This window comes from Diceros bicornis, chromosome 30, assembly GCF_020826845.1.
Source record: "Diceros bicornis minor isolate mBicDic1 chromosome 30, mDicBic1.mat.cur, whole genome shotgun sequence".
In the NCBI taxonomy this organism is placed as follows: Eukaryota; Metazoa; Chordata; class Mammalia; order Perissodactyla; family Rhinocerotidae; genus Diceros; species Diceros bicornis.
The window spans coordinates 12286018-12430196 of NC_080769.1; the positions used below are offsets into that span (position 1 = coordinate 12286018).

Consider the following 144179-nt stretch of genomic DNA (forward strand, 5'->3'; position numbering starts at 1 on the left):
TGAAGTTCTAAGAGGTTCGATGAGTTGAAAAGATGTTCACAATATGACAAGTGGGAAAAATAAAGGTTTTAAAATAACATGGGCATACTTGTTCTATGTCACCCTGAGGATAACTTTCTGTGTAGCCGTGAGACATCTGGCACTATGTTATGGTTTTCTCTTTCCATGTAGATAGGTGTGACTAATACAGCATTATTAATAATCAAGTGTTTTTAAGCAAGGGGTGCCAAGGATGTTGTCCCACTTCCTGAAAAACCAGTATGAATCTGCCCTCCAAAAATCATGACCAGGGCCCACCCCAGTGGCCTAGTGGTTAAGATCGGCGTGCTCTGTTTCAGTGGCCTTGGTTTGGTTCCCAGGCGCAGACCTACACCACTCGTCTGACAGTGGCCATGCTGTGGTGGCAGCTCACATACAAAACAAGGAAGATTGGCAGCAGTTGCTAGCTCAGGGAGAATCTTCCTCAGAAAAACAAAAGATCACGATCAGGGCCAGCACTGAGGGGAGGGGAGGGAAGCACTCATCTCAGGCACAAAATTTAAGTGTGCATCAAATAAACTGAGTAATCAAGATAAATACTATGTAAATGCAATTTTTAAAAATATCAAAATCAATGCAAGAAAAATCCGTGATAAGCAAAATATCCAAATCCAAGATCTGACAGTGCTATGCTGGGGTCATAATGGAACCTGATACAAAAGGAAAAATGTGAGCCCCTACATACACTATTTCAATGTACTTTTAATGGTTAATTTTTTTTCTATAAATTGATTTTGAAAAATTATTGATGAGTTTGCTTCCATTAATATCAAGAAAGTCAAATTTTAATAAATTCTGGTTTGGGGAAAAATAAAATATTTAAATTTAAAATAATATTTTATGTTCTAATATCCTTGCTTTTCAATTTTTTAATTTTTTTCAATGATGTTTAATGTTTTAGGAAGGAAAAGTACATTTTAGGTGGTCAATAAATATTTCTTGAATGAATGGATCTGTCTTTTTTGGACACCATAAATTAGTTGGATTATAAGAGGACAGAGTTACTTCACTTTATATTTATGGAATTTGAGAACAATGCAGTTTTATTCCGAGTTTCTTTTCTCCCTCTAGTGGAGGCATATGAGGCCATGGGGGTAAAGGAATGTACCAAGCGTAGCTTGATGTTTATAGTAAGAAAGATCCTTGTTGTGGAGGTTACAGCTTTCACTTACCTTAGAAACATAGAGTTCCTTAACACAATTGTATTTTAAACCAACATGTAACATTGTAATAGAGATAGACAATGCCTTGTGCAATTCTTCCGTAAGAAAGAACTTTATTCAAGCATTATAGATTTATAGACCTTGATAGCTAAGAGGAAATGTAGAGGAAAATCCTCCTCTTTGTATATTCCAAATTGTTGCAATCAAATGCAAAATGTTGACAATCCATTGGCTGCTGTATCAGTTAGCAATTGCCACAAACAACACTTCATAACAAACCACTCCTGAAACTTAGTGCCCTAAAATAATGATACCTGATTGTTGCTCCTGAGTTGATGGGTTGGGTGGGCAGGTCTGCTGATCTTGACTGGGTTCACTGATGTGACTGCAGTCAGCTACAATTTGGCTAGGTGGTTAATTAAGGACAGCCTCAGCTGGTATAATGGGATGACTTAACTCTCCTCCATATGTTTCTCACATCCCTCCAGCGGGTTAGACTGGGCACGTTCTTATGGCGGAGGCAGGAGTGCAAGAGCGGGCAAGACAAATCATGCAAAGGGCAAGAAGGGATGCACACCCAATTTTGAAACCTCTGAGTCATGCTTGCTAACATTCCGTTGGCCAAATAAACTCTCAAGGCCAAGCCAGAGTCAGAGAAGGAAGGGTTACAAAGTTACAGGGAAGGAGTGTAGAGTCATGGAAACCATTCTTGAAGGCATTGATGCAATCAACCTACCACAATTGGCGATGGGTAAAAATCATGCCTTCTCTTGTTTCAATATCCTTAGAATTCTCACCTCTGTGTTGAACCCTCTGGACAAGCCAAGCATTGAAGACCAACCTATAATAAATGAACTCTTGTTTGTAAACATGTGTCAGCCCCCCTCCAAAATTATGGCTGCCACAAATAACAAAGACTGAGCCTCCATCAATCAAGTTTAATGTTGTGATCAAATTGTTCAACACAGGATCATTACTGAGTGAACTGAATCCTAAATGGTAAGTTGACTCAAAGTAAATATTTAGTCTTTTCTCTGTATCCCCATTTAAGAATTCCTGGGGTCAAAGAAAGAGAAGGAGAAGGACTAGTGGCCTGGAAGAGGAGCTCTCTGGTCAAGAGTTCAAAGCCCAGCTCAGCTCCCTACAGCTGTGTAATGATGGGAAAGTTACTTAACCTCCCTGAGCCTCAGTTTCCTCAACTTCAAAATGGAGAGTAATCATTCATTCACTCTTTCATTCAACATATTACGGAGAATCCACTGACTATACTGCCCTGTACTTAAGGAGCTCAGAATCTAATTGGAGACACTAAAGAAAAGAAATTATAACACAGGGTTGGAAAGCATGAAGCCTTAGAGGACACGCAGAGGTGACATCCAATCCTCCTTCAAGAGACTCACAGAGTGCATCCTGGTGGAAGTGATGACTAAGCTGAGACTCAAAGAGAGGGTGAAATTAGCCCAATTTTGAGGAAAGGTGTCCTAAGAGGAGAAAATGGCAGATGCAAAGTCCTAAAGCTAAGAACATGTTTTCTTTTCTAGTTTTAAAGACAAGCTCTGCTATCAGCATGGAAAACAGAAGAACATTCTAGATCATTCATTTATGTGCACAACACAAACCCCCGGGGATCTTGTTAAACCACAGGTTCTGGTTCAGCAGACCTGGGCTGGGGCCTGAGATCCTGCTTTTCTAACAAAGGGATGCTGATGATTCTGGTCCACGGACCACACTTTGAGGAGGCAGGCTGGAGAGTGGCCATGGAAGGGAGGGATATCTAATTTCAAATTTTCCTTCTTCTCTCCCTGGCACTCAAGATTTTAGGGGGGATGAAGAGCAAGGCAGGATGCTGATAACTTTGTGAGCGGTGCGAATCCTAGCCAAGTCACAAAACAGTTCCAGGAAGGAAGGGAGATGTTGGTTCCCTGAAAGCTTCCAGGAAACCAAAATATTCCCCAAGGCTTCATCATCAAGTCCTTCAACTCTCTGTGAAACGCTGGAATTCTGCTCCATCGACCGCTCCTGCTTACCAACATAACTCTTTTAAGTGTTTGTGCCAAAGTGGCGTCCATGTCAGTGAGCTTTGTTTATCCCCTGGGGCTCTCGTTACAGTCTTACTGGCCATTTCTTTACAGGCAGGAGGAGTCTTTGTCAAAGGATAAGCCAGTCGGTCAGACATGTCATTTCCTGAGGGCTACTCTGTGACAGGTGCCGGAGAGGCAGGCTTGGAGCCATGTGCCAAAAAACTTATGAGAAAACAAAATGGTAGCCAGGTATTCTTGGTCATGCCATTGCACTAGGATCTATTATTTCCTCAACACTCTGGAAATTCAAAGGACTGCAGAACATGAAAGACAAAATGATAACCTGGAAGAGAAAGTCTTGTTTCTCACCAGTGTGTGGAACCACCGGAAGACTGCCCCCCAAATCAGTGCTCCGAATTGCCCAGAGATTCCCGGAGCTGGCGGGACCCTGCATTTCCACATTAAGCCACGAAGAGAAGATTTTAGAGTCAGCTCCTGCCGGCACCTGCTGTCCTCAAATGTTGCTCCATAGCATATTTGAAAGCAAGAAGGTGCTTTAACTCTGCGAGAGAGAAATCAGAATCAGAATCAGCAGCAGGATTAGTACAAACGTGATCCCAGGGGTCATATCTACAGGGGCACGGATCTTATAAATACAGAGAGAGATGATATGGCAACAAAGACTAGAAGGGTAAACATTAAAATGGTAACAGTGATTATCTCTAGCATGGCAGGCACTGTGTGCAAACTCAAAAGCCACTCTCAACCTCTTCACCACTGATAGCTCCCGCTCTAGAAGCTAGAAAGCCAAATACTTCTTTTGTCAAATTCTTTAGTAACTAGGAGTGGTCATGTGATGCATTTCTGACCAATTAGGTGAAAGGGAAATCTGCTGAGGGGTTTCTGGGAAAAGCTTCTGTTTCCTGTTAAAGGGAGAGGCATGAAAGGAGAGGTTGCTGCTTCTGCCCCATACTTCTTCTTCCTGCCTTGAACATGGTCGTGATGTCTGAAGCTCTGGCAGCCATCTTGCAACCATAAAAAACATTTTGGTGAAAAGCCAACATGCTGCTAGTGGAATGGAAAACTAGGAAGAACCTAGATCCTTCACAATACCACTGAACAATAGAACCAGTACCAGCAACACCTAACTCTGGGCTTCTATTCTTGCAAGAAAAAACAAAAAAACCTATTTAGTTAAGCCACTGCATCTTAGTTGCTTGAGCTTGGAATATGTCAGTGAAAAAATAAGACATTCTAGTGGGGGACAGAAGACCATAAATAATAAAGGAAATAAATGAGGAAGTTAGAGCACGTTAGAAAATGGAAAGTGCTATGAAAAGAAAATCACGATTAGGGGGCAAGAGAAGCATGAAGGCCAGGGTAGGAGAAAAGGAGGCAGTACAACGTAGAGCTATCAGAGGAAACACTATTGAAACAAAGATTTGAAGGAGGTGAGGGAGTTGGCCACGTGTGTCAAGATAAGAACATTCAAGGCAGAGCGAGCATCCAGTTCAAGGTTCTTAAGGAGGAGAAGTGAAGACTCCTGAGCAGTCCAGTGTGGGTGGAGCAGAAAGAAATGAGATTAACAGAAGATGAGGTCAAGCAGCAAAAGAGGCTCTGACTGTACAGGGCCTTGTGGGCCATCAGGAGGACTTTGGCTTTTACTGAGTAAGGTGGGAGCCATAGAGGGTTGTAGGCAGAGAAGGGATGTGACCTGACTCAGGAGTTCACAGGTGCCCTCTGGCTGCTGCAAGGAGAATAGACCAAAGTTGGGGCAGGGAAAAGGCAAGACGGGAAGCAGAAACACCTTCATGAGGCTATTTCCATAATCCTGGCTACAGACAATAGGACTTGAAACAGAATAGAAGCAACAGAGGGAAAGAGAAGCAATCCGATTGTGGATACATTCTGAGGAAGGGTCAACAGGATTTGCTGATGGATCGGAGATGGAGGGTAAGAAGAAAGGCAGAGTCAAGGATAACTTCACAGGCTTGTGCTGCAGGATAGAAGGATAGGGGACCCTCTGTGGAAATGAGAGGTTGGGGGATCAGAAGCTCAGTTTGGAACATGTTACGTTTGTGACATCTATTAGACATCTCAGTGGGGGCACTTGGTAGGTGGTTGGTTATATGAGTCTAGAATTCAGGAGAGGAGGCTGGACTTCACATTGTTTAAAATTTGGGGGTCATTGCTAATAGATGGCGTTTATGGCTGTGAGACTGGATGAGATCTATGGTGTAGAGAAAAATGAGTACTTCCATGGAAAACGATGTATTGTCAGAGCACACATCTCCAGGTTATCCAATTCTGATCTATGTAGGAGATATTTTACAATTCTGTAAATTTTAAATAATTGACAGCAGTGCAAAGCAATTCCATGGAAAAAACAGTTTTGCCTCCATTTGCACATTCATTTCAGTATTCCTGAAATTATATATATGTATTATAATTCATAGGTATTATAATTCATATACATGTAATACATATATAACGTATATGTATATATGAAATTATATATATAATAATATTAATAATTATATATAATAGTTATAGGTATAATTATATAATATATAATGATATGTTATATTATATATGTATAATTATCAATGAGGGAACTAGGTAGATGTTATAACTGGTTCAAAAGAGAACAGCAACAACAAGCATATATATATATATATTATGTATTATGTATACATTGTATATATTATATGTGTATTATGTATTATGTATACATTATATATATTGCATATGTATTATGTAATAGATATTATATATTATGTATACATTGTATGCATTATATGTATATTATGTATTATGTATACATTGTATGCATTATATGTGTTTTATGTATTATGTATACATTGTATATATTATATATTTTATACATATATGTCTGTTCTTTGCGTTCTCTTTTGAGCCAGTTATAACATCTGCCTCGCTCTTTCACTGATTGATGAGTAGAATAAAATCCTTAATGTATGCTCATTTTATATCTGTGTGAGTCATGATTTTATCTTTTTTTTCTTGCTGAGGAAGATTCACCCTGAGCTAACACCTCCTGTCAATCCTCCTCTTTTTGCTTGAGGAAGATTCACCCTGAGCTAACATCTCCTGTCAATCTTCCTCTTTTTGTTTGAGGAAGATTCACCCTAAGCTAACATCTGTTGCCAATCTTCCTGTATTTTGTATGTGGGTCACTGCCACAGCATGGTTGCTGATGACTGGTGTAGGTCTGCACCCAGGAACTGAACCCAGGCTGCCAAAGTGGAGCACACTGAACTTAACCATCAGGCCATGGGGCCAGCCCCCACGATTTTATCTTTTTTAGACCACAAAGCTACTAAAAGCAGAGCTGGGATTTAAACCTAGGCAGGCTGGCTCCTGAACCTCCACTTTTAAACCCTACCCTCTATCAAATGAGCTAATACCCATGGACGCACTTAACTCACAGTAGGTACTCAACACATGGCAGTGTTTAGTATTGCTAAGAAGTAAGGATTCTGTTTGACCAGAATCTGCATAAAACACACCGTCTCTCACCGTTTTGGAAGTGGAGGGAAGGGATGACAGTAAGGTCCCTGAAGTCTCGGACTGGGCTCTGGGTTTGATCTTCCTGGTAATCCATCTTCTGTAATCTTCCCGTACCTGGAGATGGAGACACATCACGGGGAGATGAATCACTCCCAGATGCAGGGAAGTATGCTGGCACAGGCATGTCCCCTGGAAGGAGGGGCATCAGGGACAGCAAGGGCAGCAGCTACATACCTGGCGGTTGAGCAGACAGTGAATGAGGAAGATGAAGGCCCCCTGCAGGCTGTTGATGATGGTGAACAGGTAGGCCATAATACTAGCCATGGGTCCAATCTGGAAAATGCCCAACACCCAGGAGCTCCCCAAGATGAAGACATGGGCAAAGGCCTTGAATGTCAATAACCTGGAGGAGAAGGTTTGCAGAGGATAAGGTTCTGGGAGGTGGCTGTTGTCCTCATGGGACACACTCCCAGGAATTGTCTGAGGCTGCCACTGTGCAATCCACCACCCAGGTGGGAGTACATGTGGGGTGGAATCTCCAAACCTAGTTGCAGGGAAATCAAATCCTATAGGCATTTAGATGCTATTGGCCTACAGGTACACACGGGCACAAAGACGTGTGGACACATGCATTTAACATAATATTGTCTTTAGTAATGAAAGGCTAGAAGGACACACGTGTGCAAGAATTTGGGATACATTAAATGAACGATGAAGCCATACAATGAAATACTATGAAGACGTTTTTTTTTTTTTTACTGAGGTAAAAACATAACATAAAATTCACCATTTTAACCATTTAAAGTATGATTTGGTGGTATTGAGCACACTCACAATGTTGTTCAAACATCACCACTGTCCAGTTCCCAGACATTTTCATCCCCCAAAAAGAAACCCCGTCCCTATTAAGCAGTAATCCCCCATTCCCTTCTCCCCCAACTAGAAACAACCCAAAGGTCCATCAACAGATGAATCAATAGACAAAACCTGGTTCATCCATACAGTGGAATATTACTCAGCCATGAAAAGGAGTGAAGCACTGACACATGCTACAACATGGATGAACCTTGAAAACATGATGCTTAGTGAGAGAAGTTTGTCACAAAAGACCACATAGTATATGAGTCGATTTATATGAAATGTCCGGAATGGGCAAATCATAGAGACAGAAATCAGATTATAAAACGGTTTTTTAAAATGAGATGACGGGGGCCAGCCCCATAGCTTAGTGGTCAAGTGCGCATGCTCCGCTGCTGGCGGCCCGGGTTCGGATCCCGGGCGCACACCTACGCACAGCTTCTCCGGCCATGCTGAGGCTGCATCCCACATACAGCAACTAGAAGGATGTGCAGCTGTGACATACAACTATCTACTGGGGCTTTGGGGGAAAATAAATAAATAAATAAAATTATAAAAAAATAAATAAAATAAAATGAGATGACAGTGACAATATACTATAGTGGGTAAGGCTCTGGGTCACACTGCCTGTGTTTAAATTCTGACTGATCCACTCACTAACTTTGTGGCCTTAGTAAGTTAATTAACCTCACTGTGCCTCAGTTTCCTCACGTTGATATAAGGATGATAACATAATGCCTACACCATAAATTTGTTCTACATATTAATTAATGAGATGGCAAGACCCTAAAGGTGCTTAGAACAGTGTCTGGCACAAAATAAACATTTTTGTTAGTTGTTTTTAACCTTAAGTACTGATATGAAATAAGCTACCTATTATGTGGAAAAAACCAAGTGCAGAATGATATGTACAGTATCCTGTCATTTATGTAATAGAAGGTGGATGTGTAAGTATAGGATATTCTGGAAGGAAGCTCAATTCAGGTAATAGTGGTTGTTTGAGGTGGGAGAGACCTGGGGACCTGGGAGGCCAGGGAAAAAGGAAGGAATTAGTTTTCACGTGTTTCCTTTTTTAATGCTTATTTTTTCTTGCCATGGCATATATTAACTTTATTTTAACTTTTTGCACTAATTTTTTTGTGTGTGTGAGGAAGATCAGCTCTGTGCTAACATCTGCCAATCCTCCTCTTTTTGCTGAGGAAGACTGGCCCTAGGCTAACATCTATGCCCATCTTCCTCCACTTTATACGGGACGCGGCCACAGCATGGTTTGAAAAGCGGTGCGTCGGTGCACGCCCAGGATCCGAACTGGCGAACCCCGGGCCCCCACAGCAGGGCGCACACTTAACCGCTTGCGCCACGAGGCCAGCCCATGAACTAATTTTTTAAAAATAATTTTTAGAAAAAAATATTTAAGATGAATGTAGGATTGGACACTGACAGGAAAACAAACAAGGGACCATCATCAGGTTACCAACAATAAAACCTAGACAATGTCTGGTTTGGGTGGGTTCTTAAAATGAACATTAGTTGAGTGATGAAGTTAAGAAACACAGATGCTCTATGAGAATACGAAAAAGTCCTCTCTCTGTAAGATAAAATAATATATACAAAGCTAAAACAATGAGATAGTACATGTCATCTATTAAATCGGCAAAACAACAAAAAATGATAAACCCTAATGCTGGCAAGGCTGGAGGTAAACAAGCACTCTTGTAAATGGAAATAAGTTTTCTGGAAAACGGTTTGCAATGTACACTAAAAGTGTTGCAACTCAACCTACACTTTGACTCAAGCAATTTCACCCCTAGTGTTATGATTAAATAACCACAGATGTAGAAGATTTACCTGCAAGGATATTCAAGACAATACTGTTTATAATTGCAAAAAAAAATCAGAAATAACTTAAATGTGTTCATGAATGAAGGATGATTTAAATAAACTGTGCTGCATCCTTACACTGAAATGTTATACAAAATAAAAGGATAGTCGACAAATTTCTAATCAAAGAGACAAAATTTTATGACGTTATTAAGAGAAAAAAACGATTATAAAAATAAAGTACCATAATTCTATTCCACTATGTACACATAGGAGAAGAATTAAAAATATATTCATAGTGTCTATGTATGAAACATTCACTTCTCCTAGTAACTGTGTTAAATGCTTCATAAGCCACATAAAATAGGCAATATTAATATCCCCATTCTACAGACGAGGAAACTGAGTTTTATAGAGGTTATGTAACTTGCCTGAGGTCACACAGCTTGTAAGTGGCAGAGCTGGAGTTGTGGCCCCCCACGTGCAGACGCTGTGCTAGTCCATCTTGGACACAGAACCAGGCATACAAAAGGTACTCAATGAACATTTGTGGAAAGAAAGAAGGGAGGTTGGAAGGGGAGACGAAAGGAAGGAGGGACTCACCTGGTGTCTTTGAGCGTTGAGACTTCGACATTGACGCTGGAAAGCTTCTGCCTCAGGATCCACAGTGTCCAAGTCAGGAGGATGGAATTGATCTACCAAGTCAAGCAGAAGGGACTGAAAGATTGGATATACACGAGGACAATGGCCAGACCATCTATAAAAAGAGAACTCTGACCCATAGTCTGCAGTAACGACTTCAAGAAGCCAAACAATAACTGTTGAAGCAATCAATTCTAAACGACCAGGACTTGATCAATAACTGACAGCCTCCTTAACTTCTGCCCCTGTTTCTGACTTAGCACCAAAAGGAGAAAGCCAATATGCTCCCCTAACCAATCACACAGGATGCCTGCTTCGAGTTAGCCCACCTATAGCATCCCTATGTCAACAACCTCCACTCAGGGCACATCTGAAGCCTTCTGTTTCTCTCTACAAAGCTTTCCCACTCCTCTGCCTGCCTTTGAGCCTTTGACAAATGCACATGATGGTGGCTGACTTTCTTATTATGACAATATCTGAATAAATAGCCTCTGTTTGTTCTCATTTAGGTGATCTGTGTTTATTTCCATTGGATGCATCCAGGAAGTTAGAATCAAGACCAGTTGATTATTATGGGTTGAATTGTGTCCCCTTCTCAAAAAGATATGTTGAAGCGCTAACCCTCAGAACTTCAGAATGTGACTTTATTTGGAGATAGGGTCTTTACAGAGGTCATCAAATTAAAATGAGGCCATTAGGATGGGCCTTAATCCGATATGACTGGTGCCCTTATAAAACAGGGAAATTTGGACACAGAGACAGACATGCATAGAGGGAAGATGAGGTGAAGAGACACAGGGAGAAGACAGACATCTACAAGCCAAGGAATGCATGAGGCTACCAGAGGTTGGAGAGAAGACTGGAAGAGATCCTTCCCTGGGGCCGTCAGAGGGAGTGTGGCCCTGCTGACCCCTTGATTTCAGACTTCTAGCCTCCAGAACTCTAAGACAAGAAAATTCTGTTGTTCTAAGCTACCCAGTTTGTGATACTCTGTCATGGCAGCCCTAGCAAACTAATACATGGCCACCAAAAAATCTGATGTCAGAGCAACACTTCTCTGAAGGAATACAACCTCAAGAATTCCCAAGATTTAGATCAGTCAGATATGAGCTCATAAGTAGCAATTACAAATGACACAAGGAAATGAGCCAACCATGAGTGAGAGTCAGCAGAAACATCTTGTAGGACTGCAAAGTATGGACTGGAGGCAAGAAGACGGTACTCAACATCCCAGACTTCTCGGAGAGTAGAAGGGTGGTTGCCAGGGGCCAGGGGTTGCGGGAAATGGGGGGACGTTGCTCAAAGGTTACAAAGTTTCAATTATGCACGATGCATAAGTTCTGGAGAGCTAATGTACAGTATGGTGACTATAGTTAACAAAACTGTATGGTACACTTGAAATTTGCTTAAGAGGTAGGTCATAAGCATTCTCACCACACACACAAAAATAACAGAAAAGAAAAAATAGTAACAATGTGAGGTGATGGATATATTAATTAGCTTGATTGTGGTGATCATTTCACAAGGTATACATATGACAAGACACCAAGTTGTACACCTTAAATATATACAATTTTTATTTGTCAATTATACCTCAAGAAAGCTGAAAAAAAATCTCCAGGCTCCCCTTTGCCTCCATCCCACCAGTTCCTTCTCTCTCTTCCCCATCAATTGTTTTTAATTTCTTTCTACCTTTTTTCTCATTTAATATCTGTACTCAGAAGAGGTTGACAGACCCATTCACACTGAAGCACAAAGGGCAGATAAGACTGTGGGTTCTCCCGGGAGCATTTGCATGTTGGCATAAAAAAATCCCAAATCAAAGAAATTACACTTCAACTTGGAAATCTCGAGAATCGAGGATCAGAAGAGAGAACGTTTGAGGAGAATAGGTGACCTCAACTACGCAGCTTCTGCTGACATTTCCTGACCTTTCAACTCTCCTTGCTCCTGCTCCAGAGCACACAGCACCAAGCAATCTGCTTACCACTATGATTGTGCAAACTGGCCCCAGGAAACTCCAGATGAACCCCGTCTCCGTATTCAGCCAGCAGCTATGGAGAGAAACAGGAGGAGTCAGTGCTTGTCTCAGGGTCTTGACCCTACAGCTATTCACGCCCCGACAAAGGCACTAATGGAGGAGACTATGGGGAGATGAGATGGAGACGAAGATTCTCCTGATGGGGCTGGTCGAATTTCAGTTTTCTTTGGACCACAGCAAATCCTCTTTCAGACCTTCTTGCTGGGCAACTGTTCCTGAAATGTTCACTTAGTGCCCTGGGTAGAGCCCATTCTCCACTCATCACCTCTGTAATCCCTTTTCCCTCTTTCCAGAATCCCCAGTGGCACACCTTGTCATTCAAATCTCAGCCCAAATGTCACCTACTCTGAAAAGCCATTCTGACTACCCCCAGCTAAGTGTACTATCCCTGCTCCTGGTGCCTCTCTAGCAGAGCTTGCTGCCCTTTTTTATGGCGTCTCTCAGTATCATAAATTATCTTGCTCAGTTGTTTGTTTGCTTGCTAATTGTCCATCTTCCCCTACTGGACTATGAGCTGCATGAGAATTTGGACCTCGAATGTTTTGTTCATCTCTGAATACCTAGCACTCTGTGCAAAGCCTGGCATGGAGGAGGCATCCAGAATTACTTGTTAAAAGAAAAGAAAGAAGAAAGAAGAAAGTGAGGGAGGGAGAGAGAGAGGGAAGAAGGGAGAGAGGGAGGGATACATTGCCTCTTTCCTTCGCGTCTCTAGTAGATATTCCCTGTTTTCACCACCCAACAACCATTCCACCATGTTGGGTAACAGCACCCCAATATTCTTTTAGCAGAAGTGTGCCTCTCCGCTCAAGAGAAAGAAAATAATCAAGTTTGGCCAACCAGATGTCGTGAGTCTTCAGTAATAGAGTGAAAAAAGGCAGGAAAATGTTTGCATCATGAGAAGATGCTGTTCATATCCTTTCAGGAACGGCCACTTCAGTAAATACTGGCCAGTTCCCTTATCAGCATCTGCGTCTCTGCCTGGGGCATCAGACTAAAAGTGCTGGAGAATTAGTTCTCCCAGGAGCAGCCCTCAACCGACGGCTGATGGGAGGGAGTTGGTGGATAAATACACCAGCTCCCTCGCCGCTTGGGTGGGATAACTGTGGTGCGTGCCCTACAGGGTCTCCCAGAGGTACCCACTGAGACTGAGCCCAGCCTCCCAGAGCAGAGCCTGCTCGTGGATGCACCCCATATTTGCTCCTTCTCTTCCCTGTCTCACTTCCCCATTCTCTACCACTTCCTAAGATCATCTCAAATCCTTGTCAGTGAGACTCCTTTCTTCCAAAACTTTCTGTGGTTCCCACCACCTAGAAGGTATTCTCCAAATTCCATGACCCACCCCGTTTCCTCTTCTTCCTGTCCAATCCATCCAACCTCCAAACACATCCCAATCTCTCCCTTTGGCAAGCTTTTGCCCTCACCTATGTTGCCATCCCCTTTCCTCTTTGCCTGTGTACATTTCACTAGAGCTTTCATGGCTCAAATTCTGCCTCCTCCAGGAAGTCTTCCATGAACTTTCCAGCTCTCATATGCCATCGTCCTTCTCTGCTCTCTCTCAGGGCTTATGCTACCCACACCAACATCAGACTCTTCCTCATGGTGACATTGTATTGTCACCACCATCTTCTGGCAAGACAGTCAGACCTGAACTCAGCTTGGACACTTACTAGCCATGCGACCCCGGGCAAGCTCTGCAACTGCACTGAGGGCCACCACAAACAGCAGCACAGGTTGTGCACTGCACAAATCCAGGAGATTCTATCTACATTATGGTATAGTTGAATGGCACTGCTGTACTCAGTGGAAACATAGAATTTTGTTGAGAAGTAACAGAGATAATACATGTTTGTAAAGCTTATAGGATTTAGGTTATGATGGGTGCTCAGTTAGTACAAATTTTTTCCTTCACCCCTTATCTCATGACCTCACCTGAAGTATCAGCCATCAGCAGGCAGGGAGGAATCCTGGATATTTAATCCCCTAACACAGTTCAGCAAGGTGCCTACAGCACAAGGTGACAAGCAGGGGCCTTGCGATTGGAAAGACCCAGATTCACATCCTCATGCTGCCCCTTTCTCACCATAATGGTGAGAAAAATCCTTCACCCCTCTGAGCCTCAGTTTCCTCAACTGTAAATTAGAATAGCAACACAATCTCAAAGGTCTGTCGTAGTATTAAATGAAACATTGCACTGAGTTACAGTCTCTGCTCTATCCACACACTGCTTGTTCTGTCCTTCACCTAACTTTCCCCTCAAAACTGACTCGCTTTTTTACTCATACAATGGAACCAGGTCTGTGAAATCATGATTTTGGTATGCTGGAAATTTTGTTTTTCTAATGCCCTGTAAAATAAATACAAAAATATTTTAAAAATTAGTACTCACCTGCATACTACCTAAAATCATCTGGCATGGAACCATGCGATAAATATACCTCACTATAAAACAGACAATGTTAATAATGATGGTGATAACAATAACGTGTATAGTGCTTTACTCTACACCGGATGCTGTTCTCAATGTTTTGCAGATAATAACTCATTTAACCCTCATGGCAACACTATGAGGTAGGCACTGTTGTTAGCCTCCATTTTATAGATGAGGAAACGCAAGCATCCGGAGGTTAAGTATCCTGCCCGAGGTAGCAGAAACGGAGGGGAGTGTAGCCAGGATTCAAACCCAAGCAGGTCGGCTCCAGAGTCCATGATTTTAAAACTGTACAATCAAGTTTACTGTTTACATCACCACCATCCACTTATACTACAGTGCAAACGGTGTCTCCTGGATTTGTGCAGTGCATAATATGTGTGACTGTATATGGCAGCCCTGAGAACAAGTACATAAAGCAAAAGCTCAATAAATAGTAGCCACACCTACTGCTACTGTTACTAGTCTTCTTGTTCTTCATATAATTATCATCATGAACCCAGAAGCAGGGTCTTAGGGGAGAGATAGGGATGTCACTCACCGATCATACATCCCATAGCCCTGTGGTTGCACGCCAGCGGAGACAGCCACCACTACCGCCGGGAGCCCGTAGCCAAAGACACAGAGGTACAGCATCTTGATGTTGCGAGAGCTGAAGTAATTCACCACCTTCAGGTTCCTGACCATAAGGAAGAGCATCACGGCCTCCACCAGCATCCAGAAGAAGCAGGCAAGGAACAGGTAGTGCAGAAAGCCCGCGATGATGGCACAGCCCGTCTGCAGAGGAGAAGCGGGTGCACTCAGGACCCCCCTTCAAGGAGCAGGCTCAGAGGAAGAGGGCAGCGGAGAGAGTACTCTTTTTGGCGTTCCCCACACACGACCCATTCGTTCATTCCACAAATACTTATAGAGATGTTCTTCACCGCATTCACCGTTCTTCTCCATCCCTCTGGTAGGGTGACCAATCGCCCTGGTTTGCCCAGGACTGAGGTTTCCCAGGACACGTGACTGTCAATGCTACAACTGGGAGAGTTTGGGGGAGAAACTGATGGATGATCACCCTACTTTAGGAGATGTCTCAAGACATGGGATGGGGACGGGGGGCCCACAAACTACAGCCACTGGGCTGGCTGCCCGTTTTGTAAATAACGTTTCACTGGCACACAGCCACACCCATTTATGTATTCTCTATGGCTGCTTTCACACTAAACAGCAGAGTTGAGTAGTCGTGAGAGACCATGGGATCTGAAAAGCCAAAAATATTTATATCTGTCTCTTTATAGGAAGAGTTTGCCCACCCCTGGTCAAACGATGGGAGTGGGGCACTATGAGCATTGAGTTCTCAAGGGAATGGGGAAGGTAAGCATTCCACAGTGAGAGGGATAGTTCTGCACAAAGAATGGTCATCTCACCCAAAGTGTCAATAGTGCTCCTTTTGGAAAGACCCTGGGAGCCTACTATTTCTGGCACAGTTAAAGGCAGTAAATTGGCCAAAGTTCTTGCTCTCATGGGGCACACAGTCCAGCAGAGAAGGTAGATACACAAGTAAAACAATAACTAATCAATATAGTTTCGAATAAGTGCTGAGAAAGAATGCAAAATAGAGTTACAAGGAGCAGTTTCTCAGCTGTCGCATTATTGACATCTGAAACACTGTTGCCAGATTATTTTCTGTTGTGGGGACTGTCCTGTGTGTTGTAAGATGTTGAGCAGCATCCCTGGCCTCCACCCACTAGATGCCAGTAGCTCTTCCTCCCAGTGGTGACAACCCGTACCATCTCCAGACATCACCAAGTGTCCCCTAGGGGGCAGAATCATCCCAGATGAGAACCAATGGTTTAAAGAGTAATAGGAGGGACCACCACAATATATAACATGATCAGGGAAATTATTTTAAACTGAGACCTATCTATCACAAGAAGGAGTCAACCAGGTGAGGAGCTGGGGGATGAGTATTGTTGACAGAGGGCACAGCATGTGCAAAGGTCCTGAGGTGGGAACTGGCATAGGAGTTGGGTAGGGACGAGCAGAGGCAGATGTGGAGATGATGGGACTGGATGGGGGAAAAGCTTGAGGGATGTGAGACCTGGTTGTCCGTCTTGTCTACACCGGTGAGGAAAAGAATCTTGGCCAAGAAGAGGCACACGCAGAGGTGCAGGTGGAGGTAAGTGTTGGGGTTGCGGCAGCAACTACGGCATAGCAGGAAGGTAGCAATGGCCAAGACGAGACACACCAGTGAGATGATCATGCCCACGTGGCTAATGATGTGCAAGCAGAATTCCATCTGTCAGGAAAGAGATACACCACTCAGAGAGGGACCAGCATGCCCTGGGCAGGAAAAGAATTACCTTGACTCTTGGCTTGGGCAGAAAGGGCTTGGGGATCTTTTCTCCCTCCGACACTCAGAGTGAAGTAGATACTGCCCATCATCATCCTTTGGCATCTGTTGGCATCCATCAGCACCCATTCCCACCCCTATCCTACACCCCATCCCATGGTGTCTACAAACTACATTTCCCAGAATCCTTTGGGGCTAAGGTCCTGGAGGTCATTTAGGTTCTCCAACTAGACGCCTGCATAAAAGTTTTACAAGGCAGAATGGAGGCAGATACCAGCTTCCTGCAGACAGGAGTGAGCTGTGGCTGGATTCCACATTCCAACTGTCCAATCTTTAATTTCATGGGTTATCCTGAAGCCAAAATCCAAGCCCCTGACTTCAACTCCTTCGTCCCTTCCACAGATTTTGTGAGCGCCCAGTTCCCCGTGTTAAATCCTTTTCTGCTTCAAATACCTAGAGTGGTTCCTGTTTTTCCTGCACCGAACCAGGACTGATACATAGGCATTCAGAGATGCCTCAATTTCTGGGAGTGGAAATGACAAGCTGAGTCCTTCCCCTGTGCCATTATTCATAATTAATTTTTAAATTAATTTTAAATTTACTTGCACACTTTCTTTGTGTTAAAGATATGCCAGGCACCATCTCATGAGCTCATCTCTATGATAGTGTGACTTAGCGTTTAAGAGAACTGACTACAGTTCTCCCAGTTTCTAGCTGTGTGAGCTTGAGCAAGACACTTCATTGCTCTATGCCTCAGTTTCCTCGTCTGTTAAAAAGAGGCTACTAATAGTAACTACGTTATATGGTTGTTTTAGGAGGATTCAGTGAAAATACTTAAAGTACTCACAACTCTACCAGGAACATATTATGTACCCTATAGGTGTTAGTTGTCATCATTATTTTTTTCTTGTTCTCATTTTTGAGATGAGAAAATTGGGCTCAGCTCAGAGAGGCTGAGTGATTTTCCCAAGGAAACACAGCTAGGAAGTGACAGAGATGGACTTGAAACTTGGCTGGTCTTGCTCTGGATCCAGTTCTCTCAAGTCCTAAGCCACATATTCCTCTAACTAGCAGTTAGGGCCTCCCTGGCAGAGAATTCACCTCAGATCTTGCATGAGAGGTAAGGAAACTCACCACAGCACTAATGAGGATGTCTTTCCTCTCCCAAATCTGCCTGCTCACCAAGGCTCACTTTATTCTTCATTTATTCCCTGATCTGTCACCAGATCTCACTGAAACACCTCTGAATTCCTACAGCACAACTTCTTGCACCATTTGTATGGTTCAGTGGAAAGAGACTTCTGGAAGCAGACTGTCCTGGATTTGAATCCCACCTCCACCAAGTCTAGCTTCCTGACTAGAAGGCTACTGAGCCTCAGTCTCTTATCCTGTGCAATGGGTCTAATAACACTTAAAATAAAGGGTCCAGAACAAGATAAGTGCTCATTAAATAGGATCTGTGATTGTTACTGTACCTGCACCTGTTCAGGGTCATTCCTCACCTTACATATGAGTGTCATGGCTTCCCAACAAGACCATGAATTCTCCAAGGGCAGAGGTATGGCACACACCCCTTCTGTGCCCCCATGACTCCTCCCACAACACACAATGCCATGAGAGGCACACCGTGCATGTTTAGTCAATATGTTCCCATTGGATTTGGGGAGCAAGAACACAGAGCATCAGTACTGACCGTGAGCTCCCCAGGAGCCATGATGATGGCCAGGTTCGCCATTCGATTACAGCTGCAGACGGTATGCGTCTCAGAAGCTTCAAGCATCACACAGCCAGATGGCGTCCACCTACCACCCTCAGCATCTGTGCTCCAGGAAACGCAGATGGGGCTCTCAGACTTCTGCTTTGGCTGAAAAAATCAAAGTCCCTGGTCACCTGAGAATCCTTCTTGAATGGATGCAGTGTGGCCAACCTGAAGTCATCTGGGGCAAGAAGATGCAGGTATGCTCTATAGGGGATGGAGGAAAACGCTGCCATTTCATTGTGCAGTCATGAGAAGAAATGTCTTGGATGTCAGATCTGTCTCTCCCACTGACTTGGTCATAGCTAATGTAACTAAAGTCTCTGTAAATATTCCTGCATCAGTGTTACTTAACCTAACCTAAATCTTGCCTGCTGATGAATGGAAGAACGCCACATAGAAATAGGAAAGTTTACTCCTCTAGAGGTGGATTTTGAGGAGTGGCTTAAGTTGCTAGAAATTGTGGAAGCTTGCCACCTTAATGGGTCCCCATTAAAAATGAGAGTTAAGCTAATCCACTGCCAGGTATTTATCCAAAGTATGTGAAAACACGAATGTGTGAAGATATTTTCACTCCTATGTTCATTGCAGCATTATTAACAGTAGCCAAGACTTGGAAACAACCTAAGTGCCCTTCAATGGACAAACGGATAAAGAAGATGTGGTTTATATACACAACGGAATACTACTCAGCCATAAAAAAGATGATATCTTGCCATTTGCAACAACATGGATGTACCTTGAGGGTATTATGCTAAGAGAAATAAGTCAGAGAGAGAAAGTCAAATAGCGTATGATCTCCCTCATGAATAGAAGATAAAGACAACAACAACAACAACAATAAACAAACACATATATACAGAGATTAGACTAGTGGTTACCAGAGGGGAAAGGGGGAGGGAGGAGGGCAGAAGGGGTGACAGGGTACCTGTGTGTGGTGATGGACAGTAATTAGTCTTTGGGTGGTGAATATGACGTAGTCTACACAGAAATTGAAATATAATGATGTACACCTGAAATTTATATAATATTATAAACCAATGTTACCTCAATAAACAAAAATAAGAGTTAAGCCCACTAGGGGATGGGGAGTTCTCAACGGGTAGATGGGGGCTCAGTGGAAACCTCTTCACAAACCTCGATGTTCTCCAGAGTGTAGATGATTGGGTCAGAGAAGCCATCTTTCTTCTTCCCTGTCATGATGCCCCCAGCGATGCGAGAATTCATCTTCAGCTTCCTCCTGGAGTTGCCCAAGGGCGCCCGAGGGTCTTGGAAGAAGCTCTCATCCAAAACAGACTCCATACCCGCAAAGGAGACAAATGCCACCCCAGTGGTCCCTGAGATTTGCCCCAAATGCAAAAAAAAAAAAAAAAGGGAATCATTTGCTCAGTATTTATTAGGATATGCACTGTAATATCCCATGCATTCCTGCACCTTCACTGGCCTGCTCTGAGGATTAAAACATGGGTGGGCTTCTAGTTGGTGACCCTCATAGAACCATAGAAAAAAATTCTGAGGTGCTATCACCTGGAGAAATCTTGGCTATACTTAAAAACAAATTTGAATTTGTGTTTTTAAAGGACAATTCAACTCAGCAGTGGAAAATAAGTTCCACTCCGACATTTGTGGTCATTCTTGTTTTATCTCTTTGGTGGGCTTCCCCTTTCAATGTTGGGGGTCTCCCAGGATGTGTCCTAGGTCTGTGCCCTCCAGACAGTATGTAGATCGGGGTGGGACAATGTACAGGCTTATCTGGCCATGGCCTGTGTTTTGAAAATAAAAGTTCTATTGCAACGCAGCCACACCCGTTCATTTACATATTGCCTATGAATGATCTTGCACCTTGACAGTAGATCCGAATGGTTGCAACAGAAATTGTATTGCCCTCAACTCCTAAAATATTTACTAACCTCCCCTCTACAGGAAAAGTTTGCCAACCCCTGATACAGATTAGCCTTCTCTGCCAGAAATATAGTGTGAGCCACATATGCAATTTTAAATTGTGTAGTAGCTACATTTTAGAAAAGTAGAAAACTGGTAAAATTCATTTTAATAATATATTAAGTCAATACATGCAAAATATTATCATTTCAACACATGATCAGCAGAAAAAATTATTAATGAGATATTTTACACCCTCCATTTTTTGTACCAAGCCTTTGAAATTCGGTGTGTATTTTACACTCACAACCTAGCCACTTTTCGAGTGCTCAATAACAGTGTGGCCAGTGGCTGCTGTATTGGACAGTGAAGGTTTCAGTACTCCAGTATTGTGAGATTATTTATTTAATGTCTGCCTTCTCTAGCAGATGGAAAACTCCCTGAGGGCATGGGCTATTTCTGCCTTTGCCATCAGATATTCCCTCACCAGCTGGCACAGGACTTGGCACCTGGGAGGTGATGGATAAATATTTGCTGATTGAATATACCACAACCATCCTCCTTGATTCTCAGGAGCGGGTCTGTACCTGTGGATTCAGATTCTTCAATTGTGGAGCACCAAATCTTCATCTCATCCCCTTTGGCTTTCAAGTTAAAGACGGTGTTCTCCTCAGAGCATTCTTTGTTAATAACTTGGGTCTTAATATCTAGAAGGAGAAAGGGAGAGTTTGCATGAGGTCACCCAGAAAGTGGGTCTTGAATTTGGTTTCTGTCCAAGAAGGGTACGCATCCATAGTTGCAAGAAAAGGAGAGAATGGAGAGGCCAGTTCATCACGGGAAACCTCTTGAGCCCCTGATTGTTGGTAGGAGGATGGTAGCACCAAACATGTGAGCAACCCAGGTGGAGCCATAGGCGTGAGCCCTCACATCATAGGGGGTGCATGAGGAAAAGATGGGATTGAAGTCGACAGTGATGGAAGGCGACAGAGTTGTGACTTTCTGGCTACTCCAAATTTAGGCAAGTTTTCCAAAGCCAAAGGAATTAGGAAGAGACCAGGGAAAGCCCAGTATGGTGGATGAGGGCTTGGGTTCTGCAGTCAGATGGAGTCCAGCTCTGCCACTCACAAGCTGTGCAAACTTGAGCAATGGCTTAACCTCTCTGAGCCTCAGATTTCTCACCCGCAACGTGGCAATGATTACAGGACTCTTAATGAAAACAAAATAGATAATTCTACCAGAGGTAGCCTTTAAAAATATCAGCCGGATAATGCCATGCATTTTCTCAAACTCTCCAATCCCACTCCCTATCTTACCTCAAATAAAATCCTGAGTCCCTACCTTCATCTACACAATCTGCACTCCCTTTCTGTTCTGACCCCTTCTGCTGCAGCTGTCACCATCCTCTACTCCACTTTAGCCACACCGGCCTGCTCATTGTTCCTTGAACTCACCAAGTGTTCCAAGGAACGCACTTGCTCTTTCTCCAAATATTTACATGGCTCCCTTCCCTCAGGTCCCTGCACCAGTGAGACTTCCCCTAACTGCACTATACAAGATGGCAACGCTCCCACTAATCTTGACCCTCTCGAGCCTCCTTAGCCTGCTGTCTTTTTCTCAGTCGCACTAACTCTATCTAGTAGTATACCGGAGGTCTATCACTAAAATTTACTAGGCCGGTCTTGTTGACCATGGCGGCAGTTCACCAAATACTCTATTTCCACCTCTCGGCCTCCTGGGAACCCATGAGGATGGGACTACCTGGGATTATGTGACTGATGCTGGAGCTACACCAGGAGTGGGGTGCTGCCGTTAAGGCATACAGTACCCGAAATTCCCACGCAGTCACCCACCAAGCACGTTCAGGGTGGTAAATCCATAGCTGTATCAGTCAGGAGAGGACTGGGCATGCAGCAGTAACAAACAACCCCAAATCTTAGTGGGTTATAAATAATTATTGATTTCTCATTCATGCTTTGTGTCCATCATGAATTGACTTGGGTTAATTCACGTGTTATCCTTGTCCTGGGACCCACACAGATGGAGAAATTGTGATCTGAAACTCTGCCTGTCCCTAGGGTAGAGGGAAAGAAGGCTCTGGAAGGCCTCACACCAACAACTATTCCATTCACAATTCACTGGCTTAAACTCATCACAAAATCCCACCTAACCCCAAACCAGGAAGTACAATCCTAACGTGGGCCCAGAAGAAAGAGCTGGAAATACTTGAACACAGCAAGTGACTATCATATCTTAACACCTGGCACATAGTAGGCAGTCAACGAATATTTGTTGAATGAATTAACGATGCCCCCCCAACAGTGCCTGGCCACACACTCTTAACACGGTGCCTGACGCTCAATAAATGAGAGATGTCGTTACTATAATAGGCTTGCTTTGTGTGAGTTCAGAGGTTCGAAACAGTCAGGGAAACGGTACATGGAAAAGACATGGAGAGTCACATTGCTGATGTCACCCCTCAAAATCAGCGCCCAGGTATGAGCTTGCCATGGAGGGTATAGTCTACCTAGGTGTTCCGTCTGAATAGACTGACTGACATTCTCTGAGGATTTCAGGAACGCTGCCAATGTGGTGCTCTCCACGGTCTCCAGTAAAACTATGGCCAGGGTGGACGTTTCTTCTTTGGTGAAGTTGGACCACGTGGACGTTTGCTCAAGCACAGAGGTAACGCTCTCAGCCGTACTCTGCAAAGAAAGGTGTATTTGCTCTCTCTCTCTCATCAATGAAATAGCAGCTGTCTTTTCTCTCGCCTCAAGAGAATGGGTTGCAGTCAAGGGAGGGATGAGGTGTGGCTGCTTAATGGGTAGGGAATTTCCTTTTGTGGTGATGACAATGTTCTGGAACTAGATAGTGATGATGGTTACACAACATTGTAAATGTACTAAATATCATTAGTGGTTACCAGAAAAAAAGGAATGGGGCTATCGATAAATATAACATTGATGAATGTCGAAGGTAGTATGCTGAATGAAAGAAGCCAGACTCAAAAGACCATATGATTCCATTTATAACACATTCTTTAAAAGACAAAGCTATAATGACAGAGGACAGATCAGGGATTTACAGGGGCTGGTGGTGGAGGGAGTATCTGATTGTAAAGAGAAAACCCAAGAGAGTTCTTGGGGGAGATGGAACTGTTCTATTCTGATTGTGGTGGTGGTTACACAAATCTACTCAGGTGATAAAACTCATAGGATTGTAAAGAAAAGGGCAATTTTACTGCATGTTAATTTTTAAAACTTTACAACTGTAATAAATTAAATATTAACTCACAACCTATTAATTATAAAGAGGACTTTCTGCTCCCAAAGTGTCCCCCAAGATGTTTGAAACTGGAAACACAATTACAAAGACTTCCTCGTTACCTTCAGAGAAATGACGGTGGATTTGTTCTCACAGGCATCGTCCAGGATGCTGAAGGTGGTGTTCATTAGTGCACAAAAGGAAACCTGTGCCCAAGAGGGAACAGCATACATGAGCATTGATCAATCTATCCCCCAAGCGTGTAAGGTACAAATTGGGCCATCAAGCCCACCATATGGGGTGGTCCCAAATTCCTGAGGTGTCGTGAGTCTCAAATTCTCAAAGAAATAAAAACCCACGATTTGATCAGAATTGGAACCACAGAACCTTTCTCTTCCATGAACAACAAAAAAAGAAACATAGACAGCAAAACTATTTAGTGGGGTAAAAAGATGGGGAAATGTGTGAAAAAACAGTGGTCCAAATGGAATAGTACTCAGCCATCAAAAGGAATGAAGCATTGACACATGCTGCAACATGGATGAACCTTGAAAACATGTTGCTCAGTGAAACGAGCCAGACACAAAAGACCACATAGCGCATGATTCCATTTATATGAAATGTCCAGAATAGACGCATCTGTGGAGACAGAAAGTAGACGAGTGTTTACCAGGGGTTGGGGTGGGGGAATGGCAGTGACTGCTAGTGGGTACGGGGTTTCCTTTGGGGGTGATGAAAATGTTTTAGAGATAGATAGAGGTGGTGGTTACATATCGTTGTGAGTACTAAATGCCACTGAATTGTACACTTTAAAATGGTGAATTTTTTAGGTGTATTTCACCACAGTGAAAAAGAAAAGACAATGGTCCAAAGTGCATGGCAATTCCAAAGCTAGTTTATAAGCTCATATTTAAAATAGTTACACCAATTCCTGAAGATGCTCATGGAGCCTTTACTCACTGGAGTGACTCCATTAGAGAATCAGACGTCCAGATTCCTCTTTGCCTGGCCTGGGGGCTATGTATCACACATGCATCCCATATCACACAGATGCAGCACCAACATCTTCACTGGTAATGAGACTCCAACATCCTTTCTTCTTTTAGTAAAAGAATTCCCAAGTTTTAGATGAGCAAATGTCCTCCCTTCCCAGCTTTCCTTGTAGCTAGGTGTGACCACATGTTTAATTTATGGCCAATGAGGTGGAAGCAGAAGTGATATTGGGTCATACTCTTAAAAGGAAGGATGGTGCCTTTCACCTCTCCTCCCCTGCCCACCAGCTGGAATGCAGACGTGATGGCAGGGGCTAGAGTAGCCACGCTGGACCACAACAAGGGAGTCTTGTGTTCATGATGACAGAGCATTATGGAGCCATCACATCAGCTCTCAGCAGCTTACACTCAGACTGTTACAAATAGAGAAATAAACTGCTATCTGGTTTAGGCCACTGTATATTTTTTTCTTAGTTAAAACTGCAAAACAACATCCTACCTATGTGGCTTCTAGGACAACTTCAAGAGCTAGGAACCTTCAAAAATACTTACATATTCAGGCTCCACCGCTGCTCCCTCTTGGCATAGCCAGACCTGCTTATTGTTGGGTAACACATCTTCTTTACACTTGAAGGGAACCACTAGGAAGAAAACAAAAGCAAGCAAATCAAATGTCAACGACAGCAAGATATGATGATTTACATAGTCATACCCCATGCTGTAAATGCATCCAATGCCATGTTATACAACAGTGGAAATGAACAAGCTACAGCTACACGCTACAACATCAGGGACTCTGGGAAGTGTGATATTGTGTGAAAAAGAGCAACCCTGGAAAATACCATATGATCTCACTTATACGTGGAACATTAAAAAAAAAAAAAAGCCAAGCTCATAGATAAGAGAACAGATTGGTGGTTGCCAGAGGTGGGGGTGGAGGGTGGGCAAAATGGATGAAGATGGTCAGGAGGAACAAACTTCTAGTTATAAAATAAAGAAGTCCTGGGGATGTAATGTACAGCATGGGGAGTGTAGTGAAAACTACTGTATTGCATATTTGAAAGCTGCTAAGAGAGTAGAGCTTAAAAGTTATCATCACAAGACAAAAAATTTCGTAACTATGAGGGTGACGAATGTTAACTAGACTTATTGTGATTATTTTGCAATATATCCAAATATCAAACTATTATGTTGTACTCCTGAAACTAATAGAATGTTATATGTCGATTATATCTCAATAAAAAAAGATCATATGTGGTATGATACCATTTGTATAAAGCTCCAAAGCAAACAAAACTAAGCAAGATATTGTTTAGGGATAGAAAAATGGTAGGTTGTTTTTTTTTTAAGTAGGGGAATTATAAACACAAAATTCCAAGTGGTTCCCTCTGGGGAGAAGCCAAGGATATACGGAGTGGAGAAGAAGCATGCAGAAAATGCAATGGCATTGATGATATTCTGGTTCTTATGTTGGCAAGGGCCTCGGATATAATCATTTTATTATTATACTTCATTGCGTCCATATAAATTACTTATATTTTTAATGTATCAAATAATCCATAATTTTAAAAATGTAAACCCTTCACAGTTCCCCATTGTTCTCAGCCAAAAGACTCCAAAATTCTTTGCACAGCACACAAGGTCCTGCAGAATCTGACCTCTGCCCACCTGCTCAGATGCAGCTAATGCCATTTCCCTTTGTCCTCAGTCTTTGTTAGCCTCAGGGCCTTTGCACATGCTATAACCTGTCATGCTGTGATCTCCACTCTTTCTGGATAATCCCTACTCTTCCTTCAAGCTTCAGCTTAAATGTCACTTGCCTGGAGCATATTATATACCCCACTAGTGGGGTATATAATATGCCAAAGGGCATGACAATTTTTCAATTATTAAATAATTATGTGTGCGCTCTCTACTTCCTTCCCTAGACTATAAGCTGCATGAGGGCAAATATCATGTCCATCACATCCAGGATTGAATCCCCAGTACCTAGTGCAGGGGCCTGTTTGATTAATTAGTTAATTAATGCTTCAAAAATAATTTATCAAATTAATATATTAATGAATTAATAAAAAAAGAGAGAATGAATGAGGTGAAAGTAACAAGAGGATCCAGAGCTTGGGTAGAGTGAGGATTTTACAACCAAAGCAAGACACAGATTCCATTGCCAAGACACATAAGGAGAGGATTAATTTCGCAGCTGAAGTTGCCATGTTTCCAGGAGCCTTCTGGATTGGGATGGAAGCCCACAACGCAGCTATAGCTGTAGGAGCCTGGGGCATTGGTGCAGACAGAATCGGGACCACACGGTGATGGATCTTGGGAGCACTCAACAATATCTGCAAAAAAACTCGGGAAGATCAAACAACCCAAAGGAACAAGGACATCCTTCTTTCCAAGATTGACCAGCAAACCCTCTGCTCTCCTCTGCATCCCACTGCTTGGTCTGTGAAGTTCAGCTGTCCCTTGCTTGGTGCAAAGCCAGGGTGGCAGGTACAAAAGTAGCCCCTGGGAGGTGTTGGTGCACGTTGCATTGAAAAGGCACTTTTCAATGCCTTTGGCCGAAAGGTTACATATCAAGGCACTCATCAATGTCTGTGGAGTGAGGCAGAGTTGGCCAACAATCCAACAAAGTCATGCTTCCCCTTCCAAAGCATAGTGTTGTCACTAAAAAATGGCGGCCCACCAGGGACTACATTTCCCAGAGCCCCCTGCATCTAGGCAGGGCCATGTGATTAGCTTTCACTCATGGAATGGGAGAGGGTATGGCATATCACTCCTGGGCCCACGTGGTTAAGAAGTGAGTGTGTCTTCTCCCTCTTTCCCTGCCACTAGCTGAAACCAAGGATTCCAACGTCCTAAGGGATAGAAAAACCAGAGATGCAAGAAGACTGGATCCCTGCATCACCTTGTGGAGGAAAGCTGCCTATTGACCAAGGATATCCATACTGGATGGTTAAAGGAGTAAGAAATTTCTATTATGTTAAGCTAGTGTTTCTCAACTGAGGGCAATTTGCCCCTCCAGGGGACGTTGGGCAATGTCTGGAGACATTTTTCGTGGTCACTGGGATCCAGGGATAGAGACAAAATATGCTGCCGAACATCCAATAATGCACAGAACAGCCACACACACAACACAGAACTATCCGGCCCAAAACGTCAATCGTGCAAAGGTTGAGAAACCCCAGCTTAACCAATACAAGGTGATGTACCTCTCCCTCTGAGGGTTTCTGAACCACAGAGGATATATGGAATAGAATGTCCCAGAAAAAAATAAATAGGAAGGAGGCTGGCCCAGTGGCTTACTGGTTAAGTTCATGTGCTCCGCTTTAGCGCCTGGGGTTCGCGTGTTCAGATCCCAGGCAAAGACCTACGCGCCGCTCATCAAGCCATGCTATGGCAGCATCCCACATATAAAGTAGAGGAAGATTGGCATAAATGTTAGCTCAGGGCCACTCTTCCTCCAGAAAAAAAGAGGAAGATTGGCAACAGACGTTAGCTCAGGGCCAATCTTCCTCACCAAAAAAAATAAATAAATAAAAATAAAATATAAATAGGAGGGAGGTAAGGACAAAACCTTTCATGTTTCTATGTCATCTCACAAAACATGAGGGATAAATAGGCACCATCCACACTAGGGGCTTATGCAGGCATATGGTATATTGCACCAGGCGATACCATGGAGAGTTGGGACGAGAAGTCTTTGTGATATGAATGTAGACTAATTTGGAGGCCTCAAATGACATGGTTGGAAGGCATGGGTAGAGGTTTGTTCTTGGTATCACAGAAAACATCTCTAATCAAGCAGTGGATTTCTTTTCACCATGAGCTCCCCACTTCCAGAAATATATAAGCATGGACTAGGTGAGCTCTTGTCAGAGACAGCACAGGTGGGATTTATATTTTGCATATAGAGCTGGACTAGGTGCATGGTTTTCAAAACATTTTGGCCCAAGAAACCTTCCTTCTTGTGAAGTGAAAACTGAATACGTAAAACAAATAAAAGAGGTGATAATTTGACTGAAAGCAGAGTGGAAGACCATGGCCTTGCTTTCTGGCCCTAGATGGGGATTCTGAATAGGCTCCTAGAGCCCTTAGAGCTGTATTAATCTCTCTAAGGCCCCTTTCCTCTTTATGCCTCTATTGTTCTGCTTCTAACAATGTCAGCAGCTAGTAAAGATCAACGAATAAGAAGAAATATATCATTTCTAATGAAAAGAAGCATGCATTTCCCGGGGGATGGAAGACTATAAAATGTGTTCTGCTGTATGGTAGTCCCTCCAAAGATGGCCGCCATCAGTTCCATTTCCTGTACGCACATGTTGCTGTCCCAGTGAGATGGAGAGTTGAGGTCTTAAACCTGGTCTCTGACAATGTGAACTTATTTGGAAATAGGGTCTTTGTAGATGCAATTAAGATGTAAGTTAACATGGGATCATGCTGGAGTAGGATGGTCCCTTAATCTGATCAGATTGGTGTCTTTATGAGAAGAGGAGAAGAGGCACAGAGATGGGCTTAGGGGGAACACCATGCGATGACGGAGGCAGAGATGGGAGTGATGCATCTACAAGTCCAGAAATGCCTAAGATTACCAGCAACACTAGAATCTGTGAGAGAGACACAGAGCAGATTCTCTCCTAGAATCTTCAGAGAAGGCATGGTCCTGCTGACACCTTGATTTCAGACCACTGGCCTCCAGAGATGTGAGAAGATAAATCTCTGCTATTTAAGGCCCCCAGTCTACAAGATTTTGTTAAGCAACCTGAGCTTCCTAACTCAATGCACAAGAGAATTCATCTCTGTGTGTCTCAATTTCCTCATCTGTCAGATGAGGATAATAGTACCCACCCCATAGGGTTATTCAGAGGATTAAATAAAGTGACCTCTGTAAAGCACTCCACACAGAGCCTGGAACACAGTAAGTACTAGGCAAGCAAATGTTAACTAAAATAAAATTTAACCACTAACATCTCGACCTTTCTTTGTGACAGGTATTGACATAGATTCCTTACATGCATTAGCTCCACGAATGCTCATAGCAGCCCTGTGAGGTGTAAACTAATATTTCCACTTTTCAAAGGAGGAAACTGAGGCTTCAAAATTATGCAATGTCACATAGCTTTTGAAAGGCACAACGAGGATTGGAATCCAGGTTCTGTCTAGCTCTGGAATGTTTGGATGACAGCTTCTCAGGCTGTCTTGAGTCTCAGAGTCTGGGAATTTGGTGAATACATTGATATCTGTCCTACACAAGTCCACCTTGAATTGCTGGAGGTGTGGCCTCTGCCAAAGGCAGACTAGAACGTTGGTGGGGAGCATGGGGTGTGAAGTCACATCTAGGCACACTCAGATCCTGACTCTCCTATCTCCTATCTATTTGGTCTTGTGTCTTGACATGAGTACGGCCATGTTTGGCCGTTTCATTGACCTATAGCCACCAGCACACAAAGAAATATAGAGCTGCTTTCTGTGTGGTGGGAACCGGCCTTTTTCTTGGGAACTGGCCTTTCTCCCACAGAGATGGTTGCAATTTGTAACATTTCAAGGTTCTTTGGGCATCGTAGCTCGGGGCAGACTGGCCGTCTGTGCCAGGCTGGGACAATAACCAGGGAAAACAATGCACGTACACAACTGCCGGGCTGGACGATAACCAGGAGGCTCAGTGCATGTACACCACTGATAACCATTTGTGCATGGGAATGCTGAATGCTTGCTCTGTAAACTCTGTAACTGCTTGCTGGAGATTACTGATGCTATATAAACTGCTAAAAACCAAGACCTGGTGAGAGTCTTACCTGTGGAGGGGACGCCTTGCCCAGGACCTCTGATGATCAGATTCCCGCCCAGCTGTGTCAGTTGAAGGGACTCTCCCCGGCAGTGTGGCATGGATGTTGTGAGTGACTGATCTGACGTGTTTTCTTTTCAGTCAGCCTGGTGTTTCTCTTTCCGGTTGATTTGTTTCATTTCCCTTCAGTCGATTTGGTGTTTCCCTTTCCGATCGATCTGATGTTTTTCCCTCTTATTATATGAACTATTCGAATCTGCTGCTATCTCAGTCAATCTGGTGTTTCCCTTTCCGATCGAGCTGGTGTCTTTCGCTCTGATTATTTGACCTATTCGGATCTGTTTGCAGACTATCACTTTTACTCTGCTCTATACAATAAAATATACCTTCAGTCCATTTATTTGGAGTGGAAAGTTTCTTTTACATCTCCAATCAAATTCCCCAAACCTCTCAAAACACCTTGGGAGGATGATTCCACCACAGTGGAGGCTCACAGTCCTCTATCTGTGAAATGGGTGTAGAATACAACCAGTACCATCAGGTTGTTGGGAGGACTGAATGAGCACACGAGAGGGAGAGCTTAGAACCTTGTCTGGGATCCTTCCTCCAGGCTTTTGTACCTGCTGTTCCCTCCTCCTGGAACATCCTTCCCCAGACACCCAATCTCTCACTCCCTCACTTCCTTCAGATATTGTCTCAAATATCAGCTTCTCAGCGTGGCCTTTCCTTACCGCTCTGTTAAAATTAGAATCCCATCCCCAGAACTCTCTATTTGCCTTTCCCGCCTTATTTGTCTTCATCTCCTTTAACTATCCCTAACACACAATATGTTCATGCATCTATTTTCTGTTATCTATCTCCCTCCACACAAGATGACAAGTTCCAGGAGAACAAACATTTTCCCCTGTGTTATTCACTGCTGTATCTGCTGTCCCTAGAATAGAACCTGGTGTACTGTAGATACTCATGAAGTATTGGTCGAAGGGTGCAGGAATAAATGAATGTATGAATGAATGATTCAGCCGAGACCCGCCCTGACTCCTCTCCCACCACTGCTGTCTTTGCAAACAGAATTGGACCTGATTCCCCAACAGATCCCTCCACCTACCTTCACACTTCTCTCCTGGACCGTGGAATCTCGTGTTTCCACTGCTGGAAACAAATCCTGGGTTGCAGACACAATAGTACCTTCCAGGACTGTTGTGGCAAGTCGCATGCTCTGTGCAAGCTCTGGGATCCACACATTCATCCACATCTAGACAGTGGAAGAGAAAACCCGGCTCAAGGTAGGGGAGGAAATGAAGACAGGAGACTGCAAGTGGAGATTTGCTCTACATGTTCTTATCTTGTGGCACACAGCACTGAGGCTCCCCAATACCCACATTTTTGCCTTCTTCCTAACCTCCCTTGCAGTTAGGTCAGACCATGAAAATAAATTCTGGCCAACAATATGTAAGGAAAAGGGTGACAAATAATTTCAAAATGTAATGATGACACGTTGCACAAATGGCCGTAGTCTTTTTTTCTTGGCATAGAGAAAAAAGTACACTATTTTTTCCTTTGTTTCTTTGTTCATTTGTTTGTATCATCCATCCATCTGTCCATCCATCCATCCGTCCATCCATCCATCTATCCAAGCAGCTGTCCATCTAGCTGTCCAACTATTCATCCATCCAAAAAATATCTGCCAAGAGTATGGTACTTCAGTGGCCACATATATACCCCTGTATCCACACCTCAGAGTGCAAGTTATGCAGTGTGATGTGACTTTGCCACTCCTCTCTTTAAATATGGAGTTTGTTTCCCACTCCTGAATCCAGCTGTCCCTATGACTTGCATGACCAATAGAATGCAGCAGAAGTGATGTGGCAACAGTTCCTAACTTGGACCTCTAGACGCTTATTTGCTTCTAGATGCCCATGCTTTGGGCCTCCTGATTCTGCCACATGAACAAGCCCTAAACTAGCCTGATAAAGGATGGAAGACATGGATCATCCCAGATGAGCCCCAATCAGGTGAGATAGCCCAGCCCAACCACAGTTGACCACAGACACATGAAGAATGTTTGAGACCCAAAGAACTGACTGGCAGAGCCCAACCTAAACCACCAATGCATGGAATCAAGAGCAAAATGAATGGTGGTTGTTTTCGCCATTGACTTTCAGGGTGATTTGTTACTCAGCAATAGCTAACTGCTACAAACGGACTAGAAAAATCAGAGATGACTTCAAATATCTCTGACTCCAAGCAAAGGGTATGTGATGAGGGCTGGATCACTCCATGCCCTGCTGGATGGAGTCACCCTTCCTATAAATGAATGTGGAGAACAATAGAACCACACTAGACTCAGGGAGATGGAGCCCTGGTGTCTTGGTGAGAACGTTCTGGCTGTAGTGTGGAGGATGGACTCGAAGGGACAAGACTGGAGAAAGGGAGAGACAAGAGGGGATGCTGCTGCAATACAGATGAAGCCTGATCCATGGATGGAGAAGAGTGGAGAGATTCAAGACATATTTAGCGGGTAGATTCCCCAAGACATGGTGACTGATTTACTATGGAAGGATAAGGAGGATGAGGGTCACTGTCAGGTCTTAATTCAAATACCTTTTAGGAAAAATGCTGAGGTTTGGATCTGAGCTCTCCCTGGCACAGATTTTCTCTACCTCAGCACTACTAACATTTGGGCCTGGATCATTTTTAGTTGTGGGGAGGCTGTTCTGTGCATTGTAGAGTATTTAACAGCATCTCTTGCCTCTACCCACTAGATGACAATAGCACACACAACTCCAACACCACCACCAGTTGTGACAATCAAAAGTGTCTCTAGACATTGCCAATGTCCCCTGGGGATAAAATCGCTCTAGGGACAGAGCCCCCCATTATTCGCAGGTACTGCCTTATCCACTGCTTAACTCATAGTAGGCCCACAACAGAAGTTCAAATCCTGATTCTTCCACTTAAGAGCTATTCATCCTTGGGCAAGTCACTTCACCTCTCTGAGTCTCAATTTTCTCATTCCTAAAATCGGGATCATGATCCCTGCCTCACAGGATCATCAAATGAGGTGATTCTTAATCAAGTAGGTAAATTAAGAAGGGCAGGCCCTCTTTGACTTCACAGGTGGAGTTGTTAGAGAAGAACCCATCTTGACAGCTGCAACTGTAGCTTCCCAAGGAGTTGGAACACTCAGAATGCTCTGAGCAGATCCCACTGGAGAGGAATTCATTGATGTCTGAGGAGCAGTGGAGGAGAGTGAGCAGACACAAGATTGGGTGTCTATGGTGAGAAACACAGGTACCCAACTCAATGGTAGCTGTCCATGAAAGACCCACGCCTAAGAGCTTGAGAGCATTACCTGTACAGGCAAAACGACCTGGCTTTCCCGGGTTCCAGTTGTTTCCAGTAGGAGAAGAGAAACCAGGCAAACAGCTGCACTTGTACCTCCCTGGCAGGTTTTTGCAGACTGAGTTGTGACCACATTGTAGGGGGTTTTGAGAACATTCATCTATATCTGGATAGAGAAAGAGTCAGAGTTACAAAGTTGCCTCATCGTGTGTATTTTCCAAAGATGGTTGAAACAATGTTTTCATCCCATATGTCCCTCCTTCAGTGTGACTTTGGTACTCCATCCATCAAGCAGTGGGGTCTATATTCCCTATCCTTGAATCTGAGAATGCTTGTGACTATGGTGGAAGTGATACTGGTCATAAAAATACCATGTTGGGTCATGAGAATATCACGCTAGGTCATAAAAATATAATGTACTTCCTTGTTCTCTTGAGATGCTCAGTCTTGGAACTCACCTTCCATACTTTGAGGAAGCCCAACCAGCCATGAAAAAGCAGCTCACATGGAGAACTAAGACCTCCAGCCCACAGCCCTGGAGGAGCAGCCAGCCAACAGCCAGCGCCACCTTACCAGCCAGGTGTGTGGGCCCTCTTCAAAGTGAATACTCCTGTCTCCAGTTGAGTCAACTCAACTGACGCTGTGGAACTGATACACTCCATCCTCTCCAAACTCAGCCCAAATAGCAGATTCATTCATGAGCAAAATAAATGATTGCTGTTTGCAACTAAGTTTGCAGGTGGTCTGTTACTCAACAATAGATAAGTTGAACACCTTGAAAAGCCACCTCTAGGATATTACCCATTGAAGAACCCATGGAATTGTGCAGTCATGGTACCATGGCATGGCCCTCCCCAAACCTCCTTCACCCCTGCTTTTCCCAGTCATCCTAAATAAACACTTGTTATGTACTTGTTATGCAAGCACAACTTCAACACAAGTGTCCTATAGCTACCTCCCAGTCAACTGCACCTCTCCTAGAGAGAAATATGGAGCTGCCACTGTACATCAAGATAAGATCAGAGGGATGCTCATTCAGCTTTGTTTGAAGTTGTAAAACATTAGAAACAACTACGTGTCTGTCAACATGAGGATGATTGGAGTTCACTAAAGAATAAGGTTCATCTTCCTTCATTCAACAAATATCTATTTAACTCACAATGTATCAGGTACCACAGTGAGGGGTCAAAGACATACCGGGGACAAAAACATTGCTGTGGTATCCATCATTTTCTAGATGGGGAATGTTGATTTCACCGCAGATTTAAACACCAGGGCCCACCAGCACTACTGAACTGACTGAATAACCCATTAACAGTAGCTCGAAGGTAAAGAAGGATGTTTGGGGCTCCCTGGAAACTACAGTGATAGAAATGAATTATCTTATTCAGAGCTCAGCAAATTATATACCACTGGTCAAATCTGGCCTATCACCTGTTTGTGTAAATAAAGCTTTATTGGCACACAGCCACATCCATTCATTTTTGTATCATCTGTGACTGCTTTTGCACCACAACTGAAGCACTGAGTAGTCATGACAGAGATCATACAGCTTGCAGTCTCTAAAATATTTAATATCCGGCCACTTACAGAAAAGTTTGCCAACCTCTGGTCTTATTCAGAGGCATAATCAGATCTTTACTGTCAAGAGGAGCATTGAGGTCTAAATATAAGGAATTCAGACAGAGAATTTAGCTCCTTCTGGGAATTATGTTACTTTATTTTATTTATGTTACTATAACTCCTGATACTGTACATGTGCTTAGCACACTGCATACATTATTGCATTTAATCTTTCCAACTATCCTTTGAGATAGATACTCTTATACACCCATTTTACAGATGGAAAATTGAGGCTTAGAGAGATTAAACACATTTCCCCACACCCCTTAACTAGAGTGTGGCAATTAGGTGATGTGGTTGAGAGACCACCATTAGAGTCAGAAAGACCTGGGTTTGAATCCCAGTTCAACTACATGACCCTAAACAAATCATTTCAGCTCTGCAATCCTCAGTTTCCTCACCTGGACAATGGAGATCATCACAAAACCTACAGTCAATTTCATGTGACAGTGCACATAAAGCCCTTCTCACGGAGTCTGGCACTCAGTAAATGTTAGAAATTCTTATTATCTGCATGGAAAGGTGACTAAAGGCACACCCCTAGAATGAAATCAGTGGTTATTTCTGAATGTTGACAGGCAGTAGGATTTTTTTTTTTTTATTTTCATCCTAGTGCTAGTCTGTAATCATTGGAAATTTTAGTGACCAGGAATCATTCTCATGACAGAAATAAAGGAAAGAAAGAAGGAAGAAAGGAAGGAAGGGAGGGAGGAAGGGAGGGAGGGAGGGAGGAAGGAAATAATATAATACTTGGGGAATAAAGAAAAAGTACTTACATCTGCTACCCAGCTGGCTTCCACCTGATTTCCCGACAACCTTTGAGGGGATGTGAACTCACCTTTGCATTCCACTCCTGGGCCCCTGAACTGTGTCTCTCCGGTGCTGGACAGGAATCCTTGTTTGCAAGTGCAGTAGTAACTTTTTGGAGTGTCGGTGCAGGTTGCATAAGCTGGGCAGACGGTGGTATCCACACACTCATTCGTTTCTGGGCAGCACAGAAGGAAGAGTTTGGGTTAGCGCACCAGAGCGGGGCTGCGAGGGAAGCCAGCGTTCGAGAATGAAGACGAACACTGTGGGTTGAATTGTGTCCTCCAAAAATATTTGTTGAGGCCCTAAACCCTGGTCCCTGACAATGTGGACTTATTTGGAAATAGAGTCCTTGTAGATGCAATGTTAGTTGCATCTTAAGATGTAAGTTAAGATGGAATCATACTGGAGTAGGATGGTCCCTTAATGTCATACGATTGGTGTCCTTATACGAAGAGGAGAAGACGCACAGAGACAGGCTTAGGGAGAACACCATGCGATGACGGAGGCACCGGTGGAATGATGCACCTACAAGTCCAGGAATGCCTAAGATTGCCGGCAACACCAGAAACTGGGAGAGAGACACAGAGCGGATTCTCTCCTAGAGCCTTCAGAGAAAGCACAGCCCTGCTGACACCTTGATTTCAGACTTCTGGCCTCCAGAACTGTGAGAGAACAAATTTCTGTTGTCTTAAGCCACACAGTTTGTGGTTACAGCAGCCCTAGGAAATCGCTCAGTCAAGGACCTTACAGACCCTAGACTTTGCCACTCAAAGTGTGGTCCGTGGGTGGGCAGCATCAGCATCGCCTGGCATTTTGATGGAAACAGAAACTCCCAGGACCTGCCCCAGATCTACTGAATGGGAATCTGCATTTTAGCAAGATCCTCAGGTGATGTGTGTGCACAGGAAGTGTGAGAAGTACTGATCTGGACTCTTGCTTCTCCAAGTGTGGTCTGCAGACCAGCAGCATCTGCCTCACCTGGGATCCCCGGGAGACCTTGGAAAATCAGATGCTGATTCAGCTGGTCTGGGGGACCTGAGTTTCTGCATTTCTAACAAGCCTGTGACTGATGCTTATGATGCCGGTCCATGGGCCACTCTGTGAGCATCAGAGCTCCAGACAGAAGAGTATGCGAGTCAAAGCTGCAGCATTTGGAGCAAGGACCACCTGGGTTAAAGCTCCCACAGGAAACATCAAAGCAGGGAATGGTGGCTATTCCCCCACACCCATCTCCCCCTCTTTCTTTTAATAAAATGACCACCCATTTAAGCTTCAATTTCAGCTTCTCTTGCAGCTACGTGTGACCATGTGGCTAAGTTTCAGCCAATGGAAATTAGCAGAAGTGATATGTGCACCTTTTGGCCACGCCTTTAGAAAGAAGGAGCATGGTCTTCACTTCTCCTTTCCACTTTCAACTGGGCTGGAACATGGACAGAATGAGGTGATCTATCCATAACCGTGGGGATGATGCTTTGGAAAACCTCCACACCGAGGGACGGAGAAACAACAAGACGGAAGGCACCTGGGAGCTGAGATGATCTCAGACGAGGTAGCCCTGTCACCTTGTTCCATCCCAAAGTGGAGATTTATGAGAGGGTGAAGAATAAACTTCTAAGAAATAAACATTTTAAGTTGTTGTCATTTGGTTTCTATGGAAACAGTCAAAACTACATCCTAGCCACCCCAGCCCTGGAACAAGTGGAATTCACTTCTCTGTACCTTGGTTTACTTCTTTAGTCCTCAACTCACGTCCATTGAGTCCCCAAGCCCCATTGATTCTTCCTCCCAAATATTCGACATCTACCTGTGTCTCTCCATCTCCATGGCTATGCTTGGTACAGATCTTCCTCTGGATGCTGCATTCCCTACATCCCCTACATCCCTCACTGTTCCCTGCAATCATCTCTGAAGGCAAATATGATCATCCACCCCCACCCCTGCCCACAATACTCTCTGTTGCACTCAGAACTAAAATCCAAGTTACTTAACATGACCCGCAAAGCCCCCAGTGACCAGACCCAATCACATCTCTCTTCACTCTCCATTTCTAGTCTCCCCACCACAAGGCCTTTGCACATGCTGTTGTCTTTTCCTCTGCTTTGCCTGGCCAGTTCCTATTCACTCTACAGTTCTTGCTTAAATGTCACTTCCTTTACTCCACCATACCTCCCTCTGCTCTTTGTTTATGGCATTTATAAAAATTATAATTGTTGGATTATTTGAGTGATTAGCTTTTTAGTGATCATCTCCTCTACCACACTGTGAGCTCAAGGAGGACAAAGCCACAGGTGGGGGCAGGCTTCCAGGTGCTAGGGAAGGGACTCACTTGACACTATCAGTCCTGTGGTTGGCAGAATAATGGCCCCCCGAAAATGACCACAACTGAATCCCTGGAACCTGCAAATATGCTATGCTACATGGCAAAGGGGAATTAAGGTTGCAGATGGAGTTAAGACTGTTAATCAGCTGACCCTGAGTTGGAGAGATTAGCCTGGATTATCCAGGTGGGACCAACATAATCACAAGCATCTTCATAAGTGAAAGATGAAACCAAGAGAGGCAGAGTCAGAGTGAAGCAATGTGAGAAAAACTTGACCAGCCACTGTTGGTTTTGGAGATGGAGGAAGCGGGACACGAGTCAAGGGATACAGTTGGCTTCTAGAAGCTGGAGAAGGCAAGAAAACAGATTCTGCCCTAGAACCTCCAGCGAGGAATGCAGCCCTGCTGACACCTGGATTTCAGCCCAGTGGGACCCGTTTCAAACTTCTGACCTCCAGAACTGTAAGAATACGCTTCTGTTCTTTCAAGCCACCAAGTTTTTGGTGACTTGTTACAGAAGCAATAGGAAACTAATACAACTTGCATTATACGGATGTGGAAAACTGAGGCTCAGAGAGGTTGAGGAACTTGCCCAAGTGCACACAGCTTGCAAGAGGCAGCGCCAAACCTGTCAAAGCCCGAAGTGCATTATTTTCACTAATTCTGCATGAGAATAGGTCTGGCTGGAAATGGAATAAATTTTCAGGCAATTTCTAAGATAATTCTACATAAAAACTTTTGTAATTGGTTGTTTCAAGTCTGTCGCCCTGACGGACTGTGAGCTCCCGGAAGAGATGTGTGACCATCTTACTTACTACTGCATCCTGAGTGCATAGAATATTGCCTGGTGCATGGTCTGTGCTCAATAATCAAGACCTCACTGAGAAGGTAACATTTGAGCAAAGATCTGAAGGAGGTGAGTGAGCTAAGCAGCTATTTAAAGCAAAGGAGGGATGGCCCTGTGGCTTAGCGGTTAAATGCACGCCCTCCGCTGCTGGCTGCCCAGGTTCGGATCCTGGGCGTGCACTGACTCACCGCTTCTCCGGCCATGCTGAGGCCATGTCCCACATACAGCAACTGGAAGGGTGTGCAGCTATGACATACAACTATCTACTGGGGCTTTGGGGGAAAAATAAATAAAATTAAAAAAATAAATAAATAAAGCAAAGGCAACAGCAAGTGCAAAGGCCCATTGGCAGGGTCACACCTGGTGATTTCACAGAATTACAAGGAGGCTGGTGTGGTTGGAGCACAGTGGATAAAGAGAACAGTAGGAGGAGGTGACATGGCCAGATCATGCAGTATCTGCTAGACCATTGTAAGACTTCAGCATTTTATCATAGTGAGATGGGAGCATGGGAGAGTTTTGAGCAGAGGAAGGACAGAGCATGACTTTAACATGATCCTTCTGGCAATTGGTTGGAAGATGCACTGTAGAGGGACAGAGGCTGAATGACCAGGGAGGCGGTGACCACACTTGTCGAGGCGAGTAATGGTGGTGGATACAACCCAGGTGGGAGCTATGGAAAGCTAGGATTCTGGATTTATTTTGAAGGTAATGTTAACAGGATTTGCCAGTGGATGGGATGTGGGGCGTGAAATAAAGAGAGGTCAGCGAGAATGCCAGCATCAATTGGTAAGATAGGACATCATGGGAAAGCTCTTTATAAAGTGCCATAAAAACATAAGGGATGGATTATCATTATTAGAGTCTTGAGAGCCAGACTCTTTGCTCCCTACAGGATGCCTTGTTTATTTCCCTTCCCTGCATGATGCCTCAGATAACATCTTTCTTCTCATTTCCAGCTTCCTCTTTCAGCTACAAAGGCAACCTATCTCTTTGCAGACTTCCGGCACATTACCACTTGTGGTCTCTCAACTCTGAGCTTCCCATAACTCACAACTCAATTTCTCACAACTCATATCCACCCAAAACTAGAATAGCAACCCAGCCCTGTGTGAGTGGGCACCTGCCAACCTCTCCTGCTCATCTCCTATCCTATCCCATCAGCCACGCTCACTTTCACTCAGTTCTCCAAATTCCTCTCACTGTCAGGATCTTTGCACCTCACCCTGCAGATCTTGAGACTTGCCAGCCACCATAACTGTGTGAACCAATTCCTTATAATGGAACTTTATACACTCACACACACAGATATGTGTGTGTGTGTGTATATATATATATATATATCTCTCCATCCTATTGGTTCTGTTTCTCTGGTTAACCCTGACAAACAAAAACACCTACTATACGCCAGACACTATTCTAGGCACTGTGGATTCAGCAGTGGAACAAGACACACAAAATTCTCCACCTTCACAGAGCTGATAATCTGGAGAGCTGGGGATGAGGGATACAACGTCAAGAATGGAGAAATGACTGAGAAGATGACACGTAAGCTGAAACACAAAGAAGGTGAGAGAGGGAGCCACGTGTATATGCAGGGCAAAAGCTTTCTAGGCAGAATAAACTGTACATACTAAGGCCCTCAGGCAGGACCCTGCCTGGCATGTTGGAGGAACAGCGAGGAGGCCTGTGTGGCTGGAGAGAGTCAGTGAGGGGAAAAGAGGGAGGAGGGGAGGGAGGAGGAGAGGGAGGAGGAAGGGGAGGGAGGAGGAGGGGGAGGGAGGAGGAGGGGAGGGAGGAGGGGAGGGAGGAGGGGAGGGAGGAGGGGAGGGAGGAGGAGGGGAGGAGGAGAGGGAGGAGGAGGGGAGGGAGGAGGAGGGGGAGTGTTAACATAATGGAGCGCTTACCATGTTCCACGTACCACTCTAAGCACTGCCCGTACACACCTCATTTAATCCTCATCAAAACCCTGTGGAATTACCTCCTCTTGCCCTCATTTTGAAGGAAACTGAAGTCTTGGGGAATTTACTGAACTGCCTGAGGTCCCCAAGGCAATGAGCACCAGAACCAAGATTTGAACCCAGGAAGAGTGACTCCAGAGCCCCCCTCTTAGCAACTCCACCTGGAGGGGAGTCCTCACAACTATCCCATTAGGTAGGGGTCGTCCCAATACCCACTAATCAGCTGATGAAACCGGGAGATGGAAGTGCTTGCCCAAGGCCTGATTGCCTTCAATCTGGGGGAGTTTCTTACCAAAAGCCGTCCCTGTCAGATTCAGCAGCCGACCTGCAAGCAGAGGACAGAGAAGTGATTAGCTGCCTCGGAGATCTGGCCATGAGCCACCTGCTCACCCAGCCAGGCTCCGTATTTCCCTGGGGGCCAAGGTCACGGTGGCAAGTTCTGGAAGCAGGCGTTGGTATGTGATGAAGAAAACCCAGTCTCTTCCTGGAGATTTACCTGCATCAGCTCAGGAGTTCTTCACACCTTGCCAGGTAAGACAGGTGGGACAGTAGCCACTCTTGGCACCACCCCCATCCACTGTACCAGGTTGGCACACTCGTCTGTTTCACTGGTCCAGAAGCGATGACAGACAGATGCAGGAGTGTAACAGCACAGCCATCCCCTTGCCTCTGAGCAGGTGAACGTCTCTGGTGCAAATCACACTCTAGAGCTCCGGCGGGATGGGCTGTGGCTAAGCCTTTCCTGAAATGCCTTCTGAGTGGCTAGTTTCTCCCCCTGCCCTATCCTGCTTCCCTCACTCCTGCAAGTGTCTGCAAGTGTCTCCTGAGAGCCCTCTCTTCATAAATTACTCACACCAGAATCCCCATCTCAGGCTCTGTTTGGTGGAAACTAACCAAAAGATGATGGTAATCCTTATTTTTGTTTCTTTTGTTTTTATCTTATTTTAAGAATGGAATAATTGCTTCTTGTAAAAATAAATCAAGCAATGCAGAAGTGTATAAAATTAAACGTGAAGATCTCCCTGTCCCCTATCCTTATATTCAGAGGTAACCATTGTGTAAAGCTTAGAGTGAATCCTTCAAGGCTTGGGTCCTAGTCACAAAATCAACCATGCAAATATAGTATCAAATAGAAATAAATTTATAAATTCACATAATTTTCTTAACACAAATGGGATCATGCAATCTACAATCTGCTGTGCTCTCTAATACAGTAGCTACTATTTACACTTAAAACTATTAAAATTAAATAAAATGAAACATGCCATTCCTCAGTCATATCAGGCATTTTTCAACTGCTCAATAACCACATGTGACTAGTGGCTGCTGTGGATCTATAACATGTCCATCACCATGGAAAGTTCTTTTGGGCAGCTCTGTTCTATTTCTACTTGCTCTTTCACTCAATAGTATGTCTTGCAAACCAAGAGAAGCAAAATTTGTCAAGCGTTGAAGCTGGACAATGGGCACATGGCCATTTGTTATACTATTTTCCCTGCCTCTGATTGTTTAATATTTCTATAATAGAAATTTAAGAAAATAATACATTTTGGACAACTTTCCAAGTCAGTCCCTATAGACCTAGCTCATGCTTTTTAACAGCTGCATGGTATTCCATTGTATCCATGAGCTATAGCTGTGCCAGAGATAGCGAGGTAGCCAAAGATCAAACAAAAACTCCACGCTCCCCTTTCTATGGTGTGGAATTGTCACTAGGAGGCAGCTGCCCAACCATGGACTACATTTCCCAGCTCACCTTGCATCCAGGTATGGTCATGTGACCGTGAGAGGAAGTGACATGTGTCACGGCCAGGCCTAGGCTTTTATCAAGTGGGTGTGCCTTCTCCACTGTTTCTTTCCCCTTCTGCCGCTGTCTGCAGAAGACTCTGAGACCCTAGCTTGGCTGAGCCCCAATACAGAAGGATCTGGGTCCCTGAATCATCACGTGGAGGAACCCACTCACTAGCCAGAAATATCTGCATTGGACTCTTAAACAAACAAGAATTAAATTTCTTTTTATTAAGCCACTGACAGTTTTGGGTTTATTTGTTACAGTAGCTTGAGTTATTCTAACCAACACAACAATTGACCCAACCAGTCCCTGAGTGTAAACAAACATTTAGTTTAGACCAGGTTGTTACCAGGATAGTACTAACATGCACACCCTTGAGTGTATAGTGAGATATCTCTCTATGTTATATGACCATTTCTTTGGAGTAAATTCCTGGATGAAGAATTGCTGTGTCAAGTGTATGTGCATTTTTATAACATTTTACTAAGTGTAATATATATATAGAAAAGTGCAACTATCATAAGTGTACAGTTCAATGAACTCTCACAAAGTTAATACACCTGTGTTTATGGATTTTTAATCCTGATAGTACCAAATTTTCTCAAAGGTTAAGCCTTTTGAATTCTCGTTTATAAATTTCTTGTACATCCCTCTCCCATACTTTTCTCACACTCTCTATGTGGCGCACATATTCTTTATTTATCCACCTAACTTCCCCACACTGTGCCAGGCTTGGGCGGGGTCCCAGAACTGTGGAGATTAGTACAATCTCTTTCTCACCAACCAAAGGCTTTCTGGGCTCAGGTTTATTAAAAATTTTTATTAAAGACTTTTTTATTATTTAAAAAATGATAGTTTTTTAAAATCAAGGATGACCTTTTTGGAAATATATTGACGTAATTTTCTCTTTTCCACTTATAGGGATGTGACCCCCCTCCTCAAACCCATTCTGCCAAAGGATTTCATCTCATTCAGGAAAATTTCAGATGTCTTAGCTGCAGACACACAATGACAGCCAAACGATAGTGTTCAGATTTTCATTACCAAATTGGGTTTTTGAGTTCCCAAGAAGACAATAGTCTTGAAAGCAAAGCCTTACAAGATGCATAAGTTTGGGGGGTCTAAAGTACAGAATGGTAACTATAGTACACAATACTATATTATATTCTTAAAAGTTGCTGAGAGTAGATCTTAAATGTTCTCACCACAAAAAAAAATGGTAATTATGTGAGGCGATGAAGGTCTTAGCTAATGCTATGGTGGTAATCATTGTGCAATATATAACTGTATCAAATCAACACATTGTATGCCTTACACTTGCACAATGTTATATCAATAAATTTTATTTTTCAATAGCCAGGCTTGGAGGACTGGAAGATAGAGATTTCATTAAGCTGTGGTGTAGAGAGGACTCAGGATATGATGTAAGGGATATACCTGTTATACAGGCAGAAAGAAAACTGTGGGAAGCTAAAAGAGAGATAAGACGAAGAAGACTCACCAGGATTCCTGCTTCTCTGCCATCTCATCTCAAGGCTAAACGTAAGTGTAGATGGGTCACCTGAGAGACTTTCAGATAGGAGTGGGTGAATTTAGGGGCATCAAGGCTAACGGGTGACTTCTCCCAACAAAAGCTTGCTTTCTGCTGTTGCCACATCCAACATGGTGTGGGGGCCAAGGATTAGAACCAGCAGATGGGGAGAGCTAGTAGGTGACCCAAGAAAACTCTTCTGGTTTCTGTAGCCTGGACATGGAAACCAGGAGCTACTCCATGGACCCCTGGGAGATGCCAAGCTTCTGAGAGGATTGAGGGACAAGCAAGAACCAAGGTAGAACCATGCTCCATCAGTAGACAAAGCACCCCACCCAGAGTCCACACTTCACAGCTACAAGATCCCATAAGCTGCACCTATACCAACACCCAGACGCCATCTTGGGAGGAACAAGAGCAGGGTGAGAAATTTTGAAAGATTAAGTCTTCACACAATATAAACTGGGTTTTCCAAGTAAGACTAAACCGAGAAACTGAGACATTGAGAATACTAAGAGCTGACAACGTTTTCCTCCTCTATCCAACAGGAGCTTATATGGAAGATGAGAATTCTTAATTAAACATAAAAAATGTATTTTTTTCACATTGAGTTGTAGTTTGCTTAAATTTCATCCCAATACCCACCACACTACCATTTATGAAGTTCTTATTACACATACCAGGTGGTTTACAAAGTTACCTCTTTTGATTCAAGATTCACAACATCCCTGTGGGATAGGAACCTTGTTATCTGTATTTCATAGCTGAGGAAACTGAAGATCAGAGAGGTTATGTGACTTGCCTGAGGTCACACAGCAAGTCTAAGGCACAAAGGAAAGAACCTGGAGTGGGAACCAGGAGACCTGGAAGTTATCCCTTGTTCTGCCACTAACTAGCTCTCAGCAAGTGACCAGCTGTCAGCCTCTGAACAAAAGAATCTCCTCTCCGGAAAACGTCCTCCCACCACATTGGACATATGGATTCTCTTGGACCAACTTACGCCATGCCGCTGATTCCGGTGGGGTTAATGTGACTGTTTCGCACCTACATATTCCACAACACCCTGCGTAGAAAGAAAAGAAAAATACCGTGAAGCAGCAAGAAGCTTTTTGGGCTCAACCTTAAAAATTACTCCTGGCATGGCCTCAGGTTTGATGAGCTTACATGAGAGACCCAATTGAGTGAGAAACATACATTATTTCACATAATCTTCACAGCCACCATTCCTGCTTTTCTGCACTTTATTTTGGTTTTTCATTTTGATTGTATTCATTTTCTTTTCAATTACAAAAACAGCTCCAGCCGGTTTTCAAAGACGTACAATAAAACACGCATTCTCAAAAGGAATGATATCTCCCCCAAAAGGGCAAAACTTGGTTCTTTTGGGAAAGATGAAAAAAATCTTACTCTTTTATGTATAATACACATATAGATATACATATAATACACAAATAGATGTACAGTCTATCTGTGGTATTAAAATTTCATGAAACGGTAGGGCAATTAGTTTTTTTAAATATCTAAAAGGCAGTGTAGTCCTCCAGCATTTAGTTCTTCTCCAACATCATCATCATCATCATCATCCTTATCCCTCACCACCATCATCATCACTATCATCACCACCACAATCATCATCATCACCACCATCATCACCTTCATCACCACCACCATCATCATCTTCATCAGCACCACTGCCACCACCACCACTACCATCATCATCCTCTTCATCATCACCACCACCACCACCATCATCATCATCACCACCATCATCATCACCACCACCACCATCATCTTCATCATCACCATCACCATCATCACCACCACCACCACCATTATCATCACCCTCACCATCAACATCATCAAAGTCATCATCACCACTCTTTGCTGGTTGACTTCAGGGCATAATGAGGGGTGCTAATGGCTAATACCAGTGCTGACACCCCAAAGCATCAACCCTGCATTCCTGCATTTGGAGTCCATGACTTATCTGCTCCTTCTGATGAAGACTTCCAGTCAACCAGTTCCACAGACCCAAACTCCCAACACTCCAACTCACCATCACTAACTGAAATTCTCTTACTCATGAATTATCTCAGAGGCAACCTAGTACCATATTTAAGCATACCAAATCTGGCATCAAAATATGCGGGTTTCAAAATCTGGCTTCACCAATTACAGACCATGTGGCCTCAGGAAAGTTATTTAATCTCATCATACCTAAGTTTCCTCCTTCATAAAATAGGAGAAACTCTACAACAGCAGAGGAAACCCACACTTGTCACTTAGAAAAGATCCCTCATTCTTAGATTTGAACCCATGACCCAAACTCACAAGACATGTCAAGGAAACCACAACATAGAAGATAAACAATGCCAAGAAAAACTGACGCCTAAAGAAGAAGCAATAAGAGGACAGGCAGAAAGTCTCCATCTCATTGTCCTGATCTCAGCACAAATATCATCCCCTCAGAAATGTCTTTCCTGACTTCCGCCTTCAATACAACCCCCAGTCACACTCTATAACAACTTCTTTCATAGCACTTATTATTAACTGAAATGCTTTTGTTTATTATTTGGGGTAGCATAGTGTAGTGATAAAGCATACAGACTCTGGACCAGACTGCCTGGTTTTAAACCCCGACTCCACCCCTTACCAGCTAAGTGGTCTTGGGCAAGATATTTAATCTCTTTTGCTTCAGTTTTCTCCTTTGTAAAATGGAGCTATTGATGACCCAATATCAGAGAAATTCTGTGAAGATTGAATGCATTCTATATTTGAGGAACTTAGAACGATGGTAAGTGGGTGGTTGCTGTTACTGTTAGTGCCTTCTTTTCTGCCCACCCCCTCCCACTAGGATGTTAGCCCCATGAGAGTAGGAATCTCGTCTGTTTATTCACTTCTCTATCCTCACTGCCTAGAACAGCACCTGATACATAGTAGGTACTCAGGAAATACATGTCAAGTGAATGGCTATAAAGGAATTCTGCTCTGACGGATGGAATTCCCTGAGCTAGAGTGATTTTTGTCGAAGGTCCCCCAATAAAGGTGTTTGCAGTGTCCAACCCACATTTATGATCTCTTGGCTGGACGGTCCATGGCCCTCCCTTTTTCCTACAGCCTGTTTCCAGCCCAGGCTTCCCCGAGTGCCCCATTCAGCCTCACACTCACCCCAGAAGAGGAGCAAGATGAAGATCCACATCGTGCTGCGTTTCTGTCACTCAAAGAGGGGAACCTTTTCTCTGTTCTCCGGGTTTTCAATTACAGGAAGTGCAGGAAGAGGGCAAGGGTGGAGCTGGAATTTCTCAACACTGTGAGAATATCATGACCCTTTTTGCTGAGTTGCTCCCACTAAATGAGGAAAGGGTGGCAAACCCCTTATGTTCTCCTCTCATCACTGTGAAGAAAAATTGGTCTGGCTGCTGTGTCACCATGTTCTCTCTCTCCATCTCTCTCTCCTTCCCTCCTGCTCTCTTTTTTCTTTCCCCACCAACATTTACCTCCCATCTCTCATCACCTTCCTCCATTGCACCCAATGATAAATGGGCTTCCACCACTTGACTCCAATGAGGCAAGCCCAAACTCAAGGGTCTCTTCCCAGCCTGCTCCATAAAAATAAGCACCATAGCCATCATGTACCAGGCACTGTGTAGACACATTGCCAACAAAATTTAATTTCATCATCATGTCAACATCGTAAAGTAGGGATTCCCACCCCCAACTATTTTGCCAAAAAATACAAAAGGAAACTGAGGCTTGGAGAAGAGATGTGACTTGTCCACGATTACTTGGACCTGAGATTTGAATCCAGGACCCTCTGAATCCAAAGTCTAGAGTTTAATCATCTCATCTGCCTTCAGCTCTCCACTATATCTGATCATATCCATCATCACCTCAATGCACAACAACACTCCCATCCCATTCCCATCTCCCCAAGCCAACCCAACATACATACATGCACAATCTCATAAATATGGAGGTCTAGTAACACCTTAGTTCGCGTCCCCCATAAGCAGAAGCTGAGACAAGAATTCTGGTAAGAGTAGTTCTGCAAAGAGGGCCACCAAAACTCCAGCTAGTGAGGGGGGAAGTGAGATAGGGAAGGGAAAGAGCCCACAGCAGGTGTGTTATCAAGCAGGTTACACAGTGAGAAACTGGATCTTAATCTCCCTGGCACCTCTGGAAGGCAGCATAGAGTGCACTCTTCAGAGTTATCCCAACTGAGGGGCGAGGGAACTGGGGTGTTTATCCACCAGCTCCTGTCACTCACAGATTGAGGCTCCAGAGTGTAACCCTCTTGATAACAAAATGCAGTGGCTGGCAGATGTCAGTCTAGTGTGTCCTGAGGGTTTGAGGGTCACGGGGGTGGGCAGGCACCAAGAGTATCTGCTACAAGCTAAAAAGTGAGATGGAAAGACCAGCCCCAAGTTCTTGGGAAGAAAAGCCCCACTTGTCTTTGCATTCTCCCTTTTGATCTGTGCAAGGCAAGATACCCATCCTGGAGTTATGATCACTGAATCAGATTCATCAAGGGACCCTGCCCCAGTGAGGCTGCAGTTAAGAGCCAGCATGAAAATACAGCAAATTCCACGAAGAAGGAGGATAAACAGAGCTGTGTTGTGTTTGAGAAGCACTGGAGGGTAAAAGCAGACTCTGGAACCAGCTTGCTGGGGGGTTCAAATCCCATTTCCACCGCTTGCCAGTCATGTGTTGTCCTGGGCAACTTCTCAATCTCTCTATGCCCCAACATTCCCATCTATAAGATGCGCCCAGTAATGGTAGGATCTACTTCGTGTGGCTGACATGAACATCCGAGGAGTGGTCATATGTGACGTGCCTGGAACAGAGCCTGGCACACAGGAAATCTCCAAGCGTTGGCTATCACAGTGAGAGGGTCTGGGGTCAGACAGACCTGGGATCAAATGCTGACTCTGCAAGATATTCCCAAAGTTACCTTGGGAGGTGACTTGCCTGTCTGGGCCTCAGTTTCTTCATCTGGAGAATAGGAATAACAATAGGTCCTGTCCCAAAGGATCGCTGTGGAAGGGATGCAGTAATGTCTGGTAACATTGCTACCTGGGAGGGGATGCTGGGACTTGCCCTTTCTTCTATAATCCTTGTTCAATGCATCCAGGAGTGTGGACCCTAGAGGCAGAAAGACCAATGGGGTAGCTTTAACAGATGTCCACAAATTCTTTGATACTCCTGCGTTCAAGAAGGGGAGCCTAATTCCTCTCTCCTTGAGTGTGAGCTGGACTTAGTGACTTGCTTCTATTGAACAGGAAAAGGAGAATGTGACATTGTGTGACATCTGAGACACCTGAGGTTGTAAGAGTCATTGTGGCTTCCTCCGTGTTCTCTCTTTCCAGGATCACTCACTGAGGGGAAGGCCATCACCATGCTGTTATGACACTCAAGCAGCACAGTGGCGAAGCCCCTGTGAGGAGGAACTGAGATCTCCAGCCATCTGTTTGACTGCCACCTCATTAGAGACCCCAAACTAGAACAACCGAACTAAGCCACCTCCAGATTCCTGACCTTCCTGACCTTCAAGCTGTTAAGTTTTGGAGTAATTTGTTACACAGCAAGAGATAACCAATACACCAAGAAACAATTTTTCCCCATCAGTAAAATGATGATAATAACTTCATAAGGTTTAAGGTTTCATGTGATAAAATCGCAAAATCCTGCCTGACACACATTAAATGCTCAATAGTATTAGTTATTATTGTCAATATGATTATCCCACTATGCTAAATGGCTACAGCTACTCATAGGAGGCATGGTACCAGCCACAATTGAATTGAAGAGGTCGCCAAAGATCATTTCATCCAGAATCTTCTGAAGTGGGTGAAAGGGTTGAGGCTTTATCCTCAGGGCAATTTAAGGAAGTTCAGGAAGGGAGTACTGGGCAGGTTGGTGTTTTACAACACTTATGCTGTGTAGAGTGGGTGTTGCACAGGATGTGGTCATGGGCAGGGAGACAGGGAGAAAGTGAGGCTGATCCAAGAGAGAGAAAAGAGTGGTGGTGGTCTGGTCTAGGGCAGGGGCTGTGGAGATGGAGAGGAATTTAGGAAGTAGGAACAGAATTGGGGTAACATCAGAATATGGGTGGGGAGTCTGAAACAGAAGGAAGAGTTGACTTTTGGAGGTTAGATTAAGGAATTGGAAGGTTTTCTGATCAAGCCCAGATTCCTCCTGGGGATGGGAATGGGATGAAGTGATGAATGAGTCTTCTGCTGCTGCCATAATGAATCACCACAAACTTAGAGGCTTGACACAACACAAATTTATTATGTTACAGGGCTGGAAGTCAGAGTCCCACATGAGTCTTATGAGGCTGATATCAAGATGGCAGCTGGTCTGTGTTCCTTCTGGAAGCTCCAGAGGAGAATCTGTTCCTTGCCTTTTCCAGCTTCTGGAGGCCACCTGCATTCCTTGGCTCAAGACTCCTTCCTCCATCTTCAAAGCCAGCAGTATAGCCCCCTAAATCTCTCTCTTCGAATCTCTCTCTCTCTCTCTTCTTCTCCCTCTCCCTCCTTCTCTCACTCATCATCTCGATAGATAGATAGACAGACAGACAGACAGACAGATAGACAGATACATGCATACATACATACATAGAAACATGGATAGATACATATATAGATACACAGATAGATAGATCACAATCTCTCTCTCTCTCTCTCTCGCCCTCCCCCTCAATATCCTTCTCTTATTTTCTCTCTCTGACCCTTGTGCCTCCCTCTTAAAAGGACCCTTGTGATTACATTGGTCCTGCCTGGATAATCCAGAAAAATCTCCCCATCTCAAGATCCTTCACTTAATCATATCTGCAAAGTCCCTTTTTCTGTGTAAGGTCATATATTCACAGATTCTAGGGATTAGGATGTGGGCAACTTGGGGTGGGGAGCCACATTATTCTACCTACCACAGGTGGAGTCTGGGGTCTTGGTGAGTGATTGAGCACTCAAGATGCCATTCACCCTTCAAACCCAAAAGAGGTGACCAAGGCTATACAATCTGGACCACAGAGGTCCTGCAAGGATGAGGGAAGGCGTAAGGGGAGAAAAAGGGGAAGGATGGGATGGAGGAAATGAACCACTCCAGTCAAGCGATTGCAGAAACCTAACCCCTTGTGACTTTCCTAGAAAAGGGGAAATATAAGGACACTCAAGATGGAAGAGGTCAGCCTGGAGGAGCCCCAGAGATGTCACTCATCCTCACACTGTGTGTGGGGGGCTCCAGGGAAGCCCTGCCCACCTTGACCATGCTCCTTCTGTGTTCTAAACCCTCCCATGGCTCCCTATTACCTTCAGGATGAAGTCCAGGCTCATTAATACGGCACTCGAGACCCTGCCTCATCTTACACTGGTCTCCCCCTCTAGCCTCCCCACTCCCCCAAAACCCCAGTCATCCTAAACTAATTGAAGCCCCCTGTAGCAGACACTGTTGATGCCTCCCTGTCCAGCCACCCTTGAGCAGCTGGTGCACCCATCCCCCAGCATCCGGGGGTGTTGCCTGCTCACAGCTCACAGCTTCCCCTTCCCCAGAGGACTGCTTTCCAGTCCAACAGCTGCACAAGCTTTCAGACCCCGCCCACAGCCAATAACTGGTGGTAACAGAGGTACAAAAAGCCAGCCCTCACCCCAAGGTGAGATCAACTTGGTGGTGTTGTTCAGGCTCCAGGGCTCCACATGGGATTAGGCTGAGGCTAGATTCCAACTGAGACCACCTCCTTGCTCAGCTCCTCGCTCTGTCCTACCCTGCTCCTCTCACTCCGCCTCTGCTAAATGCCCTCCCTCAATAAACCCCATGCCCAAAAATCATCGTGGCAGGGCCCATGTTCCCAGACCGCAACCAATGCCCAATTATGTTAACATTTTTCTGCACAGGTGATATTCAAAGTATACGATTCCTGGTCTGGGCAGGGCACTGACCATACAGAATGGACACTGGCTACGAGACTCAGGCAAGATCCTAGGGGCCACCCCTGGTGCCAGCCACTAACTCATCAGTAGCTGGATTGTGCGATATCTTATGGTAGAGAATAGACATGCAGCTGGACTGAAGTCATGATTTACCAACTAGAATGGAAATATATCCATATACTTTTTTAAGTTTAAGATGTACAATGCATTGATTTGATACATTTATATGTTGTAATATGATTACCACTGCGGCATTAGTTAACATCTCCATCATGTCACATGATTATCAATTCTTTCTTGTGGTGAGAACATTTAAAATCTAGTCTCTTTGCAACTTTCAAGTACACAATATGGTATTGTTGACTATAATTACCATGCTGTGCATGAGATCCCCAGAACTTATTCATCATATAACTGCAAGTTTGTACCCTTTGGACAACATCTCCCCATTGCACCAATATCCCAGCACCTGGAAACCACCATTCTACTCTGTTCTACAAGTTCAGCTTTTCTTAGAGTCCACCTATAAGTTAGGTCATACAGTACTTGTCTTTCTCTGTCTGACTTATCTCACTTAGCATAATGCCCTCAAGGTCCATCCATGTTGTCACAAATGGCAGGATTTCCTTCTTTCTCATGGCTGAATAATATTCTCTCATATATATGTCACATCTTCCTTATCCATTCATCTGTTGACAGACACATAGGTTGTTCCTACATCTTGGCTATTGTGAATAATGATGCAATAAACATGGGAGTGCAGATATCTTTTCAATATACTGTTTTCATTTCCTTTGGATATGTGCCCATAGGTGGGATTACAGGATCACATGGTATTTATCCAAGAGAAATAAAAACATACCTCCACAGAATGACTCACACACAAATGTTCACAGCAGCTTTATTCACGATTACTGAACACTGGAAAGAACCCAAACGTCCATTGATAGGTGACATATCTACACTATGAAGCGCTGATTTGCTCAATGACGTGGATGAATCTCTAAGACATTATGCCGAGGAAAAGAAATCTGACATAAAAGACACAAAAGAGTAAATGCTGGAATATTTCTGTACTAGTCAGGGTTCTCCAGAGAAACAAAACCAATAGAAGAGAGAGAGAGAGATCTTAAGGAATTGGCTCATGCAGTTGTGGGGGTTGGCAAGTCCAAAATCTGTAGGACAAGCCAGCAGGCTGGAGACTCAGGTGAGAGTTGATGCTCTAGTCTTGAGTCTGAAGGCTGGACACTCAGGCAGAATTTCTATATTTCTACATTACCGTCTGGAAGCAGAATCCTTTCCTCTCTGGGAAACCTCAATCTTTGCTTTTAAGGCCTTCAACTGATTGGATGAGGCCCACCCACATTATGGAGGGCCATCTGTTGTTTTCCAAAATCTACTGATATAATGTTAACCACATCTGAAAGATACCTTCACAGCAACACCTAGACTGGTGTTTGACCAAACAACTGGTCCCCAAAGTCTAGCCAAACTGACACATAAAGTTAGCCATCACACAGTCCAACAATAGGAAATTCTAGAGGATGCAAACCATATATAGGAGAGAGAGGAGGAACAAATCAGTGGTGGCCTAGGGTGAAGTGGAGGGAGGGATGGATTAGAAAAAAGGCTCGAGGAAAGTGAGGGGGATGATGGAAATGTTCTTTATCTTGATTGTGACAGAGGTTGCCAAAACACAGCAAATTTTACACTGTGAAAGGAAGCTGTGTGTTGTACGTGAATCATCCCTCGATAAAGTTGACGAGATTGGCTCCAAAATAGAGTCCCCACCATTCTGCCAAGTTATTTTATTGCCATTCTATATAAAGGGACCAAATTATTTTATGCTATATAAACGGAGCAAAAGACATGAGTTTTGAGTTTCTCCAGAGAAGTGCGGTCTCTTAAATTTGTTTTCATATGGGGCTTGATCTCATTTCACAAAGATAAATACATTTGACCTTAGAAAGCTAAGAAACAACCTCTAGCTATACTTCCTTAAAAATTAAGATGCAACAACAAAAACGTGTACAGTTTCTATTTCCTAACTGCATGCTGACTGATAAGAAGTATTTCTTGGAAACCCCTTCCTCAGCGATAGTTAGAGCTTGGCCACACTCTTTTCAATCTACATTGTGTGCTGTTGTGTGAATTGTCACAATTTGCTTTCCCATCCCCTTGGAGCGGATTCCTGGTGTTTGCAGGCCCTGCTGGACACACACGCTCCCTCTGCAGATTAGTGCAGAAACTCAGTGCCACGAATGCTCTTACTTATCATTCCATCTCAAAGGCAGAAGGAACAGCTAGAGGAACTGTCACCCTGGACCTTCAGACACTCCCAGAAGTAGAACCAGAGGAAGATGTGAAAGTGCAGAAGCTTGGAGAGGAAAATAATACATCATCATATTTGCTCCCCAAGCACAGGGCTCAGGGGCCAGAATTTCAGGGAAGTTGATCTGCAAGAATCTAGAGAAGAAAAAAATGAGCCTCCAGGCCTAAGCCTCTGAGAGGGAAGAAGGTTCTAGAAGGAGAGGGACATCTGAAGGGTACACTCCAAATAAGGGACAATAAATTCTGTGAGCTTAGAGGACTGGCTTTTCTGGCAGATAGCATGAGTTTCACAGTATTAGTTTGCTAGGGCTGCTGTAACAAAATATGACAGTCTACGTGGTTTAAACAACAGACATTTATCCTCTCACGGTGCTGGAGTCTGGAAGTCTGAGATAAGGTGTCAGCGGGGTTGGTTTCTCCTGAGGCCTCTCTTCTTGGCTTATAGATGGTCACCTTCTCCCTGTGTCCTCATATGGTCTCCCTTCTGTGCATGTCTGTGTCCTAATCTCCTCTTCTCATGAGGACACCACTCATATTGGATTAGGACCCACCCTAATGACCTCATTTTACCTTAATTACTTCTTTAAAGGCCTTGTCTCCAAATACAGTCACATTCTAAGGTCCTCGGGGTTAGGGCTTCAACATGTGAATTTGGGGAGATGCAATTCAGCCCATAACATCCACATTCCAGCTCCAACTATTTAATATGTGACCTTAACACATGATAGCTTCTTTGACCCTCAGTTTTCTCATTTACTAAAAAATATATGCCTACTTCACATAGTTATCTTGAGGACTAAGTGAAATAATACATGAAAAGCATTTAGCAGAGTAGTAAGTACACAATAAATATCTATCAGCTACTATCACTATTACTATATACTGCATACAAATATGTACATATATTATTTTTACAGGATATTATAATGAGGCTTTCTGTTAATTTGGCTGCAGCTCCCAAATGTTGGAGAACATAATAAGAGGAAACAACAGAGCTTTATTATTTCATCCAAGCAGAGCTTGCAAAGGAGATGACTAATAATCAACCTTCCGACTTCTTTGCCAAAGGTTCAGCAACTGTTTCTGTAGAGGGCCAGGTAGCAAATATTTTCAACTTTGCAAGCCATAGGGTCGCTGTTGCAACTCCATTGTTATAATGTGAAAGAAGCCATAGATGTTATGGATGGATGTGGCTGTGTGCCACATCTGTGGACACCAAAATTTGAATTTCATATACTTCTTATGTGTCATGGAATATTCTCCTTTTGACTTTCTTCACAATTTAAAAATGTAAAAACCATTCACAGAAGAACTATTCCCAATAGCCAAAAGGTAAACAGAGCCTAGATGTCCATCAATGGATGAATAGATAAATAAAACGTGACACAGCCATACAATGGAATATTATGCAGCCATGAAAAGGAGTGAAGCAATCCACAACCAAAATAGAAGAAGATTGGCAACAGATGTTAGCGTAGGGTGAATCTTCCTCAGAAAATGAAAAAAAAAAGTTATATTTGTTAAATACCCAATAATTTAAAACATTCTAGTTATTAGAAAAATTAGCTAAAAGTCACAGCTGTTGCCAACAGGTATCTGATTATCTCTAGACTCCACACTCCACATGCAGTGAGAATTGTAGTCCTGGATTTAGGAAGATCCCTCAGGAGAGAGAGGCTTTCTGTTGTTTTGATTGCACTCCCTGCCCAGAGAACGAGATTTCCAATGAGACAGGTGAGTGTATGCCTTACAGACACTTTATCTACCTCTCTGTTATGTCTGTTATTCATCCAAGGAAAGGTTCTGGATGAGACCTGCAGAGTCGAAATGCTTCCTTAGTCAATTTAGTAATTAACTATTATAACAGGCCACTCTCCTTCTTGAATTAAGGTCATGTATCCTAAATGAAAATCAAATCAGCATTCCAAATCCAGCTATATTTTATAAGAGGGCCATATCATGACTGAGCTTGGGTCATGCCATGTAATTCAGTACTCTAGTCTCTGAAAAGGGAGAAATAATAATCTCGACAACTGTAGAAAAGGACATTTAATTAAATTCAACACCCATTCATGTATTAAAAAACAAACAGTAACAACAAAAACAACTCTTACAAAATCAGGAATAGAAGGGAACTCTGTCAATCTCATAAAGAGTATTTACAGAATCAAAGTTTATGGCGCAGTGTTGAAATCAAGGATAAGAGAACGTTCATTTTTCATTTCTTCTATGAAACATACACTGGAGGTCCTGCTTAATGCAATATTGGTAGAAAAAGACATAAAAGGAATAATTTATTGGAAGGGATGAAATAAAACTGACATCAACTTCAGATGATATTATTTTATAGGTATAAAATCCAGATAAAGTAATGAATTAACTGAGTTTAGTGGTGGCTGAATATAAGGTTAATATTCAAACAAATTTTTATTTCCATCTACCAGTCATAAGGCATTCAAAATTTAAATTTTAAAAGATGACATTTGCAACACCTTAGAAGTTTGAAATACCTAGAAATAAATCTAAGGAAATTTTTGCAAGACTTCTGTCCATAAGTTTAGAGAACTGCATTTAGAAAAATAAAAGAAGACTGAAGGAAGTGGAGGGATGAACAATCTTTACGGCTGAACACACCCAATATTTTACAGGTGTCAATGCTGCCCAAATTGATCTACTGATTTCACACAATTGTAATGAAAATCCTGACCTACTTTGTTCTGGAAATTACAATTGATAAGATTCATATGGAAAGCAAAAAGGAAAAGCATAGCTAAGATGATCTTGAAGACTAAGAATAGAGTGGGAGGAATTACTATACCTGTCATCAAGTATTATAGCATCACAATAGAGTAGTTTCACCATGAGGATAGACAAGGAAATCAACGGGAGCAAATGGCGAGTTCAGGTACAAACTGGTCATATAGGGACTTATATATGGACACCTGATTTACAACAAGGAAACACTCAAGAGTAGTGAGGAAATGAAAGACTTTTCAACAAACCATGTTGGGTAAATCGGCTGTCTGAGGATGGAGAAAACAGTGACTCTCCAACCCTAACTCAGACCATCCACAGAAATTATCATCACGCAGATTGTCGTTCTAAATGTGAAAAGTAAGAGACTTGAAGGAACATACAGAGGAAGGAGGGATTCCTCAAGCAGAAGGAAAAAAAATGCATTGATACCTACAGGGACGAGTGGGCATGGATCAGTTTGAGAACCACATAAAGATTTAGGATACTTAAAAATCAGAGCAGAGGGCGCAGAGATAGGCAAGAACACGGTTATGTAGTGTCTTTTTGGTCTTTCTAAGAGTTTATGGGATAATTTAATCGAGGGTAAACATGATCCCGTTTTCATGTAGAAATATCACTCGTGATGCTGGAATGGGGCAGGGAGCGAGATTAGAAAGTTCTCGTGATAACATAGGAGAGAAGTGACTAGAATCTAAACAACAGTAGTAGAAGTAAAATCAAGATGAAATGTATTATCGTCATTTTGGATCGCATACAGTGTGTCATGTTGAAACTCCCCGGGAGTGACGTCTATGACTTGGTCATCTCTAATTCCCTGGATCTTAGGAAATTATCTGGTTCATGGTGTTTTCCAATGCGTGCTGGGCTGTGGAATGAAAACCTCCAGGCCACACCTTACACGGGTATAACTCAGCGAGATACGGAGGCACTTTGACTCTCTTCTGAGACAAAGTGCTCTTAGGAAAATGAACATAAATACTGAGAAGAATAATAGCTTTATTTACTTAATCATATAGAAGATGGGAAGTATTAATTGGGAATCATTCCCCGCAAAGCATTCTTTCATTTTGTGTCCAAAGCAACAAAGGAAGACAATTTGCTTAAACTTGCCCCATGTCCTTCCTTGGGGGCATGGGAATAATAGAGAATGACCGAACCTGGGCTGAGGACACTTTGCATCTCTCCCCAGACATGGATCAGTGTGTGACGTGTCCAGATCATCAGTACGCCAACAGAGACCGAGATCGCTGCCTCCAAAAAGCTGTCACCTTTCTGGCTTATGAGGACCCCTTGGGGATGGCCCTGGCCTGCACAGCTCTGTGCTTCTCTGTCCTCACAGCTGTGGTCCTGGGGGTCTTTGTGAAGCGCCGAGACCCTCCCATAGTCAAGGCCAATAATCGGACTCTCAGCTACATCCTGCTCATCTCCCTCACCCTCTGCTTCCTCTGCTCCTTACTCTTCATCGGCCGTCCCAACACAGCCACCTGCATTCTTCAACAGATCACATTTGGATTTGTTTATACTGTGGCTGTTTCCACTGTCTTGGCCAAAACTATGACTGTGGTTGTGACCTTCAATGTCACTGCATCAGGGAGGAGGATGAGGCAGTGGTTGGTGTCAGGGGCACCTAACTTCATCATTCCCATCTGCTCCTTTACCCAGTCTCTGTGCGATCTGGCTGGGAACCTCTCCTCCCTTCATTGACACAGATGCACACTCTGACCATGACCGCATCATCATCGTGTGCAACAAGGGCTCGGTCACTGCCTTCTACTGTGTCCTGGGACACCTGGGCTCCTTGGCCCTGGGCAGCTTCACTGTGGCTTTCCTGGCCCAGAACCTGCCTGAAACCTTCAGTGAGGCCAAGTTCCTGACGTTCAGCATGCTGGTGTTCTGCAGTGTCTGGGTCACCTTCCTGCCCGTCTACCACAGCACCAAGGGCAATGTCATGGTGGCTGTGGAGACCTTCTCCATCTTGGCCTCCAGTGTGGGGCTATTAGGCTGCATCTTTGCTCCCAAATGCTACATTATCTTCCTAAGGCCAGAGAGAAACACAACAAAACTGCTAAGAAATAAAATACATTCAGGGAGAAAATAATCAAAACATGCTTTTTTGCCATGGGTCTCCCAAGAATTTGCACACACCTGAAAAATAAACTACCATTTGTGTGTGTGTGGGGGGGGGGAGATTAGCTCTGAGCTAACATCTGTTGCCAACCCTCCTGTTTTTGCTGAGGGAGACTGGCCCTGGCTAACATCCGTGCCCATCTTCCTCTACTTTATATGTGGGATGCCTGCCACAGCATGGCTTGAAAAGTGGTGGGTAGGTCTGCGCCCGTGATCTGAACCTGTGAACCCCTGGCCACTGAAGTGGATCATGCGAACTTAACCACCGCCACCGGGCTGGCCCCTAACCTACCATATATTTGCAGGCAGACTTTAAGTATCAATTAAATTTCCCTTACATCTGAGGTTAATTTATTGCTTTACATTTCTTTTGGCTTTGTACAATGATCCTTGGGCATTCAAATAAACAAATATGAATATTACCTCAGATTAATTTTCTTCTAAAATTATCTGTGGTAAATTTCAAAAATGGCCCAACATTAGTCCTCTCCCTCCATCTGTGTGTTGTGGTAGTACCATCCCACTTTGACTCTGTGTGGACTTGGCCTTGTAACTTGCTTTGGCCAATGGGATATTAGCAAATGACACGAGCAAAGGCTTGAAAAGCACTTGCACATTGTTGGTACTTGTCCTTCCCTGGATGCCCTTGGGAAGCCTGAGGTCATCAATATGTGAAAGTGTAGATAGATTGCACATCTCCATCACTCGAGGTGACTTCAAGTCAACAATCAGATACGTGAGTAAGGTCATCCTAGACCATCCAATCCCAGCTGAGCCCCCAGTAGGTCCAGATCAAAGTAACTGTCCAGCTACTCCATGGAATCTTGAGAAAAAAATAAATTATTTTAAGCCACCAAATTTTAGGATGGTTTGATGTACAGCAGAAGCTAACTGATACATTATGCTACCATTTAAATATGTCCTCTCATTATTTGTGTAATTACCACAGATTTCTATTTCTTTATCCAGTATTGTAGACTGGAATATTCTTCTCTAGATTAAGTCTGTAAAAGAAAGTCAGAGAGCATATCACGTTCCATTTCACTTTTTCTCCTTCCTCTTTTAAACTAGACATCTTTAAGCATATATATTAAGAATACCTTTACTAACTTTAAGATTATGGATATTCTCCTACATTGTCATCCACCACTGTTATACACTGGGGATTTTTACTTTTAATTTTAGCCCTATAATCCACTTAAAGTGATTTACTTGTGAATAATGTTAGTTGATTGTCCAGTGCTTTATTTTGCAAATAGATGTCTTATTGTCTATAAAATAAACACTGCATCATTTTAAAAGTTGATTTTAAGTATATGGAATAGGAGTAATGTTTGGAAAAGTGGTATCTTTGAAACACTGTTTTCAGTGACAAATATAGTATATCTCTCCATATAATCAGAGCTTTTATGCCCTTTGGTATCTCTTTATAATCTTCTTCATATACCTAATGTGTAGTTCTAATTATTTTAACTGCTTATGTTAAATAATTCATTGCTCCTATGAATGGAATAATTATTTACCTGTTTAAACTAATCCTTGCTCATATAACATTATTTTTGATTTTTCATATAGGAATCTAGCATCCTTTTGCATTACTCAACATATTTACTAGTTCTAAACTTTATAAGTTATTTTACCCTAAAATAATAGATTTTCTCTTCTTCTCTAATATTATTTACCTCTTATTCTTTCAATTCTCACTTTTTCATGACTGGGCTCTCCAGTGCCACACCGAATCACAACAGTGTTTGCCAGTAGCATTTTCCTCTTCTTAAGTGTAGCATAAACACCAGATAAATTTCTTGTCAGGGCAGAGCAGGCATCTAAGAAAGAGAAAGTAAAACTGTGAAGTGGAATCATTTCTACCCAGAAACCAACAGACTTCCTTCTCTTGGCTGTTTGGAGCTGGAGATGTTACAACAATGTGGCCAGCTGAGAATCAGATGATCTCTCTCTAGTCCCAGGAATTAGTCCTGGTCAAATCTCTTAACCTCTTTAGACCTCATTTTCTTCACCTGTAACATGAAGAGTTGGACGAGTCTTTTTGAGTTCTGAAATCCAATGACTCCAAGATACCCTTCACCCAGATACACTTGACAAAGACCAGAGAGAATTTTTAGTTATCTTCTTCTCCATCAACATTATTATCCATATCACCACTTAAAGACATATCAAATGTCTACTTTGCATAACACTGATCAAAATGGGCTCCATAGCAGATCGCTGTTCTTGGGGATAACAAATCTGTAGTTAATTGTTTAGAGGTAAGTATAGAGATGGGCCCTGCTGGAACCAGGAATCAGTGAGCCAAAAAATCTTGCTTTCTTTTTCAGTGAGGCTGTGGAAACATTCCCTAGTACACCAGAATTCTTGTGTACTTAGAAAGTGCAAAATAAAAGGGAGATTTGAATCCATGGTTATGAACAAATAAGAATATGATTTTTCACATTTTACTAATGATGTCATTTGCCTGGTATGGGGCTGTTATCTGGTGCGTAAAGAACAGATGTATTTAAGGCCCGTTTCCTTCCTTTAACAAATATTAACTCAGCACCTACCACTTGCTGCAAGACAGCGGTGAACAACTCTAAGAGCATTATATTCTAGTAGAGTGACACAGACCATAAACAGAAGGAGACATTTGAGGTGATCAATAAAGTTACATATATGTCAAACATTTTTCATTCTGGACTATTTTTCACCCTTTCCCTTCTTTTATTGTTTCCCAGAACTCTAAGCATGGACTTGAAAACCCAGAAAGCATGGGTCCAAAGTTTCTTCTCGCAACACTCCTGTTTCAAAGACATAGTGTTTATCATCTGAGAATATGCACTTCACAGAGTGCATTACATGGCTGTTGTGGTTGAGATTATGAGCAACAATAAAACGTGTCTCTTTAAGACTAAGTTCCTATGAATTAGCATTATTTCATCACTTTCTTGAGAGGACGGATGATGTTATGACGGGAAAACAAAATATCATATGGGATTTACACTTAAAACGATGTTTCCACTCTAATTGTGTTATTTAATGTGGTGTGATTTTGGGCAAGTCAGTTACTCCTTCAGAGACAGTGGTAATAATACCCTGAAAAGCATTCTACAGAGATTAAAGGAAACAAAGGATGAGAAACTGCCTTGTAAACTGCAAAGCAATCTGTTTCAGCTTATTTTTTTCTAATAGTATATTCACTTATACAATCCTTTTTGACTCTACACAACCTGCCTAGACTGAGTTTTATCATTTATTCCACAATAATAATGGGTCAAAATGGTTGAATATTGGAAATTTCATATGGTTCAACTTAATTAACAGGCCATCACAATATGTAATTTGATTATAATTACAGTTAAATTTTTCATGTTGCCTTACCATGTGCCAGGCACATTCTAGGCATCTGACATGTATTCACTCATTTAATCCTCACAACAATGCTGTGGAGACAATGCTATCCACCCCTATTGTATGGATGAGGAATATTAGAGGTTATGTAATTGTCCGAGGTCACACAGGTGGTACCCAGGCAGTCTACCTCCAAAATCTGTTTTAGGAATCCATTAGAGGTTGTGGCTCTTACATCGTAAAAGGATCATCCTGGTTTCTGGTTGGTGAATGGACCAGAGGGGACTAAGCAAGAAAGCAGATGGCTACTGAAATGATCCAGGCAAGCAATTCTGAATACAGGATTTCCTTCCTTTTTAAGGCTGAATAATATTCCATTGTATGGCTACACCAAATTTTCTTCATCTTTTGCCCCACTGATGCATAATTAGGTAGTTTCCATCTCTTGGCTATTGTGAATAACATTGCAGTGCATTTTGTCAAATGTTTTCCTGGTACTCAGTGAGGTTGAAAAAATTCTTATACACATTAGTTACTGTAATGAAGTACCTTTCTAAATGTCTAAAGTTTAAATATTTGTCATCCTACAGAAATACGTCGCCTAATAATGATTTATATTGATATCAGTTCATGAATGATCTAAGATTTTTGTACAAAAATGTGTTATAATGGCTTTTTCTTCATGTATTCAGGAAGCTTGCATAATATGGATATTCCCTGATTCTTGAATTTTAGTAGAGCTTTCTAGTAAACCTTTAGGATAGGCAGTATCTTCCTAGATGTGAGGCAGAGAGCAGAAAAATAATAAAGTGATTGATATATTTAATTATATCAAAAGAAAACTGTAGTTTTATTAAATTTTTTTTACACAGCCTTTGCTTATTTGTAAGAACGGAGCATATCGGGGCTGGCCCCACGGCTTAGCGGTTAAGTGCGCGTGCTCCGCTGCTGGCGGTCCGAGTTCGCATCCCAGGCGCGCACCGACACACTGCTTCTCCGGCCATGCTGAGGCGGTATCCCACATACAACAACTAGCAAGATGTGCAACTATGACATACAACTATCTACTGGGGCTTTGGGGAGAAAAAGGGGAAAAAAAGGAGGAGGATTGCCAATAGATGTTAGCTCAGGGCCGGTCTTCCTCAGCAAAAAGAGGAAGATTGGCATGGATGTTAGCTCAGGGCTGATCTTCCCACACACACACACACAAAAAAGCCTTGTCACATTTAAAAGAATATGGCCTAAAAAAAAAAAAAGGATAATATCGTTTTATTAATGAAAAGAACATTCAATAAACAATTTTAAAATAAAACAATATCTATTGAGAACTTCTCTGAAATATGAAAATTTTAGCAATATGCTGCTACCAATATCCTCATCTGTAGAATGGAGATAGATAATACCATCTTCCTTATAGGTTGCTGTGAAAATACTTGAGAGCAATGTATGTAAAATACTTATCATCATGTCAGTTGGAAAGTGATGCTTCATTGATTTTTCCACCAGGATGATTACAGCTTTTTTTATGCTTGAAGTATGCAGTTTTTAAAATACATTCTATTGTTGTAAGGTGAATCATTTTCACAAATTCTTTGTAGAGTTAGATGACCCCTTCAGAATACAAATTCAGGCTCCCGTGTGTGTGTGTGTGTGTGTGTGTGTGTGTGTGTGTGTGTCTATACGCACATCTCTCAAATAATACTTCAAGCCTTATAATGAAAAGCTACCTTCCCCACTCTTGACTCTGGGTCCAAGAAACAACTTCTTCATTTTCCTGGTTGAAATCTATATTTCTGAACTAGCTACTTATAAATCTTCTTCATTTTTCAGCTTTCAACTTTATCTAGTTTCTTTCTTCTCTGAAAAAATTAGCATGAAGTTCTCCTACATACCTTCAAACACAATTCCCCTCACCCAATTATTTAACAAATTGGGATAAATCAAAACGCAATGTCTACTGTTTTATTACATAAATGTTTACCATTTTATCACACATGAATCTTATCCAGAGACGCACCACATTGGATATTATAAATACATTTTCTGTCTCACTTTTTCCTTTAATCTTTTAAATGGTAAAATTTTGTTGTTTCTTTGTTTTCCTCCTATCAATTCATCACTGGTTGATCCCTCTCCACCAGAAATTTAAATCTGTTTTCAGTAACTCCAGATGCACAAGGCAATTGATCGGCTTCAGGTTTTGCTTGGGGACATCCCTCTTGGGCTTGACCATATACACAGACATACACATACACAGTATGTCTGGAAGGATAGGGGAGCAAAGGATGTTTATCTCTGCGCCAAAGGACTAGTAGACAGTGGCAGAGTGAGAATGTTTTACTGACTTGGTACCCCTCACTCTTTGAAGTTTTCCCATACGTGTATCTATGACCTAGTAGCCTCCCTCCCCCCAAATTTTTAAAATTAAAATAGCGTTATATCCTTACCTACTTGGGACAGCAAGTTGTAGAGAAATGTGAATATATGATCCAATTTTTGAAGGAAATTAAGAACAGCAAACATGCGCAAAAAAATTTAAAATTCTAAATACGGACATGTCATTCTACCGGGCTGTGTGAGGCTGTGTGAACACGTAGAAAAAACTGAAGAAAAGCTGTTCAGCATCCAGCTACCTGTACAGTCTAGGGGTCCACGGAAAAGCCCGCCTCCAGCCCCGCCCCTGGAGCTGATTTCCTCCCACTGTGAAGTCGGCCCGACTTATTCCAGCCCCACCCCCGCCTCTTCCCGCCCCTGGAACTGGTCTCTGCACAGCACTCGGGCCTGGCTCCGCCCACAGCCTGGTCCCCGCCCCTTGCCCCGCCCGCACCCTTGTCCCCGCCCACAGCCCCGCCTCTAGAACTGGTTTCCACCCACTGTGAAGTTGGCCTGACTTATTCCAGCCCCACCCCCGCCTCTTCCCGCCCCTGGAACTGGTCTCCGCCCACAACGTTCGGGCCTGGCTCCGCCCACGCCCTTGTGACCGCCCATAGCCTGGTGCCCGCCCATTGCCCCGCCCGCAACCTTGTCCCCGCCCACAGCCCCGCCCCTAGACCTGGTCCCTGTCCCTGGTGCTGACCCAGCCCGCGGCCCGCCTCGCACTCGCTCTAGAAACTAGACACCTCCCCCGAGGCTGGGGTGCGCGGCCCCGCCCCGCCCGCCGCCTCAACCCGGAGCCCCCAAACGTGCGTCCTCCCCGAACGCCCGCCCGAGACCGGAAGCGGAAGCGCGGGCGGCGCCGTGGATGGAGCGGGCGGTCTGCGCGGTGTGTCTGGTCTTCTCGGCTTGGACGTCCGGCCGAATGGGAGGGGCGCGGTGAGCGGCGGGCGGTCCCGGCTCCGGTCGCGGTCCAGGGAGGGGCCTGGGCCGCGAGCAGCCCCGTCACGGCCCGGCGTCCCTCCGTCCCCCCGGAGCCCCGTTTCCCCCGGGCTGTTCGCTCAGGGCGCCCGAGGCTGCTGTTCCTCCCGGCTCCGGGCGCCGCCGGCCCCTCCTCAGAGTCCCCGTCACCGTCCTCCGTGTGGTTTTGTCCCCAGGGGGCTTATCCGCGTCTGGAGGCGGTGTTTAGGTTGTTACTAATGGGGGCGCTCCTGGCATCTAGAGGGGGAGGCAGGGATGCTGCTCAGCGTCCTCCAGGGCCCAGGACGGCCCGACAGAGAATCATCCGGCCCCAAATGTCAGTGGTGCGGAGGTTGGGAAACCTGCTCCAGGGCCTGAAAATCTCCGGAGCCCTGAATGAAGTGTGGAAATTGTTTACAAGTCAGCGAGCCACTTACAGGGGCCCTAAATGACAAACTTGTTTAAAGGGTCCAGAGTTACCAAAAAGTCTCTGTCCAGCCAAGTGAGTTGAGCGACTCAAGTGCACATAGCACGAAGCTGCTTCTCCCGTCTTGGGGAGCAGGTGGCTGGATAGGAATCGGGAAAATCCAGTCTCAGCCAACAGTTACGGTTAAATCAGTAAATACAAAAAAGAAAAGTGAATGGGGAGGCCTTTCCGTCCATCAGCTGTATTACACCCTATAAAAGGACTCAAAAGCAATCTTTGTGCTTTTTTTCCCCCTCAGCCAAGAAAAGCATCCATGGAGCTCAAGTTTGAGGTGAAACCAGGCTCAGGGTCCACCTGTCCTCGCTGATCCGTGGATTTCTGTGTGACCAGGTGAGTACCGTGTGGACCTGGTACCAACAGGTTGCAGCAGCCTCCGCTGTGCAGAAGACCTGCTGGTGGGCTTTCCTGGGCTCGGGTTGTCAGCACAAGGAGTCACTGAGAGTGAGGGTATCATGAGAAAAATTATTGATGTTTGATGGATTATATTCAAGGGAAAGATGGTAAGCTGTGTGTGGTTCTGTGTGGTAAATATTTCAGTAAATACAGTTATATGCCAATAAGTACATGTTAAACAAACATGTAAATAACTGCAAATATGTGTAACAGTACAGAAATATAGATTTATATGCCTTCCATAATACTCAAAAGTCAGGATTTTATATATAACATAAATATATAAATGTTTTACATGTATGTGTAGTATTACAAGACATCTCATTAAATATTAGCAGGGATGCTCAGCAACATTCCTCAGACCCATTCAATTTGACTTCTAAAGCCCTATAAATCCTCCACAAAGATTCAAAATCTTATGGACATCTGGGGAAAAAGATGATTTGAACTTCTTTATATTAGTAACAGAAATTTAAAATTGAATTGAGCAGCAGCCAGATTTATTTTGAGCACTTTGTTGTTGTTTATGAGATTTCACATCATTTGGAGGAATATTAAGCAATACGTGGTAGATAGAAGGGTAGGGCACTAATCTCCAAAAGACTGTCCTCTCCCCCTCGCCTTCTAAAGGGAATTAACTTTGTTTCTTGAAACTTTTCTGAAATAACAGTGTGGTGATTCACATTGCAGAGAATCAGGTTAAGTAATTTTATATTTAATTGTTGGCTTCTACTAGTTGTGTTATACATGTGTGCACCTTTTTCATTCTAGCTTTCCTGGGACGTTCTTGAGGGGAATGTGTGCTTGTCATGCAATAGATATTCTTTGAGAGCACAATTTATGGTGACCCACCATCCTCGTTTGTTCAGGATGGAGGGGTTTTCCAGGACACGGGACATTTAGCGTTCAAACCAGGATGGTTCCTCATCTCACTAGCCAGGCCCTGGGCCAGATGCGTGGGGACCTGGAGAACCAAACAGACCTTGTCCCACCTCCATGGGATTTATATTGTATTTGGGAATTTGGATTTTAGACAGTTAATGATGAGAGTGATGTGGGAGTTTGGCACAAGGGGAATCAACCTGAAAGGGCAGGGAAGCCCTCTTGAGAAGGACTGATATTTAGCTTGAGAGCTAGAGCTGGGACTGGATTTAGCTGGTCAGAGGGTTAGACTGGAGTTAGACTGGGAGTGTGTTCAAGAAAGCATTTCAGGCAGAGGGACTCGCTTGAGGACACCCCTGAAGCAGTGAGCCTGGTGTGTCCATGAACTGAGAAGAGGGATGGCTGAGCCGAGTCAACACAGGGGGAGGGGTGTGAGCCACACTGGTGAGGGGGACAGGCTGGACCAAGTCAGGCGTGACTTGGGACTCTGTTCAAAGACCAGTGGAAAGACTCTGGAGAGATGCGAGCAGATGGGTGATGTGATTGGCATTTGCTCTAAGCACAGGGTTAAAATGGACTTGAGGGTTAAGAATGAAGACTTAAGAGGCAGATAGGAGGTGTTGGGAAGAAGATTATGAGTGAGGCGATTGTTCCCTAGGCCTGGGTGATGGCTGTGGAGTAGGAAAGAAATAGAAAGAAAAGACCTTGGAGTGTGGAACCGAGAGAACATAACGGTACTTTCTTGCCTGCATGTGTCAGATGGCACAGGGCACTGACTGTTCTCCTCGCTGCTGTCCGTGCAGACCTGCAGGCGCCCCCTCACCCAGGTCTGTGTGTTCACCCCACTTAGCCACTCACGGGCCCCTCTCCACATCCTAAAGGAAGTCAGGCCTTACTTGTGAGGGGGTTGTCTCACATGGGAGACACCGAGGAGAGCCCCTCCAGACATCAGAGCAGCCCCTTCAGCCTCTCCCTCAGCCTCCTCCCTTCCCCTCTCTCGCTTTCCACACCCAGAAGGACCCCTGCTCAGTATTCCATGTCCCCAGGTTCTCCCTCCCCCAGGCTTGAGAAGGGTGGGGCAGCCACTGGGGTGGACATCGTCTGCACCTTCCACTCTGAGCCCCGCAGGACCCAGGCTGGACAGAGAGCGACTCTGCTGGGAGCTGAGCCATGAGACTCAGGGTGTCATCTGGCTGGGCTCCCTCACCCTGGACGGGGACAGCCTCTACATCAGTGGTGAGGGGCTGTGCTACAGCCACGCTCCCTCTCCCAGTCAGAGTTTTGTGTCGCTTCCATTGCTCTAAAGTGAGCTGTGATTCATCTCTGTCTCTTCTGGTCGGGGTTCAGTCTTCTCATCACTGTGTGATCACTGGGTCCAGCCACCTTCCATCTCGTTGCCTCCCCCCTGAACACCACTCCCCTCTTCCCCTCTGCTTCCCCTCTGCTTTCCCCACAAAGCTCCCTACATCCTCCCTCTCCCTTAATCCTTTATGTTCACCCCAACTCTTGCTCAGTTCCTCTTGCCTTCTCTCCACAGGTGACACCTGTGGAGCCGTGGCCCCGACTACCACCAGTGAGCATTCCTGGCCCTGATCTCCTGGGTCCCGTCCACATTTGGGGTTGGGCAGCAGTGGTTCTCCTTTACCCACTGTCCGTGGTGAGGGAGCACCTGGAAGGGCCCTAACTCATCCCTTCTCTCCCTCCCGGGTTCTGGTGGAGAGTCCCAGCCCAGGGGGAGAAAACCTTAGACACAGATGTGTTCTCCACCGCGTTCTGACCCCACGTGTTTTTCACTTTCATTTTGCTAAAGCCCCGCCCTTGGTCCTCCTTTTCCAGATATCCCATCCATCTCTCCATTTTTCTGCCCGTCCATCTGTCTCTCCTCTGTGTTCAGTCTCTCTTCTTCACCCATCTCTCTCTCTTGGGCTCATCTCATCCACAGGCTTGCTCATCCCTCTGCTCACACAGTCACCCCTCCCCTCACTCTCATTTATGCTTCACCTGTGAATGGTGGTCCTGGGACAGTCACTGCTGGAGACCGTGTGAGCCTGGGGACTCCTCCCACTCTGGGGGGGGCTCTGTCCCTCCCTGATGACAGCCCTCTCCACAGCTCCCGAGTCAGCCACCACGTCCCTGCATACTTGATCATCACCTGTGCCCCCAGAAGCCACCACAGGTGTCTGGGGGCCCCTTTTCCTTCCCAAGAAAAGCGCTCCAGCCCCACACCTCCACCAGCCAATTGTGACCCAGGAGCTGGGAAGCCACAGTGTGAGATTCTGGTTTGAGGGCAATCATGCTGATCACAAAGATTATACCAACGATTCAGTCTGAGGCCAGCCCTCAGAGAGCCCCTAGTCTTGTGAAATTAACACACCATTATAACACTATGTGGGATGTTTTGGGGAGGAGGCACCTGGCATAATTTGGAGGGGAAGAGCTTGCTAGAGAAAGTTTCACCAGAGTGGAGTCTTTAAGAATGAGTAGGAGGGATCCAGGCAAATAGAGGATGAAGAGATTTCCTGGCAGAGGGTATTCCATGAGCAAAGGCTCAGTGGCCAGAAACAACATGGTATGTGGGGACAATTGAGAGGAATGTGGTTTGCATGAAGCATAAAGCTTAACTCACAGTAGATGGATAAAGTGAGACTGAAAGTTCCACAGCAGCCAAATTGGGAAGGGCCTTAAGTGCCACGACAAGAAGCTTGAACTTAATGCTGAAGGGCATAGGGAGCCATAGGTGGTACTAGAGCAGTGGTAGCCCTAGTGAGATTTGCATTTTGTAAAAATTCTTCTAGTGTTCAATGTAGAGCACGTCCTTTAAACAAGGTATCTAGTGAGCCTGCTGGGGTGTTGGTCCGGGTGAAGGAAGATAAGACCTGAGCTAGGACAGGGGTGGAGAGAAGGAGTGTTTGTGAGGACCATTCTGCATGTGGAATTGGTGTTACTGGGGGGGAGGAGGAGCTGAGCAGATACAGTGATTCTGACTTGGGTGACCACACGAGTGGGTGGTGGTGCCACTGGGAGAGAAGGCGACAGATTAAAATGAGTGCGGGACTCTGGTCTGGTCTCAGGCCAGCTCTCAGTGATGGCCATCGCTCTCCCTCTCGTCTTGCAGCTTTGGGGCACAACCTGAAGACCCTCACAGTCACCTTCCCCATCTCCGCCCTCCAGTATTCATCAGACATGAGCAACGGCTCATCCACGTTCAACTCCCCTGAGAGGGTCCTGCAGAGCCTGGTGAGACCCTGGTCCCAGCAGCTCCTGGTGGGTTAAATTCCACCCAGCCCCTCCCCTAACCCCTGTCCCTCCTGCTCCTCCTCCTCCTCCTTCCTCCCCAGCTGGATCCTTGTTCAAGAAGAGCAGCCTCGGCCTCTTCTCCTTGAGTTGCAGACTGGTCTCCCTCAGGTAAGACCCTCCCCTGAGCATTTGCCCCTAATGACCACTTTTGTGACCACCCCTCTCTCAGTCTCCCCCCTGTCCTCCCATTTCCTCCTTCCTGTTCTGGCCCCCACCCCAGAGGTTTCAGGACCTCTCTCTAGAGTCCCCACATCCCTCTCTCCCCAGGCCTGAGAAGGATGGGGCAGCCACCAGTGTGGACGCTGTCTGCACCTACCACCATGACCCCATGGGCCACCATGCCTCTGTGCTGGGAGCTGACAGTCTCCACGTGTCTGCTCTTCCTCTCGGTGGCTCCAGGCTCTGCACCCTGGAGTTTATGCATGCAGAGAGAGTACCAGCTACATTCCCGCATCATCAGCTGGAACCTCAGCAACCCGGAGCCCACATCCTCGGAGTACACCGCCCTGCTGAGGGACACCCAGGACCAGGTGGGGTCTCCCCTGTCCCGTCTCTCCTTGCCCTGAGGGCACCCTCATTCCTCCGTCTGACTTACATCTGTTACATTATTGTTTCAATCCTTCACTTTCCCTGCGTGCCTGGGTTCTCTCAGTGTCCGGAGGTGATTTCCTAGCTGCCTTCCCCATTTCTCACATGGGTAAACTGAAGCTCAGAAAGAGGAGTATTGTGCCTAAGGTCACACAGTGAGTTAGGGGCAGAGCCAGGATTTGAAGTCAGGTCTCCCTTGCCCCAAGGTCTGTGATCTTTCACTGGCTCCAGTGGCCCCCTGCATCCCCAGGAGACCTCCATCTCACCCACTCTCCCTCGCGTTTGTTCTAGGTCACCAAGCTCTACAGATGCAGCCAGCTGTGAGACATATTCCACTCCTGCCTGGTCACCGACTTGATGTAGGTTGAGGAGATTGGAAGCATTGGCTGAGCTGGTGGCTGATGGCTCTGAGCTCCCGTGACACATCCTTGATCTGGAAGTCATTAACATGGTGCCCATTCTCCCCCACATCCCTGTCAGCTAATCTTACCATCTCCTTCCATAGGTTTTTGTGGGATGGGAAAAGCATTAACATTTGGGGCCACCAATCTCCAGCATTCTCCTCCTCCTCCCCTTCTGGAGACTTTCACCAAATATCAGCAGTCTAACTGTGCTCTCCAATAGTGGAGCCACTAACCACATGGGGCAATTTAAATTTTTTATACACCTATTGGGATACGATTCACATATTGTCTTTGTGTGTGGGTGTATTTTTTAGGATTTTCTATATACAGTATCTTCTCATCTGCAAAACAAATAGTTTTACCTCTTCCCTTCAAATCTGGGTTCCTTTTATTCCTTTTTCTTGCCTAATTGCCCTCATTAGAACCTCTAGTACCTGTGATTAACATAGGAGATGAGGGCAGACATCATTGTCTTGTCCCTGGTCTTAGGGGGAAATTGTCAGTCTTTCACCATTAAATATGGTGTTGGCCGTGAGTTTTTCATCGATGCTGTTTATAAGTTGAGAAAGTATTTTTCTATTCCTAATTTGTTGAGTGTTTTCTTTTTTAGTCATGAAGGATGTTGTATTTTGTGAAATTCTTTTCTGTATATGTGGTTGAGGTTACGTGGTATTGGCCCTTATTCTATTAATATGGTGTATTACATAATTAAGTTTTCAGATATTAAGCCAACCCTTCAACTAGAGGTGAGAGATTAAGACGTTCTCAAGTCTGTCCTGGGCGTGCCATAGCCCTGAGCCCTTGTGGCCTTCTAGATGCCCACAAACACACTGGAGCTTTTCAAAGCCCCCTGTGGACATCTCATTCCCCCAATTTTTCTTCTAAGTTGTTGGCTCACCTCTTGCCTGCCTCAGCTGGTGTCACTCCCTCAGGCAACTACAATAGAAAACAATTAGCCCTGATTGTTTTTAGCAAGTGCCCTGGGGACAGACTTTCCTCCCTGGGCAAGCTCTGAGTCTAGTAATGACAAGCCCTGAACATGGGGCGTTTTCGGGGAGCTGCCAGGCAGGTCAGCTAGTTGCAGTTGGGTGGGGAGGGGTCTTTTCAGAGCTCCACACCCATTATGGCTGCTGTGCTGCGGGTTGTCTCAGCCACCATGGTTCTGAGACTGACGGTTTTCAAAGTTATGGAGGATGTTGTGAGAGCAGGATGGGAATAGTGCAAGTTATAATGCCACAAAGTTTCCTCCCTTTATCAAGATTCCACCATGTTTCTTCACTAAACCCTCCTCAGATTCATACAAGCCTTTGATTAATTTCTAGACTTCTGAAAAGTTGATTTCGACCATTTTTACCAGTGTTCTCATTGTTTTTAGGCATTTGCAGAAGTCCTTACTCCAAAGTTTCAAAAATGTTCTCCCTGTGGTTATTTATTTATAAATTAATTACTTTAAATTAAATTACATGAGAAATTCAATTCCTCACTCACACACACTAGCCACATTTTAAGTGCTTGATAACAACATGGGGCTAATAATGAGTGTATTTGGTAGTGCAGACAAATGTTTACATTATTGCAGAAAGTTCTCTTGTTCTCTTGGACAGGACCCAGAAGCAGGGAATCTAGAATCAGGGTAGAATTCCAGACACCCTTGTTCATCCCTTGTGACCTTCCAGGTCTGTCCCCCACGGTAACCACACTGGAGTGGACTCCCTGTGTACCCAGCCGCCTTGGCACAGAGACTGGACAGAGTTGCCATCTATGAGGAATTCCTGCGGCTGAGCCAGAATGGTACCCAGCTGCAGAACTTGACCCTGGACAGGAAGAGTGTCCTTGGGGATGGTAAGGCTCCCTGGTCTTTGGGGAAGAAAGTGAGGCCTTTCCAGGGACTCTGGATGCCTGGGGCTGAGAGAGCATTGAACTTTCTCAGGCTGACAGTAGGTGGCATAGTCCCCCAGTCTTTACTCACCATTGAGAGAGACAGAGAAGGACACCAGTGTAATATAGGAGGACGTCACCTTCTCCTAGACAGCTCTGTGACCTCAAGCTAGTCACCTCCCCTCTCTGGAGTTTTGTTTCCTTATCTCTGCACTGAGAGCCACTGGGCCAGGTGGTCAGTGAGGGCCTCCAGCTGTGTGTGAAGCAGACTTACAGGTTTGGGGGTGGATGTGGTTCCTGATCCACAGGCTGTAGTTTGCCAAGTCCCGCTCTAGATGAGCACCAATGCGCTAGAACTTTCTGCAGTGGTGGAATGTTCTATATCTGTGCTGTTCAGTGCATAGCCGCATGTGGCTGTTGAGTGCTCGAAGGATGGTATTGTGACTGGTTTTTATTGTTACTGATTTTTAATGTTACTGAGGTACTAGATTTTTTATTTTATTTAACTAAAATTAATTTTAATTCAAAAAGAGACTTGTTGCTGCTCCATATCAGACAGCACTCCCCTAAGAGTTTGTCTGGATAGAGGTACAAGTAGGGGGACCTGCACCCCTCCCCCCATGCCCACTGGGTGCTGTGTGTCCTACCCTCCTGGAGTTTATGTTGTAGCTGGCAATAACAAGAATAGAGAATTGAAACTTATCAATTATTTCATATGAACAAACTCATTCTTGGAGGCGGTAATCAAAGAAGACTTCCTGTAGGAAATTACATGGTAGGTTAATCCTAGAAAATGAATATTCAGCAGATAGATAAAGGAAAAGGGGATGGTGTGTTTCTAGGCAGGGAAGAACACTTTTGAGTGGGAATTTACAAATTTAGAGAGATCACATAGGCTTGCCAACTGTGATGACCCATTCTCCCCCCGACCGTCATAAGAAAGTCCAGCCCAAATTCAGTCCTCTGTGCCCAGGGGTATGAATTTGGTTTAATTTATTACACTTTTGTTCCGTGATAATGGCCTTGGATTTTGTAGCAAAGTGTGCTCACTTTTTAGAGGTGGAAACTAAAATGGGGTGAAACATCATGATGTCTACTTGACTTTAATATTTCATTGAAAACATGGGATGAATCAAGGGTGGCAAGTGTTAATAATTTATACATTGATGAAATATTGTTTTAGTTGGATGGAATGTACATTGTTAAATCTAGATGATGGATGTTTATGAGACTGTTCCCTTTATTTTTCTGTGTCTGAAAAGTTTTATTAAAAAGAGTGAAACACACTCACATGTATTCTCCATTTCATTCACTTCCAGAATATTCTCCCAACAGAGATGACACCTTGACTGAGAAGCCTGGTAAGCCTGCAGGAAGCCCCAGCCCACAGTAGGGGGCGAGTATCTTGATGCTGTGCCTCATCGAAGAGAACCATGCTCACAGGGTCTTGGATGATGAGGAAAGTTGGCCAACCCTTGTCAAGGATGGTTGAGGCACAGTGGGGTCAGCAGGAGCCCTGGGGCAATGACAGGAGGTGGCTCACCCCACCATTTGTCTCCCCAGACCTCCCCTTCTGGGCCCTCATCCTCATCTGCTTGGCGGGAATCCTGGTGCTCATCACAGGCCTGATCTGCTGTCTCCTGGTAAGCCATGACGTGTTGCTTGTCTTCTTACTATTGGGTTGTAAGAGCTCTTTGTATATTATAAATACACGTCCTTTTCTAGGGATATGTTTTGCAGATGTTTTCTCCCAGTCTGTGCGTGGCTTGCCTTCTCCTTCACAACATGAGTCATTGGGGAAATGTAAGTGACAGTCATCATGAGATTCCACCACACTTGAGAATGGCTAAAATTAAAAAGACTGACTATAGCAAGTGTTGTTGAAGATGTCAAGTCGCTGAAACTCTCATCGAGTGCTGGTGAAAAATAGCTTGGATGTGTCTTTAATAATTACATACATCTACCCAGCCATTCCTCTCCTAGGAATCCATCCAAGGGAAATAAACACATATGACTATACACAGACTTGTACACACATGTTGATAACAACCTATTTATAGTAGACAAAAACGGAAAACAACCCAAATGTCCATCTGCTGGTGAACGGATACACAAAGTGTGGTATATCCCCACAATGGAATACTATTCAACCATTAAAAGGAATGAATTATATTTTTTCTTTTTTAATTATTTTATTTAAATTATAAAGGGTTATAACACTGTGTAATTTTGGGTGTTCATTATCATTTGTGAATTTCTGTATAGACTGCATCGTGCTCACCACCAATAGTCCAACTTTTATCCATCACTATGCCTATGTGCCCCTTTAACTCTTTCACTCAACCCCCAGCCCTGTTCCTCTCTGGTAACCACTAATCTGTTCTCTTTATCCCTGTGTTTGTTTATCTTCTACATATGAGTGAAATCATGCATATTTGTCTTTGTCTGGCTTATTTCATTTAACATCATACCCTCAAGGTCCATCCAGGTTGTTGCAAACAGGACGATCTTGTCTTTTTTTTCTGGCTGAGTAGTATTCCATTGTATATAATATATACCACATCATCTTTATCCATTCATCTGTAGCAGGGCACTTAGGTTGCTTCCATGTCTTGGCTATTGTGAATAATGCTGCAGTGAACACAGGGGTGCATAAATCTCTTTGAATTGTTGATTTCAAGTTCTTTGGATAAATACCCAGTAGTGGGATAGCTGGAAGGTATGATATTTCTATTTTTAATTTTTTGAGAAATCTCCATACTGTTTTCCCTGGTGGCTGCACCAGTTTGCATTCCCACCAGCAGTGTGTGAGGGTGCCCTTTTCTCCTTATCCTCTCCAACATTTGTTATTTTTTGTCTTGGGAATTATAGCCATTCTGACAGGTGTAAGGTGATCTGTCATTGTAGTTTTGATTTGAATATCCCTAATAATTAGTGATGTTATACATCTTTTCATGTGTCTGTTGGCCTTCTGTATATCTTCTTTGGAAAAATGTCTGTTCATATCCTCTGCCCATTTTTAGATTGGATTGTCTGTTTTTTGTTGTTGGGTTGTATGAGTTGTTTATATATTTTGCAGATTAACCCCTTGTCAGATATATGATTTGCAAATATTTTCTCCTAGTTGGTGGGTTGTCTTTTTGTTTTGTTCATCGTTTCCTTTGCCTTGCAGAAGCCTTTTAGTCTCATGTAGTCCCATTTATATATTTTTCCTTTTGTTTCCCTTGCCTGAGTAGACATGGTATTAGAAATGATGCTGCTAAGACCGATGTCAAAGACTGTACTGCATATATTTTCTTCTAGGAGTTTTATGGTTTCAGGTCTTAGATTCAAGTCTTTTATCCATTTCGAGTTAATTTTTGTGTATGGTGGAAGATAATGATCTACTTTCATTCTTTTGCATGTGGCTGTCCAGTTTTCCCAACAGCATTTATTGAAGAGACTTTCCTTTCTCCATTGTATGATCTTGGCTCCTTTGTCAGAGATTAACTGACTACAGATGTGTAGTTTTCTTTCTGGGCTTTCGGTTCTGTTCCATTGATCTATGAGTCTGTTTTTGTGCCAGCACCATGCCATTTTGATTACTATAGCTGTGTAATATATTTTCAAGTTAGGATTGTGATGCCTCCAGCTTTGTTCTTTCTTCTCAGGATTGCTTTGGCTATTCGAGGTCTTTTGTTATTCCATATACATTTTAGGATTCTGTGTTCTATTTCTATGAAGAATGTCATTGGGATTCTGATTGGGATTGCATTGAATCTATAGATTACTTTAGGTAATGTGGACCTTTTAACTGTGTTTATTCTTCCAACCCATGTGCATGGAATATCTTCCCATTACTTTAGGTCATCATTGATTTCTTTCAATAATGTCTTATAGTTTTCATTGTATGGGTCTTTAACCTCTTTGGTTAAATTTATCCCTAGACACTTTTTTCTTTTTGTTGCAATTGTAAATGGGATTGTATTCTTGAGTTCTCTTTCTGTTAGTTCATTATTAGAGTATAGAAATGCAACTGATTTTTGTAAGTTGATTTTGTACGCTGCAACTTTGCTGTAGTTGTTGATTATTTCTAATAGTTTTCTGATGGATTCTTTAGGGTTTTCTATATTTACAATCATGTCATCTGCAAACAGCAAGAGTTTCATTTCTTCCTTTCCAATTTGGATTCCTTTTGTTTCTTTTTCCAGCCTAATTGCTCTGGCCAAAACCTCCAGTACTATGTTGAATGGGAGTGGCGAGAGTGGGCACCTTTGTCTTCTTCCTGTTCTCAGAGAAAGGGCTTTAAGTTTTTCACCATTAAGTATGATGTTCGCTGTGGGTTTGTGATATATGGCCTTTATTGTGTTGAGGTACTTTCCTTCTATACCCATTTTATTGAGAGTTTTTATCATAAATGGATGTTGGATCTTGTCAAATGCTTTCTCTGCATCTATGGAGAGGATCATGTGATTTTTATTCCTCATTTTGTTAATGTGGTGTATCACATTGATTGATTTGCAGATGTTGAACTATCCCTGCATCCTTGGTATAAATTCCACTTGATCATGGTATATGATCCTTTTCATATATTGCTGTGTTCGATTTGCTGATATTTAGTTGATGACTTTTGCATCTGTGTTCATCAGTGATATTGGCCTGTAATTTTCCTTCTTTGTGCTGTCCTTGTCTGCTTTTGCTGTCAGGGTGATGTTGGCCTCATAGAATGAATTAGGAAGTGTTCCGTCTTCTTCAACTGTTTGGAATAGTTTGAGAAGCGTAGGTATTAAATCTTGTTTGAATATTTGGTAGAATTCTCCAGAGAAGCCATCTGGTCCTGGACTTTTGTTTTTTGGGAGGTTTTTGATGACCATTTTGATCTCTTTACTTGTGATTGGTCTGTTCATTTTCTCTATTTCTTCTTGATTCAGTTTTGGGAGGTTGTATGAATCTAAGAATTTATCTATTTCTTTTAGGTTATCCACTTTGGTGGCATGTAAGTTGTTCAGTGTATTCTCTTATTGTCCTTTGGATTTCTGTGGTATCTCTTGTAATTTCTCCTCTTTCATTTCTGATTTTATGTCTTTGAGACTTCTCTTGTTTTTTCTTAGTGAGTCTGGCTAAGGGTCTGTCAGTTTTGTTTATCTTCTCAAAGAACCAGCTCTTTGTTTCATTGATCCTTTCTACTGTTCTTTTAGTCTCTATTTCATTTATTTCTGCTCTAATTTTTATTATTTCCCTCATTCTGCTGACTTTGGGCTTCATTTGTTCTTCATTTTCTGGTTCTATTAGGTGTAGTTTAAGGTTACTTATTTGGTATTTTTCTTGTTTGTTGAGGTGCGCTTGTATTGCTATGAATTTCCTTCTTAGAACTGCTTTTACTGCATCCCATAAGAGTTGTTTTGTTGTCTTTTCATTTTCCTTTGTCTTCAGGTATTATTTGATTTCTCCTTTGATTTGTTCATTGATCCAATGGTTCTTCAGTCGTGTGTTCTTTAGTCTCCACATTTTTGTGACTTCCCCATCTTTTTTCTTGTAGTTGATTTCTAGTGTCATAGCATTGCGGTCAGAAAGAAGCTTGATATGATTTCAATCTTAAATTTATTCAGGCTTGCCTTGTTTCACAACATATGGTGTATCTTTGAGAATGTTCCATGTGCACTTAAGAAGAATGTGTATTCTGCTGTTTTGGGAGGGTATGCTCTCTATATATGGATTAAGTTCATCTGATCATATGTTTCATTTAATTCCACTATTTACTTGTTGCCTTTCTCTGCATGATCTATCCATGGATGTAAGTGGGGTGTTCAGGTCCCCTGCTATTACTGTGTTGCTGTTAATTTCTCCCTTTACGTCTATTAATAGTTGCTTTATATTCTTTTGTGCTGCTGTGTTAGGTGCATATATCTTTATAAGTGTTACGTCCTCTTGGTGGAAAGTCCCCTTTATCGTTATATACTGCCCCTTTGTCTCTCATAGTCTTTTTTATCTTGAAGTCTGCTTTGTCTGATATAAGTATGGCACCACCTACTTTGTTTTATTTGCCATTTGCTTGCAGTATTGTCTCCCATCCCTTCATTCTGAGTCTGTTTGTCTTTAGAGCTGAGATGTGTTTCCTGGAGGCAGCATATTGTTGGGTCTTGTTTTCTAATCCACCCCACCTCTCTGTGTCTCTTGATTGGAGAATTCAATCGATTTACATTTAGAGTGATTATTGATACATGAAGGCTTAATCCCACCTAATCTATATTTCCATTGTTTCTCTTCCTTTGTGTTTCTGACTATCATTTCATTTTGGGGGTTTTCTGTGGAGGTTTTCTCTTTTTTTATGATCTATGGCTCTGCTCTGATTTTTTGTTTGCTGGTTACTGTGAGGTTTGTATGAAGATCTCATAGATGAGATAGTCCATCTTCTGATAGCCTCTTATCTCCATTAGCGTAAGCAGGTTCCATCCCTTTCCTCTTCTCCTTCTGAGTTATTGTTGTCACAAGTTATTCATTTTTGTGTTGTGCGTTTGTGACTAAGGTCAAGTGTTTATAGTTACTTTTGATGCTTTCCTTCCCTTCTTCTTTGAAGTTATAATTAAGTATTTGCTACCCTGTTGTGAAACAGAGCTGTAGCTTTCTGATTTTGTCTATTTATCTCTTTGCTCAAAGCTTTGTAGACATTTGCCTTCTTTTTGTTTCAGGTATGAGGGCGTTCTTGATCATTGCTTGTATGGGAGATCTAGTGGTGATGAACTCCCTCAGCCTTTGTTTATCTGGGAAAACGTTTATTTCTCCATTGTATCATAAGGATCATTTCACTGGATAGAGTATTCTTGGCTGAAAGTTTTTGTCTTTCAGTATTTTTAATATATCATTCCATTCTCTCCTAGCCTGTAAAGTTTCTGCCAAGAAATATGCTGAAAGCCTGATAGGGGTTCCTTTGTAGGTTATTTTCTTCTGTCTTGCTTCCCTTAATATTTTTTCTTTGTCATTGGCTTTTGCCAATTTTACTGTTATAAGCTTTGGAGAAGGTCTTTTAGCATTGATGTAATTAGGCGTTCTGTTGGCTTCATGTATTTGTAAGTCCGGTTCTTCCCCAGGTTTGGGAAGTTCTCAGCTATTATTTCTTTGAACAAGCTCTCTGCTCCTTTCTCCCTCTCTTCTCCCTCTGGAATACGTATAATTCTTATGTTGCTTTTTATAATTGAGTCATATATTTCTCCAAGAATTCCTTCATTTTTTAAAAATCTGAGTTCTCTCTCCTCCTCCACTGGAAGCATTTCTATATTTCTATCCTCTAAATCATTATTTCTTTCATCCATAATATCAGCTCTATTTTTTAAGGCTTCTAGATTCTTTTTTATCTCATTAATTATGTTCTTCATATCCAGAATTTCTGCTTGTTTTTTTTTTAAATAATATCAGTCTCTTTGATGAAGTATTCCTTTTCCTCATTAATTTTATTCCTGAGTTCATCGAACTGTCTGAATATTCTTATAACTTGATGAGTTTCTTTATGACAGTTATTTTGAATTCTCTGTCATTTAGGTTGTAAATTTCTGTGGCTTCAAGGTTGGTTTCTGGAGATTTGTCATTTCCTTCTGCTCTGAATTGTTACTGTAGTTTCTTATGGTGTTTGATGAACTAATCTTTTGCCTGCGTATTTGTGGTAGTATCAGGTCGCAGATTCCACCTGCTACCACTGGGGGGGAAGCATGAGCTGTGTTTCTGATCCCCCCCATATGCTGGAAGTTGTGTGGGTACAGTGGGTGTTCCAACCAGCTGGAAAAGCATTCACACTGGGCTCAGAGCTCCCGCCACACGGAGGCACATACCCAGTTGTGTGACCACAGCACTACTATGGGTGTTTGTGCCATCTGGGAAAGCATTTGCATGTGCGCGTATATCTGCTGCTGCCTTTTCTTATGCTCATGCCAGCCTCTCTGCTTGGTGGGTGGGGCTTCTTCACGGGTCTGAGCATTGGCCAATCATTGGGACTGCCGTGGCACGGTGGGCTTTCCAACCATCCAGGAAAGCATTCATGTGCGGGTCCAGGGCTGCTGCCAACCCCTCCCAGAGTTGCACCAGGGCACATTCCTACTTTTGGGGATGCAGCAGTACTGTTGGCTCTCACGCCAACCTGGGAAGCGCTCGGGCATGTGCACAGTGCTGCCAGGGAAGGGTTGGGGATAGGAATGAATTCATAGTACATGCAATGACAAGCATAAATCTCAAAATAATTATGCTGAGTGAAAGAAGCCAGTAAAAAATGAGTACATAGTATATGATCCCATTTATAAAAATTCTTGGAAAATACAGGAAAATCGATAGGAACATATACCAGATCACTGGTTGCCTGGGAATGAGAATGTGTTTGCAAACTGTAGGGAAGGAGGAATTAAAATGACCATGAGGAAATTTGGGGAGGATGGGAGTTCCTTTTCTTGATTGTGGTGATGGTTCAATAAGTTATAATCAAAATGTATCAAATTGTTCACTTTGAATGTATGCAGTTTATTTACTGTATGTCATTAATACCTCAATTAAGCTAGAACATGTAGGGGAAAGAGAGGGAGAGAGAGCCGAAAGAGGGAAAAGGGAAGAAAAAGAAGGACTGAGGGTGAAAATTAAGTGGACAAAAGGAAGAGGGAGACACAGGAGGCATCGGGTCTCTGTGGCTTTGGCATCTCCTTCCCCTGGAGTCTCCCATACTGGGCAGCTGACTGGACCATTCTGATGCGCTCTCCGTACCTCACAAGTCACTGTCTGCCAGTGGAAGAAGGAGGGCGACTATGAGGTCCAGTGACGATGCCTGGGCTATTACCTGCCTCATGGTGACCTACGGAAGGTGTGATGACTAGATCTGACTAGATCTGAGGTCCTATTTTCCCAGCTGGGGTCCAGAGGGGCTTGGCTGGAACAGAACGAAACCACATTGGACGGACACAGGCTCCGAGCCTTTCTAGACTTGGCCCCTAACTGGCTCGCAAGGGACTAAGCTGAAAGGTTTCACCTTCCTTAAGTCATGAAAGTGACTGCAACTTCTGTCCTGTGGTGTCACACCAGTTCATCCCTCAGGGACACCAGAATTGGTGAAACCAGCACAGACATTGCCATCATGTAAAATTGAATCCCCACTTCAGTGCAAGGTTTCCCGTCGTAGGAAACTTTGGAACATCCCTCCCCTTGACTCTGTGCAGCCATCACACCCCTCTCACTTCCTCCATATTCCTCCCCCACTGAAGCCCTGGCAGTCTCAGGTTCCCCTTTTCTGCTTCATTCTCTGAAGCTCAGACTCACCAGGACTTCCAGATCAATCTCCCTCGATGGCTCCTCTCCCCACTCATGGGTCCTCCATAACAGGAAACAGGCCTAGATGGGAGGAGTGGGTCAGCCATGACTCTGCAGTCACCTTGGGACTTGGGAGCTGAAATGACTAGGTGTCTGGAAAGCCTGAATCCCAGAGCAACACCAAGGCTCTGGGAAGAGAGTGTCTGCTCTGGATGTAAAAGTGAATAAAACTCGGGGGAAGAAATCTCAGGGAAAAGAAAGAGTCTTTTTTCATCTTTCTCTGTACAGAGTCCAACTAGCCTCACAGCAGAGGGTCCCCAAAAAGCAGCCCAGAGAATCCCAGGCATGAGGCAGGCTGTGCTGTTCTGCGGTGGGTCTATGGGAACAGATTACATTATCTGTACACACTGTGCAGACAACCACAGCTGAAGATACCCAAGGGCTGAGAATTAAAGTCACAGTCATGCCCCTCTCTCAGACTTTTTGTGTGTGAGCTTCACATTCTCAATCTTAAGCAGTGATTCTCTGAGAATGTACACTCTGAAGATTATAATGGTTAATAATATTAATATATTATTATTATACATTGCATACATTATACATTATACACTGTACTTTATTATACATTAATATATTATGATGATATATTAAATTATTATAATAATATCATGATAATGACTAATAATAGTTATCATTATTGACTATTTAATTTCTGCTAAGCAACATGACTGACAAGATCTGCATGTATTGTCTCAGTTACAGTCACCATTTTTAGGGTTTTATTCCCATTTTAAGCTAAAGATATGGAGGTTCAGAAATATTAAATAACTTGACAAAGAAGGAAAAAAATTACTACAAAGCTAAATTAAACACCTATTGAAACTATGTGTTAAAGAAAGAAAGACGTTATCTGACCTACAAACAGACTCAAAGTTGACCTCCCACAGGCCTGCAGTGAAAGAACCGGTAAAGAATGTACATCAGGAAGAAGAAATGTGAACCCAGGAAAATATAACAGGAGTCACGAGGAAAGGAAATAAACAGTTTGTCTAATTTAGTATTAGTTTTAAAACAAGACATTAAAAACACATTTGAACCAAAATTCCAGATGATTACCACATGGAAAAATAGAAGAGAGAAGATTTAGCTAAAAAATAACTCATTTCTTAGGGAAGATATAAATACTAAGATACTCTATTATTGTTTAACACATTGCTCTCAGAAACTGATAAATCTGTGGGACAAAAGTAAGTATGATAAAGAGGATTTGAAGAGTGCAACATACTCGATCAGGCAAATAGACAAATCCCAACACACTGGCTTATTGTGAGACTTGTGATGCTGAAAACAGTCGTTCTCCTGACAGCATGATACCACAATGGCATATCAATTTTCATGAATCAAATTTCCAACACATATAAATCTAAAAGAAGGGAAAATCCAGTATTTCATTATATGCAACTGTGATTCAACATGCAACAAATAACAGAAAAATAGAGACCCAGAAGTAGGTGTCTTTTTTGAGAAGACAGATATGATAGCTCTTTAGTGAAATATTATGTTGGAATCTATTGGAATATTACACAAAAAGGACAATCCATTTGGACTAGGTATGTTTTCTCTGTGACTGTGAGGGCAAAACTCTAAAGAATCCCCTGACTGTGATAACTCTCTGTTGATCTTAAAATACAAATACATAACACTCAGGAAAGGAAAATGAGAAGGAAAGATCTCCTTTCTCTCCTCACCTGAAACCCAATCTCTCACCTCAGAAGGATCACTGTCTGTATCTTCTCTGTCATGCACAGGAATCAAAGAAAAGAAAAGTATTGGTATATATTAAAATTTCAAGAGCTCAAAGCATGAAGACATCAGGACCCCTGCAGAGGCATTAATGTAGTGTGAGCTGCATGTCAACTGCACCATCTTCTCTTTTCTTCATCGTGTTTGTCGGGACGTCATTCTTGGCCCCTCACTCTCCCTGCCTCGCTAGCGAGTCTGTCTGCATCAGTGCTACCGCCAGTCTCTCTCTTGCCGTCTTCACTTTCCCTTCCTGTTTCCTGATATCCTCCTCAGTCACCAGAAGTTGTTTGCAAAGGAGCTGTGGGATGTACAGACCAGCTCCTGAGATCGTCTCTGCCGAATCTGAAGACCAGGCAGGGATGGGCATGGGACTGGAGTTCAGACCACCTGCGAGCACACCTGGCAGGGATGCACCTGTGCAACTAGGTGCAAGGTTCGGCAGGGCTTTGACAAGATCCAAAGGACTTAACAGTTCTCCTGCACTCTGCAGGCCTGGAGACTTTGCAGTCTCTTCTGCCAGCAGAGGTTTTGGGGCTGCTACAAGGTTTCCTCCCATTGATGGCATCTGACCTCATTGCCAGGATAGGATGTGATTCTAGTAACTGGCCTCTTGAATATGTAACTGGACATCCTCAAAGGGATGGAGATGCTCAAACCAGGCTTTGGTTTGGATTGGTTTCCACAATCATGTCGCTTCCTCTATGATGATTTGACCATCATACTTCTTTTCCTCTTACCCTATAAAAATAAATTGTGAAAGTGGATCAGAGTGATAAATGAAGCCTGCCTTCCCAGGACAATTATGTCAGATGACTTGTACTTCTACCCTCCCTCTCTCCCTGTGGGGATTAATCTGACCTGTGTCCTGGGACATCATCAAAGAGATTTGCGTCAAGAACAGAAAGCTCGAGGTCAAAACTCAGGACTACTGCAGGTCATTTGTTCTCCCCCATGTTGTTAGACACTTATGAGTATGACTTTATTCTCTTTTTGTCCTTGTCACTCTCAACAACAAAATCACTGGTGCTCCCTGTCAGGACACATGGTCCCCAGTCTTTTTCTAAATCCCAAATCATACCATTCTTCTGTACTATATGACTATTCATTTGATTAACCCATTGACCAGTTGGTGTTCATAGCTCCATTAGAGCTTAAATCAGTAGTGAAATTATCATCCATCCCACTCCTAGTGACTCTTATTTGACAACTGTGAACATTAAATCTCAGTACAGAGAATGTATGTCTGAAAAAACTCAACTTACAAATGGAGAGTGTGCTGTAAGTGGGAAGTACACACTGGATTTATGAAACCCAGGAAAAAAATGTAAACTCTCTCATTATGAAGTTTTGTATAGACTGTACCCACAATTGATAATATCTTGGTTATAGTGGGTTAAAATATACTATTAAAATTAGTTTCACCTGTTTGTTTTCATTTTTTAAAATGTGGCTACTAAAAAGAAATTTAAATTCCATAATATAGAGTGCTTAATGTTACTATTGGACAGTGCCGGTGAAGCCATCAGTGAAAATAAAGTCCAGAGAAAGTGGTTAGGGAAATTTTTTCCCTAGAAAAGGAGTCTACACTGGCCCACACTGCAAGATGCAGCAAAAACTGTCATACACACACACACACACACACACACTCACACACACACACACACACACACTGACAGAATGAAACAAACCTCTTCCTAGAGTCCCACCACTTCTCACAAGGCATGAGGTTGCACTCTTACTTAGTCCTAAGTTGACTAATCTCAAGAAAGAAGGCAGAAGTCAAGGTAATTTACCAGTTAGGAAGATCTAAAACCAGAGACTAAAGCTCAAGATATGTGGTGAATTTCCTGTCGTGGCTTCTGTTATTAATTCAATATGTTAGGGAGACTTTTCCAAGGAGGGTTGTTTTAAAACTCACTTTTTCTTTACTATGTAAAAATACACAGGCTTGGGCCGGCTCTGTGGCTGAGCGGTTAAGTGCGCGTGCTCCGCTGCTGGCGGCCCGGGTTCGGATCCCGGGTGCGCACCAACACACCGCATCTCCGGCCATGCTGAGACCGCGTCCCACATACAGCAACTAGAAGGATGTGCAATTATGACATACAACTATCTACTGGGGCTTTGAGGGAAAAATAAATAAATTAAATTAAATTAAAAAAAATACACAGGCTATGTAAGGAATAATTACTCTAGCCAATCAATGAAAAGGAGATGATAGAACATGAATACCCTTATTATAAGTCACTACTGGATTAGAGAGTCAGTCAGGGAACAGCTGACATTGGGTTAATTGGGCCTTAATTAGGCTGATTCTGATTTCATGACCGTCATATTGATTGTATTATTCTAGGACCTACAGAACTTCCCAGCCCCCCCTACTGTTTAACCACCAAGGCCCACCAACCAGACCAGTCCTTGCTGACACATCCCCTGCCTCCATCCCTTCTGACAACACCTGGAGGATTTTCCCAAATCCCACTCTGTCCCTGCGCTCTTCTACCTGCCCCAGGCCAGGGAAACATTTTCTCCAAGGCTCAGGCTCTGCTTGTGCCCAGCTCTGGGGATGGCACTTCTCCCTCGAGTGAAGACAAGGATCAGAGTGCAGACCCTGTGAGCTGAAGCAATTGGACAAAGACTGGGGTTTGCTGACAGAAAAGAGCCTTTAGTGGGCATGGTTACCAGGGTCCAAGAAGCCCCAGTGATGCCTCCAAGAAACGTGATGCAGGACCGAGCAGGAATGTCTGCATGTGGTTCAGCTTGGGAATGCCTGTAGGGTGACATAGGTGACATTGGTAATGCATTCGCCAATGTCATTCCTTCATTTATTCATCATATGTCATGGAGTGCTTTCTACATACATCCAGGCAATAGTCTCACCCTCTGGGGATTACAGACAGTGTCACAAGAATTTCTAAGTTTTGTTTATAATATATAGATACAGCACTTGTAATACAATTGGTGTTTCAAGCATTTTTCAAACATTAACTACTTTAATACTCTCCATAAACTTACAAAGTAGGTATCTTATCATTATTGCCAACTGAGAGATGAAGAAACTGTGGCACCCACGAGGTAAGTAACTTGGCCAATACAAATATCTAGTAAAGGATTGAGCTGGAATTTGGACATAAGATGTTGGCTCCATAGTCTGTGCTCTTAACCATGATCTTTGCTCTCTAAAGACTTCACATCATGAAAAAATTTGATCAATTATCCATTTTCTTGATACATTCAATAGCCACGCTATTTTTTCTGTGTCTGAAAAATAGAATATCTGCATAGAAACTACTGCATATATGCACCCAAATGGCTTCTACCAATATCCACCGTCTTTGAAAATGAATACAGAGAACATTTCAGAAAATTCCTTGCCCAGCCTGGGAGCACTCTGAGGAAATCTCAGTGTTACTCTAAGAAGCCGAGGACAGGCTGGGAGTGGGTCTCAGGAGAAAAGTGCCCTCAGGGGTCACCATTGAATGACAACATTGACAGGAAGGTCTCAGCAGTAACTGAACTCTGGTTCAGGATTCTGGTGGTGTTTCAACCTGGTGCTCATCTTCTGGCTGTGGATTTATGGGCTAGTGATTCAGTACAGGGACCACTGTGTTCTTGGGGAAACCAGACCTGTGAAAGAGAGGGAATGATGGTTTCCTTAAACAGTGGTCTTGTGGTGGGAAAAATTTGGCCTGGAAGAGACAGTCATGTGCCTGGTGTAACCGGAAGGAGTTGCCTCTGCTTCAGCCAAAGCAGACAGCCCTTCCTCATAGACTCACTTTATCTCAGTGGGAGGAAGGAGGAGAAATCATGTAATGCTCTTCTGGATGTGAGATCTGTGATGGTAGAGACTGTGCTAGGAGGTTCTGAAAGGCCTCCCTGAGGTGACATTTGCTGTGACCAGAATGACAAGTGTAAGCACCCCTGCCTATGTCTGGGAACAGTTAGTGTGTCAGGGAGAAGGTTCCCTGGTGCAGAGACTCACATGAAGAAGTGAGTTTGACCAGGGAAGGTCAGAAATGTGGCCAGTGTGGCTGGAGGGAGCCTAAGAAGAGAGAGGAGGGGAGAGAGGAGCAGAGAGAGGAGGGTGATCGGGCTGGATCCTGGGACATGGTAGACTGTGTTACTTTCTCTTCCTCTGTGACAACATGACTCCAAAACCTGCCACCTATAAAGTACAAATATGTAACATCTCACAAATTCTGTGAGCCAAGCATCAGGCATCGCTTAGCTGGGTGCTTCTGCCTCAAGGTCTCTGTGAAGCAGGGGCTGTGGTCTCAACAGGGCTCAACTGGGGGAGGATTCCCATCCAAGATCACTCACATGGGTTTTGTCAGGATCCGTTTGGACTCAGAGCCTGAGTTCCTGTCTGTCTGTTGGCTGGACACTCCCTCAGTTCTCTCCTAGGAGCCTCTACATAGTGCAACTGAAAACATCAGCACTTGCTCTCCCAGTTCCAGTGATTTGACAGAGAGAGAGGGAGAGAGGGAGAGAGGGAGGGAGAGAGGGAGATGGAAACAGAACGAAGGAGATAAGGAGGGAACCCAAGAAAGTCAGTAAGCGGGAAGTGACAGAAGTTTTGTAATTAAAAATTGGAAGTGACATCCCATCACCTTGGCTGTATTCTGTTGTTCAGAAGCCAGGTACTGATCACTTAGTGGTGACCCAAGGATGTGCACTCGAGGAGGCGGGGAGCATTGGGACCCTTGTGGAGGCTCCCACCACATAGGCCAACATGAGGCTCTTGGGACTGATTCTGAGTAAAACAGGGGACCGTAGAAGGGTTAACGCCAGTGGATCACAATGTCTGAATTTCCTCTAATTTCAACCCCTAAAGGTGGAAACCTGAAAATGAGGCCCAGAGGGGCAGTGACTTTCCCAAGATGCCACACCTGGAACCCAGAGAGGCTCTGAGTGGTATTCCATGTGAAGTCCTACTCCTTCTTGTAATTCCTCCATTTCTAATTAGACACATCTCTGCATTAGACACATGTGACACCAGCCCACAGGTGTTGTACGTATTATCACATGTACACTTGACGAGGTCCCTAGGAAGCTGTGTTTAGCCAAATCCTCATTGTGCAGGTTGGGAGACTGGGGAGATCTTGAGAGGCACAGCAGCTTTTCCAGGACACAGAACTGGTAGGAAAAAAGAGGTCTGACCTCAGCTCTGTCTCCTCAAAGCTGGGCCCCTGGTTCCATTCCCAAGTAGCTGTGGGGAGGGTGGTGATGGATATTTGTGTACAGTGATGGAGATGACGTGGGCAAGGAGGGAGAGCAGCCAACAGCCTAGAGGGGGCTTTGGGTGGGGCTGATTGAAGGAAGGGCCCCAGGTAATAGAACCTTGGAGAAGTGACCTCACTTCCTTGGTGACAGCCCCCAACAGAACTTAGAACTCTGGTTACCAGGCACCCACATTGTAACCACAGCCTCCTGTCCAGCTCATTTGAGTGGAGACACTCGACACAGCAGGATGTTCTCGTGTTGTCCCGTGACTTTCCGAGGCTCCGGCCCGCGGAAAGCCGAGAATGGGAGCCTCCTTAGTGGCTTTAGACATTGGCTCAGCCCTCACCTCCAATGCCTGTGGCCCTTTGGCAGGAGGATCCATCAGGTAACAGCGTAGCCCAGGGAAGGCCACTGTAGGTCAGGCCACAGCTGTGATCCCAAAAGGACAACCCCACATCCCTTGACCCTCATTGTGTGTGTGTGTGTGGGAGGTGGAGTTAGGGAAGCTGGGGATGAGGAGGACCCAGCCTGGGCAGGAGCAGGAAGCTAGATGGTGGAAGTCTGGCGGTTTGTCATGTTCATACTCAAGATCTTGGCTGCAGGAGAGGAAGGTGAGTCCTGGGGACCAAGCTTCTCTATCCACATGTGAGTCCCAGGCCCTCGCAGTGTCCTTGCAATCCTTCCCTGGTGGAGTCTATGCAGATGCCCCTCTGCCTGATCTGTGGTGGGGTTTCCCCCTGTGGTGAAGTCCACGTAGGCCCCTGATACCTCCTGGCCTGACTGCTGGGCACTGTCTTTGCAGAGCTGCACCCAGGAGATGGTCGAGGAGCTGGTGGATGGTTTCCAGTTCACCCTCTCCCTGGAGAGGACACAGGTGCACCACTCCATCAATGACCATGGCTGGTCTGAGGTGAGTGTGTGTGCAGAGGAGTCTTCACACCCAGGAATCTGAGATGACCAAGGCAGTACTAGAATGCAGACTCAAATCTGAGTCTCCCCTGGGACTCCCCCAGCAGGGTTTTCTCACTAGAGTTCCCCACAGTCCTACTCCCAAAGGAATCTGGACCTCCACTCCTCCCCACCAGCTACACAGGAGGGTAGAAAGTCACCTCAGTCCTCCTGGTGCTTCACTGTGATATCACTGACTGTATGTGCCTCCTCCTCTCCCCCAGAGTGAGCATGAGTCCCCTGTGAATTTAAATGAGGCCTGCAGGATGCGTGCCCTCCAGGCAGGCATGATGGAGAAGCTGACACAGTCCATGGCACCAGCTTTCCTGAATAGGAACATCTCCACCTTCACCACCATCATGGTCAACTACTCGGCCTTAGACACATCCCACCAGGTCTTGGACCAGCTGTTTACTAGGTGAGTGCCCACTCCCTCCTCAGCACAGTGGAGACTCTGCCCACTGCCAGCTCTGTGTCTTGGGAAAGTACCCGCATGTCCCTGAGCCTCAGTTTGCTCCTCTGAAAAGGGGGGGGGCAGGGATAAATTTCATGGGGATCTTGTAGGGACTAATCGGATCAGACATGGTGGGTGCTTACCTTATTCCGGCCTCTGCAGAGAAGGCTGTGGACATGCTGTGGTTGTTCATGATTATTATTTCTCTCTTTCCCATGAAAAGTAGTCTGCCTCACCAATCTCTGGGATGTGGCCTTTCTGAGTTTGGAAAAACACATGGAAACCACCCTGTCAAAGAGTTGGAGATTCCATCCAGCTGGTCCTGGACCTTTTCCTTGGGGTAGCCAATTAAGGATCTCTGGGGCAGCAGAGGGGCCCCAAGCCCACTCAGGTGTCTGGGATGGTTCTGTTGGACTTCATTCATGCAGCCATGTAGCTTAAGCAGCAACTACCTGCAGCACTTTTGGAGACACTTAGTAAACTCAGTGAATGAAGCAGACACAATTGCTGGGCCTCAATTGTCGTCTGAGAGTCAGACAGTTACATTAGACATCATTCGCAGGTCCTGTCCTCCATCGTCCATCCCAAGGGATGCCCTCATAGCCTCCTTTACAGCTGGAGGCATCTTCCCTTATTCCACACAGGAGGGCAGAGTGCAGGACCGTCTAAAAAAGTAGGTGGTCTTTGGGTCCAGAAAGAGGATCTCCTGTCCCTACAGAACAAGCTGTGGGGGGAGAGTTGGGGGCTGTGGCTGGGGCGGGCCTGTCAGAATGCTGCATCTCACATATTTTTGATTCCCATGGGAAGGCTGAGGTATGGTGGCTTCCACTCCAGGCGGACAGGAGTCAAAAAGCTATGGATGGATGCCAGGACCCCTGGGAAGCAGAGGGGTGGCTTGGCTGAGTTGTCCCCAAGACACCCATTCCCACCACAAACCCATCTTAATCTGCCTCCCCTTCTCCACATCCACCTCTTCTGACCTCCACCTCCAGGCCCAAGACAGGAGGTGTGTGAGCAACCTGCTCATCAATCTGTCTCAGTGCTCAGTCCAGTTGCACAAGTGCATGGAGGGCTAGGCTGGGCTGTGTCCCCGCCCTTCGGGAAGAGAGTCACAACAGACTCTGTGTTCAACCTGCTGTATAAACAGGCCTGCCACTGCCAGAACAGCCTCACAGGGGTTGGGGCTGTGATGGGCTTCCTCACTGGATGGGAAGTGGCAGGCATAGGTACCCAGTCCCAAACAAGGGTGCCTGGGGTGAGAATTGTGGAGGGAAAGCCTAGGCCTTTGACTCTGTTGCCCAATTGCCTCCCCCAGGGCCACCTCTTATCTGGTGGGAACCTGCCTGGATCCAGGGCAGGATTTCTGGGAGCTCCTGCACTATCCCTGCTTCAGGATGAAGCTGGCCTCTCTGCATGTCAGCTTGCCTGGCTCGGAGCTCAAGGTCCGTGCTTACCTTCTCCAGGTCCAGCTGGAGCATCCACAGCCCACTGAGGCAGAGCTGGCAGGTGAGAGGATGGAGGTCTTGCAAGAAGATTTGCAGGGGGTTCATAGGCTGGGTGCCCTTAAAGCCAGTGGGGTCTTTCCTGTCTTTGAAAGGCACAGCAGAAGACTAACTTGAGTGACAGTTTCTTTCTCCGGCTGCAGTACCATCTCCAGAGCTCCCTCCAGCTCCAGAGCCAGAGCAAGGGCCAGCTCCACGGCTAGATCCAGCTTCAGCTCTACTTCCACTACCTGTGCTAGAGCTGGAGCCAGTGTCACCTCCATCAGTCCCTCCAGGGCCAGAGCCACCACCACCATCAGCTCCAGCCCCAGTGCCAGCTCCTGAGCTGGAGCCAGCTGGACCATTGGCTCCAGGGAGAATCCTCCCTCCACCTGGAGAGATAACAGCAGAGCCAGATCCAGCCCCAGAGCCCGCCTGTCCCAGGGACGTGACCACCAAGAAGCTGCTGAGGGAGGAGAAGCCTGACTTCTTGGAGTTCCCTCCCCGGCTGGTGGCAGAGCAGTTGACACTGATGGATGTGGTGAGCAGTGGGGCTCTCAGGGCAGGTGGGGCCGGCCTTCCCTGTGCCATCAGCTGCCCCAGACCTGCCATTTCCTGATCCAGAATCCCATGATCTCGGTCCAACCTCTTCCTTCCCCACTTACCCTCATGTGACCTGAGCAGCCTTCTTAACTCCCAAGCCTTTGCTGTCCTCATGTGGACAGTAGGGATGGACTTTGAGAGCAGCTGCCATGCAGAGTGGCTGTGCATGTGGATGAGGTGGAGCAGAGAGGAAGTTGGGCAGAGTCTGCGCTTTGGTGGGGGAGGGGAGCTCACTGAAGTGCTATCAGGTCCTTGGGTAGAACACTCATTTGCCCAGGAGTCCTCAACAGCCTCAGCACTTATTAGGCACCTCATGTGTACATGACTACATGGCAGACAAACAAACAAAGCCCGAAGCCCGTGGTTGTTGCTGCCTTGGGGGAATGTGCATCTGAAAGAGGAGTCAGACCCCAGGATGGTCAGAATGGGTGAAAGATGCCCCTTGAGATGGTCAAGCAGGAGCCGAGTTCTGGTGCTTGGAGGAAGTGAGACTGGGTGGCGAGCAAATGCCACTTCCTTGCGCCACAGTATCGGGTCCTGGGTCATCCTGTGCTGGGTGCCCTCAGGGGACACAGGCAACACCCAGGGACTCCCACAAGCCTCAGCCACATTCTCAGCTTCCTGAGCTCCAGCTCTCACCACTGACCGGGCCTGGGACTGGGGGCTGCGGATGCTGAGCTGGGCTATGGCAGGGCTGGGTGACACTCCCTGTCTTCCCCAGGAGCTCTTCAAGAAAGTGATGCCCCGCCACTTCCTGGACTCCATCTGGTCCCAGTGGGACAACAGGGCCAATGAGCACCTGGCACCCACCATCCATGCCACCATGACCCACTTTAACAGAGTGGTCGAATGTATTGTCACCACCTGCATTGGGGACCCGAGCATGATGGCCCAGGACAGGGCCAGGGTGGTGGAGTTCTGGATCCAGGTGGCCAAGGTAAGATGTGGGAGGCCCTGGGAGCCCCTCTGGAGTCGGGGGAACTGCCCCTTCTCCTTTCTCAGCTCTCATGTTTGAAGTCTGTGGTCTGAGCCTTTACACAATCCTTAGGCTCCTCCTGCCAGGGCCTCACTGACCTGACTCCAGGTCCCAGTGGTGGGAAGCCCACCCCTTCCTGGGCTCCTTTCTTGGCTTGAGCTAAAATCCTCCTCCCTGGGAGTGTTCCTCATCAGGTTCCAGCTGTGCCTTTCCCGGGTTCCCTGAGCCTCTGTCTCATCCAGGACAGGAGACGTCAATGAGGGGACAGAAGCCAGAGGAAGCAGGGCTCCAGCTCCCCCTCACAGCTCATTCTCTTCCCCTCCCCAGGAATGCCAAGGCCTGAGGAACCTTTCTTCACTCCATGCAATCCTCTGGGCTCTGCAGAGCCCCTCCGTTCATCATTTAAAAAAGACATGGAGACGCGTGTCCAGGTGGGTAGGCCTCTCTCCATGCGTCACCACCTGGGTGGACCGGACACCCCCCACAGGGCTACCATTGCCTCTCAGTCAGCTGAGAGACAGCGAACCCTGGGGATAGGGTCTGACCTGGTTGGCAGGCTTGGAGTCTTTCTGGAAACTTAGGCCAGTGGTTCTGCCTCAGGAATCAGTTTCCCTAAGTGACAGATCAGGGCTTGAACCAAATTGAAGATTTTCAAGTGTTTGCAGCAACAGAACTCTGTGTCCATGTGAAATGAAGACTATTTAAAACACATCTGCTGAGAAGATAAGAGAATGGAGGCCCCAGGTGACAACAGGAGAGCCCCCTCCCCAGTCCCAGACACCTCAGGGCTCAGAGGACACAGTGAAAACCCTCATCCAGGCTGTCTGGATCCTCTGGATTTTCAAACAAAAGAGATTTACCCTTAAACCACCACAGAGTGTTTCTTTCCTGTTTTCCCGCCTCAGGAAGAATGCTCGAAAATTTAAAAACTTGATGAAAACGGACCAGCGGGAGAGCAGGAAGCTTCTCAAGGAGGTGAGTGGAGGCTGGAGATCTGGAAGGACGGGAGGTGAGGTGGGGAGGGACCAGGCAGGATGTGCTTTGGTAAGTTTTTCACTTAAGGTTCCCTGAGATATAACGGTCTGTCTTGTCCAGCTGGACAGGAAGCGGGGGTGTGAGCTGCAGGGGCAGGTGGGGACTGTTTGGGGCAGGAGGCCTTGGTCACGGGATACAGTGGTGTCGCCTGGACTGTTCCAAGAGGTGAGGAGCTGGCAGAATGAGCAGGTGTCTGGCTTCCATGCGGACCCATCAGCTGGCCCTCATCATCCTCCAGGCTGGCGGGTGGATGGAGTGGGTGGGGGTTCCTTTCTTCCTAAAGCAGCCCAGTGTGTCCTCAGGAAGCCAGGCCCCTGCTGCTCCTTCTGTCTTCACTGCACCTCTCAGGGGAGGGCACCCTGCCTGCCCCAGGGATGGGCACTGTGCTGTCACACAGGCCAGGTGGACACAGGGGCTGGCCAGCCTTGGGACAAATGGTAGATCTGGGACAAAACTGTGTGCTTTCTGGGACTCTGCACTCTACCCTGATAGTGGTCACTGCTGACAAACCAGTGAGTCTCCCCCGGTACCTTGTTGACAAGGATACGCCCCAGATGGCAATGAGAAGTATCAGGGAACCTACAGATTCTTAATGGACCTTCCTGACAGGACATTAGAAGTTTCCAAGTAAAAAAGGATGCAAATGTCACCATCACCCAGTGCCCTGGTTACCCCGTACACTGTCACTCAGATGTGACACTAGGTTTCCCTTCCTGAGTGAATGAAGGAGGAGTTCTGTGCAGGGACCATCCTGAGAGGATCCTAGGGAGCTGAGGCCTTTGGCTTGGCCTCAGGTCCAGCCTGGAGTCAGAAAACCCCAGGGGGCTGGGACAGGCAGAAGCCACTTGGACAGGCCCCCTGAGACATCGTGTCCCTCCCTATCCATGGCTCAGCCTGACTGAGGGCTTGGACACACCCTGAGAGTCCAGAGGACAGAACCTTGGTCAGAGGTGTGTCTGGAGGAGGAGTGAAGGCCGGGGGCCAGGGCCTCTGGCTGGGAGAGGGAGCGGTCTCTTCTGTGGGCCACTGAGCAAGTCACTGCCCCTCTATGGGCCTCGGTCTCCTCATCTGGGAAATGGAGGGAGATGATCTGTGGTGCAGGCCTCACAGGGGTGATGAGGTACAAGGGGGAGAGGGATGTGCAGGAGCTTTGTGCTCCTCCTCCTCGAGGGGGGAGGGGACAGCACTGGTGACAGTCAGATGACACTCAGTCCTCAGGGGACCCTGGGAGGCAGGGAGAGTTCTCCTCACACTTTCAGATGAGGAGAGAGGCTTAGGGGCCTGGGCAGGCCTGAGGGCACAGAGGAAGGAGTGTGGGAGCTGGGATTGATCTAGAATCAGAGCACTCTGGAATGGGAGCAGCCATACACACCAGATGTCCAGGGTCCAGGATCACAGGCCTGGGAGACACGGGGAAGGGAGCATGGCCTCCCTGAGCCTGTCCTTGACCCTGCAGGAGGTGACCTCTGTGAGGGCCACCCTGGAGATGGACCCCCAGGGAGCCCAGGAGAGGCAGCAGCAGCAGGTGAGGGGGCTTGAGGGGGAGGGTCCAGGTGTCAGAGGATGGGGCTCCCTGCTCACGGCTGGAGGCCTCCACCAAGAGAGGGGTCCCTCCTCCTCCAGCCCAGCTCCTGGAGCCCCAGAGCCTGAAATGCCTGCCTTGGAAGTGACCAGCAGGAGGCCTGGAAGGGCTGGGCCCAGGATGGATTAGGGAGGGCAGGGGCAGGGACCACACACCCTGGGATTTGCCAAAAGCCACCCCTGGGAGGTGACTGCGGAAGTTGGGTGGTCCTGGAGGGGGCAACTGGGGGGAGGCTGCTGAGGGTTCTAGGCTGCTCTCTGTGGGAGTCTGTGGTGGGCAGGAGGCTGGGGTGAAGGGATTTGAGGGAGGGTCCATGGGGACAGCTGAGAGCTGGGACTCATCACCACTCCCACCCTGATGACACAGGGTCTCGTCCCCTTCCTGGGCACGTTCCTCAATCACCTGAAGCTGCTGGACATTGGGATGGAGGATGATCTGGAAGTGAGTGAGCCTGGAGGTGAGGATCCTGAGGTTTGGCAGGCAAGAACCTTGCACTGGGCCCTGAGCTCTCAGTACCTGGCAAACCTCCTCTCATGAGAGCCCCATGGCCACCCCTGGGAGCTGGGAAGTCAGGCCCATCTTAGCGATGCGTGAACAGAGGCTCCGCGTAAGCCCCCCATCCAGGCTCCCCGGACTGGGGAAGCTCAGAGCTGCCTGCCTGCAGAGCTGCAGGAGGCTGTGTCTGAGCTGGACTCAGCCTCCCCCTCAGGCCCTACCCATGGTGGAGTGCCATCAGCCCCTGCAAGTCAGGAAGCACATCTGTGGTCCAGCTGTCCCTTCCCGCCTGAGGCCTCAGTCTCCCTGTTTGTCATCAGAAAGGGGTGGGCCACAAGGTCTCTGGCCTCAGCTCCCCTGTCCCTCCTGCTCTGGAGACCAGAGCCTGGCCCAGTGTCAAGTTCTCTTTGTGGAAGGTCTGCCCTCTGCTGGGCCCTGACATTCCTGCAGCCTGAGAAGGGGTGAGATAAGGGCTGGTTATGGGCTTAGGGGGAGGTTACTGATGGACATTGGCTGTCTCCCTTCCAGGGAAATCGGGTCAACTTCCAGAAATGGTGTGACGTGAGCAGCTATGGGGAGGGTGGGGATGTGGAAATCAGAGACCTCGCCTGGCAAGACTTTCTCTGGCCTCATCCCTTGGGTCTTACATTTATTGGGAGAGTCAGATCCACAAAGCTGGGGATCCCATCACGTTGGCGGGTGCGGGAGGGGCTGGCATCAAGGACACCTTCCTGGATGAGGAACTAATTCAAGCCCACTGTGAGGACAGGCAAGTCCTGAATGGAGTGGGAAGGAAGGAGGGTTCCCGAGTGAGCACAGACCCCAGACCAGATCCTCACTCCGCTCAAGTCCCTGGCAGCGTTCCCCACCCAAGCCCTGTCTGCATCCTGTCCTTCCTCCCAGAAACTCAAAGTCATCCGGAGGATCCAGCTGCTCCAGCAGGCTGCAAATGCTTATGACCTGGAGCCCGACGAGCGATTTGGGGCCTGGTTCCAGGCCATGGAGCCCATCAGTGTCCGTGAGAGGTGAGGGGACAGGAGTTGGGTGAGGGCAGGGCAGACTCTCTCTGATGGCCGGCTCCAGAGCCTGTGGCCTGGCTCGCTGATCAGCCCCAGACCTCATTGCATGGTGACCCATGGGGCACCAGGACTCAGCTGCTGGCAGGCTCTGGGAGGGGCACCTGAGGTGTGGCTCCTGGTAGCTCACAGGCCTCTCTGTCCTTAGTTACTGCCTCTCCTGCCAGCTGGAGCCCGCACATCAGAAGGCGAGCAAAATGCGGCTCTTCAAGAGAAAGAGGAACGGGACATCCTCCAGTTCAGGGCCGAGTGAGTGTTGGGACCAGCAGCGACTGAATCCAGGGGCTCAGTACAGCTTCAGGCTAAGCATGGGCCTGGATCCCAGCTCCACTGCTGAGCAGGCCTGGGACAGGCCACCCCCCTCTCCTCTCTGGGACTCAGTTGCCTCCTCTGAAATGGGTGATGCTAAATGATGCCTCCCCCATCAGGGACAAACGGGGTGCTGTTGATGGACTGAGCACTCGGCACAGGGTTTGGATCAGAGTGCAGGGGGGCAGGGAGGTGTGCCATGAATCTCAGAGAGGCACCCCAAAATAGTCTGTTTCTTCTATTCAGCTGCCACGTCCATGGCAAGGAGCCGTCACACTCTGGAGACCACAAGTGCAGCTCCTCGTGACCAACAGGGACACTGGGGCCCTCGGGGTGCACTGGGCCAGCTCTTCCCCCCTGAGTGAAGGAGGACATCCTAAGACTTTCCCTGGTTTCCCCTAAAGCCCCAGAGGGAGGGCACGACCCTCTCCAACTCCCTGACATCTCCACCCCAGCGACTGTTAACCCATTGGGGAGGAGCAATATTATTTCTTTGATAGTAAATGGTAGATTTGACTCTTACGTTATATCCTGCTTCTGTCACAGCCTGGGTGTTGTGGTGTGGTTCTTTCACTGCTTATGCTCATGTAAACGAGACACAGAATCTCACATTCCATCTTGAAATAAGAACTCGTGTATCGTCACAGCTTATTGTATGTGGCAGAAGGGAGGGGGGAGGACCCGTCTCCTCCCTGGCTACCTAATGACACCCTCAAGTCCTCCTTCCTCAGAGCACAGGTGCATTTCAGTGTGGTTCACCTGGGCCCTCAAATTTCCCTGGATTTAGAGGCTGGAGGGACTTTCCCAGGCAGAGCAACAACCAGTGACATGTGGGTGTCTTTCAAATAGCACTTACCAGGACCATGTCCTTCCCCAGGACAGTGGCTGTCTTTCTACAGCTTTTGAAGAAGAAGGAATGTTTTCTGCTTCTCTTGTTGAGGTTTCTTTTGGTCAAATATTGGAACTTGCAGTTTTCTAATCAGTCTCTGGATTTGCATCAACACGAAATGAGGAAAAAATGTAAAAAGATAAAAGTTTATTTGTGGAAATGACAAAGCCAGAGGAAGACCATGTGCAGATGGACGAAGGACTGACAGGACATCCCCATCAGGCTGCCTCTAGGGCTCCCTGTTCACCCTTTGCCTAGATTGGAATCCTCCTGGGATCCTGGCCCATGACCTTGGAAGTCCTTTTCCTGCTTGTTTCCAGAGGGAAAGATTCACGATGCAGCTTTTAAAGCTACAACAGGACTTTGTTCCATAAACCTCACCGCTCCCTGTGAACTAGGATTTCCAGCATCCCCGCACTTCCTTATATGATTCCTTTCGGGCAGAAATTCCCTAGAACTCCCCCAGCCTTTCTGTCCGGTACATTGTGGCCATTTCTCCCTGGCTGGACCTGATGGATCACGGTTGAGCTCTGGTTTGCCAGGATAATGGACCTTAATCCTGGCCACTGAATGACTCCCACTCTCCCTTGCTGCTCAGGGTGACATCTGGGCCCGTATGGTTCTGAGGTCCATGGTCTCAGACAATCACTAGTTTACCCACTCAGTCGTGTTTTTACTGACTTGTCCTAAAGGGGCAGCTGGGCCTGAGCCTATAGAGCAGGTAGCCCCTGCCAGGGCACTGCCATCCAGGAAAGAAAGAATTCACACATCGGTGTAGACACATAAACACACACGTATTTCCCACCAAAACCCCAAGATGCATGAACTACAGAGATGAAAAGTGACTTCAGAAACATCAACCAATTGCAAAAGAAGGGTTTTATTAAAATCCTGACTCAAATAAAATGTAAAACCAGGAAATAACCTTGAGAAAACTGGGAGACTTTGGATACTGACCAGATAGTTGATTACAGGAAAGATATTTTTATTTTTGTGTGTGATAACGTTATTGTGTTTGTGTTCCAAAAATCTCTCATCTGTAAGAGAAACTGAAATATTTACAGCTGAAATGATGAGCTCTCAGCCATCTCAGCTGGTTAATTCTTGGGGTGTTGGTGTGAGGATAAACAAAGCCAGACGGTATACGAGTTGATAAGCTTTCAAGCAAGTGACAGGTTCACAGAGGTTGATTTTTCTCTACTCTGAGATTTCGCGATTTTTGAAAACCTTCAGAACACAATTTTGATAAAAATAGTGTACTCCCTGTTCACATTACAATGTTACAAATTAAAACATTGCAAATATAAAGGAATCTTTCTCCTTCCTGACCTAAGGAAGCTCTCTCTCAGTCTGGCTTCTGTGAATGACCTGATGATGCCACATGTTTGTGGAGTAATTCCTATGTGCTCTGTGCTGTGTGCAAGATGAACCCATTTCCACGACTCTGGATCTAGTGTGGGAAGGAAGGCAATGAGTCTGCTGCAAGGTTCTCTAAGTAGAAAATAATGCCCCCAGGGGGTGTGCTCATTCTTGAGATTCCAAAATCAAAGCTACACAAGTTTGCCAGGTAACAGATAAGAAATACTTAATTCATGATATAGAAATCATCTATGTCTGAATTAATATGTGACAAAGAATAGAAAGACTGATGGGTTTTATGTTAAAATTAGATGCAAAATCATAGTGCTGGCCCCTGGCCTAGTGGTTAAGTTTGGCATGCTCTGCTTTGGTGGCCCAGGTTCAGTTCCTAGGTGTGGACCTGCAGCACTCATTAGCAGCCATGCTATGGCGGTGACCCACATACAAAGTAGAGGAAGATTGACAACAAATGTTAGATCAGGGTGAATCTTCCTCAGCAAAAAAAAAAGAAAAAGAAAAAATATTACATGCAAAATCAGAAAAATTTATGGAATCAGATTTAATATATCTTAAAAGATAAATCTCATTCAAGTAGGTATCATCTCTTCATTGAGTACAAGAAAAAACAAATGTAAGTTCAAAACACTAATTTCTCAGTGTCAATTATCCTATCAATTTTAATACAAAAAGGAAGAAAAATCATGGTAAATAAAAATTGAGGTTACCATGAAATGTAAAGATGATGATGGACGTTACAAAGAGATGGTGTGAGAGTCAAGCCTGTCTCATGGGGAATTTCTCAACCACACCACTCTCCTTTTCTTCAGCACCGATGTTGCTTTCCTCACTGTGTTTTCAGGGTGCCTTTCTTTGCTCCCTACTCTCTCTGCCTCCCTAGCAATCTCATCTGTCCTCGAGGCCACAGTCAGTCTCTCCCACGCTTTTCTTCACTTTCTGTGTCTGTCTCCTGATATCTCCAGAAGATGCCTGTTGCCTGCAGAGGAGCTATGAGAAACCCAGACCCAATCCTGGACTCATCTCTGCCCAAAGTGGACCTAGCCAGGGTTGGGCTCATGGCAGGTGTGCAGACCCCTCAGCTCCAGCCATGGCCCAGGGATTCACCTGGAACACCCAGTGCAACAATTTTTAAGGTATTTGTGAATCCAAAGGACTTAAGAGTTCTCCTTCACTGCTGCAGGCCTGGAGTCCCTGCAGTCTCCTGTATCCACAGACTTGCTGGGGCTTCTCCAAGGTCTCCTCCCATTGACTGCACCTGACCTCACCGCCAGGATGGGAAGTTATTCCAGTAACTGGCCTCTGGAATATGCAGCTGCTCAGCCTTCAGGCTATATAGAACCTCAATTTTTCTGCTTAGTTTTAGTTTCATGGTCTTACTGTTTCCACTATGAAGTTGGGGCATATTTTTTGAGCTTTCTCTTTAAAAACAAAATAAAATGCAAAATTTAAACAAAGTGGAGGATGAAGACTACCATCCATGGAGAATATTCTCAGCTCATCCTGGTCTTCCACCCTCCCTTCTCCCTGGAGAAATCTGTCTCAAATCACACTGTGCATCACAATCGTCTGAAGGGTTTTTAAAACTCAGATTGCTGGACCTCAACCCAAGTAGGTCTGGGGAAAGAATGGAGAATTTTCATTCCTAAGAGGTTTCCAGGTGATGATGATGCTGCTGGTACAGGCACGACATGTTGAGAATGGGATTCAGTGACACCATCAAGCTGATATGACTTAAGGACAGAAAGCTCAAGGTCATTATCAGTGCAAATCCTGACCAACTGCCCTCCACCACCTTGCTTCAGGATGTTACTCTCTCCCTTCTCTGTCATTGTCAACTACACACATGCTGGTACCTCGCAACCCACTGTTATTGGGACACAGGGATCCAAGGACTCCATAGCTCCTTTTAGTGTCTCATCTCTAATGAAATCATTCAGTATTCCACACTTAGATATTCACTTTCACACCCAGATCCTGTCTTCACCTCAAAGTCTCCTGCTCACAAATCAGTAACTCAGAAACACCACATTCCCACCACAAATTTCCACATTTCCAGTTTTTACACAAAAAACTCCACTCTAAATAACCATTCTTCAAGAAAATAGATTACTCTAGTAAGAGTATCTTCACAAGGCTCTCGTCCTTCTCTCCTTCTACTCTTCCCTATTAATCTTAGAATCCATGGCCCATCAATGCAGTCATCCTCTGACCATGCTCCCAGATTCGCTACTTCCATCATACCTGCCCTACAAGCCTCTGACTTTGGATGATTACAAATTCCTGCCATGCCATGTTGACACCTGCACTGAGGATCGCCGCTGAAGAGAGAGCACACGAGGAGCCTGGGGGTCCCAACAGAGAATCAACAGCAACCAATGGGCCTCCATGCATTCTCTAACGCTTCCTGAATGCTCTGTTAACTTCCTTCCATTTCTTTAGTTCCATAAAACTATTTTCTCCTGACCTACTTCATATTTCACAGATAAATTGTTAACTACCAGAAAAGAACTATTTTACTCTCTAGTCATCAGATCTACAAATATTCCTCATAATGAATTCATTTATCACAACTTTTCTATTGTTATATCCAAATAAATTTCTTTCTCAGCTTAAACCCTTCTGATTTTGATCTCATCCTCCCATTTCAATGACCTTATGCCTTCAATATTCACAGTACTTTCAATCACTTCCCTACTGGGATCATCCCACATGTTTCAAATATGCACAATGCTCTACCATCTACAAACAAATCCCTCATCCAGCATTCCTAATACTCCTCACCCTCCATGCCCTTCCTCTCCTCCTCCTGCCAGGGACGCATCATGAAAAGTTCACATACATCCCAATGCCTCTGTTTCCACAGTGCCTATGAGATCCCATATCCCCATTCTGTGGATGCTTCTCTTGCTAAGCTCACAGGTCACGTCTCTTACCAATCCATGGTGGACTTTTCATTATTTGTCTGACATGCCCTGCAGTAGCATGTGACATTGCGGACTTCAGCTTCCTTTTAAAAGACTGTTCGTACTTGGGATCCACCAGTGCTACACTATCCTGCTCTTGCTTGTCCAAACTTCCCGAGCCACTTCCTGGCTTCTCTTTATGACCAACCCACAATGACTGATGCTTCCCAGAAGTCAGCCCTGACATCTATTCTCCATCTGCACCCTCAGCTGGGCAATTTCATCCATTCCCTGGCTTCAAATACCACTAATGAACCAAAAATGTCCAAAGAATCAGCATAGATCTGACTCTGACCCCCAGACCCAAATATCCATCTGCGTCCTCACCACATGAATGATATCAATTACTCACCTCACAGTGAATGGGGTTCCAAGTTGAAGGAACCACTTCCCCAAATAATTCACTTCTCTCTCAGTGTCCCCAAACTCACTTGTTTATGTTAATACCCGTTTCTAACCCTGAGTGTCATTCTGGACACCCTGCCACCCAACACTCATATCAGTGAACCATCTGTCCACCCTCCTGAATCCTATTACAGATTCTCCACTTTTGAATTTGAATTATTTCTGATCACTTTTCAGATCTCACACAAATATCATTTCAACACAGTGAACTCTCCTGCTCTAGCAACCTAAATTACAAAACTCCATTTTTCTTCTTTGTTGGTATTCTTTTGTATTTTACTTATATGGAAATTATCTATTTCTTTCAATATTTAGTTCTTTCTCACTAAATTGGATACTCCATGAAGACAAGACTAATGTGGAGTTTTCAAATGTTTCCCACAACAGTGTTCACATATGGCTTTGCACACAAAAATGGCTCAGATATATTATTTGTATAATATTTATTTTATATTTATATACATATAAATTTCAAACATTAAAACTTTACTTCCTGAAATATTTTAAGTCCATCCATTTAACTACACTTAGGCAAAGATACCATCTTTTGCATGGCATACTGCAATAAATTAGCAAGTACAGTGTAGGATTCCAAATAATTTCTCCCCATAATCTGTTCATGAGATTATAGTCACAATGATCTGTTTAAAATTCAAAACTGATCAGTTAACCTTAACTTTTAAATCCTGCATTTCTGTCTTCAGCAGATATTTTTCCTCCTGTCATCATAATTATTAATACTACATTTTCATTCACCAGTATGTTCCAGTTTGGAGGGAAAACTATTTGGTCATTCTGTTTACAGAGCACCTCCTAGGTGTAAAACTCTTGTATAAAACCCATGATCCAGAAATAAACTAGACAGACTCACTGCCCCTGTTTGACTTCGTCTTTTTGTGTGTGTGTGTGAGGAAGACCAGCCCTGAGCTAACATCTATTGCCAATCCTCCTCCTTTTTTTCCCTTTTTCTCCCCAAAGCCCCAGTAGATAGCTGTATGTCATAGTTGCACATCCTTCTAGTTGCTGTATGTGGGACACCGCCTCAGCATGGCTGGACAAGCAGTGCATCAGTGCGTGCCTGGGATCGGAACCAGGGCCGCCAGTAGTGGAGCGCACGCACTTAACCGCCCCTTGACTTAGCCTTAGTGAGAGGAAAGAGATAATAATCAGAGCCAAGAGTTTGTAACATGTCATGTAGAAATAACTGCTGTTATTAAGGCAGAGAGAGAGTTTGATCCTGAGTACATTTTCAAGTTTAGTTTGTGTGTGTGTGTGCTCACACATGCTACCAGGGTGGGATGGGTTGCTCCCTCTTAGGGGTAGGGGAGCCTCCTATGCCTCAGGAAAGTTCTTCCCTGTGCATTTACTATGGACTTTGTTATCCATGTGTATAAGTCAGGGTTCTCTAGAGAAACAGAACCAATAGAATAAATATAAACATATAGAAGTGGAGATTCATTATAGGAATTGGTTCACAAGGTTATGGAGGCTGAGAAGTCCCACAATCTGCCATCTGCAAGCTGGAGAACTAGAAAAGCTGATGGTATAATTCAGTCAAAGTCCAAAGGCCTGATAACCAGAACTTCTGATGTCCAAGGGCAAGAAAAGATGGATGTCTGAGCTCTGGAAGAGAGGAAGGATTCACCCTTTCTTTGCCCTTTTGTTGTATAGAGACCTCAACAGATTAGATGATGCCCACCTACAGTGATGATGGTGGGTCTCTTTACATAGTCTACAAAATTAAATGCTAATCTCTTCCAGAAACACCCTCACAGACACACCCAGAAATAATGCTTAACCAGCTATCTGGGCATCCCTTAGCCAAGAGAAGTTGACACATAAAATTAACCATCACATCATGTCTTTATCCAGCCAAGACCAATAGAAATATAACCACATGACCTATGTCATTAAAAATTTTCCAGAATACACGTTAAAGAAAGTAAACACAAACAGATGAAACTGGTGTTTATAACATTTCAATTTAACCTAAGAAATGTAAATATTATCATTTCAATATGTAGTCCACATCAGTACGAAGAACAAGATACTCAGGTTTTTTACCCTCTCTGTCTTACTGGTGAATTTTGATGAATACTGGCTCATCATATATCTTTTTATGAGCCAAGTTATAATTTCCTCCTATCTATTTGAGTTTTACTGTATCAAAAGGAAAACACTTTCTCCTCATTGTGAAACTTCTCCTCTATCTTTTTGAAATTAAAGCTATGTATTGTGTTTATGTTAGAACTGAAATTAAGAATGTAAGTAATTAAGAAAAGATTGAGTCCAGCAAAAGGCTGGTTTATCAAAATGGAAGACAGTTCAAGAGCAAATCTCCCAACAAAAGCATAGGGTGAACAATATTGGAAAACTCAGAACAGAGTTAAAAGAGAAGTGGGATATGATTAAAGGTGGAGTGAGAATGTGAGAGGAATTGATATCAGAAGTGAAAATACACAAGCATGTTCTAAGCTGATGAAAGGCATCAACCCACAGATTCAATTAATTCAACATTTCTCTAAGCAGAATGAATACACAGGAAACATTAATGAGCTACACTATGGTATAAAAATCAAAGTTAATGTAAAAGATTTTAGAGACTACAGAGGCCAAATAAGCAAGAATAAGGCTAATAGTTGACATCTAAACATAAATTAAGTAAGATAGACATCAACGGACCACCATTTTTTGTGTGTGTGAGGAAGATCAGCCCCGAGCTAACATCTGCCAATCCCCCCCCCCTTTTTTTTTTGCTGAGGAAGATCGGCCCTGGGCTAAAATCCGTGCCCATCTTCCTCCACTTTATATGGTACGCCGCCACAGCATGGCTTGACAAGTGGTGCATTGGTGTGTGCCCGGGATCCGAACCGGCGAACCCCGGGCTGCCACAGCGGAGCGCAAGCACTTAACCACTTGCACCACCAGGCCGGCCCCAAGAGAGCACCATTTTTAAATGCTAAAAGAAATCTGATGTCAAACGGGAATTCTGCACCCAGCAGCAATACTCACCCAAGTAAAGATGTCTTAAGAAAAACTTAAAGTGAAACATTTCATTGTTAGTAGCCTTGAATTAGACAAAATACTAGAGTGAGTTAATAAGTCCAAAGGAAAATAACCCCAGGTTGAAAACCAGGAATACAGGAAGGAATAAGAGGTAAGGAAAGGATAATTTATAAATAAATACAAATGAATTTTTTTTTATGAAGCATTTCTAGAAATCTCTCATGAAGATTAAAATATTGTAGAATTAAAATGCATGGCAACAGTAATACGAAAGTCAGGAAGGTTAAAATAGAATGAGAAGTGTTTAAGGTATTAGCATTTGGGGGAGGTGATAAAAGTAATTATTTGTATTAGACTATATTAAATAAAGGATTCCTGATTTATTCATTTGTGTAACTATACAAAGATTTCAATATGATTGCAACTAACAAGTTTATAGAGGGACAAAGAAATAATAAAATAGTTAAATCAAAGTGAAGTAAACAGTGTAAAGAACATTAATTATTTAGGTTAAAGGAAAGTGGAAGATTAAGATGGTTGAAATAATCTCAAGTTTACTGGTAATTAGGTGAAATGTAAATGCACAAAATATTAATTTCTTTTTAATGGCTCTGTGATATATTCTATAGACTTGTTAATAAATATCTTGGACATTCTTTTATTGATAAACATTTACACAGTCTCTAATTTTTTCCTATTAAAACATAAGTTGGGTGGAAATTTTTTTTGTGTGTGTGTGAGGAAGATCAGCCCTGGGCTAACATCCATGCTCATCTTCCTTCATTTTATATGTGACGCTGCCACAGAACGGTCTGACAAGCGGTGCATCGGTGCACGCCTGGGATCCGAAACTGGGCCGCCAGCAGCAGAGTGCGCGTGTGCACTTAACCACTACACCACAGGGGCCGGCCCCTGTGTGGAAATTTTTTTAAATAAAACTTCCATTCCTATTTTTATAAGAGGTATCCATAGTAGGAGAAAATGGAAACAGTAAAATGTTGATAGAAACTGCAAATACCACCTCCCTGTACACAAATGTATTAAATTTTTTCATCTACCAACAGTTTCTGGCAGTGTCAATAACACTACATTTTTGTGTTTTGGTATAAAGCTTTAGGAATCTCTCAAAGCCCATTGATAAGAGATAGGATGTCTCCTCTGGATTATCAACTGATTGGACTATCCACTTCCTTCCTCCATAAAAGGGAAATCAGAGGCAGAAGTCACTGCATTTCCCAGCAATCCACGGGCTGTCTGCACATCAGGAGTGGGGTCAGCAGGACAACTCTGCAGCCATGGAGGAAACTGCATCGGCCTGTTTTCCAAGCCAGCCAATTCTGGTGAGCGTGGAATCCACATGGACCACAAGTGTCTGTTTGTACACTTTGTCCTTCTGTGAAACCTCTTTAAGTTCCCAGAGAGAAGCTCTTAAAACAAGAAGATATCTTATTATTAAAGTTGTTTCCTAGGTGTTAATGTTTGTTAAGTCATGTTCAAGGTATTGTACTTTTTTCTATGTGAAGTTTTCTGGGATAATAGGCTAGATGGTTTTGTTTTATTTTTAACCAACATCACTAGGAAGTGGTGTAGTATTCGGCCCTGCACTGTTTAAGTTGTTCCCATCTCTGGAAAATTCTTTACCCACAATGGGCTTGGTCTTTTTTAAGAAAAATTCAGTTCTGTGCTCAAATATCACCTCATCAGTTAGTCCTTCCCTAATCTCTTCATCATCAATAATTACGTAGTTAATTTCTTTCTCCCTTCATCCGTCCTTACCACTTTTCCTCTATCCCTCCCTCTTTCTCTGTCTCTGTCTTGGCCTTACTGTTTATCACAGCACTTAATTATACCTAACACTATAATAGAGATTCCTCAGTCTGTTTATTAACTCTTTCCTCTCACCAAGATTAAAATAAAGAGGGGCAGTGACTTTGTTAAGTTCTGGATCACAGGTTTTAGTACATACTTTGGCTTATAATAGGTGCTCAATAAATGGGAGGATCAACTAATTTTCCCTCCAAACTGGGACATGCTGGGGAACGAAAGGGGTGGTATTAATAATTATGGCAGGACAACAGGAATGAAGTGAGGTTTATGGTTTCACTTTTAAAAAAAATCTTCTGAAGACAGAAATGAGAGATTTAAAAGGAAAAGTGCACTGACTAGATTTACATTTTAAACAGATTATTATGACTATAATCTTATAATGGATTACAGAGAAAGGATTTGAAATCTTAGTGATAATTTATTGCAGTATACCACAAAACAGATTATATCATTGTATAATTGTAGTTGAGTGAATTTCTTTGAAAAATTTAGTTCTTTTTGGAATTTGAATAATTTCTTTCAATAAATATATCTAAGCACCTTCGATGGGCAAAGAAATGAGTGAATATGGCAGCATAAAACATTAAAGTCCACATTAGTCTTCTCTTCATGGAGTATCCAATTTAGTGAGAAAAATACTATGAAATAAATAGATAATACTATACACATACAATTAAAAATTGAAAAAAATTAACAGAGAAAATGTGATATTAATTTTGATGGCTGGAGCAGGAAAGGTCACTCTGTGGAAATGGTATTTTGTAGGGAATCTGAAAGGTGCTAAAGAATTATTCACAAGTTGAGAATCTTTAGGTGGATTCAGGAGGGTGGATGGATGGTTCACTGATGAACGAGTGTGGGGTGGCAGGGTGTCCAGAATGACACTCAGGGGTAGACAGGATATTAGTACCAACAAGTGAGTTTAGGGGACCCTGAGATATGGGTGATTATTTGGAGAACTGGCTGTGTCAACTTGGGACCTACTCACTGTGAGCTGAGTCATCGAGTTGTCACTGATGTGGTGAGTGGGCAGATGGGTATTTGGATCTGAGGGTGAAGTCAGATCTTGCTGACTCAATGGGCATTTCTAGTTCATCAATGGTATCTGAAGCCAGGGAAATGGATGGGATGGCCTAGAAGAGGGTGTGGATGTGTAACAAACGTGGGAGCAGGATTGACTTCTAAGAAGCATCAATTGTTCTGTTAAGCCAGATGGTGGAGCCGAGAGTAACAGGGAGGAGTAGGAGGAGAGAGGAAGAGTCAGGGGAGGAAAAATGGTTATTTACAGTGGATGCAACTGTGTGATGGGAATATGGTCTGTGTGAGTTATTTATGTATGAACAGGAGAATATTTGAGTGAAGATGGGATGTGGGAGTGCAAGTGAAGTGAGCACCTAAGGGTTGAGAGGTAATATGAATTCATTGGAGATGAGGCATTAAAGGAGCTAGGAAAATGAGGTGATTGTGTCCTAAAGCAGAGTAAAAGAGAGACACGGAAAACCTAAATCTTGGGATACAAAGATACCTGTGATCTGTGGATCCACATGATGGTGGGTCAGGGGGTACCAGCATGTGTTTAGTTGACTGTGACAAGGATGGGAAGGGGGGACATCCTCAGAGGAGGACGGTAGAGGGAAACGGTCTGGAGGTGGCACTGGGTAATGATGAGAGCTTTCTGTCCTTGACTCATATCAGCTTGATGTCCCAGGATCTACTTTTCAATGTGAGGTGCCTGTGCCAGCAGCATCAGCATCATCCGGGAACACCTACACGTGCAAATTCTTGGCCCCACCCTGGACCTACTTGGGTTGAGGTCCAGAAATCTGAATTTTAACAACCCTCCAGATGATTGTGATACACAGGCCAATCTGAAACACATTTCCCCAGGGAGAGAGGAGGGTGGAAGATCCAAATGAGCTGAGAATGTTCTTCATTTTATTCAAATTGCACATTTCATTTTGTTTTCAAAGGGGAAGCTCAAAAGAAATATGATGCCCCAGACTTCAGAGAAGAAAAGATAAGTCCATTTAACTAAGACCAAGCAGAGACATTGGGAAAGGTCTGCACTTCCTATAAGACTCACCAGCTGCATTCTGCAGAGGCCTGTTACAAGGATACCTTCCCACCCTGGCAATGAAGTCTGGTATAGTCAACGGGAGGAGACCTTGCAGAAGCCTCAGCAACTCTGTGCACACAGGAGACTGCAGGGACTCCAGGCCTGCAGCAGTGAAGGAGAACTTTTAAGTACTTTCCATATCACAAATACCTTAAAAATAATTGCACCTCCTAGTCCAGGTGAATCCCTGGGCTGTGTTGGTGCTGGGTCTCTACACACCAGCCCCGAGCCCACCGCTGCACAGTCTTCAGATGGGGCAGAGATGATCCCAGGAGCGGGTATCTGTCTCTCACAGCCACTCTGCAGACAGCCGGTAACTTATGGAGACATCTGCAGAGAGAGTCTGAAAGTGAAAAAAGCAAGGGTGAGGCCCTGAGGGCAGACAGGTTTGCCAGGGAGGCAGAGAGAGCAAGGAGCCAAGAAGAATGTTCTGAGACCTGATGGAAAACAGGAGAAGGTCCTGCTGAAGAAGCCGAGTGGTGTGGCCCTGGGGAAGTGGTTCCCCATGAGCAGCCCTCAGTTTCACTCGCCTCATTTAATGTTACTCCTGCTTCTTCTGGACTATTATGCTTGGATATGTTAAATTATACTTTCTTAAACTTTTAAGAGACAAAAACGAAGAGTAGATGGTCTTGTGGGTGAGAGGGAGGGTTTCATGTGACAAGAAAGAAGATCTGTTTGTCCTGGTACACTGCAATTTCTGTTTACCATGATTTTTATTCACTTTTATATTAAATTCTTCCGAGGTAATTTAGCCTAAGGTATTATTTAGTATTTTTAGTATAATATTTTCTTATAATTCTTATACTCAGGAAAGGATGATACCCACTGTAAACATCTCATTTTTTAATGTTAAATTAATTTGATTCCATAAAAATCTTATTTTATTAAGCTTGCTTTTATATCTCATTCTAACATAAGTTGCATGCTTTTTTTTTTTATTTTTGCCAAATGCTAATTCAGACATAAGACATTTTTACTCACCCCCAGCGGCTTCCCCACGGGCTGGGTCCGCGGGCTCAGCGCGGGTCAGAGGCTGCACCCCCGGGGTCAGTCCCCGCGCGGACACCGGCGCCAGACTCCACGCGGCCATCACGTCCGGAGGACGCAGCCGCGGGGACACGCGCGTCCTCGTCGTGGGCGGAGGACACGCCGCTGTCCGGCCAGAGCGCCCCGCGCCGTGGGCAGCGGCGGGGCCGGGGGAGCGGGGAGGAGGGCAGCGGGGACCGGGTCCACGACCCTCCGTGGGGGCGCTCGGGGCGGCTCGGGCGCGTGGAAGGCTCCGGACTCGACATCCAGGGCCCCATGCAGCGCGGTCGCCTTCACTCTCCGCCGTCCTCGCCTCCGCCTCCTTCTGCGGCGCCGCCAGACTCTCGTCTCTCCGCCGCCCACGACCTCTCAGCTCTTCCCAGCGGCCCCTGGGCTCGGCTCTCTCCGCCACTTCTCGTCTCTTTTCGGCTGGGCTCGGCTCCCCCCGCCACGTCTTGGGTCCTTCCGCCGGACCCCGGCCGTTTCCTCACATCTTCGGTTCTTTCCGTCCATCTTCGGCTCTTTCCGGCCACCTCGGCTCCCTCCACCTGTCCCCGCCGCTCCTCGGCTCAGCGGTTCGGGTTCGTCTCTCTCCGCCTGGTTTCGGCTTTCTCCGATTCCGCGGCCACAGTTCGGCTCTTTCCGTCTCTCCCCGCCAGGTCCCGGGCTCCGCTGGACTCTCTGTCTGCCAAGGTCCTCGTGTCCATGGGGGGAGGTTGTTCAAATTCACCCCCTCTTCACTGTGGTATGGGAGTGCCACTTTCTCTACATCCTAATAGATCAACATATTAAACAAACAGTAAATGTTCCTAATCTGATAAATAAAAAAAAGCATCTGGGTGTTTTATCTTCGTATTGTTCCTTTGTCCATTTCTTCAATGGAGTCTTGGTCTTTTTTTTTTTGGTTGATAAGGGTTCCTTAATATTAATAAATTAGCTTTTTGTGAGGAGTTGCCAATATTTTCCACTTTTCCTTTTTTTATCTTTGCCTCTAGTCGTTGCCACGCAGATTTCTTAAATGAAATCAAATGTATTAATTTTGTTTCTTCTTTTACACGATACCTTAAAAAGACCATCTCTCCTCTGAGATTACATGTAAAATATTTATCCTTTGGCTTCTTCTAGGACTTTTATAGCTTTAATTTTTACATTTAAATCTCCAATAATCCCTACTCCACAGACCAACTGATGGTTCCAACATGATTTTTTTTTTCCGTTTTTTCTTTCTTGACTTAGCACATCACCAGCATGCACTTTATTATGAAAACTTTTCAAGCATGGACATAATTTGAAAGACTTTTACAGTGAATACTCTGTTACATACTGAATTCTTCATGCCCCCCGACGCCCCCACCTCCCACATTCATGTGTTGAAGCCCAAATCCCTAATACCTTATAATGTGACTGTATTTGGAGTTTAAAGAGGTAATCGAGATAAAATGAGGTCATTAGGGTGGACCCTAGTCCAATTTGATCAGTGTCCTTATAAAAGGAGATTAGGACATACAGACCTAGATATGTCAGGGGCACACATGCACAAAGGGAGGACCACATAAAGAGTCAGCAAGAGGGTGGTCATCTATAAGCCAAGCAGAGAGGACTCAGGAGAAACTAATCCTGCCAGCACCTTGATCTTGGACTTCCGGCCTCCAGAATTGTGAGAAAGTAAATTTCTGCTGTTAAGCCCCCTTGTCTGTGGTACTTTGTTATGGTAGCCCTAATGAAGACAGTCCACCACCTAGATTCCATCACTAACAATTTACTGGACTTGCTTTGCCACTGCCACCCCTCTATCATCCATAAATCCTTTTTTTTTTAAATGCATTTTGAAGTAGGTTGCAGACAGCAGTAGCCATCACCCCTAAACATTTTAGCACACATTAATTAGAGTTACTGGGGCAGGAAGATCTTCCCAGGTTACTCACTGAATGGCTAGCAGTTGGTGCTGACAAGTTGGTCCCTCTAAACATGAACTCTCCACAGGGCTGCTTGAGTATCCTCACAGTGTGATAGATGGCTTCCCCTAGAGAGGGAGCAATCTAAGAGACCAAGGAGGAAGCTTCAGTGTGTTTTATGGCATAGCCTCGGATGTGAGACATTGAGATGTGAGATGTGAGATGTCGTTTCTGCAGCACTATATTGATCACTTGGGTTCATGAGAATTCAAGTCTGATTAGATAGATGATTTTAGATATCAGAAAGGGTGTCATTTTGAAACTCCCTGGGAGTGAGTTCTATGACTTGGTCATCTCTGTTTCCCTAGAATGTACCAAATTATCTGGCTCATTTTGGTTTTCCAAAAAGTGCTTGCTCATTGAATGAATAATCCAGGCCATAGCTCATAGGGGTAAAATTCATTGAGATAGGAACATCTTGCTTTCTTCTGAGAAAAAAGTGCTCTCATGAATATGCAAAACAAATACTGAGAAAAATAACAGCTTTGTTTACTTAACCAAAAAGAAGATGAGCAGTATTAATTGGGAATCATTCTTTGCAGAGCATTCTTTTATTTTGAATTTAGAGAAACGAAGGACACTTTGGCTAACTTGTCCAATGTCCTTATTTGGGGGTCTGTGAATAAGAGAGAATTACTAAACTTGGGCTGATGACACTTTGCATCTCTCCCCAGACATGGATCAGTGTGTGAAGTGTCCAGATCATCAGTACGCCAACAGAGACAGAGATCACTGCCTCCAAAAAGCTGTGACCTTTCTGGCTTATGAGGACCCCTTGGGGATGGCCCTGGCCTGCACAGCTCTGTGCTTCTCTGTCCTCACAGCTGTGGTCCTGGGGAACTTTGTGAAGCACCTAGACCCTCCCATAGTCAAGGCCAATAATCGGACTCTCAGCTACATCCTGCTCATCTCCCTCACCCTCTGCTTCCTCTGCTCCCTACTCTTCATTGCTCGTCCCAACACAACCACCTGCATTCTTCAACAGATCACATTTGGAGTTGTTTTTACTGTGGCTGTTTCCACTGTCTTGGCCAAAACTATGACTGTGGTTGTGGCCTTCAAGCTCACTGCACCAGGGAGGAGGATGAGGCAGTGGTTAGTGTCAGGGGCACCTAACTTCATCATGCCCATCTGCTCCTTTATCCCGCTAAGTGTCTGTGGGATCTGGCTGGGAACCTCTCCTCCCTTCATTGACTCAGACGCACACTCTGAACATGACCACATCATCCTCGTGTGCAACAAGGGCTGGGTCACTGCCTTCCACTGTGTCCTGGGACACCTGGGCTCCTTGGCCCTGGGCAGCTTCACTGTGGCTTTCCTGGCCCGGAACATGCTGACACCTTCAGTGAGGCCAAGTTCCTGACGTTCAGCGTGCTGATGTTCTGCAGCGTCTGGGTCACCCTCCTCCCCGTCTACCACAGCACCCGGGGTCATGGTGGCCGTGGAGACCTTCTCCATCTTGGCCTCCAGTGTGGGGCTTTTCGGCTGCATCTTTGCCCCCAAGTGCTATATTATTTTGTTAAGGCCAGATAGGAACACTCTGCACAGGTTAAGGGATAAAATACATTCTAGGAGCAATAAGCCTTCCTAAGTTTTAATTCATGTGTTTCCTAAAACAAACAGAATCAGAAGACAAACTACCCCACTCTTGCATCTGTCATTAGGTTATAATATGTAACTTTGCTCAATGAACATGCAACTCTTGTTTGTTTCATAATGTCAGGGTCACTATAAGTCTAAGCCATTCAACTTTGAAGTTCATTTTGGATTCTTCTCTTTAAATCTACTAAGTCCGCTATTCTTTGTGAAATTGGGTTTGTAGTAACCACCTTTATGTTGTCTCCCAGGTGGCTTTTTCATTTATTTTTTTCTTTTTAATTTTCCTTGTAGACAGCACACAGCTTTCTTTCTTTTCGTCTAGGCTTGGTTATCCAAAGATCCCAGAGCATGTATGGAAGATTCCTTAATTTTTCCACCAAGTAAATGTCCTCTTTTAATATACTAAATTCCTACTTATAAATCATTCTGTTTCTGAGCTCTGAATTTCATTGATTTTTTTTTCCTCTTGAACAAATACCACATTTTTAATATACTTAACTTTTTTGCTATGTTTTGATGACTGGTGGCACGTTTTTCTCCTCATTGTTGCCTTTTGTAAAGTCTTTGAGGCTGTCATTGCAGATTTTCTCTTTCCTTTGGTCTTTAGAATTAGCTTGTCAAATGCTATAATAAATACTTCAAATTTGAGCTGGTAATGTATACAATTTATAGATTAATTTGGAGGAAAACTTATAGATTTGTAATAGTGAGTGCTCTTATTCACCATCCTTTATTAATGGGATATATATACATACCCACACATATATACACACATATATATACTTACATGTACACACACACGTATATAGACATACATACTTATACATACATTTACGTATAAGGCTAACATATTTTCTTGTCATATTTATCCCTGGTTATTTTGTTGGGAATTTGTTTCTACAGTGAAGGGAAATTCTTTTCTCTGCCACATTTTCCAACCGGTTATTTATGTTGTATAAGAAAAGTATTATTTCTTATATCAATCTTGACCTCACTTCTTGGTTCTTACATTTGAGTAGGTTGACTCTCTTGCACTTTTAAGATATATGATCTTGTCATGGCAGCTTTGAATCTCCTTTTCCATTCTTTGTCCCTCATATTTTTCCGTTTATCTTGTGAATATGATGCATGATTGTAATGTTGATAATGGGCTTCCTTCTATCTCTTCTGTTTTCAGTGGGAAAGCTACTCATGTTTTCACCATGAAATATAGTGTTTGTAGTACATTTTTGGATATAATGTTTATCAAATTAATTTTCTTCTTCCCTTTCTAAACTGCTCAGAATTTTGTCAAGCTTTAATCAAAGTATTTATTGATTTCCATTGAAGTAATTATTTGTTCCTTAATTTGTTAATTGTCTATATTTCATCAATAGTGTTGAATATTTATTACTGAGCGAAACCTTAATTGATCATGGTGTGCTATTTTTTTATGAGACCTCTGGGAGTAAATTTGCGTTGATGAGTTTTACATCTATTTTACGTAAATCAGCCTACAGTTTTCTTTTGTAGTACCATCACTGTTGGAATTTTAACTGTAAATATGTAAAAAGTATTTCTTTAACAACAGAATGGCAAGAATGGATGGATGGATGGATGGGGGAGGGAGAGAGACAGTCAATAAAAAGAATGGGAAGATTTAACGGATGAATGAATAAATGAATGGAGAAAGGGAAGGAGATAGATGGAGTGGACACAGAAATGAGATGTTGAGATCAAAGGACTGGGTAGATAGATAAGTGGGGAGACTGGATATATAAACAGATAGTAATACTGGAAAAAACTGAACAAACAGAAATAAGGCACTGAAGATAGAATAACATCGTATCATTGTTGACTTTTGGTATAATGATAGACCTAGTGACTTCTCCATAAACTACCCTAGATTACAAAATCACTGTATATTATTATGTATATATTATGCATATTATTTATTTAATTTATTTTTTTAATTGTCATTTATCTTGACTTTGTTCAGTGTGATTTTTACCTTGTAGATTTTTGTTTTTTATTCTTTTGGTGAGGAAGATTGTCCCTGAGCTAACATCTGTGCCCATCCTCCTCTATTTTCTATATTGGACGCTGCACAGCATGGCTTGATGAGCGATGTGTAGGTCCGTGTCTGGGATCTGAATCTGCAAAGCCTGGGCTGCTGAAGCGGAGTGCACAAACTGAACCACTACGCCGCTGGGCCGACCCCTACCCTACAGATTTTTTTTTTGATGTTTGAATGAAGTCAATTGTTTTAATCATTTCTTTTATTGCATCTGAGCTTTGTGTCATACTGAGAAGGGGGGCTACCTTTGATAAGATGGGATGTGGGAAGGAGCATTCTGAGTAAAGGGATTAGCAGATGCAAAGGTCCTGAGGTAGGAAGGAGGCTAAGCATATATATTAGTCAGAGTTCTCCAGAGAAACGGAACCAATAGCGTGTATATGTAGAAAGAAAGAGATTTATTTTAAGGAATTGGCTCACACTGTTGTGGAGGCTGACAAGCCCAAAATCTGCAAGGTAGTCCCACAAACTGGAGACATAGGAAGAGTTACAGTTTGAGTCTGAAGGCAGTCTGCTGTCAGAATTCCTCCTTCCTTGGGAGAAGTCAGTGTCTGTTCTCTTAAGGCCTTCAACTGATTAGATGAGGCCCACTCACATTATGGAGGGTAGTCTGTTTTACTCAAAGTCCATTGATTTAAACATTAGTCTTAACTAAAAAATACCTTTGCAGCAACATCTAGACTGGTGTTTGACAAACATCTGGGAATCACAGCCCAGCCAAGTTGACACATAAAATTAACCATCACAAGTCCACCTATTGTCACCTTGGCACACACATATCTTACACGATACTTAATCTGCAAATAAAGACAACAACAAGATCATACTTCCACCTAATATGATAAAAAACTCTCTTGTGTGCAACCAAAAATGCACTTACCCTTTTCGCAGAAGAAGAGATAAAGTCCTTGAGTGATGTTTACTCTTCTCCTTCACATCTTGTAACTTAAATATTGTGATACAAAGTCAATATACCTTATGTCGCATGATACGGGGATAAGACAGGAAAGAAAACAAAGATATTTGTTTACTACACACACACACATATATGTGTATATATACACACACTATGTACACCACATACATATTCATAACAAAACATGGAAGAGATACTCATGGCAACTACAGTCCTCTTTTCTGTAACTGGTTGCACATGGTCGTAGCTGGTAATTATAACTACCTTCAGAACCAGACTTGGTACTAAAATCTCTCTTAGTCTGCTAGGGCTGCCATAACAAAATATCACAGACTAAGAGGCTTAAACAACAGACGTATTTTCTCACATTCTGGAGGCTGGAAGTCTGAGATCAAGGCATCAGCAGGGTTGGTTGCTTCTGAGGCCTCTCTCCTTGGCTTGCAGGTGGCTGTCTTCTCGTTGTGTCTTCACCAGGTCTTCCCTCTGGCTGTGCTGTCTCTGTCATAACAGCCCCTCTTTATAAGGACACCAGTCATGTTTGATTAGAGCCCACCCTAATGACTTCATCTTAGCCTAATCACCTCTGTAAAGACCCGATCTCCAAACACAGTTACATTCTGAGGTCCTGGGGGTTAGGACTTCAACATATGAACTTTGGGAGAACCCAATGCAGCCCATAAGAGCACGTTTTAGGAACAGAAAGGTGAGTGGTGTGGCTGGGGTGAAGGGGGTCAGAAGGAAAGCCAAGGAGAAGTGTGGAGAGATTGGCAGAGGATTCAGGGCTGTGGTAAGAATTTGGGTTTTGTTTTACACATGATGGAAAGCCGCCAGAGTGTTTGTTTTTTTTTTTTTTTTTTGGTGAGAAAGATCAGCCCTGAGCTAACATCCATGCTAATCCTCCTCTTTTTGCTGAGGAAGACCGGCTCTGAGCTAACATCTATTGCCGATCCTCCCCCATTTTTTTCCCCAAAGCTCCAGTGGATAGTTGTATGTCATAGTTGCACATCCTTCTAGTTGCCATATGTGGGACGGGCCTCAGCGTGGCCGAGAAGCATTGTGCCAGTGCACGCCCGGGATCCGAACCCGGGCCGCCCGTAGCAGAGCGCGCGCACTCAACCGCTAAGCCATGGTGCCGGCCCCCAGAGTGTTCTTAACTGTGTTTTTGCAAAAATCCTCTACAAGTGTCTTCTGGAGGGTAAGGGGTGTGACCAGGACACCAGGGAGGAGGTCCCCACAGTCTTCAGGTGAGCAGTGAAGGGGCCTGGGCTGGGTAGGAAGGATGGAGCAAGGTGGGTAGTTTCGGGGTGTTAGAAGGAAAGGACTTGTGGGTCAGTGTGTGAAATAGATACCAGCAAGTTGGAAGTCAGTGGAAGAAATGTGTCTAGAAAAGGGATGTGACCCATCCACCTTTTCCTGTCAGACTCTTCAAGGAGGGTCTGGTAGGCAGAGACCAATTTCCTGTTCACTGTGGTTTCCTTAGATTTCAGCCCAGTGCCGGGCACATAGTGGGTGGTCAATGCATGTTTGTGGAATGAATGCATGAATGACTTAAAACCAGAAGTGGAAGAAATTGGGGACAGCGGGCTTAGGAGAGACTAGACTCCAAGGGTGTGTGTGGACACAGAGGGGAGGACCTCTCTGGTGCCCTGGGTTGGGAAGTGGCAAGCAGAGAGCACAGAGGTTTACCTACGACTCCTGGGAGGAGGTGAGATTTCTAACAACAGACTTGAGGTAGTGAGCTCCCCACCTCTGAGAGTGTGCAAATGGGAGGGGCACATTTCTGGAGAGTTCTAGGGGAAATTTCTGTCCCAGGGAAGGTTTGGGGCTGGGGAAGCTTAGTCTGGTCTAAATGAGAGCCCTTTGGGTTTGCCAGCAGCCCAAGAGTGGTGGGGGTTTCTGCATCCTCCTCACTTCCTGTGGCATATGGGACTCAGCTTGTCCCACATCCCTTCTGTGTGTGTGTGGCTGGCAGCACCCTGACCCCACGGTGCGGGGTAGGTCTCATTTGAGCTCTGGAACGCAGTCGTCATGGTTCTAATTTTGATGCAGCCCTCAGCCCCTTGAGCTTGGAGGTGCTGCCCCCAGGTGGGAAGAAAAAGCAGTTCTTCCTCATCATTTTGTAATCTCTTGGGGGTTCTTGTTTTGGGTTTTTCATATATCTTCTGACATCTTTTTTTATTTTTCCTTTTTTTTGTTTTGGTGAAGAAGATCAGCCCTGAGCTAACATCCTTTGCCAATCCTCCTCTTTTTGCTGAGGAAGATTGGCCCTGGGCTAACATCTGTGCCCATTTTCCTCTACTTTATATGGGATGCCGCCACAGCATAGCTTGACAAGCTATGCGTCGGTGCACGCCCGGGATCCGAAACTGCGAACCCCAGGCCGCCGAAGTGGACCGTGCACACTTAACCGCTTACGCCACCGGGCCGGCCCCCTGACATCTTTTTTTATATATATTTATTTATTTTATATTGCAGTAACATCGGTTTATAACATTGTATAAATTTCAGGTGTACATCATTATACTTCTGTTTCTGCATAGATTACATCATGGTCATTACCCAAATACTAATTACAATCCATCACCACACACATGTGCCTAATCATCCCTTTCGCTCCCCTCCCTTACCCCTTCCGCTCTGGTAACCACCAATCCAATCTCTGTCTCTCTGTGGTTGTTCGTTGTTGTTTTCATCTTCTAGTTATGAGTAGATCATACGGTATTTGACCTTCTCCCTCTGACTTATTTCCCTCAGCATAATACCCTCGATGTCCATCCATGTTGTCACAAATGGCTAGATTTCGTTGTTTCTTATGGCTGAGTAGTATTCCATTGCGTATATATACCACATCTTCTTTATCCATTCATCCCTTGCTGGGCACTTAGGTTGCTTCCAAGTCTTGCTACTGTGAATAACCCTACAATGTACACAGGGGTGTATGTATCTTTACACATTGGTGTTTTCAAGTTCTTTGGATAAATACCCAGCAGTGGAATAGCTGGATCATATGGTAGTTCTAGTCTTAATTTTTTGAGGAATCTCCATACTGTTTTCCATAGTGGCTGCACCAGTTTGCACTCCCACTAGCAGTGTATGAGAGTTCCTTTCTCCCCACATCCTCTCCAACACTTGTTGTTTCCTGTCTTGTTAATTATAGCCATTCCGATGGGAGTGAGGTGATATCTCATTGTAGTTTTGATTTGCATTTCCCTGATAGTTAATGAAGTTGAACATCTTTTCACGTACCTGTTGGCCATCTGTATACCTTCTTTGGAGAAATGTCTGTTCAGGTCTTTTGCCCATTTTTTAATTAGGTTGTTAGTTTCTTTTGTTGTTGAGCTGTGTGAGTTCTTTATATATTTTGGAGATTTGGGGGTTCTTGCTGATTCTACAGGTTGAGGCCGCCTGTGTGGGCCGGGAGTGAGTAACACAGCATGGGGGGTCCAACTCACATGTTTATGAACTGGGATCTTGGCCTGTCTGCGGGGCAGTCCCCCCAGCTGAGGACCACCATCTGGCCCAAGATGGGGCTGGAGCCACTGCCCACTCCCCAGGACACCATGGGACAGGGATAGCCAGAGCATTCACCCACCCCCATTGTCTGATGGCAGATGTGGCAGATGGGTGGGGTGGGCTCAGTGCTCCACAGATTAAGGAGTTTCCACTCTGGAAAATTCCTGCATAAGAACGATGCTGGCAGGTGAGTCAGAGACAGAGACTCAGGGAGAGACAGAAACAGAGAGAGCCGGTGGGAGATTCTCAGTGAACAGGGACTGGTTGAAGGAATGAAGAATGAATGGTTTCTTGGACTGAGAGAGGGGAGGACCCATCATCTACGTGGATAAGCTCTGGCAGCTCGTGCTTGTTTTGTTGATAAACTGGGAGGACATGTCCTGGGAGACGTGTCCAGGCTGCTGGCCAGGGGTCCTGACGTCTGTGGGGCTGGATGGTGGCATGAGGCAGAGGGTCCTGCCTTCAGCAGGGGCCCAGGGTGGCTGAGGATGAGGACAGAGGGAGGAGACAGCTGGGAGGATGCCCAGCTTCCCTATCCTGAGAGGCTGGACTGCCTCTCCAGGCCCCCGCAGGGACAGGATGGGATGGGAGAGGCCTCATAGGGCATCCTCAACGCAGGTCCCAGAGAAAGCTCCTGGGGTGTGTGTCCCAGGAAGAGGCTGAGAGAGGTCTGGGGAGATGGAATGAACTTGGAATGAATTATGAGCGGAATGGAGGGAGATAGGGGTGGACAGCTGGGTCATGGTGGGCTAGGCAGCCCTTGGGAACACCACTGCCCATTGGTGTCTCAACCAATGGGATGGGACCTGGGGGTGAGTTCCTGGGAGTCTGAAAACCCCAGGGTGGGGTGTCCTGGGGGTTCATCATGAGGTGACCCTGGGAGAGTGTATTTGGGGAGGGAGTTGGGGGGTCAGAACACAGGGGAGGGAACTAGGGCATTAGTGGGGTCATCATGGGATGGTCCTGGGGGCCAAAGCCTTCCTGGGAGGATTCCAGGGCTGAGGACTGGGGTCAGGTGGTGCACTGAGAGAGAGACCATGCAGGAGTATTTTCGGGGGGATGCAGAACAAGGGGCTGGGCTGAGAGCAGTGGGGGCCATCCTGGGGGTTTGGGGTTTCAGAACATGGTGTTCTTTGGGTATACGAATGGGGGATGGGTTGTGGGAGCACCTGGATGGAAGGAAGAAGTCAGAGGGAGCAAACTGTGAGGGGAGGGCAGAGTTTGGGGGAAAGGCAACTTGGGGCATGGGCTTTGGACACTGAGGGATCCTTTAGTGGGCCATTATAGGGGAGACCCTGAGGGTCAGAACTTGGATCTTTGTGGTGGATGGGGGTTTTCAGCACTTGTGGGGAGAATTTTGGGGGTGCTCAGATTATCAGAGTATAGGAGAACTTTGGATAAACAGACAAGAGAAAACCAATGAGGGGGTGGATTTGAGGTGCTTAGAAACCGGGATGTCTTGGGAAGTGGAACTCAGGAGTATGTTTGTGGGGATTAGAAATGGGGTCAGACTATGAGGGTGCACCTAGGGGTTGGAACACTCATGGAAAGATTCTGGGACGGGAGTTGGAGTTCCTGGTGCAGTTCCTTGGGGAGGAACAGGGTATGGGGGTGGGTTGAGGGTCCTTGATGGACATTGCAAGGGGGTGAATTGGGGAGCTTAGTGCCCAGAGGAATCTTGGGGCACTATATATCAAAAGAAATAGATGATAGAGGGGAGATTAGGGGTTAGAATCTGGGGATGTCTTGGGGGTGGGCTTGGGTGGGGCCCCAACCTGAGAGTGCCCTGGGGGACACAGATCATGGAGACAGGCTTGACAGAGTGAGGACATGGTGGTGTGTTGGGCCTTGATCCTGGGGGAGGTGGGTTTAGGGAATCAGAACTGGGGTCTCTCCTGGGATGGACCATGGGAGGTGAGTTAGGACAGGGCAGAACAAAGGAAGTCTTTGGAGGCAGATCTCGGTGGGGTGGGTGTGTGGGGTCAGAGCAAGGCGAGTCTGGGTGGGTCCAGGAGTGGACGAGGCCGGGCCCTGAGGGAAGGGAGGACAGAGCCGGCTGGGTAGCGGAAGCTTTACTGCCCACAACACTCCCCACCCCTGCCCCGCGTCAGTAGCACTTTCGGTACACGATGTGGGGGCCCTGCTCCTCGTACTCCTCCCGCAGGACCCAGCAGGACTGGAAGGCGCGCAGCGAGGCCAGGACGGAGCCCCCGATCCACACCGAGAGGCTCCTGCTGGGCCGGGCCGTCACCACCCGCGCGGGCCTCGGAGGGCAGACCGCGCAGCAGCTCCGCGCGGAAGCGGCCCTCGAACCCCGCGAAGAGCGAGGAGCCCCCGCAGAGCAGCACGTTCTGGGCCACGTCCGCCCGCACCTCCAGGGGCACCTTGAGAAGACTCCGTGTGGCCATGGTGGGGAGGCCCACGGGCGACAGCCCTGGGATCGCGGGCGGGCTGAAGAGCAGCTCCGGGCACTGGAACAGCTCCTTGCCCAGCGTGACCGTCCGCCCGTCCGGCAGCTCCAGGCTCTGCCGGTCTTCCTGCTCGGGCCGGGCCTGCTCCTGGAGCAGGTCGGCCGCCACGTAGCAGTAGCGATGCTTAATGTCCTCCACGGTGTCCAGGTCCTGCTGGCCCAGCTGCACGCCGGAGCCGAGCAGCATCTCCGCCAGGAAGGCCGTCAGGTGGGTGCCCGCCAGGTCCAGGCGCTCCGTGGCGTGGGGCAGCTTGTAGCCCTGGAAGACCGGCACCGTGGAGGTGACCCCGTGGCCCGTGTCCACCACCAGCCCGCTGACCCGCCCGTGCGCGTAGACAGACAGCACGGACTGGGAAGCCACGTACATGGCGGGGGAGCGCAGCGACTCGAAGGCCACCTCCACCAGCTTCTCGCGGTTGGTGGTGGGGCTGAAGGGCGGGTCTGAGAAGAGCAGCGGGTGGTCCTGGGTGGCCACGCAGAGGTCGTGCTCCAGCAGGTGGCGCCAGATGAGCTCGGCCGCGCTCCAGTCCACCACGATGCCGCTCCGCACCGGCTGCACCAGCGTCAGCTCGGGGCGCGCGCGCGCGGCCTCGCCGATGAACGTCTCCAGCGCCAGCTGCCCCGTGGGGGCCGGCTTCTGGGGCTGGCAGCCCACGATGGTGGCCACGGTGTAGGTGGGCCGCGCCTGCCCCGCGAAGCCCACCTTACAGGTGCCTGTGCCCATGTCGATGACCACCGCTCCGGTCTTTGGTGGCAACCTGTCGCCCACCGTGCTAGGGGGGTCCTGCTGCAGGGTCTTGTTTCCCGGGGTTGAGCAGGGGGTCAGGCCAGGCTTCGGTGCCTCTGGGGAGGACTGGGGCTCCAAGGGGGTGGAGTGATTTGCATCCATGGCTGCAGGTGGCCGAGTGGGCTGCTTGGCAAAGCTGACCCGTTTCCTCTAGGGTGCAGAGGTAGGGGGGAAAAAGCGAGGCTGGGCCAGTGGCAGGCACAGGCAGAGAGGGGGAGGGGCCGGCCAGTGGTCTGTGACATCACCCTGCCCTCTGCCCCCTTTAGAAGACATCACAATGAAGGGGTGGGGATAGGGCCCCTCCCTGTCCCAGAAAGCTCCCAGGATGCTCATCTACTCTGCATTCCCCTCAAAGTGCCAAATTCAGAGAAGGAGGAGGATAGAGGGTGCCTGAGGAGGCACGTCTGACCCAGCTCCCTGATCCAGAACCCAGTAAGAACCAGGAATCCGTCTCTTGGGGCCTTATCTTGAAGTTATTCACATTGTAGTATGAGAGAGCTGGCCACAGGCCTCCTTAGAATATTAAAATATTAATCCTTATAATATTCATAGGAAGGTGATCAGCTAATGTGGCTTTCTTGTTTCCAAGAGGAAACAGAAACCAGCTTCAGGAGGAGGCAAGGAGAGGCACAGAGACCCCTGTACTAGGTTCTTTGACTCTTCTGCTCTTCCCACTGCCTGGAACAGCCTCTGTGCCCCATTCCTGCAAAGCAGAGGTTTGCCTCTTCCAATCTCAGCAGGACACTACCTCCTCCTAGAAGCCTTCCCTGATTTCCACTCCCTCTCTCTACTACATGGTGGCATTGTGGGGTGTCTTCCTTTTCTCCAGGGATTTTCTCTGCTTCCCCTTGGTGGGGAGGGGACATCCATGGGGCTACCAAAAGGGGCTTTCAGTACAGATAAAAGGTGGTTGCATGTGAGAGGAAGGAATAGTCTTAACTAAGGAGAGCAGGCTGCACAATGGATCAGGAGAGTTGCTTCAAAATCTGTTTTTGGTGGTGTTAGGTATCACCTGTTACAACAAATAACAAATTAAAAATTTGTGTGTGTGTGTTTGTGTGGAGTGCTAGAAATCATCATGACTAGTGCTGAATGTGCCGTGGAGATATCGAGCTGAGAGAGACTTCATTTCCTAGTTGTGTCTAGATTTATTACCGTGGCCAGAGAGCGGGGTTGAGTTTTTATTAAATTAATTAATCAATTAATTATTTGTGTGTGTGGCCATTTTGAAACGTTCATTTACTCAGCCATTTATTGAGAGTCCAGGGCCTTTTATTTCCTCCAGCTTTATTGAGATGTAATTGACATACAAGATTTTGAAAGTTTACGGTGTACAACATGTTGATTTGATACACTTATGTATTGCAAAATGATTACCACTGTAGCATTAGCTAACACCTCCATCACGTTACATAGTTACCATTTTTGTGGCGAGAACATTTAATATCTGCTTTCTTAGCATCTTTCAAGTATATAATTTGTTTTATTATTTCATTCAAGTATATATAATTTATTCATCTTCCAAATGGAAATTTATACCCTTTGACCGACATCTCCCCATTTCCTCCACCCCCCAGCCCCTGGTAACCATCGTTCTACTCTCTGTTTCTATGAGTCTGCCTTTTTTATTTTCTGTATATAAGTGAGATCACACGGTATTTATCCTTCTCTGTCTGACATCTCACTTAGCATAATGTGTTCATCCATGTTGTTGCAAATGGCAAGGTTTCCTTCTTTGCCATGGCTGAATAATATTTCTTTGTATATATATACCACATCTTTATCCATTCATCCATTGATGAATGCTTAGTTTGTTTCCATATCTCAGCTGTTGTGAAAAATGCTTCAATGAATATAGGAGGACAGATATCTTTTCAAGACCCTATTTTCATTTCCTTTGGGTGTATACCCAGACGTGGGATTGTTGCATCATATGGTGGCTCTATTTTTAACTTTTTGAAGAACTCCCATACTGTTTTCCACAGTGGCTGCACCAGTTTACATTCCCACCAGCAATGCACAGGGGTTCCCTTTTCTCCACATCCTCACTAACTCTTGTTATTTGTTGTCTTTTTGATAACGGCCATTCTAACAGGTGTGAGGGGATATCTCATTGTGGATTTGATTTGCATTTCCTGATGATTAGTGATGCTGAGCACATTTTCATAAGCCTGTTGGCCATCTATAGGTCTTCTTTGGAAAAATACCTATTCACATCCTCTGCTCATTTTGCAATTGCGTTGTTTGTTTGTTTTTGTTATTGAGTTGTATGAGTTCTTTACTTATTTTGGATGCAGGCACTTTTTTGGACTGTCCACAATGACCAGAAATATACTAAACAACAGCATCTTATCCATTATTTTCAAATTTAGTTTTCAATTTTACTTTTTAATTCTCAGAAGGCTGAAAAAAACAACAGGAGAAAATGAAGTCACCCATAATCTCACTGCTTAAGAAGTCAGGATTTTGCCTCCGACCTTCTGATGCCCCTGCTCAGAGGTGACCTGATTAATGCTTTGGTGCACAGCCTTTCTGTTTTCAAATATTTTTGGTTAAAAAATAAGAGGAAGCATTTTGGCTAGAAGTGTTTCGTCCTCATGCTTATACAAAGAGCCATAGTGGCGATGTAATCAGATGTTTTTTTTCTTTATCATTTGGAGAGTTTATTGAAATCACACTTTTAAAACAAATTTAAGGAAGGTTCATTTGTGGTAAAATAAACATAACATAAAATTTACCATCTTAGTCATTTTTAAGTGTGCAGTCCAGTGGTGTTAAGTACATTCACATTGTTGTGCATCCAATCTTCAAAACATTTCATCTCACAAAACCAAAACTCTAAACCTATTAAACAACAGCTTCTCATAGCCCCTGACCCCACCATCCTACTTTCTGTCTCTATGAATTTGACTCCTCTAGGGACCTCCTATAAGTGGAATTATACAGTGTTTGTCTTTTTGTGACTGGCTTATTTCACTGAGCATAATGTCCTCAAGGTTCATCCACATTGTAGATGAACAATGTGTCAGAATCCAAATCCACGTGTCAGAATTTCCTTCCTTTTTAAGGCTGATTAGTATTCCATTATAAGTATATACCACATTTTGTTTATCCATTCATCTGTCAATGTAAATTAGAGTTGCCTCTGCCTCTTGGCTATTGTGAATGATGCTGCTGTGAACATGGGTGTACAAATATCTCTTTGGGACCTTGCTTTCAATTCTCTTAGGTATACACCCAAAAGTGGGATTGCTGGATCATATGGTAGTTCTATTTCTATTTTTTTGTGAGACCATCATTCTGTTTTCCATAGCTGCAACACCATTTTACATTCCCACTAGCCATGTAGAGGGTTTCACTTACTCCACATCCTCGTCAAGGCTTGTTTCTGGTTTTTAAAAAAGTTACAGCTATCCTAATGAGTGTGAGGTTGTAATAGAGCTTTGAGTATCAGCATGTTAAAAGGAAACATTTAGCTCAGATGGATTATTCCATAAAGAATTGAATAGTCTCTGTTCAGGGCCCAGCCTTTAGTGCCGATAGTGATACAGCTGTGTGTGGATGGGGAGGTGTCTCCCATTTCTCCACCTTGTTCAGCACATCTGCAGGATGGACCCTTGAGCCCATGAAACAGTATTGTGGTGAATTTAGGTTATAGCCACTTAAGACAATAATAAACATTTTTTTCCTTTAAAGATTCCTCATGGCAAGTGAAAGGGGTGCTAGATGACAGCTTGGAAGGGGGCATCATGATGACTTAGAAATGGGTACTATGGCCACTTTTTCTGATCAGGAAATAGAGGCTCAGAGAGGTGAAGTGACTTGCCCAAAGTCACACAGCTGGGGCGGGGCAGGAGCAGGATTTGAACCCAGATCTCTGAGATATTGCAGTGACTGACTGTGAGTCCGGGAAACTGTGAGGTCTCAGATCCAGCCCAAACGGTGGAAGTGGAGGCTGGGACTCTCTGAGGGGATATTGTGTCTGGCACATAACAGATGCTAGATCCTGGGATACCACAGCAAACAGGGCAGAAACCGTCATGATTAGAGGCAGCAATGCTGTGATATTGTTAAGACCACATATATGGAGCCAGCTGCTGGGTTTAAACCCCAGCTCTTCCACTTCATGGCTGAGACCAACTACTATTCTCTCTGTGCCTCATCTTCCTCATTAGCAAATTGTACGTAATAATAGTACTGACTTCAAAGGGCAGGTATGGGGAGGGATGAGTTATTTGTGCGGGGTTAAGGTCCGTGGATGGCGCATAGTAAGTGCTATATGAGAGTGTTAGGTAAATTACAGGTAATGTAGTCTTTTTGTGCGTGTGTGTGAGCAAATGACAACTGGAAACATCCAAGTAACAGCTTTGAAATGGAATTATATAGGATTAAATGGATTTAAATAGACATTTCCACTGAAAGGGCATTTTGTGCACACACATCAACCAGACTTCAGATATGCGCAGCGAACGCCTCCAAAGCCCACGTGGGCCGGCATCTCTATCCACCTGCCTGAGGGTGCTGGGAGACGACGTGTACAGCTTCCCGCCGGCAGGGGGCGCCCAAGACCACCAGCTGCTTTTCCTTTCCCCTGCAGCTACTGTGTTCTCTTGGTCAGGAGTTCTCAACCTTGGTTGCAAATTAGAATCACCAGGGGAACTTAAACAAATCCCCAGATCCTGGCTGCACCCCAGACCGACTGAATCAGAATCTCTGCAGATGGAGACCAAGCATCAGCGATTTTTAAAAGCTCCCAGAAGAACTTAATGTGCGGCAACTGGAGATCTACAGATCTGGGTCTTCAAAATTCTTAAATTCTTCATTCCCCCTGATCGTCTGAAACATGGACAGTGAGTCTGGCTTGTGAGGCAGTTCTCTCAGACCAGCGGGTCCTCTTGCTTAAAGGTGTATGAGAATCTGCAGGAGGGCTTGTTAAAACACAGAGCTCTGGTCCTGCCCAAAGATTCTAATTCAGCAGGTCCAGGGTGGGGCCTGAGAATCTGCATTTCTAACAAGCTTCCAGGTGAGGCTGATGCTGTTGTTGCTCCACTTTGAGAAGCTTGTAGATTTGTTTCATCTGGGAGATGAAAGGAAAACTCACAATAAAGCTGGAACTACAGGGTTTCATTATTTTATTTCTAAATACATTTTTAATTTCAAAATTTGAAATTACAAAATATTTCAGGCTTACAAAACTTACACACATACACACAGTCAAAGCATCAAAAATACAGAATAAATCAGGATAGCCAAAGTGCAGAAACAACCTAAGTGTCCATCAATGGATGAATGGGTAAAGATGATGTGATATATATATATATATATATATGCAATGGAATATTACTCTGCTATGAAAAGGAATGAAATCTTGCCATTTGCAACAACATGGATGAACCTTGAGAGCGTTTTAGGATGAACCTAAAGTAGCTGAACTCAGAAACAGAGAGTAGAATGGTGGTTACCAGGGGCTGAGGGTGGGGGAAATGGGGAGATGTTGGTCAAGGGGCACAAACTTCCAGTTAGAAGATGAATGAGTCCTGGGGATCTCAGCACAGCATGCTGATTATAGTCAACAATACTGTATTGTGTACTTGGAAGTTGCTAAGAGAGCAGATCTTCAATATTCTCATCACAAAAAAGAAATGTGTGACATGAAGGAGCTGTTGGCTGACACTATGGTGGTAATCATTTCGGAATATATAAGTGTATCAAATCAATACATTGTACACCTTAACCTTACACATATTTTATGTCAATTATATGTCAGTAAAGCTGGAGAAAATGCAGATTAAAAGGCCAAGATTAATACACTATCCCTATTTGTTCTCCAGGGTTTCAGGCAAGAATGCTCAAGTAATCAGTGGCTGATTCTCTTAATTTATTGCAGTAGTTGTGTTCTATAAAGTCATGATGAACACTGAACTATTGCTTCTAGGGGAATGTAGGGGAACTAGTGTGCCCTTTAAGAGCCATGTGTCCTTGGGGCCCCTTGTCTGGGCTACATGCCAGCACTCACGATGATCACAATCCTGCGCTTGGCCGACCCAGCTGTTTCTCATGGGATAGTTAGCTCAAAGGCCGTCATGGTCTGAGGGAACATGGAGGCCCTCTGGGGGGAGCTCTGGTCCTTGGAATGCAGGTCATACATGGACAGTCCCCCTCGGCAAGCATGCAGCCTTTGTTCCTCTGCCTGCTTAAGCAAGCTTCTCTCGGGGGCAGGAGCAGGTGCACACTTCCGTCCAGCTGGCCAACACTGGACGTTCCCTGTAAGTAACTCCCAATAAACCCACGTGTCTCACTCGCCATCTCTGGGTCTTTTCTTTAGTCTTTCTGCAACCTATCCCACACTGCTCACCCAACTGGGCATGTGGCCAAACTGCGAATCACTGGATTAGGATCCTGCAAGTCTCTAGTTACAGCATGTTCATCAACTAATCCATACATAGCTTTGTGTTGTGTGTGTTTCTGTTTAAAAACACCCCATTTAATATGTATTAATGATCCATTAACATTGAACCCACGGCCAACAGCGCTACAACTCATGCCTGAACGAAGCTTATCTAACACACACATTTCTCTGTAAGTCACGTCACAGCCCCCTTGCACTTAAGAACACTAGACAGCACCTCAGCACTATGCCTGGGGGCCAATGTAAACAGTGAAGGCACAAAAGCACAAAAATGTGACACATGTGGCACTAGATAGACCATGACGATGACATGTTTGTGGTCTGAGAGCTGAAACTAGAAGGGAGAGCGTTGCCTTGTTTGACATCAGCTGGGAAGGAGCGTGCAGATGACTCAAATTTTTCACTGCTCTGTGCATGTCTGCGAATGGCCTAGGACATGCCACCAGTATTGATTTGGGGATTGCAAATAAATTTTAGCAAGTAGGTGAATTCTCAGATATAGTCTTTGTGAATGATGACGATCAACTGTACACACATACACACACACACACACACACATACACACAGAATCTCAAGTGCCTGTGTGTATCCACCACACAACTTAAGCAACAAAAACATGACAGACACATGGGAAGCCCTCTGTGGATCCTCCCCTGAGAGCATCGTGCTGCTGAATTTGGGGTGTTTTTACATGGGGAAATCAGTTTTTCCAGGACGCTGCACCTCCTTCTGGCTCTGCTGAAACCAGCAGCTCCATCCATTCTGTAGTCTGAAGGTCCCCACTCCCCAGAGATGCTGATTCACTTGACGTGGGGTGTGGCCTGAGCATCACATTTTTAAAAACTTCCAGCTCACTCTACTGTGTATTCCTTGCTGAGAACCACTGATTACTCGAGCAGTCTTGCCACAAACCCTGGAGAACACACAGGAATGTTGTATTAATCATATCTTTTTATTCTGTATTTTTGATGCTTTGGCATCTTGGGGACTTGCTCGGAGAGACTGCTCCTTCCAGGACTAGCTAATTCCTAGAGACAGCAAACAACCACCTGTGAGTGCACCTGTCATGTGCAAACCAACCAATGCAGAGCCCACACCTCAACCCTCTCCTTCATGGAGCTCTTATACTCAGGGGCACTGTCCACTTACTGGATCACCCCGGGGCCAGGTACCAGACAACTAGGGACAGTGCCTACACCCCAGAGTCTGCTGAAGTGATTTAGACTAGACAATCCTAAGCCTGCTAACCCTGCCTCACCCATTTTTTCCGTGGAAACCAGAATAAAGGCTGTTGCTCACGTTTTCCCCTCTCTCCCTCTGCCTCCTGACTGACCCTGGTGCCTCCCCATGTGACCCCCACAGCATGGTGTGCCACCTCATCTTGGGAACCGTAAGAAATAGGGTATCTTTTCAATGGTAATCATCTCCTTACCTGTTGGCCTCACCATACCTGAATAATAATAAACCTACATTTTAAAACAGATTCCTTGGGAGCTGGCCCTGTGGTCGAGTGGTTAAGTTCAGCATGCTCTGCTTCAGCAGCCCAGTTTCAGTTCCAGGGTGTGGAGCTACACCACTCATCAGTCATGCTGTGGCAGCGACCCACATACAAAATAGAGGAAAACTGGCACAGATGTTAGCTCAGGGCAAATCTTCCCAGCAATAAAAGAAAAAAGAAGAGAAGAGAAGAGAGGAGAAAAGAAAAGAAGAGAAAAGAAAAGAAAAAAGAAAAGAAAAGAAAAGAAAAGAACCACTTAAATATGAATAAAATAAAACAGACCTCTTCTCCCATTCTTCTCATGCAGAACTCTCCATGGTTTTCAATGGTCTGGTGCTTTTCAGTCATCCATGCAAATATTCCCTCCTCCATTCCTGTGGTCAGTTAAGAACTGAGCATAATTGTTTTCTCATGCTCTGCTGGGGCAAATGTTAGATGTAGGGCACCTGACTCCCACTGCTGTTAATATTCTCTGCAGTTGAAAGAGGAAGCCAGAAGAGGCCTCCCCTGGGACCTCCATCCCTTGACAATTAGCTCGTCACTGCTCGGGTGAAGGTGCTGGTGGGCTAACCAGGGCGTGACACATCCCAGGGAGGTGTCCTCAGGAGTCATTGTGAGATGGGGAGAGCTGATGGGCATCCCTCACTGAGTCTGCTCACGGCCCTGGATCCACAGACTTAAGAGCAAGGTAGGGAAAGGACCTACAGAAGATATGTGTCTCTCGCCTTTGTCTTGTGCAAACAGGATGCATTAGAACTGTGCAAATCTAGGGTCTGTTTTTCCAGCCTGTAGACCAAGTATCTGGATATTTGACATCATCTTTCTACTTTAAGTCCACAGCAGTGTGTGTGTTTGCTGAGGCAGGCTCTCCAGATATGATGGAACCAGTGCCACCCCTGTGAGTGTCCTCGCACAAATGTGTCTGCAGGTGTTGCTGGTATCCGCAGGTGAGTTTCGGGCAGGAGTGGTGGTGAGAGACTGAGTCCTCTTCTTTTCTTTTTGTTTTGGAACCCAAAACTCTCTGTATTTATGTAAATCTCCTCTCGAAACTTTCAAACACACGAAGTTTTCTATCAATTTAATTTTCTTGAAGAAACCTCTGCTGGAGCGTCCTGAACTGCTTCAGGCTGAACGAGCTGACAGCTGCCATCCTAGGATCCCCCTTCACCATTATCCTAGAGATGCCATTTTGGGTTGAATCCTCTGTTTCCTATAGTCTGTATTTTCTCTTTAGGTTTATGCCCCATTGAGGTGGCACACGTGCTCCCTGAGAAAGAGTCAATGGAGACACACTTTTTGAAAATACCATCAAGTCTAAAGATGTCTTTATTCTTTTTTGTGTGTGTGTGAGGAAGATCAGCCTTGAGCTAACATCCATGCTAATCCTCCTCTTTTTGCTGAGGAAGACTGGCTCTGAGCTAACATCTGTTGTCAATCCTCCTCCTTTTTTTCCCCCCAAAGCCCCAGAAGATAGTTGTACGTCATAGTTGCACATCCTTCTAGTTGCTGTGTGTGGGACGTGGCCTCAGCATGGCCGGAGAAGCAGTGCGTTGGTGCACGTCCAGGATCCGAACCTGGGCCGCCAGTAGCTGAGCACATGCACTTAACCACTAAGCCATGGGGCCGGCCCAAAAGATGTCTTTATTCTATTCTCACACTTAAATGGTTATTTGACCAGCTATAGAATCCTGGGTTGGAATTAATTTTCCTTGAGCATTTTGAAGAGATCACTCCATTGCCTTCTAGTATTTTGTGTTCCTGTTGAAAAGTTCCAGGGCATTCTTATTTTTGAGTTTTGTAGGAAACGTGTTTTATCTCTCTGGAAGCTTATAGGATATATTATTTTTGTCTATTCTGCTGAGCAATTGTCAATCTTGAAATTCACAACTTCCATTCTGGAAAATTTTCTTGCATTATTTCTTTGAATTTTTCTGTTTTTTTCTTCTCATATTTCCATACATCTGAAATGCCTATTGTTTCTTTGTTGGGCCATCTGTGATGATTCTTTGACTTATTCATCATTTTTCTACTAGTTTTCTCTTTGTTCTTTTGTGATGTCTTCCTAAATTTTATATTTCAACACTTCTATTGAGTTTTTCATGTCTCCCATCATTAAAAACATTCTAAAAGATTTTTTTTGTTATTTAAAGTAAAGATAAAATCCTTCGTTTCATGGATATTATCTTTGTAGTTATATCTCTGAGTTCTATTCAGTTATATTTCTAATATTACTAAGAATTTCGTTTTAATTTCTTCTTCCCTCAAAGTCTGTTTCCTCCAAAGTGCCTTCATTTTCGGAATGACTGTTTCGGTCTCTGTCCCTTGTATGAGATGTTTTTGGTTAATTGGGTAAAAGAGTTAACGGGAAGCTCTATGCACGTGTGTTAGCCTGTTTACTTGGTTTTCTATTTAGGGTGACCTGGCTGGGCTGTTTCCTTGGGGATTCGTAGTGGTAGCTTTTTCTTTCTTTTTGATTGATTGATTGATTCCCAGAGAAGAATCTCTTATATAGATGTCAGTTCGTCGGGTAACCCCCTGAAAGGCTGGAATGTTGGACAAATGCTCCAATTCTTTCCCTCCTCAAGGAGAAGCCAGGACTGGGGGTTTTTAGCTCACTTGCCTTGTGCTGACATGGGGAAAGGTCTATGGCCAGGGAGTGCACACTAGTCTAAACCATCACCTTTGTTCTCAGTGGCTCCCAACCTGGGCCACTTTCCCATCAGTGCTCAGACTCAGGCAAGACAGAAACCAGTCCTTCAGGCAGCCCCTCAAAATGCTAGAATATGGGATGTGTGGTACAGCGCTTTCCTTCCTTTCTCAGGGAGAATCTGGGAGCTGGGGGTTTCCTCCTGGATTGTGTGGTGCTATGATGGGGGAGGGATTATGGTGAGATGGTGTCATGTATTTTCCTACCGGCTTCAATGCAGCTGATCTCATGGTCAGTTGAGGTGCAGGAGCCTTTCAACTGGTCTCTGGATTTCACAAAGGGAAGTAATCCATGTATTGTTAAATCAGTATGTCCATGTTGGGGAAAGAAGTCTGGGGCTTCCCATTCCACCATTTTGCTTACATTACCCCTGCTCTCTTCGTATAAGGTCATGAGTCATATTGGATTAGATCCCAACCGAATGACCTCATTTTCACTTAATTACCTCTTTAATGACTCTATCTGTAAATACAGCCGGGTTCTCTGCTCCTGCGGTGTTAAAATTTCAAAATATGAATTTTGAAGCGATATAACTCAGCCTACAACAATGCTACAACATGGATGAACCTCTAAAACATTATGATAAGTAAAAAAATTCAGACAAAAGAGGTCACACACTGTATGATTCTATTTATATGAAATATCCACCATAGGTAAATCTGTGGGTACAGACAGCAGATAGGTGGCTGCCAGATGCTGGGGGATTGATAATGGGAGTTAGCTACTTAATGAATATAGAGTCTTCTTGGGGGTGATGGGAAATTTTGGGAACTAGATAAAGGTTATGATTGCACAACCTTGTGAATATACTAAATACCATGGAATTGTACACTTTAAAATGGCTAATTTTATGTTAGGTGTGTTTCACGTCACACGATTTTGTGAATTTGATGTTATGTGAAAGTGAGTGTGGTTGTGTGTTTATATGTACGTAAAGTAAGAAAGCCATGTGGCAAAAGAGTAACAATTAGTTAAGGGTACATGGTTGTTCCTTCCACTTTTCTGTAGGTTTAAAAATTTTCATGTAAAAAGTTAGAAACCCTGAGAAAAGACTTGGTGTTATCTTTTTCAGCCATTTCCGTCATTTTAGGCTTATCTTTTCCAAAGGCTAATGGTGATGACTTGTCAGCATAAAAGAGGAAATTAAGTAAATTCTAAAAAAACAACTAAAAGTGAGTGATTAAAGAAAAACACAGGTATATTCTACAGACTATCTCCCTGTTTAAACTTTTCCTAGTAGAACGCAAACATGTCTTGTTAATGCCCAAACTTCATAAAATGTGTCTGTCTCTCAATATAATGTTTTCTGGCCCATAGTTACAGAGGAAAAGTTGATATTGACACCAAGCTAAGTACAAGACTTTAAACAAAACAGCGTATAGAAAAAGTGTCTCAAGTGGTAACAAAGGAGAGTGTGCGTCTCAGGTATTACTGGTGCCGAGAGGTTATGACAACATCACACTCAATGTGAGTCATTCTCTGCTGTTATGTGCTTGTCATGAACTTGTTTCCTCAAGGATCGTCTACATTTTGACAAAAGCAAAGGTTAGTGTTGTACAGTGATTCCCCCAAAAGTTGAGAGAGTGAAGAAAATCCTGGAAAAGGAAGCAATGGAAAAGAAATGTGACTTCATACTGTTAATAGCTCTGTTTATTTCTCAGTCAACAGGAAGTAATGTTTTAAGTATGTCATATCCCAGCATGATAGCTTGTTACTGATACGTAAGCGTTTCACTGGTTTTAGCTATATTTCAGGAAATTGGTTGAGAGTTTGGGGTTGATGTGAAATACAACTTTTCCCATTTAAATAATGGAATATAGGGTTCCAATCGACAACGTTGTGTGCATCTGCTTTTCAGGAGTGGACAACTGACATTAAGCAGGAGATACCTGTATTGAGAAAACGTTAGTGTGGATGGCACATGGAAATGGCAAAATTATGAAGGTGGTACGCAAGGACTAATATTTGAGGCACACACCTAGACTACTAACAATTTCTTTTTCATCTTTATTTTTCTTCCTCTGTTCCATAGAACAACATGACTCAGCCACAAATAACTTGAATCATGGCTTGTTCTATCCATTCCTACACCCTTCCATCCACCCATCTGCCCATTCACCCATCCATCCATCTTTGATGCAAGTCAACATGCTAGGTGTTGAGGATCCAAGATCCCCTGCCCAATTCTCCATATCCTGATTTCTCTTTCCAAACTCCTGTCTGTTCCATCCCTGTCTGTTCAACAAACGTTGAAGTATCCATGTACCTTGGGTAACAGTTACACAGAAATGAATAATAGCAGGATACTTCCTGTCCAGGATCTCATGGTCTATGGCAGTGCTATGTAAAGTGTGGTCCATGAGTTCTTATTGGCCATTAAGGAGGAAAGGACTTGGGATGGACTGTCAATCAACAGCATCACTAACCTTTAGTTCAACTGACATTTATTCCAGAACAAGACTTTCTCAACAAAGGAAGCAGTGTGTGGAATAACTTTCTGGTACAAGCTCTTTATCTCCATGCAGACTATCCCAACTGCTTTGAGTCCTGGTCTAGAATCTGCTTGGAAAGAAGATTTCATGATGAATGTCAAATCCAATTTGTAAGCTCTGGCTGTATGGTGTGCTAGGTTGGGAAGCTCCATCTAAGTTCAGAGGTAGAAAGCAATGAGATCAATGACTAACATCTGCCATGCACTTGGGAGTAGAGAGTGGTGGCATGGTACAAGGAATTTGCTAATAGTTACTACTGTAAATAAAGTCCTTAGCATATGTCACTTGTTCCTGCTTCTGTCTTGGTTACACCTTGTTGCCACCTGTCTGACTCAGGTTTGGTTTGAGCAGAGCTCTGGGTAAATCACTCTGCTTTGGCCTTGCCTGTGACTTTCTGTAGAGGGGAACCTTGTTAAGGATAGCCTGGCTCTCTGGTCTCTGCCTTTTCCTTTGGCTCTGGTTGTGGACACATAATAAGTTCATGGGCACTAGAGTCATCTATCTCTAGATCATTGCATCTCCTGAGACTTGCAGGCTCCTCAAGAATGGAAGAGGAAGAAATGTCTCAACCCAGTGAAGCTGCCTCCTAGCTGTTCCACCACCATCACTGCCTCATTATTTAACTCAGAAGAAGTCTCCTGGACATCAGAATTGGTTTTGTTTTTGAGCATGGGTCCATTTGCAATAATGGATTCCCTCATCTCCTCTTCCTAATTGGATCTAAACGAAAAGACTTGGATGTTTGTCGCATTCAATTATCCACATCAGTGCTGCTCATCCTTCTGTGGTTGTGAGATGAGTAAATATTATTCCATGATCCTCCAGGGACAATCCAAACATAAAGGGCTCTAGGCTCCCATTGCAACCAATTTTCTCTCCAGCAGAAAGGTAGACCCAGAGGGGTTTCTGATGCAACAGCTCTCCCTGGAGCTTCCATACCCAGGCGATGACAACTATCTCTGCACAGACAGAGGCAGCACTGGTTAAGCCCAGGATGCTGGAATCCAGGGAGGTTTTATCTGAGACTGTCTTGGAATGAGGGGGGTTGACATGCTCATGGAGTGTTGAGAAAGGTCCCTCACTCCACACACTGACCACGGTAAGTGGAGGAAAGACCTTGGAACCCAGCCTTGTTGAGATCTTGGGCGTCTAGGCATGATTGAGAGACTAGACATTCATGGCAAGATGAATCCAAAGAACTGCTCATGTTGTTTCCCACAAACGTGCTGAGTTGAGTCTGAGTTGTGCTTATTCTTTCCCTGTCTGTCTTCATCGCTGTGAACCCAAGAAGGCCAGGCCTCTAGACAGCAGGAAGTCATCTATGTTGATGTTCAATCCATCTTGAAGTTCAACCCATGCTGACCTTCCATAAAAGCTGTTGGAAGCAGCCAGGCATGGGCATGTGACCTTGGTCATGAGGCTGGTACCAGAACAAACTTTCTAGCATGGGTTGGGGGCACCTTCAGCTCACCTTCTGAGGACTGGCCATCCACAACTGTGATCCCCTAGGGGAGTTCTCAGTTCTGGCCTCCTGGGCAGAAGAGCTGAGCATTAACTCCAGGAAAGAAGCGACATCCAGTGTTGAGAGAACTTATGATTTGGAATCAGACAGATAGGAATTCAAATCCTAGTCTGCCCTCTTAGTAGCTGTGTGACTTTAGGTAAGTCACATCCACTCTCTCAGCCAATTTGTCATTAAAATTAGTTCCAACCAAAATAGTGTTTCCCTTGCAGAATATATTCATTCAACAACTGTTTATTGAGTGAGCTCTGCTGTGGATCCTTAAGCTGTGCTAATGGGTTGTGAGGTTTAAATAAATAATATAAATGACAGTGTCCTGCAAAATGTCATTTGATTATTAAGATGATCAAGGGTGCATTTCATGCCTGGCCATCGTGGAGAGATGTGAGAGTTTTACTGGCAACAAGAAGGGAAATAATGCTGGTGTCTTCACCCTGGTCACTCAGTGTCAGCAAAGGGGTCCTCAGACCCAAATTTTGGCATCCTTAATGAAAATGGGGAAAGAAAGAGGTAAAACCACACTTGGAAAGTTCCTGAAGGGGCTTCCCTTCGACCCAAATGAAAAGTATTGATTTAGGAGTCACAGTGTGATGAGTCAGCCTGGATTCAAGTGAGTCATGGCTAACTCTGCCAGCTCTGGCTGTGTGACTGGCAGGGCAGGGGTTGGGGAGGTTGGGTGGGTGGAAACATCTTTTCCAAAAGAGGTCTTGGAGGGGAAAGAGTTTGACAAAGGCTCATGACACTAGGGGACCACAACCAGAATTGCTAGCCTCTGAGGAACTGCTGGTTAGAGATTCCAAATATCCAGGGCTTTGCATTTTTTAAAAGATGCATCAAGAACAGTGGGACCCTCTGGGCACCTTGGAAGGAAAGGTGAGTTTGAGGGCTCACAGGACAGAGTGTGTGCGTGTGTGTGTGTAAAAACTCCTGAAATATATATTACAGTGTTTTTTTTTTTTTTTTTTTTTGGAGGCGGGGTGTAGAATGCCAAGATAAAAATAGGGACTTTGAAATCAAATCCCTATTTGTTCAAATCTTGGCTCTATTACTTCCTTGCTGGGTGATACTGGACAAGTCTCTATGCTTCTCTCAACCTCTATCTTATCCAAAAAAAAAAAAAAACACATATAAATAACAATACATACAGGCACTGTTTTCTTTTATTGTGATAAAACATACATAACACAATTTACCATTTTAACCACTTCTAAGTGCACTGTTCATGGCATTAAGTGTATTCACATTGTTGTGCAACCATCTCCACCACCCATCTCCAGGACTGGAGGATTAAAGCATTAAGCACGTAAAACAGCCAAATGACTGCTACACAGTCAGCACTCAGTCGGTGTCAGCTCCTTTCAGGGTGAGGACATGTGAGTGGACAGAGCAAGATCAGGTTTATTTGGACACTTAAATAGCCCTGGACAGGAGTCTGCAGTAGAAGCTCTTTACCAGCTGGGGTACTGGCGACTGGGGGGATTGATTGGCTGTAAGTTGACTGAAAGGTGTGAGTAGGCTCATTCTACTTCCTGGGGACATTTGGCCATGTGTGGAGCCATTTTTGGTTTTCCTGACTAGATGGTGGGAGGGAAGTGCTTCTGGCATCAAGTAGGTTGAGGCCAGGGGTGCTGCTAAACTGCATACAGTGCACAGGACAGCTCCCCACAGCAGAGAATTATCTGTCCACAAATAATGCCAAGGTGGAAAAACCCTGTTGTAAGCCAATGGGGTTGGGAATGAGTGAATTTTTAAAGACTCTGCTAAGGGATCTCAGAAGCCAGAGAAGGAGCAGGTGGGTTTCTACCCAGTAAGGACAAGGGCATCACAGAGCAGAACTCATGAGGATGAACTGGACCAGGTCAGGCTTGACCATGGAAGGGGTCATGATGTTGAATAATAATAACAGGAGTCGACATTGACAAGAATGTCCTATGTGCCTGGCACTGTGCTAAGTGCAGATCATCCAGCCAGAACTCTTTAATGCTTCCCCCTTCCAGAGAATTAGTAGTATTTACAATTTATTGAGCACTTGCTGTGTGGCAGGTACTAAGCTCTTAACATTCATGCTTTGATTTAATCTTTACAACAATGCCTGTGACCCAAATTATCACCATCCATTTTATGGATGAAAAAACTGAGGTTGAGTAGCTGCTCAGGGTCATGTTTCTACAAAGTATTTGAGCTGGGATCCAAGCTCCCGGGTACACTCTCCTAACCACCAATCCATACAGCTCACGTGATCTATTTCTTCTGCTTGGAACAACTTTCCCTCCCCTACCTGCCTGGAAAACTCCTACTTGATCTTCAAAACTCAGCTCCAATGCCTCCTCCTCTGTGAAGCCTTCCCTGTCCCCACCCCAGGCAGAGTTTGATTCTCTGGGTCCCCAAAGCATCATGCATGTGTCTCTATTACATTTCTGATCAGACTATTCTGAAACTATGTGAACAATGCTTGTTTTCCCTCTCGAACTCTGAATTCTATAATCACAGAACTAACTTATCTTACTTCCTTACATCAGGGACCGACTTTGGAAAATGCTGCCAGTGAGGCAGCCCATTCCGTTTCTGTTTGGATCTCACTGTTAGAAAGTTCTTCATTAGGGTGAACCGCACAGCCAGCCTCACGAAAACCCACTTCCAGGCAGCAGGAAGCAGGTGGTTCTACTGCGTCCCTCTCATAGAAGCTCTTCAGATACTGAGGGCACCTGTCACCTGTCCCAAGAGGCTTCCCTGACCATGTCCTGTGGGGTCCCCAGCCATTTCCTACAGAATGCTGTACTCACTTCCCTCACTGCCCTTCTCTCTATCATGTAGATCTTGTCTATTTATGTGCTTGTCTGTCATTGGTATCCTGATGGAGACTGTGGG

General features: G+C 44.7%; 3 protein-coding genes, 1 long non-coding RNA gene and 1 pseudogene across 4 annotated transcripts; 3 read left to right on the plus strand and 2 right to left on the minus strand.

The window, feature by feature from the left end:
- Nucleotides 1-1645: 1645 nt before the first annotated feature.
- LOC131394472 (adhesion G protein-coupled receptor E1-like) lies at nt 1646-47993 on the minus strand. The gene is made up of 19 exons (XM_058525846.1): nt 47954-47993; nt 45786-45848; nt 41755-41787; nt 36364-36510; nt 33913-34068; nt 33760-33789; nt 25325-25413; nt 23903-23986; nt 23044-23221; nt 21107-21226; nt 19776-19975; nt 18576-18746; nt 16631-16828; nt 15086-15321; nt 12063-12129; nt 10037-10128; nt 6989-7157; nt 6764-6868; nt 1646-3785 (listed from the first exon to the last, which is right to left on the minus strand). The coding sequence occupies exons 1-19, from the start codon at nt 47982-47984 to the stop codon at nt 3780-3782; spliced, it is 2175 nt and encodes a 724-aa protein (XP_058381829.1). The 5' UTR covers nt 47985-47993; the 3' UTR covers nt 1646-3779.
- An 18435-nt stretch (nt 47994-66428) lies between these two features.
- Nucleotides 66429-71566, plus strand: LOC131394474 (uncharacterized). Its single transcript, XR_009216134.1, has 3 exons — nt 66429-66585; nt 67332-67423; nt 71484-71566. It is a non-coding gene; the product is annotated as an uncharacterized LOC131394474 (long non-coding RNA).
- Nucleotides 71567-94148: 22582 nt separating this feature from the next.
- LOC131394470 (ral guanine nucleotide dissociation stimulator-like) lies at nt 94149-101905 on the plus strand. The gene is made up of 9 exons (XM_058525843.1): nt 94149-94240; nt 95024-95239; nt 95606-95709; nt 96184-96253; nt 97770-97838; nt 98262-98336; nt 99294-99415; nt 99615-99715; nt 100022-101905. The coding sequence occupies exons 1-9, from the start codon at nt 94232-94234 to the stop codon at nt 100138-100140; spliced, it is 885 nt and encodes a 294-aa protein (XP_058381826.1). The 5' UTR covers nt 94149-94231; the 3' UTR covers nt 100141-101905.
- Nucleotides 101906-111958: 10053 nt separating this feature from the next.
- Nucleotides 111959-112879, plus strand: LOC131394633 (methyl-CpG-binding domain protein 3-like 2B; annotated as a pseudogene).
- Nucleotides 112880-125511: 12632 nt separating this feature from the next.
- On the minus strand, nt 125512-126785 carry LOC131394634 (actin-like protein 9). The gene is given in 2 exon segments (XM_058526021.1): nt 125512-125680; nt 125682-126785. Coding segments are annotated over 2 exon segments (1251 nt in total). The 3' UTR covers nt 125512-125533.
- Between the last annotated feature and the right edge of the window lie 17394 nt (nt 126786-144179).

What these genes read in the sequence shown, in the direction of transcription:
- LOC131394470 (XM_058525843.1), top strand. An exon ending in TCTGGATCCAGGTGGCCAAG is followed by an intron (nt 95,240 to 95,605) that starts GTAAGATGTGGG and finishes TCCCCTCCCCAG; the next exon opens with GAATGCCAAGGCCTGAGGAA. An exon ending in AGGAGAGGCAGCAGCAGCAG is followed by an intron (nt 97,839 to 98,261) that starts GTGAGGGGGCTT and finishes CTGATGACACAG; the next exon opens with GGTCTCGTCCCCTTCCTGGG.
- LOC131394472 (XM_058525846.1), bottom strand. Translation starts at nt 47,984, where the DNA reads ATGTGGATCTTCATCTTGCTCCTCTTCTGGG. An exon ending in CATCTTGCTCCTCTTCTGGG is followed by an intron (nt 45,849 to 47,953) that starts GTGAGTGTGAGG and finishes CTTTCTACGCAG; the next exon opens with GGTGTTGTGGAATATGTAGG. An exon ending in CAGCGGTGGAGCCTGAATAT is followed by an intron (nt 23,987 to 25,324) that starts GTAAGTATTTTT and finishes TCTTGGGCACAG; the next exon opens with GTTTCCTTTTGTGCACTAAT.